The following is a 108,895-nucleotide window of genomic DNA, read 5'->3' as shown; positions in this document are numbered from 1 at the left end:
GAGGCGAGGAGAGAGGACGCAAGGAGTATGCAATTGAGATTCTCCCATAGTCTACTGTAAGAGCCTGGGGTATGTTATGTTTAGGCAACAGCAGATGTTCCACTGTGTTCTATTTATTCAGTAACCTTTCTGCTGCTATCTCTGTCCTCAACACAATGCTGCTGCCCGTTCCTCCATCTGTCTCCCACCCAGCCACTGCCACACCATTGATCATTCACAGGTGACAGACTCACCACAGCCCTGCGCTATACCCAGCCTCAGTGCTCTCATTGCCCTGTACCCCAACCGAACCCAGCCTTCTCTCATAGCCCTGTATCCCAGCCCAAAATAACCCAGTCACAGCCCAGCCCCAGCCCCCTCCCCAGCCCCAATCTAGCCCTGCCCAATCTCCAGTGCTTAGACTAACAGCTTGTCTTGCATGCGTCTGTGCCTTGAAACCGTCATTAATGACTACTCTGACACTATCATAATGTGGCCACAAAGGGTCTGCAACATGAGGGCCAGTTGAAGCAGATGGGCATGAACCCCTACACCATTAGGTGGTACCACTCATTCCTGACTGGCCAGACTCAGCGGGTTAGAGTTAATGCAACCCTCTCTGAGTCTAGAGACATTAGCACTGGGGCCCCACAGGGTTGTGTGAGGTCTCCCATCTTATTCACACTGTACACAAATGAATGCACCAGCAGTCATGTTGATAATTACATTGTATTGTTTTCAGATGATACCGCCATTCTTGGTCTATTGTAAAAAGATGATGATACTACTGTGTACAGGTCAGAGATTGAAAGGTTTGTCAAGTGGTGTGATGATCACCATCTCATCCTTAATGTAAAGAAAACAAAGGAGATGGTGTTTGACCCCAAATCTGTCGGTGACCACACGCGCCTACGGTTGTCCACAATGCCAACATAGCACAGGTTAGTTCATACGGGTCCCTACATGTAAGCTTCATTCCCATGTCTATTAAATACCTAAACAACAATATGTCAAGCTGAGCTGTGTTAGTACGCCATCACCCTCAGCGGGGTCGGAAACATTCAGATGCCTCCGGTTTTCAGGGGCAATGGTAAGAGAGCCTGTGATGCGACTTTCTCTTTTTGGACATTAACAAGGCAACTCTCCATCTTAACTCCTCCTCCACATTTATTGGATTGGTTGAACAGGGCAGAAGATAACCTCCCCTGATAGTTTTTATTTTCTCGTCAGTACCAGAACAAAAGAAACGCCGCTCAGGCCTGCTATGTTACATTAGTACGCCACTAACAGAATGTAAGGAAAATTTGCAAAATGTATTATGTGGCTATATGAGATGTGTACAATGTGTATGACAAGGGTAATGTGCAATGTATATATTATGTTAAGTGTGTAATGACCAGTGTCTATTTTTGTATACAGCAGTACTGTGTGTCTAAGACAATTCCCCCAATTTCATCCTATCCAATCCCAACCGGAGGGTGACCGGTTTCGAAACCCAAGTGTTACAGGGGGAAATCTAGTGGGATTCTCTGTATCCTAAACGCCATCCAGTCCTAGGAGTGGGGGTTAGGAGGGGAAGGAGAGACTGAAATGGAAATGAGCTTGGCCACTCAGCCTGCCATGTAACCTTGATAGCGGCCATCGGGTCTTTGGCATGGAGGGGGAAATAGGTTCCAAGGATGCTATGGATATCTGTGTGCTCAGAGATTAAAATACCAGCCTATCCCCCCACACACCCCCAGGGACAAACTAACCAGGTGTCAAGAACAAGGCTTTATGGTTTAATTCAGACAAATCTACCTATTAAACAGGACGGGCACACACACACGGTCTTGTATAACTAACCTTGTGGGGACACACAATTCAGTCCCATTCAAAATCCTATTTTCCCTAACCCTAAACCTAATACTAACCCTTACCCAAAACCTAACCTTAACCTTAACCCTAAAATCTAACCTTAACCCTAAACCTAACCCTAGCTCCTAACCCTAAAACTAACCCTAGCTCCTAACCCTAACCCTAACCCTAAAACTGATTCTAAACCCCCTAGAAATAGCATTTGACCTTGTGGGGACTAACAAAATGTCCCCAGTTGGTTAAATTGTTGTTTGTTTACTATTTTTGTGGGGACTTCTGGTCCCCACAAGTATAATTAAACACGTCCACACCTGCACACTTACAGCCACACACACATGCACACATTCACAACACTATCTCTCCCTAATTGTGGATAATTTTTAAGGGCATAAGAGATATGGCAAAATCTAATGCATATGTTTCTATTTGAGTGCATATTACATCTACTGTCATATTACTACTGTACAAACTTCACCTCATGTTGACATTATGGGACAGCCCAACCGGCCGCAAGATGGCGCTATTATTCCCTTTTACGTCGTCTGACCAATGTGGCCAGCAGGTAATACACTCCTGTCCCCCATGGACCGGCTGGTACTTAAATCATCCTCCATTCAGGGTGCAAAGGCGTCGATTTCCTCAACTCGTCGATGAAAAAAACATGTTTACACCCTTATTAACAAAACACAATTTCCAACCACCATTTTCAGACAACTTCTGGATGTTGCACCCCTCTTGGGTCTGTTGTTTACCGCTGGTTGAACATGGTTGGCAACATCAGCAAGTAGCATTAGCCACCCTAGCATGGTGGTTGAAAATGTTGTTTTATTAAGACAGTATGCTTCTTTCCCCCGTTTTTTCTCACCAACAAGCCATTAAATCGAGTTAAGGAGAAAACGGACACCTGTGCAGCCTGAATGGAGGATGTTTTATGTACGAGCCGGTCCATTGGGGACACGAGTGTATTGCTGGCTGGCCACAGTGAAGTGTGAGGTAAGATTACAAACGACGTAAAAGGAATAATAGCGCCATCTTGTGGTCAGTTGGGCTAAGTATGAGAAAATACCACAGTGATTGCTGAAGCCGGTGTTACAGTTTTACATCTCGCGATCAAGATTTGCTGACCACCTTTCCACCGGAAGAGAACACAGCGCTACCTAGCATTTTCCATTCGTTGAGTTGGCCCGGGATGCTAACCGCAATGTGTGTGTATAGTGAATTTGAAATATGAATTAGCTTAGCTTTTTTAAAGCAGTAAATGTACATATAGCGTCGTTAGAGTAAATATTAGCCACATTTACCGGGCCTTTGAGAGAAGATCTCTCGTCATGTTTGGGAGAGAAGCGGAGGTCTGGCGCGCGGGCTGTCAACAAAGTCCGGCTGAAAAAACGCTGCTGTTTCCCCTGCTATCTCGTATGACATAGTCCTGGTAAGGACACTCAATGACGTCTAATAACATAGCCAGTTTGTTATACATGTTGTGTTATGCTGTATGTAACATAGCTAGATGTCATCATGTCAATGTTGTGTGGCGACCCAGTCGCACAGAAATACAGGGGGTAACGTTATCTAGCTATGCATGCATGTCAGTCAACTGCAATGCAGTAACGCCAGCTTACATCTAGCTAAACTAACTGTCTGACTTTTGTAATAAGCCCTCAATTACTTAACTAGCTAATTAGCAGAATCAGTAGTTGGCTAGCTAAGTCTGTCATCTAAGTAACCTAGTTCTATAAACCAGTTAGCTAACTTGTCTTGCATATTACAGTAATGTTAATGAAACAAGTAAAGTTACATTTAATAAGATAAAGATTAATGTAGAGTGACCACTGTTGGGAAGTGCATTAGCTAGGTACATGGCCAGAATGTGTTGTTTTGCTGGTGCCTGCTGTATGTCAATGTCTATGGCTTAACTGTCACCAACATATGTCACCTGACCACGTGCCCATGTCAGGGCCAAGCCGGACTAGTATCAGCCTTCTACTCAGTAGCCACAACTGCAGTGTGACCTTAGATTTGTTAGCTCATTAATCAATTCATATTTTATCATGATCTGGTGAATACAGGTAAAATACACAATGTTGGTATTGTAGTAATGAAATGATTTACCTTTAATTCTTGCATCTGCAGGTGAAGACAAAGCTGAATCATGCCGGGGAAGCTGAAAGCTAAGATTGTGGCGGGACGTCACTTACCCGTCATGGACAGAGCCAGCGACCTCACTGATGCCTTCGTAGAGGTGTGCATGGTCCATTCTCAGTTTACTTTGAAAAAAACATCAGGTCAACGTAATCTTACAACTCTTTCAACACATATACTGTGTTACAGTGCTGCAGTACTAGCCTTGTGGTGTTCTTCATTGATGTTGTGTCTTACAGGTCAAGTTTGGCAACACAACTTTCAAAACAGATGTCTACCCCAAGTCCCTTAACCCACAGTGGAACTCAGAGTGGTTCAAATTTGAGGTAAAATGTCTGGATATGACTTCTTGACTTATTTCTCTGTGAAGGGAGGTGTTTGTGAATGGCATAGGATTACAGGGTAAAGAAGCTAGAGCAGGGTTCTCCCCAAAGATTGTAAGAGGGGCGCTGCGCCACCTTGTGGACTGGCTGCGCCACAATATAAAAACAACAACTTTATTTGCCATTTTTGCTCTAGATTGCAGGAAATGTCAGTTACATGTGTTAAAAAAATTCTAAAATCTCTACCTCCCTCCGGGTATCCCGCCAGCCGTACTCCGCAGCACCACCTTGTTAAAAAATCCTGGGGCGAACCCTGTAGTGTCAACATGATAGTCCTGTATTCTTTTTTCCCCAACTTTATTGTCCCCCCTCCTCTAGGTGGATGATGAGGATTTGCAGGATGAGCCTTTACAGATCACAGTGTTGGACCATGACACTTACAGTGCCAACGACGCAATAGGAAAGGTCTACATTGACATCGACCCACTGCTGTCCAGCGAGGCTGCTACCGTCATCTCTGGATGGTTCCCCATCTACGACACTATACACGGTGCGTTTCTTATAGATACTGAACAAAAATATAAACGCAACATGCAGTAATTTCTAAGATTTTACTGAGTTAAACTTCATATAAGGAAATCAGTCAATTTAAATAAAGAAATTAGGCCCTAATCTATGGATTTCACATGACTGGGAATACAGATATACATCTGTTTGTCACAGATACCTTAAAGAAAATGGGCCCCACAATGGGCCTCAGGATCTCGTCACGGTATCTCTCTGCATTCAACTAGACATCGATAAAATGCAATTGTGTTCGCTGTTCGTAGCTTATGCCTGCCTATACCATAACCCCACCGCCACCATGGGGCACTCTGTTCACAACGTTGACATCAGCAAACCGCTCGCCCACAGGACGCCATACACGTAGTCTGCGGTTGTGAAGCTGGTTGGACGTGCTGCCAAATTCTAAAAAATTATGGTCGATCAATGAACATTCAATTCTCTGGCAACAGCCCTGGTGGACATTCCTGCAGTCAACATTCCAATTGCGCACTCCCTCAAAACTTGAGACATCTGTGGAATTGTGTTGTGTGGCAAAACTGCACATTTTAGAGGGGCCTTTTATTGTCCCCAGCACAATGTGCACCTGTGTAATGATCATGCTGTTTAATCAGGTTCTTTATATGTCACACCTGTCAGGTGGATGGATTATGTTGGCAAAGGAGAAATGCTCACTAACAGGGATGTAACAAATTTGTGCACCAAACTTGAGAGAAATATGCTTTTTGTGCATCTGGAACATTTCTGGGATCTTTTATTTCAGCTCATGAAACATGGGACCAACACTTTACATGTTGCGTTTCTACGCCACTATACGCTGAGTCTGTTATATACTTCCCCCCCATCTATGGCACAAGTTATATACTTCCCCATCAACGGTGCATGGCCACAGTGGTACTTTTCAGATACATAGCCAGGCCTCTAAAGGAATACACAGTGTTCTCTGTGTAACAGCCTGTAAATGCATGTTGTTCCTCTCTGCTGTAAAAACACTGCCTTACTAAAAGCTGTTATTTAACTGTGGTAGTGATGATGTAGCTCCTGTCTTCCTGGTTTGAGAGGGGAGAGGAACGTGTTAGTGAAGAGTTGGGGTTTCTAGGGTTAGGTGGTGTTTATGTCTGGTAGTAGTGTTTCTGTTCATTCTGTCCTCTCCTACAGGTATCAGAGGGGAGATTAATGTTCTGGTGAAGGTGGACCTCTTCAACGACCTAAACCGCTTCAGACAGTCCTCCTGTGGGGTCAAGTTCTTCTGCAGTGAGTCTGGTTCCCTATGGGGATGTACTATAGTAGAGAGGTCTAGTCACAAGAAATGAATGATGATGATAAGGTGTTTATGCGTGTCTCTGTGTGTTAGCAACATCCATCCCGAGGTGTTACCGCGCAGCACTGGTCCATGGCTTTGTTGAGGAGCTGGTGGTTAACGAGGACCCGGAGTACCAGTGGATCGACCGCATCAGAACACCCAGGGCTTCTAACGAGGCCCGCCAGCGACTCATCTCCCTCATGTCTGGTACACAATCCAGCTATCTAACTCTCTCTACAGTATATATATATTACACTATATAACTATTCTATAGTATTACAGTATTACAGTATATTACATCAGAACGCCAAGGGCTTCTAACGAGGCGTGTGTGTGTGTGTGTAGGTGAGCTGCAGAGGAAGATAGGTCTGAAGGTGTTGGAGATGGGTGGTAATGCGGTGGTGGGCTACCTGCAATGCTTTGATCTGGAGGGAGAGTCAGGTCTGGTGGTCCGAGCCATCGGCACCGCCTGCACTCTGGACAAACTCATCCCTGGGACCGCTTCCAACACCACCACACAACCCAACACCGCCCCGGCATCCAATGCCTGCAACTCCCCCTCCAAGGAAAGCAAAGAGTGAGTATTGAACGACCGCATGAGCATGGAGCCTGTGTGTTTGTGTGTGTGTGTGAGAGAGAGAGAGAGAGCAAGAAAGGGAGAGAGTGTGTGTGTATGTGTTCGTGTCCTGCCTTTGGACTGACTCCTGTGTGTGTCTCAGTATTTCTGTCTCTACATTTGTGACCAGATTTCCCAATGGGGGCTTATGTCAAATTGACATAATCTTATTGTATTTATTATTGTATTTGTCACATGCTTCGTAGACAACAGGTGTAGACTAACAGTGAAATGCTTACTTACGGGTCAATTTCCAAAAATGCAGAGTTAAAGATAAAATAAAAAAATATAAATAGTGACACAAGGAATAAATACACAGTGAATAACGAATAAAAATAAGGTGTGTGTGTGATTGTGTGGCATCAGTATGCATTTGTGTGCATGTTATGTGTGTGTTGGGGTGTCAGTGTAAGTCTGTGTGAGTCCAGTGTGTGTGCATAGTCGGTGCAAGAGAGAGAGTGCAAAAAAGGGTCAATGCAGGTAGTCTGGGTAGCCATTTGATTAGCCATTTAGCAGTCTTGTTTAGAAGTCTTATGGCTTGGGGGTAGAAGCTGTTCAGGGTCTCGTTGGTCCCAGACTGCATTGGTACCGTTTGCCGTGTGGTTTCAGAGAGAACAGTCTGTGGTTTGGGTGGCTGAAGTCTTTGGTATAAAAGTCCTGGATGGCAGGGAGCTCGGCCCCAGTGATGCACCCCTGAGGGCCCCCGTGTTGAGGGTCAGTGTGCCGGATGTGTTGTTGCCTACCCTCAGGAAATCCAGGATCGCGTTGCAGAGGGAGGTGTTCAGTCCCAGGGACCTTAGCTTAGTGATGAGCTTCGAGGGCACTATGGTGTTGAACGCTGAGCTGTAGTCAATGAACAGCATTCTCACGTAGGTGTTCCTTTTGGCCAAGTGGGAAAGGGCAGTGTGGCGTGCAATAGAGATTGCGTCATCTGTAGTGGTGGTATGCGATGTGGAGTGGGTCCAGGGTGTCTGAGATGATGGTGTTGATGTGAGCCATAACCAGCCTTTAAAAGCATTTCATGGCTACAGATGTGAGTGCTACAGGGCGATAGTCATTTAGACAGGTTACCTTGGCGTTCTTGGGCACAGGGACTGTGGTGGTCTGCTTGAAACAGGTATTACAGACTGGGTCCGGGAGAGGTTGAACATTTCAGTGAAGACGCTTGCCAGCTGGTCAGCGCATGCTCTTAGTACACGTCCTGGTAATCTGCCTTTTGAATGTTAACTTGTTTAAAGGTCTTACTCACATTGGCTACGGAGAGCATGATTACACAGTTGTCCGGAACAGCTGGTGCTGTCACGCATGGTTCAGTGTTGCTTGCCTCGAAGAGAGCATAGAAGGCATTTAGCTTGTCTGGTAGGCTTGTGTCACATGGCAGCTCGTGGCTGGGTTTCCCTTTGTAATCTGTGATAGTTTGCAAGCCCTGCCACATCCAACGAGCGTCAGAGCCGGTGTAGTAGGATTGGATCCTTGTCCTGTATTGACGCTTTGCCTGTTTGGTGGTTCGTCTGAGGGTGTACCAGGTTTATAAAAAGCGTCCGGGTTAGTGTCACACTCCCTGAACGTGGCAGCTCTAGCCTTTTAGCTCATTGTGGATGTTGCCTGTAATCCATGGCTTCTGGTTGGGACACGTACATACGGTCACTGTGGGGAGGACGTCGTTGATGCACTTATTAATGAAGCCGGTGACTGATGTGGTAAACTCCTCAATGCCAACCGATGAATCCCAGAACAATCATGGCTAGCCAGGAAAGATCTTGTCTTTCTCCCTATATAGCTCAGTGGTTTCTCCTTGGCTAAACTAGTTTCATAAGTTTACATTTTATTCATATTTACAGATTCCATACAAGTTTGTAATTAAGGCACATGAAAGTTGACATGTTCAAGAAGGCATTACTGCACAAAAAAAAATGTATATATAGCGCTCACTAACTGTAAGTCGCTCTGGATAAGAGCGTCTGCTAAATGACTAAAATGTAAAAAAGTAGGAACTAGCGTCAAACGGCCCCTTTGAGACGGCATGTCACATTTGGTGTGTGTGTGTATTATATCATGTGACATAGCTATAGTATATGCTGTATCTGTCTGTTTTCAAATGGCTCTACTCTCTGTGCATTTGCATGTTAGTGCTGCTCTCTCCTGCTCTTTCACATTCTCTCTCTTGTTTGACTGTGTGTGTGTCTGAGGGCTGTGCATGAGCTTGTTCCTGCTAGTATGGTCGGAGGAAGGGAGAAGGGGGGGATGGATGAATGGAGGGATAAAAGAAGGTAGGGTGGGTGCCGGTGCAAGCATTTTCTTTAGCTGCAGCATGTAGGTGGGTGTTAAAATGCAAAAGGAGGGGGTAGACAACCTCTCCTCTTTATTTTTTATTGTCTTTTCTTGTGCTCTATTTTTCTTTGCTGCAATGTTGTGGTGTGTTGTTGTTGTGTTTCTCTTCTTCTCTGCCTCTGCTGCACATGGATTGGCTCTTCTCTTGATGTATGCGTTTGGATTGGTCCACTGTCCGTCTCTACATGGTGATTGGTTCAGGTCTCCTCTGGCCCACGGATGTCGCTCCAGCCACAACAGCCCTGTCCACTCAGCCTGCAGCTCTCAGAGACTGTCCCACTCCCAGAACTTCTCTGTCTCTGTCCCTACTCTGGTCTTTACTGGTACGGACAGAGAAAAATAGCGAGAGAGGGAAGGAGGGAGGGAGAGCGGGAAGGCTCTTCACTGGGAGGGAGGGTTAGAAAGAGAGAACCTCTGTGTTCCTACATGGGTCTTCACTCATACATAGAAAGGGAGAGATTATAAAAGAGAAATAAGGAGACTGACATAAAAGAGATAGGTAAACTGTGGGGTAATGGAGAGCCAGAGCAATAGAGCATGGGACAGAGAAACTAATGGATAGATATCGATGAGATAGTTACCACCCTCTCCCCCCCAAAAAAAGTAACCCTCAGAGCCCATTCTTCCTTGCCATTGGATGAGAAGATTGTGACATAATAATAATAATAATAATAATAATAATAATAATAATAATAATAACATCTTTTTGGGACATCACCATTTGGGACATCACCAGTCCCAAATGCTTCCTCTTCCTATGTCCCCCTCAGCCAATAATAGAGCCCCTACAGGCAGAGCCAACCCATTGTAAGACTTAAGATATCCACCCAAGCAGATCCATCCCTTCCACCTGTCCTCAGTACCTAGGACCTAATTTTGCCTGATTCCGTGTAGTTTTTTCTCAAATTCCGCTCACAAAATCTAACTTTTTTTAAAAATAGGAAAACAACAACATTGGATGTTGTAAGTCCACAACAATGTTTAAACCACATCAGGAGAACACTTTTGAGGTCTGGGAAAAATTTTACATTTCGATTTTTGTGTGTACTTACCCTTTAATGCAAGTGCGAACCAGGAAGAGACCATTGTTTGGTTAACGGTGTTTCTGTAGCGCTCATGTGATTGCAGAGTTTGCAAAACAAATGGCTACTGGATTGATTTAAATAATCATGATATTATTCTTCCAGGTAGGCAACTTTGTAGTTTAATTAAGAAGGTTTTTGGGAAAGCCTTTCCATCTCTACCAGAAGATTGTTCTGATTAGCTTCATCGCTAATGGCTACACAAAGTGTAGACATATGCGCGCACTGCACACATACACACAGACGTGCATTCCTGTGCCGTTTCAGAAAGTTGCAGAAAAATACGAATCACTGATGCATTTCGTTCATGTCTTATGATTAACTTGAGCAAATTAATGCAATTTAGTTGATTTCCTATTAAGTTCAATAAATGTTTGAATATTCATAAAATTCTGTTTTAATGTTAAGCACCCCTCTTAGTCCAGTTCAGTTCAATCAACTTCATTTGTCTCCAAGGGGCAGTCATCCAGGAGTCTGTTGGGCTCAATTCCTTTTCAATTCTGTTTATGTTGGAAGTTAATTGAAATTCCAATTCAAGAAACTACTCATCCCTTTGGTGTTGTTGGCTTGGCCCATGTTGTGTTGTGTGTTTCTGCCATGCTTTCCTCCTCAGTTGGATATATCTGTGTGTGTTTCTGTTTACGCTTCATGTGCTTGGCTTTTTAGTTCCGCAGCCCAGTCATTTGCAGTCCACACACCTCACACACACCTATCAGCAAAGCATCTCTCTTTGACACACACACACACACACAGATATAGGTGACTGATGTGTGTGTTCTCCTGGCAGGCCCGTGTTCAGTGAGGACCCACCCCACCCCCTCTCCGTCCCTCCCACCCCTCTCAGAACCCTCCCTTCCTCCTCCTCCTCTCCTCCTCCCTTCTCTTCATCCAAGCCATGCAGTCGCCAGTCCTCCTCCTCAGACACAGACCTCAGTCTGACGCCCAAGATGGGTAAGACCTCACCACCCTCCTCACCCTTCCTCACACTCTCTGTCTGCACCTTTCCTCACCCCCCACCTCTGAACCTCACTGTGTTTAAGTTTTCCATCCCATTTCATTGTTTTATTGATTTTTTTGATTTTTTTCAAGTCATTGTGTTAGAAACGCACACACAGCAGCTGTGGACCATAGAGTTCTGGTGTTGACCACGTAAAAACACACACACCCCCTAGGACAGGACAGGGTTCCCCCTACCGGCGGAAATACACCCTGCAAACCCCCCTTTCTTCCTCTCTTCCCCTACTCCCTTCTTCCTAAAGGATTTTTATTTTATGTTTTCCTGTCAGATTTAAGGTCTTGTGACTTTCCTCCACTGTCACTTTCTTCTCTGCTTTTCTTGCTGTCTTCTTCTTTTCCCCTTGTTTTCTGGCTCACCTCTCTCCTCTCCCCACCTCCTGCCTCGCTCTCTCTCCCCCTCTTCTCCTCCTCCCCTTTCTCGCTCTCTCTCTCGTTCGCTCTCTCGCTCTCCTCACCTTTTACTCTGCCCAACAGTGACGACCTCCCAAGAGAGGTTTGTCTCCCGTCCTGGGATCTTCCTCTGTCCCAGTTCCCCTGCCCTCTCCTCCGACTCCCAGCTCCTTCCTCCTTGGGTCTGCCCCCAAGCCAACACCCTGCCCCCTCTCCCCTCTGTCCAATCAGAGGGGTACGTGTTGAGAAAGAGTGTATCATTCAGTGAAGAGCTGATGCTGGCGGCCTCTGGTAGGAGAGTCCTGACAACACTCTTTTTTTATAACACTATAACAACCTGCAGGAGTCACGATGCCCAACAACATCCCTTATAATACCTGTTACACTTAAATAGTTAAATAGCCTTTATTATAGTCTCTGGTAGGGCACAGAGTGCAAAAGTCGTGATGGTCTAAAACACCTTTTACAAAAAGCATCTACAACCACCCCTTAGAAACCCCTATAACAATTTTTGTAAGTGTATTATTATTATTATTTATTTTTAAATACCTTATTTACATAAGTATTCAGACCCTTTGCTATGAGACTCGAAATTGAGTTCAGGTGCATCCTGTTTCCATTGATCATCCTTGATGTTTCTACAACTTGATTGGAGTCCACCTGTGGTAAATTCAATTGATTGGACATCATTTTGGAAAGGCACACACCTGTCTATATAAGGTCCAACAATTGACAGTGTATGTCAGAGCATAAACAAAGCCATGAGGTTGAAGGAATTGTCTGTAGAGCTCCGAGACAGAATTATATCGAGGAACAGATCTGGGGAAGGGTACCAAAACATTTCTGCAGCATTAAAGGTCCCCAGGAACACAGTGGCCTCCATCATTCTTAAATGGAAGAAGTTTGGAACCACCAAGACTATTCCTAGAGCTGGCCGCCCTGCCAAACTGAGCAATCGGGGGAGAAGGGCCTTGGTCAGGGAGGTGATCATGAACCAGATGGTCACTGACAGAGCTCCAGAGTTCATCTGTGAAGATGGGAGAACCTTCCAGAAGGACAACGATCTCTGCAGCACTCCACCAATCAGGCCTTTATAGTAGAGTGGCCAGACGGAAGCCACTCCCTTGTAAAAGGCACATGACAACCCGCTTGGAGTTTGCCAAAAGGAACCATAAGGACTCTCAGACCATGAGAAACAAGATTCTGTGGTCTGATGAAACCAAGATTGAACTCTTTGGCCTGAATGCTAAGCGTCACGTCTGGAGGAAACCTGGCACCATCCCTACGGCGAAGCGTGGTGGTGGCAGCATCATGCTGTGGGGATGTTTTTCAGCGGCAGGGACTGGGAAACTAGTCAGGATCGAGGGAAATATTAAACGGAGCAAAGTACAGAGAGATCCTTGATGAAAACCTGCTCCAGAGCATTCAGGACCTCAGACTGGGGCAAAGTTTCACCTTCCAACAGGACAACGACCCTGAGCACACAGCCAAGACAACGCAAGAGTGGCTTCGGGACAAGTCTCTGAATGTCCTTGAGTGCCCCAGCCAGAGCCCGGACTTGAACCCGATCAAACATCTTTGGAAAGAGCTGAAAAAAGCTGTGCAGCGAAGCTCCCCATCCAACCTGACAGAGCTTGAGAGGATCTGCAGAGAAGAATGGGAGAAACTCCCTAAATACAGGTGTGCCTAGCTTGTAGCGTCATACCCAAGAAGACTCGAGGCTGTAATCGCTGCCAAAGGTGCTTCAACAAAGTACTGAGTAAAGGGTCTGAATACTTACGTAAGTGTGATATTTCAGTTGTTTATTTTTAGTACATTTGCAAACATTTCTAAAAAGCTGTTTTTGCTTTGGCAATATGGGGTATTGTGTGTAGATTTGATGAGGGGGAAAAAACAATTTAATCAGACCTTACCCCGCTTGACCTTACCCCACTTAACCTTGGGTAAATTGTTCATCTCTGCTGGTCTCTGGCCCTCATACTGACTGCCTTGGAGGGACCACCTTCTCCTGGCCATTTCTCCACCTCAATGTGTGGTTTAAGGCATGTCCAGACCCCCACCCCCGTTTATGAGTCTCTATAAGGTGGCGTAGTCTGCAGCCTCCCAGGCCAGGCCAGTGGCAGGTAGAGTAGTGTACAGAGGGGATAATAAAGTAGCTCTTTGGACTCTATCCTCACAGGTATATGTATGGGAATGTTGTCATTAACAAAGATGTGTGGTAATTACTATGTACACTGAACAAAAATATAAATGCAACAATTTCAAAGATTTTACTGAGTTTCAGTTTATATTAGGAAATCAGTCAATTGAAATAAATTAATTAGGCCCTAATCTATGGATTTCACATGACTGGGAATACAGATATGCATCTGTTGGTCACAGATACCTTAAAAATGTAGGGGAGTGGATCAGAAAACCAGTCCTTATTTGGTGTGAGCGTCCCAAACATGCTCAATGGGTGACATGTCTGGTGAGTATGCAGGCCATGGAAGAACTAGGGCATGTTCAGCTTCCAGGATTTGTGTACAGAGCCTTGCGACACGGGGCTGTGCATTATCATGCTGAAACATGAGGTGATGGCGGTGGATGAATGGCACGACAATGGGCCTCAGGATCTCATCACGGTATCTCTGTGCATTCAAATTGCCATCGATAAAATTACATTTTGTTTGTTGTCGCAGCTTATGCCTGCCCATACCATAACCCCACCACCACCATGGGGCACTCTGTTCACAACATTGACATCAGCGAACCGCTCGCTCACACAACGCCTACACGCTTTCTGCCATCTGCCTGGTACAGTTGAAACCGGGATTCATCCGTGAAGAGCACACTTCTCCAGCATGCCAGTGGCCATAGAAGATCAGCATTTGCCCACTGAAGTCAGTTATGACGCCAATACCCTGGTGAGGACGACGTGCACGCACATGAGCTTCCCTGAGACAGTTTCTTACAGTTTTTGCAGAAATTCTGTCCGCTGTCCGGGTGGCTGGTCCGGGTGGCTGGTCTCAGATGATCCTGCGGGTGAAAAAGCCAGGTGTGGAGGTCCTGGGCTGGCGTGGTTACATGTGGTGTGCAGTTGTGAGGCCGGTTGGACGTACTGCCAAATTCTCTAAAATGATGTTGGTGGCTTGGTAGAGAAATTAACATTAAATTATTTTACATTTACATTTACGTCATTTAGCAGACGCTCTTATCCAGAGCGACTTACAAATTGGTGCATTCACCTTATGATAGCCAGTGGGACAACCACTTTACAAATCTTATTTTTTTAATTTTTCTTGTTTTTTTAGTTTTAGTTCTTATATTTGTTCTTTTTTTTTTTTTATTGTTAATTTTTTATTTTTAAGTATATTTTTACTTTTCATTTGTTTTATATATACACTGCTCAAAAAAGTAAAGGGAACACTTAAACAACACAATGTAACTCCAAGTCAATCACACTTCTGTGAAATCAAACTGTCCACTTAGGAAGCGACACTGATTGACAATAAATGTCACATGCTGTTGTGCAAATGGAATAGACAACAGGTGGAAATTATAGGCAATTAGCAAGACACCCCCAATAAAGAAGTGGTTCTTCAGGTGGTGACCACAGACCACTTCTCAGTTTCTATGCTTCCTGGTTGATGTTTTGGTCACATTTGAATGCTGGCGGTGCTTTCACTCTAGTGGTAGCATGAGACGGAGTCTACAACCCATACAAGTGGCTCAGGTAGTGCAGCTCATCCAGGATGGCACATCAATGCGAGCTGTGGCAAGAAGGTACAGTGGGGAAAAAAAGTATTTAGTCAGCCACCAATTGTGCAAGTTCTCCCACTTAAAAAGATGAGAGAGGCCTGTAATTTTCATCATAGGTACACGTCAACTATGACAGACAAATTGAGAAAAAAAAATCCAGAAAATCACATTGTAGGATTTTTTATGAATTTATTTGCAAATTATGGTGGAAAATAAGTATTTGGTCACCTACAAACAAGCAAGATTTCTGGCTCTCACAGACCTGTAACTTCTTCTTTAAGAGGCTCCTCTGTCCTCCACTTGTTACCTGTATTAATGGCACCTGTTTGAACTTGTTATCAGTATAAAAGACACCTGTTCACAACCTCAAACAGTCACACTCCAAACTCCACTATGGCCAAGACCAAAGAGCTGTCAAAGGACACCAGAAACAAAATTGTAGACCTGCACCAGGCTGGGAAGACTGAATCTGCAATAGGTAAGCAGCTTGGTTTGAAGAAATCAACTGTGGGAGCAATTATTAGGAAATGGAAGACATACAAGACCACTGATAATCTCCCTCGATCTGGGGCTCCACGCAAGATCTCACCCCGTGGGGTCAAAATGATCACAAGAACGGTGAGCAAAAATCCCAGAACCACACGGGGGGACCTAGTGAATGACCTGCAGAGAGCTGGGACCAAAGTAACAAAGCCTACCATCAGTAACACACTACGCCGCCAGGGACTCAAATCCTGCAGTGCAAGACGTGTCCCCCTGCTTAAGCCAGTACATGTCCAGGCCCGTCTGAAGTTTGCTAGAGTGCATTTGGATGATCCAGAAGAGGATTGGGAGAATGTCATATGAAACCAAAATATAACTTTTTGGTAAAAACTCAACTCGTCGTGTTTGGAGGACAAAGAATGCTGAGTTGCATCCAAAGAACACCATACCTACTGTGAAGCATGGGGTGGAAACATCATGCTTTGGGGCTGTTTTTCTGCAAAGGGACCAGGACGACTGATCCGTGTAAAGGAAAGAATGAATGGGGCCATGTATCGTGAGATTTTGAGTGAAAACCTCCTTCCGTCAGCAAGGGCATTGAAGATGAAACGTGGCTGGGTCTTTCAGCATGACAATGATCCCAAACACACCACCCGGGCAACGAAGGAGTGGCTTCGTACGAAGCATTTCAAGGTCCTGGAGTGGCCTAGCCAGTCTCCAGATCTCAACCCCATAGAAAATCTTTGGAGGGAGTTGAAAGTCTGTGTTGCCCAGCGACAGCCCCAAAACATCACTGCTCTAGAGGAGATCTGCATGGAGGAATGGGCCAAAATACCAGCAACAGTGTGTGACAACCTTGTGAAGACTTACAGAAAACGTTTGACCTGTGTCATTGCCAACAAAGGGTATATAACAAAGTATTGAGAAACTTTTGTTATTGACCAAATACTTATTTTCCACCATAATTTGCAAATAAATTCATTAAAAAATCCTACAATGTGATTTTCTGGATTTTGTTTCCTCATTTTGTCTGTCCTAGTTGACTTGTACCTATGATGAAAATTACAGGCCTCTCTCATCTTTTTAAGTGGGAGAACTTGCACAATTGTTGGCTGACTAAATACTTTTTTCCCCCACTGTATGCTGTGTCTGTCAGCATGGTGTCCAGAGCATGGAGGCGCTACCAGGAGACAGGCCAGTACATCAGGAGACGTGGAGGAGGCCATAGGAGGGCAACAACCCAGCAGCAGGACTGATACTTCCGCCTTTGTGCAAGGAGGAGCAGGAGGAGCACTGCCAGAGCCCTGCAAAATGACCTCCAGCAGGCCACAAATGTGCATGCGTCTGCTCAAACGGTCAGAAACAGACTCCATGAGGGTGGTATGAGGGCCCGACGTCCACAGGTGGGGGTTGTGCTTACAGCCCAACACCGTGCAGGACGTTTGGCATTTGCCAGAGAACACCAATATTGGCAAATTCGCCACTGGCGCCCTGTGCTCTTCACAGATGAAAGCAGGTTCACACTGAGCACGTGACAGACGTGACAGAGTCTGGAGACGCCGTGGAGAACGTTCTGCTGCCTGCAACATCCTCCAGCATGACCGGTTTGGCGGTGGGTCAGTCATGGTGTGGGGTGGCATTTCTTTGGGGGGCCGCACAGCCCTCCATGTGCTCGCCAGAGGTAGCCTGACTGCCATTAGGTACCGAGATGAGATCCTCAGACCCCTTGTGAGACCATATGCTGGTGCGGTTGGCCCTGGGTTCCTCCTAATGCAAGACAATTCTAGACCTCATGTGGCTGGAGTGTGTCAGCAGTTCCTGCAAGAAGAAGGCATTGATGCTATGGACTGGCTCGCCCATTCCACAGACCTGAATCCAATTGAGCACATCTGGGACATCATGTCTCGCTCCATCCACCAACGCCACGTTGCACCACAGACTGTCCAGGAGTTGGCGGATGCTTTAGTCCAGGTCTGGGAGGAGATCCCTAAGGAGACCATCCGCCACCTCATCAGGAGCATGCCCAGGCGTTGTAGGGAGGTCATACAGGCACGTGGAGGCCACACACACTACTGAGCATAATTTTGACTTGTTTTAAGGACATTACATCAAAGTTGGATCAGCCTGTAGTGTGGTTTTCCACTTTAATTTTGAGGGTGACTCCAAATCCAGACCTCCATGGGTTGATACATTTGATTTCCATTGATAATTTTTCTGTGATTGTGTTGTCAGCACATTCAACTATGTAAAGAATAAAGTATTTAATAAGATTATTTCATTCATTCAGATTTAGGATGTGTTGTTTAAGTGTTCCCTTTATTTTTTTGAGCAGTGTATATATATATATATATAGTTTTTTTTCCCTCGTTTTATTTTATTGTATTTTTTTTGTTATTTTATAGTTATTTTTATTTATTTATTTCTCAATTTGTAATCCTTTTTTCCCCAAGCACCATGGTCTTGTAGCAGATGCGAGCTTCAACTGGAAGCCAGTGGAGTGTGTGGATGGAGCGGGGTGACGTGAGAGAACTTGGGAAGGTTGAACACCAGACGGGCTGCAGCTCTGTTGGACATTCCTGCAGTCAGCATGCCAATTGCACGCTCCCTCAACTTGAGACATCTGTGGCATTGTTTGACCAAAACTGCACATTTTAGAGTGGCCTTTTGTTGTCCCCAGCACAAGGTGCACCTGTTTAAGGATCATGCTGTTTAATCAGTTTATTGATATGCCATACCTGTCAGGTGGATGGATTATCTTGGCAAAGGAGAAATGCTCACTAACAGGGATGTAAACACATTTGTGCACAAAATTTGAGCAAAATAAGATTTTTGTGCGTATGGAACATTTCTGGGATCTTTTATTTCAGGTCTTGAAACATGGGACCAACACTTTGCATGTTGCGTTTATATTTTTGTTCAGTATAGATATTAGCCTGGTAGTCTAAGGGATAGGATTAATATGGGATTTGCATGGTTGTCGAGGCGTTCCGGCTCACACAAGCCAAGGCCTGTCAAGGGTACTTACTTACTTCCTATGGTTTTTGAGGAATGCCAGCTATCTGTGATGAAGCGATGTGATTGGTGAAGTGTTGTTCTCTCATCCTATCAGGGATGGGGAGTGGGGGCAGCGTTGGAAAAGAGGCAGGGCCTCTGAAGACCCTCCTCAGACAGCAGGCCCAATCAGCATTGGAGCAGAGGGTACGCACACACACCGCACACACCATACCGCATTTAGCTGTGTGAATGGGTAATTGTGAAGAGTGTGTGAGGGTGAAGTATGATTATGTAAGATTGAATAATGTTCCCTTTCTCCATCCTCTTGACCACTTCTTTCTCTCAGGGAGCCTCATCCTCTGGTATATTTGTAAACACCAGGGTATGTCTCTCACCCACACACACACACACCCACACACACACTCACACACACACACACACACACACACACACACTCACTCACTGTTCTGGATGCCTCTATTAAACCTCTTTCCTGTCTGGGTTCTGCTCAGAGATTCTACTCTTGAGTTGGACTGTTTCTCAAAAGTCTACAGCAACTTCCTCTTCTCCATCTGCACTGATCTGTTAACACAGGACAGGTAGAAGCAACATGGAGGATACCTACTAGCGATATGCTTTTACCTGTTCAGTTCTGTCATTTGTCACCAGTGCAGATAGAGGAGAGAAGAAAGGTAGATTGTTGAGATGCAGCCTTAGTCCCCCCCCCCCCCGATCGATAGTAACAAGCACGCTCCACTCCGTTACCATGGCAATATCACTATTACTCAGGTTAGGAAATTGCTGGTCTAGACCAGTATGCTGTAGCAGTTCCTCATATCCATAACATTGGCATGTCTGAAACACACAGCCTCACTCTGCATGGGGGATTGCCGTCCCACTCACTACCCCATCATCTGGATGACACCTGTCCTGGATCACACCTTTTACACACTGGGTTGACTACAGACTGTCACAGCAGGAGGCTGACTCTCTGTTACACAATGAGATGTTCAATTAAACTCTGCATTGTATTACTGGTATGCTGTTATTGTATAAACTGTATATCAGGGTTATTCAAATCCAGACCTCGAGATCAGTAGTCCTGTTGGTTTGCATCCTTCCCCCTCTAATCAGGGACTGATTCAGACCTTGGTGATAATCAATCAATTGAACTAACTAGCAGGGAGAAAAGCCAGCCAGCAGTACTGCAGACCTCCAGGCCTTGACTTGAGGCCTGTTGTATACTCTCTGCCTGCCTGTCCTCTGTCTAGTTGTGTATCTGAGGTAGAAGAGAAGAACCAACACTAACTCATTTAGCAGATTACTCCGCTGCTGCTACTAAATTAATTAAATATGTTAGTACTTCTTTCAGTCAGTGTGGGTTTTTCTCTTCTATCTTATGCCCTTACAACCCTGCACCATATTGTATGATGAAGATGGGGTTGAGCCAATCCTTCATTCTACTGTCACGGAGACAGGTTTGACCCCTAACCAGACTTTTTCTGACCCTGTGTATTTTCAGGAGTTCCCCTTCTTCACGTTGACCTGTTTTCCCCCCGGCTTCCTGGTTCACATCGGGGGAGTGGTCAGCGCCCGCTCGGTCAAGCTGCTTGACCGCATACACAACCCTGGTGAGTTCCCCAGAACCGCACGGTCCCAGCTATAGGAGAACACGGCAACGTGTGTTACAGGTTGTATTCCATGTTGCAGTGTAGCTTGTGTTTCCAGGCAAGTTAGATTATGATTATGACATGACAGGTCTCTCTTGTAAAAGTGATGTTTAAACTCAATGGGATCATCTGTATTAGGGATCAGTAAAGGGCTAGAGGGGTGTCACACATAGTGGGATCAGTGTGTTAGTCTGCTAGAGTTTATAACTATTAGCGAGGTAGCTATATCATTGATCCCATTCTGTGTGTGCTAGCACCAATGATTTATATACATCATTGGCCCATTATCCCCCTGGTGGCAGTATGTGCCTGTGCCCCGATTCTACACCCTTCTCCCCAAGTGTGTACTACTTCTGCCGAAGGGTGGAGAATGGGAATAGCCGACAGCCCATGGTTACAGCAGGTGAATCTTTCTAAAGTTGCTTCCTAAGGCCTGTCCCACCATGTTCCAGAGAGAGAGAGGGAGGTTCACACTAGGCCTTCAGCCCTATCCTGCCCTGTAGGGAACTGCTAACCCCTAACAACTGGGAAATGAAAGGGGATACCTAGTCAGTTACACAACTGAATGCATTCAACCAAAATGTGTCTAATGCATTTAACCCAACCCCTCTGAATCAGAGAGGTGCGGGGGCTGCCTTACTCGACGTCCATGTCGTCGGTGCCCAGGGAGCAGTTGTTGTTCGGGGTTAACTGCCTTGTTCAAAGGCAGAACTGCATATTTTGTTCACCTTGCCGGCTCGGGGATTCGAACCAGCGACCTTTCGGTTACTGGCCCGACGCCCGGGGTCACTGATATTGGGTCAGATTATGTTTTCATCCTCCTAATGGTTAAGGTTAGGATTAGGGGTGGGTTAATCTGATCCTAGATCTGTGGTTATGGGGGACTCCTACCTGGATCTGCTAGATGTGTGTGTGATAGTTGTGTGTGTGTGTGTGGTATGTGTGTAGTAGCTTCCTCTCTGTGCTGTGTGTGTTGTTTGCTGCCCCCTGGTATTGAGGTTTGTTAGTGCATGGCTGTGGTGTGCTGTGGTGTGCTGTGGCTTGGCTGTGTCATGTGTTGGTCTTTTGGGCTGTAGGAGGCTCTGGCCTGATGTGGTCTGTACTCCAAAGCCTTAAGGTGGCTACAAGCTTCACTCCGTCGATGGACGTGCATGCATGTGCAAGGGGGCGGCGGCAGGTTTTTGGGGGGTAGCAATCACTTTTGTCCACATAGACGTTGTGTTCCACCCAGAGAGGAAGTCCGCCTTGTATATCCACTATGGGGCTTGGATAGCCAGAGTAGCTTACCAAACAAGAGGGTCCGTGGCTATGGAAGGCCGTTTGGGTCTTTGCGTGTCAATAACACTGTTTGACGTGTCAAATAACACTATCTGAAGCGTCACATAAGCTTGTTGACCAATCAGGACCTGAATATGACTGCACGTCACATAATAATTTAACACGTTCATTAATTTTTTACGTAGTTATTACATATTGATTACACTATCACTCGTGTTTCGTATGTCACAACGATTTATCGAGACGTATACATGCCCTTCCCCAAACAAAAAAGCTAGCTAGCTGATGAATGCAAACCAATGTTCTTCTCCAAAAACATAGCAGAACGACATCTGTTTAAGTAGCTATAGTTAGCTAGCTAACTCTCTAGCTAGGTGTCATCTAAAATACCCCTAATTTATCAAACTGTTTTTATTTGATTAATAGTGGTCGGACCCACCTATGTGAAGCTAGCCACAATAAGGATTAGCCACAATAGTGGAATTTGCGGTTAGCCTTCAAAATAAAAGTATGTCATTGACTGTGATGCAAATTAATACAAATAGTGGAATTATGCCATAATTGAATAGATCATGCTAAACGAGGTTGGAATGTTATATAAATTCAACAAAAGACAATTTGTTAATTTGACAAAAATCTGTTGAAATCACACTGTATGTATTAGACTTTAGAATTGCATTGGGGGCATACTTATTTCACTGTACAGCCTTACCTATGGATAATAGATCAATGACATGGGGTATCAGTCTACTCAGTGACACCCAGAGAACATTAGCGTCGTAGCTCTTATTGCGGGACTCTGAAACCACTGTGAATTGAGCCACATGTATTGTACCAGTCAACCTACTATGTGTATTGAACACTATTCCAGAGGAAAAACAATACAACGTGGATGTTTTGGTGTCTGATAACTCTGAGGATGATGCTGGGGAAAAAAGTACTTGGGTGAAGTAGACTGATACCCCATTTCATTGATCCCCAATCCTTAGGTAGGGCTGTACAGTGCAATATGAATGTCAGTACGCACAATAGGCTGACTTGGGAGGTGATTTCACACAGTCACAGTCCTGCGATAAGAGCTACAATGCTAATATTTGCGTAATAGATGAAGCTTACTGGCTGCTTATAACGTTAGCTTTGGTCAACAGGGTTAAGTAGCTGGCTAGCTAGATATTTTCATGAACTGAAGTTCAATTTCAATAAGTGAACAACAAGTGGCTACCTAGCTAATACTTACTCACATGGATTCCTAAATCATTGCTAAGAATATTGAAAATGACTGCAGTTTCTACTGGTCATTGTTTTCAGGCTAGTTGCATTGGTGCTAGCGAGGTACCAAGCTAAAGCTAGCTAGCTAGCTAGCTAGCTACCCCAGAAGTTGCTAATAACATCTGTATCAAAGGTATTTGCAAACATTTTTGATCCTGCTCGTTTGATCAAATGCTCACATAGATGTTTTCCCATTCGGTCAAACAATTAATTCCTTATTACCAACGCGGTATTGTAAACACATCGCTCGTGGTCGGAGTGTGCTTGTTTGCAGACTTTTTTTAGTACAGCTTTGACAGTGCTACTAATTGTAGTGGTGGCGTTTGGCTTGCACATGCAAATTCAGCACACACAACATTCTATAATAGGATTGTATTATTTGACATGTCAAATTAAAAGCTTATTTGACGCTTCAAATAGTGTTATTTAACATGTATCTTTTTTGACATGGAAAGACCCAAACAGCGTTCCATACATGGCACTCTCTGACTTTAGCTAGTAGGGTTGGGCGGTATCCAGATTTTCATAACTGTCATACCGTTTCTGTAAATTTTTTGGGGGACGCACAAAACTATTTAGGCAACAGGGATCTTGATCCAGGAGGGGATTGAATGTCTCTGCTGTAACCAAGAAGCTTCTTCTTGACATCTAGTCGTTTAGCTAGCAAGTTAGCAAACCAAATGCATAGCTGCAGCACTGAGCAGGATATCATTTAATAATAATATTATTTAAAAAATAAATAAACGGTATTGAAAGTCATACTGTCTGTATTTTGAAATACCCCGGTATACGGTACAAACTGTATATTGCCCAAGCCTAGTAGCTAGTGACGACATTTGAACTTTCTGATCCGGTGTTATATGCCTTTTGTTTACACAAATATTAGCTAGCTAAATGTCTGGCTAGTCTGGTGTTCTATGCTTTTTCAACGCTACTTTTTAGCCACAGATGCAGAAGCAAACATGTCTCTCATGAATTGCAATTGCTAGAGCTTGAACAGCAAGAGTTTAAACTGCTCTTACTACTCAGGAGGAGAGAAAAAAACGACGGAGAAAATGGCAAGAAGTTCATCCACTGAACACAGCAAGAGTGGACAATGGAGAATACATGTATCTTGTCTAACCTATGCGAAGCATTGACGAGGAAAGACATGTTCAACACTTTCGGATGTCGGTTGCCAGATTTGACGACTTGCTTCAGCAGCGCTGGAATTATCAATTTTGTGCAGGAGCTGTCGACGGAAAACATATTCGGATCCAAGCTCCGTAAAACTCGGCAAGCGAGTACTACTACTACAACAACTACAAGGGCTTTTTTCTTATTGGTCCTGATAGCAGTCTGCGACGCAAAGTACCGCTTCACCATGATTGACGTGGGCTCATATGGTCGGGAGGGAGATGCGGGAATCTTCTCACAAAGCAAGTTCGGCTCCCAATTCCGGCTCCCTACTCATTGCAGGCCAGCTGCCGCTACCAAGGCCAGAGTGCTTGCCGGGGGCCAAACACTGAGCCCATATGTCTTTGTGGGAGACGAGGCATTCCCCTCTGATGGTAAACCTGATGCGACCATATCTAGGTAAGACGCGCTAAATACATGTGACTATACATAAGGGCTGACCCCATTTAGTCGACTGGTCGATTGTTTGGTCGATAGGCTGTTGGTTGACCGATATTTCTTTAGTCGAGCAGTAGCAAAACATTTATAAAAATAATAATCATGGTGTAGAAGACACCTGTCTGATTCGCGCCTGTCTGAGTGGACTGATCCATTGTGGAGGCTGTTGGGATGGCACAGTCCATCAGTCTTAAGACATGTGCTACTGAAATTGTATATGGTTATATTATGTAAGAATGGTGCAACACAAATAAAAATGATATTATTTTATAACAATTGCTCTTTCTCCCGCATTGGATAGTGGTTGGTGTCCGCGGTTCTGCAACACGTCGGTGGTGGCTATTGAATTGGCGCATTTTCCAAGACCATGTTGCTTTGTCCATAAAATCAAAGTTAACCAGCATATTGGTGTTGAGAACAATGCGGCGGAGGCAGCAGCAGAGTTAGGAGACGAGAAAATGTCGTAGAAATATTTGACTCAAAAGTAGTCAACTCTGCAGCTGAGGCCGTGCCCCGGATCGAACCACACAAACTTTATACTATATAAGTAAGAACTTGTCTTACCTTTTTTTTTTTAAGTGTCCGCTTTTGTTTGTATGGTCCGTCCAAGCCGTTTCACAACTGCAGATGTACACCGTCTCTGGCCCCTGTTGTCGACTCCTGGCAAAGCTCGCCAAATATGTCGTAGAAATATTTGACTCAAAAGTAGTCAACTCAAAAATATTTCTCAAGAGACTGGAACTTGTGAATCCAAAAATTAGACTTTTATTATTTGCATAACAAAGCCGAGCTTGCTCCATGGAACAACTGCTTGCCCTGAACCGGAGCGCTCCTTTTATACAGACACAAATGCAAGTCACACTGATACAACATACATAGTCACTCCTCTCTATGTGAATGAATAACATATTTCAGTATCACATGTTGGCTACTCACGGGGGCTACTTGCGCTTCTCTAAATGGGGCCTCTGTATCTTATTAGTGGCGTGACTCAAAAAATTATGTACATACGTACGTTAAAGAACAATCACACTCTGTATTGACTATTTTCACTATCCAGACATATATCTGAAGTACAAAGTATCAATCATGTCCATTCTGTTTTACCTTTATCATTTCATAACACATTATAAAACATATCAATTAATACTTAAACATGGTTTAAACATGTCATCCATAACCCATTCTCAACCACATACATTTAAGCGTTTATCATTTACCATCCTCCCTGGTCCTTGAGATTATGTGCATGTGGCTATGTGTCAGGTCATAAGCACAAACAAATGATAACACTAGTTCCATTGTTACTCCAATCTCCACACAGCCATCACGAGGAGTTGTATCTCCATCACATGTCATTGACATACCCAGACCAGCTGCAGGGAGTTATGAAAAACACATAAATGTCTCTGCTCTGTATTAACCCTTCAACTGGTTCTCAATCCATAAACATTTAAGGCATATAGGTGTTTAATTCTACCATAAAAACAGCCCTTGCCTTAAGTGTCTATGAAAAGTGAGGAGAGAGGAAACCCCAACTTAATTAGGTCTATAATCAATAGCCTAACTGTTAAATGTGCCTGGCTTTATAAATCATCCATATATACAGTCATGGCCAAAATTGTTGGCACCCCTGAAATTTTTCCAGAAAATTAAGTATTTCTCACAGAAAAGTATTGAAATTACACATGTTTTGCTATGCACATGTTTATTTCCTTTGTGTGTATTGGAATAACACAAAAAAAAACAGGAAAAAAGCAAATTTGACATAATTTCACACAAAACTAAAAAAATGGGCCGGACAAAGTTATTGGCACCCTTTCAAAATTGTGGATAAATAAGTTTGTTCCAAGCATGTGATGCTCCTTTAAACTCACCTGGGGCAAGTAACAGGTGTGGGCAATCTAAAAATCACACCTGAAAGCAGATAAAAAGGAGAGAAGTTGACTCAGTCTTTGCATTGTGTTTCTGTGTGTGCCACACTAAGCATGGAGAACAGAAAGAGGAAAAGAGAACTGTCTGAGGACTTGAGAACCAAAATTGTGGAAAAATATCAACAATCTCAAGGTTACAAGTCCATCTCCAGAGATCTAGATGTTCCTTTGTCCACAGTGCGCAACATGATCAAGAAGTTTGCAACCCATGGCACTGTAGCTAATCTCCCTGGACGTGGACGGAAGAGAAAAATTGATGAAAGGTTGCAACGCAGGATAGTCCGGATGGTGGATAAGCAGCCCCAAACAAGTTCCAAAGAAATTCAAGCTGTCCTGCAGGCTCAGGGTGCATCAGTGTCAGCGCGAACTATACGTCGAAATTTGAATGAAATGAAACGCTATGGCAGGAGACCCAGGAGGACCCCACTGCTGACACAGAGATGTAAAAAAGCAAGACTACAGTTTGCCAAAATGTACATGAGTAAGCCAAATTCCTTCTGGGAGAACGTCTTATGGACAGATGAGACCAAGATAGAGCTTTTTGGTAAAGCACATCGTTCTACTGTTTACCGAAAATGTAATGAAGCCTTCAAAGAAAAGAACACAGTACCTACAGTCAAATATGGTGGAGGTTCAAAGATGTTTTGGGGTTGTTTTGCTGCCTCTGGCACTGGGTGCCTTGACTGTGTGCAAGGCATCATGAAATCTGAGGATTACCAAAGGATTTTGGGTCGCAATGTAGGGCCCAGTGTCAGAAAGCTGGGTTTGCGTCCGAGATCATGGGTCTTCCAGCAGGACAATGACCCCAAACATACTTCAAAAAGCACCCAGAAATGGATGGCAACAAAGCGCTGGAGAGTTCTGAAGTGGCCAGCAATGAGTCCAGATCTTAATCCCATTGAACACCTGTGGAGAGATCTTAAAATTGCTGTTGGGAAAAGGCACCCATCCAATATGAGAGACCTGGAGCAGTTTGCAAAAGAAGAGTGGTCCAAAATTCCGGGTGAGAGGTGTAAGAAGCTTATTGATGGTTATAGGAAGCGACTGATTTCAGTTATTTTTTCCAAAGGGTGTGCAACTAAATATTAAGTTAAGGGTGCCAATCATTTTGTCCGGCCCATTTTTTGAGTTTTGTGTGAAATTATGTCAAATTTGCTTTTTTCCTGTTTTTTTTGTGTTATTCCAATACACACAAAGGAAATAAACATGTGCATAGCAAAACATGTGTAATTTCAATACTTTTCTGTGAGAAATACTTCATTTTCTGGAAAAATTTCAGGGGTGCCAACAATTTTGGCCATGACTGTATCTACAGAAATAAGACTACCTGCCTGTTTGAGTGTTTGATTGATAGCCTACTGAGTCCGTGAGCACCAAGCCTCACGCAACAATTTCACAAATTCGGCTGTTTTTAATCTTTGTTATGCTGTAATAAAGGCTTTACACTTTTTTTTCGTTAGACCCTCTGGTATTATTTATAATTTATTTAGTAATTACACTGTTCCAAACTGTCAGAGAAATTGTATTTATAATAATAACCCTCCTTTTTCCTTGATTTACATTTACATTTTAGTCATTTAGCAGACGCTCTTATCCAGAGCGACTTACAGGAGCAATTAGGGTTAAGTGCCTTACTCAAGGGCACATCGACAGATTTTTCACCTAGTCAGCTCGGGGATTAGAACCAGCGACCTTTCGGTTACTGGCACAACGCTCTTAACCACTAAGCTACCTGCCGCTCCTTCTTATTGTTATTATTACTATTGTTATTATTATTATGATGATCATCATTATAATAATAAGTAATGCCATTATCATTAGTAGGCTTAGTATAGCATCCTTGTATAACCACCATCGAGCTGTAGGCCTAAGAGCACATCCTGTTTAGTCTTAATACCGTAACTTACTTAGGCCTATATTTCAATACTTATATAGGCTACTGTATCAATCAGTAATTTATTAGTTAATGTCATCACGCAGCATATGAGTCATTCATGATGTGAAATGCAATAAAGCATTTTAGTTTTAAAATAAAATAACAAAGCGACCATTGAATAATTAGCTTAAACAATAAATAGGCCTAAACCGTTCCTTTTCTGAAATATTCTGACCTAGTGAAATATATAGTGCATTCGGAAAGTAGTCAGACCCCTTCACTTTTTCCACATTTTGTTACGTTACAGCCTTATTCTAAAATTGGCTGTAATTAAACTCTGGAGAGATTATTGCAAATGTATAAAAAATATCACATTTACATAAATATTGAGACCCCTTTACTCAGTACTTTGTTGAAACACCTTTGGCAGCGATTACAGCCTCGAATGTTCTTGGGTATGACGCTACAAGCTTGGCACACCTGTATTTGGAGAGTTTGTCCCATTCTTCTCTGCAGATCCCCTCAAGCTCTGTCAGGTTGAATGGGGAGCGTCGCTGCACAGCCATTTTCAGGTCTCTCCAGAGATGTTCGATTGGGTTCAAGTCTGGGCTCTGGCTGGGCCACTCAAGGACATTCAGACTTGTCCCAAAGCCACTCCTGCATTGTCTTAGCTGTGTGCTTAGGGTCATTGTCCTGTTGGAAGGTGAACCTTCGCCCCAGTCTGAGGTCCTGAGCGCTCTGGAGCAGGTTTTCATCAAGGATCTCTCTCTGTACTTTGCTCTGTTCATCTTTCCCTCGATCCTGACTAGTCTCCCAGTCCCTGCTGCTGAAAAACATCCCAACGGCATGATGCTGCCACCACCATACTTTACTGTAGGGATGGTGCCAGGTTTCCTCCAGACGTGACGCTTGGCATTCAGGCCAAAGAGCTCAATCTTAGTTTAATCAGACCAGAGCTCCAAGCGGGCTGTCATGTACCTTTTACTGAGGAGTGGCTTGTGTCTGGCCATCTACCGTAAAGGCCTGATTTGTGGAGTGCTGCAGAGATGGTTGTCCTTCTAGAAGGTTCTCCCATCTCCACAGAGGAACTCTGGAGCTCTCTGAGTGACCATCGGGTTCTTGGTCACCTCCCTGACCAAGGCCCTTCTCCCCCGATTGCTCAGTTTGGCCGGGCGGCCAGCTTTAGGAAGAGTCTTGGTGGTTCCAAACTTCTTCCATTTAAGAATCATGGAGGCCACTGTGTTCATGGGGACGTTCAATGCTGCAGAATGTTTTTGGTACCCTTCCCCAGGTCTATGCCTCGACGCAATCCTGTCTCGGAACTCAACAGACAATTCCTTCAACCTCATGGCTTGGTTTTTGCTCTGACATGCACTGTCAACTGTGGGACCTTATATAGACAGGTGTGTGCCTTTCCAAATAATGTCTAATCAATAATGTCCAATACATTTTAGTCATTTACACTTACAGTTAGTGAGTGCATACATTTTTTTTTTTTTTTTTTTTTTCATACTAGAATAATAGAAGGAACTATGAATTCTGCTCTGTATCAGATAATTCTACAAGAGAATGTCAGGCCATCTGTCTGTGAGTTGAAGCTGAGCGGGGCTGGGTCATGCAGCAAGACAATAATCCAAAACACACAATCAAGTCTACATGAAAATGGCTAAAAAGCAACACATTTGAAGTTTTGGAATGTCCTAGTCAAAGACATGCGCTGAATACAACAGGTGTAGACCTTACGGGGGGAGACAATACAAATAGTCCCGGTAGCCATTTGATTAGCTGTTCAGGAGTCTTATGGCTTGGGGGTAGAAGCTGTTAAGAAGCCTTTTTGACCTACACTTGGCGCTCCGGTACCGCTTGCCGTGCGGTAACAGAGAGAACAGTCTATGACTAGGGTGGCTGGAGTCTTTGACAATTTTGAGGGCCTTCCTCTGACACCGCCTGGTATAGAGGTCCTGGATGGCAGGAAGCTTGGCCCCAGTGATGTACTGGGCCGTACGCACTACCCTCTGTAGTGCTTTGCAGTCGGAGGCTGAGCAGTTGCCATACCAGGCAGTGATGCAACCAGTCAGGATGCTCTCGATGGTCCAGCTGTATAACTTTTTGAGGATCTGAGAACCATGCCAAATCTTTTCAGTCTCCTGAGGGGGAATAGGCTTTGTCGTGCCCTGCACGACTGTCTTGGTGTGTTTGGACCATGATAGTTTGTTGGTGATATGGACACCAAGGAACTTTAAGCTCTCAACCTGCTCCACCACAGCCCTGTCGATGAGAATGGGGGCGTGCTCTGTCCTCCTTTTCCTGTAGTCCACAATCATCTCCTTTTTCTTGATCACGTTGAGGGAGAGGTTGTTATCCTGGCACCACACGGCCAGGTCTCTGACCTCCTCCCTATAGGCTGTCTCATCATTGTTGGTGATCAGGCCTACCACTGTTGTGTCGTCGGTAAACTTAGTGATGGTGTTGGAGTCGTGCTTGGCCATACAGTCATGGGTGAACAGGGAGTCCAGAATTAATCCCAATTGAGATGTTGTGGCAGGACTTGAAATGAGCAATTCATGCTTGAAAACCCACAAATGTTGCTGAATTAAAGCAATTCTGCATGGAAGAGTGGGCCAAAATTCCTCCACAGAGACGTGAGAGACTGATCAACAACTACCGGAAGTTTTTGGTTGGAGTCATTGCAGCTAAAGGTGGCACAACCAGTTATTGAGTATAAGGGGGCAATTACTTTTTCACACAGGGGCATTGGGTGTTGCATAGCTTTGTTTATGAAATAAATGAAACAAGTATGTACTTGTGTTATTTGTTCTGAGTTCCCTTTATCTAATATTAGGATTTGGTTGAAGATCTGATAACATTCATTATCAAAAATATGCAAAAGTAGAGAAAATTAGAAAAGGGGGTAAATACCTTTTCACAGCACTATATACAGTGGGGAGAACAAGTATTTGATACACTGCCGATTTTGCAGGTTTTCCTAATTACAAAGCATGTAGAGGTCTGTAATTTTTATCATAGGTACACTTCAACTGTGAGAGACTGAATCTAAAACAAAAATCCAGAAAATCACATTGTATGATTTTTAAGTAATTAATTAGCATTTTATTGCATGACATAAGTATTTGATACATCAGAAAAGCAGAACTTAATATTTGGTACAGAAACCTTTGTTTGCAATTACAGAGATCATACGTTTCCTGTAGGTCTTGACCAGGTTTGCACACACTGCAGCAGGGATTTTGGCCCACTCCTCCATACAGACCTTCTCCAGATCCTTCAGGTTTCGGGGCTGTCACTGGGCAATACGGACTTTCAGCTCCCTCCAAAGATTTTCTATTGGGTTCAGGTCTGGAGACTGGCTAGGCCACTCCAGGACCTTGAGATGCTTCTTACGGAGCCACTCCTTAGTTGCCCTGGCTGTGTGTTTCGGGTCATTGTCATGCTGGAAGACCCAGCCACGACCCATCTTCAATGCTCTTACTGAGGGAAGGAGGTTGTTGGCCAAGATCTCGCGATACATGGCCCCATCCATCCTCCCCTCAATACGGTGCAGTCATCTTGTCCCCTTTGCAGAAAAGCATCCCCAAAGAATGATGTTTCCACCTCCATGCTTCACGGTTGGGATGGTGTTCTTGGGGTTGTACTCATCCTTCTTCTTCCTCCAAACACGGCGAGTGGAGTTTAGACCAAAAAGCTCTATTTTTGTCTCATCAGACCACATGACCTTCTCCCATTCCTCCTCTGGATCATCCAGATGGTCATTGGCAAACTTCAGACAGACCTTGCGTGTGCTGCAGGATTTTAATCCATGACGGCGTAGTGTGTTACTAATGGTTTTCTTTGAGACTGTGTTCCCAGCTCTCTTCAGGTCATTGACCAGGTCCTGCCGTGTAGTTCTGGGCTGATCCCCCACCTTCCTCATGATCATTGATGCCCCACGAGGTGATATCTTGCATGGAGCCCCAGACCGAGGGTGATTGACCGTCATCTTGAACTTCTTCCATTTTCTAATAATTGCGCCAACAGTTGTTGCCTTCTCACCAAGCTGCTTGCATATTGTCCTGTAGCCCATCCCAACCTTGTTCAGGTCTACAATTTTATCCCTGATGTCCATACACAGCTCTCTGGTCTTGGCCATTGTGGAGAGGTTGGAGTCTGTTTGATTGAGTGTGTGGACAGGTGTCTTTTATACAGGTAACGAGTTCAAACAGGTGCAGTTAATACAGGTAATGAGTGGAGAACAGGAGGGCTTCTTAAAGAAAAACGAACAGATTTGTGAGAGCCGGAATTCTTACTGGTTGGTAGGTGATCAAATACTTATGTCATGCAATAAAATGCAAATTCATTACTTAAAAATCATACAATGTGATTTTCTGGATTTTTGTTTTAGATGTATCAAATACTTGTTCTCCCCACTGTATATTCTGGACTCTGACATTGCTCCCTCTGATATTTCTTAATTTTTTTTTACTTTTTGGATTATGTGCATATTGTTTAGTAATATATTTTTTGCTAGGTATTATTACTGCACTGTTGGAGCTATAAAAATAAGCATTTTGCTGCACCTGCAAATCTGTGTACGCGACGAATAAACTTTGATTTTGACTGTACAAAAGGAGACCGCTGCATGACAACAGTATGTACCGTATCTGGCATATTGGTGTCTGCCTGACATTGTTTCACTCAATCACAAAGCTAATCCAGTTGTCAGACAATTGGTGGGACACACACACAGGCAGCAGCCCTACTCCTTGTTTCGTTCACCTTTTTCAGATTGCGAATATACCGGTCCCGAATCTTTCAACATGTTTCTTTTATATCAGTATCAGTGTTCAAATTTCGGGATATCTCCCACCAGCTGTTGTCTTTTGCGTGTTTGTCCTATACAACTGCATCGATGGGTTGTTGTAGAGGTTATCATACTCTTGTAAAGGAAGCTTGCAAGTAGAATAGCAAGTAGTAGCAAGGAAGTAACAATACGTCCATCTCTTCCGTGTTTATACCAGATGGGATACCGGAAAATATGTGATGTAGACACGGGCATGATTTCCAATGCAAAACTCTCTCAATACTCCCCCTGAAGTCTTCACTAGTAATGATATGGCGTGTCCCACTTTCCAGGTAGCAAAAAACTGCGTTGAATGCCGTACCGTATTACAAGAACATGCCGTTTTTGTGATAGAAAATGACATTGCAACACTGCACTACTCTCCGTAGGGTCCACCTCTGTAGGGTATAAATAGCCCTTTACTAGAGATGGTTTAGATGGACCCACTGTAATCAATGATACTACATCGGCTGCAGAAGCATCTCATCAGCGAGCACACACTTCTGAAGCGTATTTTCTACACTTCAAGTATATTTGAAGCGACTCTGCGTTTCTGAAAAGTTCACATGTTTCTGTTGTAACAGGAAAATGTGACTCTTGCCTGGTACTTTCGGAGTTAGGATATGAGCCTTTTAGGGCCTTGTTTGTCTGAGTACTAGTGTTGCACGGTATACCGAAACTTCTGTACTTTTTTGATACTAGATCAAGAAAAACGGTTTGATACTAGAATTTCTGTTCCTTTTGGTACTTTGTCAAATGTGTCTCATGGATCAAGCCTGTCTATTATTGCCGATTTTTTGTTAACTTCTCTGGCTCATGCAAGGGTGGACAACATAACAAACCAATTATATGAGTCATGCATGCTGTAGAATGAAACGCCTATACGTCTATGGATTAAGAAGCATTAAAGGGTTAAAACATGAAATGGCTGTTATTTTTACTAAATAGGGTTTGGTCACGCCACTATTGTTTCCAAAAACTGAGTAATAACAGGAGGAGAAGTCAGATTACGCCACCATTAAAAACAAAGTGACTCAAGAGGAGGAATCAGACAGAAATTGGGCGGAACGGTCAAGGTTGGGAAACAATGGTGGAGTGAACTGACCAGGGAGGGATTAAGATAGAAGGCGTGAATTATGAGTAAAAATGAAACCGTGTAAAGGATGAGAACCGAGAGCTGAAAAGGAGTTGCTCTGCAGACCAGCTCGGCTCTATTGCTTGTGTAATAAAGTATATCTTGATTCTACAAAACTCTGAAAGTGCTTTTATTTTTAATGAGGATAAGGACGATTTTCCACAACATAATTGGAGACCACGAAGGGACTGGCAAAAGGGGGTAGACAGGTACTGAGCCACCGGAGGAGGCTGAACGAACCACACAAACACAGTGGCCACTGAAAAAAGGTAAGCAGAGTACTTAATATTAGTATAGAAGTTTGTGTGGTTCGGATCATCTGATTCGGAGGTCAGGTATCGGAGGTCTCTCCAAATTACGGGCTAAATTCAAAAAGTATGCATGAATGTTAACATAAGAAAAATCCTGTGGATACCACTCTAGGTGTGTTAAGGGAATATAGCACTGGAGGACTCAACGGGCAGGTGCCTGCGGATACCGCTTTGGAAAAATAAGAAAGTAGAACTCCAGAGGACTGAACGGGCAGGGTAGATTCTGTGGATACCGCCTTAGTGTATATTACTAGGGGTCTGAACGGGCAGAATAGAATCTGTGGAGACCGCCTTAGTGTATATTACTAGGGGTCTGAACGGGCAGAATAAAATCTGTGGATAGCGCCCTAGGATATTAAATATATTACTAGGGGTCTGAACGGGCAGAATAAATAGAACCGTGGATACCGCTCTAGTGTAAAAACTAGAGGTCTGAATGGACGGGAAAAATAGAAAATAAATGCCAAAACGTCGACAACGGCGAGTACCAAGCAAATTTAGATATCAGATAAGGGGATGTGAAACAGTGGAATATACAGTGACAGAAAACGTAAAAGTAATAACGTTCGAGGTACACATATACACAGAAAGAGAAAACCGATATAATAATTTGGATACGGGAAACATGGATCACTGTAATAGAACTGGAGGAACATTTCGTAGGGAAGTAACGTGGATACTGATAGGGGAAAACAGGGTGTGGTCAAATAAGCCAAGGCTAAACGGACCACTGGGAAAATTCCTAAAAACAAGCGAGCAAGAGTGGTTTCTTAATGGGAGATGAGACAAGGGAACAAAGAATAAAAAATCATATTAAGAGAGACACATGGGATAAGAACGCATTTTGTGGAAAGAAACCGAGTATGAAGACATATTAGGGTGACTGAGGAATATAAAAACTTTCAGCTGAGATCGCTAACGGGAACAAAGAATTTAGCAGAAACAAGTGAAGAGTGGCCATATGTGGCTTGGGCTGGGATAGTAGGAAGGAATTGGACAGTACAGAAAATTGGAAAAACTCTTGAGCTAGCAGATCAAAAAAGGTTATCTTTTCTAGTAAAACCAATAGATAAACAAGTTGAACCTTGGCTGACACTAGGGGAAGAGCAAGGTTTTGAAAGAGGGAAAGGACAGACAGGAAAGACAATAAGAGAACCTCAACTAGAGGTGTCTGTAATTTTAAGAGAAATTCAGTGGTTTATTCCAAAACGAGTAACAATACTAAGGGAACAAATAGGCACGAGGAAAGCAGTAAGGAAAATATTTCCAACCCTACATCCTAACAGAGACACTGAACCAAACGTGAGGCTAGCAACAGGAAGACCAAGAATACAAGGAGTAGAAATGGCAGGAACACCAGTAGAAGTAATAAAAAGGTTCTCATTGAATAAAGAAGAGATTGGAAAAATCTCTGAAAAATGGGGGAAAAAGAACCAGAAAAATGGCAGTGTGTGAGGAAATGGATACAGTAATAAAAAACTATAAAGCAGGAGAGAAAAGAAAGAAGAGATTTTGAAAATGTTCTGGGAGGAAGGCATGGCTAAAGCTAGAATGATATTAAAAGAAAAAGAAGGAAAAAGGGCTTGCGTAACCGCACCCCCACCATACATTCAAGGGGGACAGTACCCTCAGGTTACAGGACTGGTGGAAATAAAAGGAGATGTAAAGCTAGAGGAGAAAATTGGAAGCAGCATGACTCTACCCCAATATAAAAAAAATAGAACAAAAACTAGATATGGACTGCTATGGAGGACTGAGGGGCATGTTAGCAGAACTGGAAAACAATGGGGAAAATGGACGAGATTATGACGGGCAAAGTGAGTGGGATGATGTAAGTAATGATGAAGATGAAGAATTAAAAAATGGTGCTGCCTCTGAACAAGAGCAGAGGGGGCTAGAGAAACAATTAAAAAAGCAGGAAGAAATAGCAGGGAACAAATCCATAGTGACAGAACAAAGCGAGGTAATACAAGCTCACATACAAAAATCTGAAGATTAAGGGATAGAGAGACAATAAAAATAAAAGATATAAGGCTCAATACCCTATTTTGATAAAAGGGACACAAGGCCATTATGTGCCCTGGGGATCTCAGGACCTGGAAGGCTTGGTGACTAGACTGCCCAACATGCATGAAGGAGCAGGAAAATGGATTAGAACGTTTGAAGATTGAACAATGGGGAAACTGCTGGCGGTGGGAGACCTGAAGGCATCGTTGGCCAGGATGGTGGGGGTGGCCAAAATGGAGGACATGATGCAGTGTGGCCTGGGACAGGCGGTGCAAACGGTGATAATGGATAGACAGACATTTGACACTTATAGGCCATTGTTATGGAGGACTCTGAGTACAGAGTTTCCGGCCAAAATAGACACTAAAGCACTGAGAGGGGAACTACTGGGGGATAAAGAAATCCCGGCAAACTACCTACACCACCAGCTGAAAAAATGGCAACAAGAAACAGAGAAAGACCAAGAGGGGGATCCACTGATGACAACACTGTTCAGGACATCATTGATGGAAGCAATGCTGACACCTGTCAGAAGCAGACTGGAAGATGTGGTGGGACGAACGTCAAAATCACACAAGGATACAGGAAGGCCGAACAGAAACTGGCAGAGCAGGGGAGAGACATTCAGAGAAAAGTGACACCAATGCAGCTGAAAGAGCTGACAAGAAAGGACAAAAAGAAAACATAAGCCCCATTGACCACTCCATCAATACCAGAAGGGGGCACCATGGCACCTGTCACCCAGGGAGGCCCACAACCACCACCTCAACAGCAAGGCCAGAGAGCTCCTGCCGCACCAGTAGTAAATGTGTACACGCAACAATCCCCTGGACAGTGGCAAAACAAAAACAATGGAAACAGACCCAGAAATTAAGGGCAAGAGGGCTTCCAGGTGTTTGCTTACTCATGTGTAAGTCCAAATGATGTCTCTCACCTCCCCATGTCAGGCAAATATGCAAAGACGGTAGGATTTTCGGGACAAACGCAGCTAATACCTATGACAGCTCCAGTGAAACTAGAAGCAGGAGGAAAAGTTACCTGCATACCAATGTTAGTATCAGAACACACTCCAGTTAACTTATTAGGAAGAGATGCGCTGTGTAAAATCAGAGGGCGTAATAATAGATCAGGAAGATATACAGTGGTGTGAAAAAGTGTTTGCCCCCTTCCTGATTTGTTTGCATTTTTGTCACACTTAAATGTTTCAGATCATCAAACAAATTTAAATATTAGTCAAAGATAACACAAGTAAACACAAAATGCAGTTTTGAAATGAAGGTTGTTATTATTAAGGGAAAACAAAATCCAAACCTACATGGCCCTGTGTGAAAAAGTGTTTGCCCCCCCCCCCTGTTATAACACAACTCAACTGTGGTTTATCACACCTGAGTTCAATTCCTCTAGCCACACCCAGGCCTGATTACTGCCCCACCTGTTCTCAATCAAGGAATCACTTAAATAGGACCTGCCTGACAAAGTGAAGTAGACCAAAAGACATCATGCCGAGATCCAAAGAAATTCAGGAACAAATGAGAAAGAAAGTAATTCTGGAAGTCTGGAAAAGGTTATAAAGCCATTTCTAAAGCTTTGGGACTCCAGCGAACCACAGTGAGAGCCATTATCCACAAATGGCGAAAACATGGAACAGTGGTGAACCTTCCCAGGAGTGGCCGGCCGACCAAAATTACCCCAAGAGCGCAGCGACGACTCATCCAAGAGGTCACAAAAGACCCCACAACAACATCCAAAGAGCTGCAGGCCTCACTTGCCTCAGTTAAGGTCAGTGTTCATGACTCCACCATAAGAAAGAGACTGGGCAAAAATGGCCTGCATGGCAGAGTTCGAAGACGAAAACCACTGCTGAGCAAAAATAACATTAAGGCTTGTCTAATTTTTGCCAGAAAAAATATTGATGATCCCCAAGACCTTTGGGAAAATACTCTGTGGACTGACGAGACAAAAGTTGAACTTTTTGAAAGGTGTGTGTCCCATTACATCTGGTGTAAAAGTAACACTGCATTTCAGAAAAAGAACTTCATACCAACAGTAAAATATGGTGGTGGTAGTGTGATGATCTGGGCCTGTTTTGCTGCTTCAGGTCCTGGATGACTTGCTGTGATAAATGGAACCATGAATTCTGCTGTCTACCAAAAAATCCTGAAGGAGAATGTCCGGCCATCTGTTCGTGACCTCAAGCTGAAGCGAACTTGGGTTCTGCAGCAGGACAATGATCCAAAACACACCAGCAAGTCCACCTCTGAATGGCTGAAGAAAAACAAAATGAAGACTTTGGAGTGGCCTAGTCAAAGTCCTGACCTGAATCCTATTGAGATGCTGTGGCATGACCTTAAAAATGCAGTTCATGCTCGAAAACCCTCCAATGTGGCTGAATTACAACAATTTTGCAAAGATGAGTGGGCCAAAATTCCTCCACAGCGCTGTAAAACACTCATTGCAAGTTATCGCAAATGCTTGATTGCAGTTGTTGCTGCTAAGGGTGGCCCAACCAGTTATTAGGTTGTAGTGGGCAATCACTTTTTCACACAGGGCCATGTAGGTTTGGATTTTGTTTTCCCTTAATAATAACAACCTTCATTTCAAAACTGCATTTTGTGTTTACTTGTGTTATCTTTGACTAATATTAAAATGCGTTTGATGATCTGAAACATTTAAGTGTGGCAAATAAATAAGAAATCAGGAAGGGGGCAAACACTTTTTCACACCACTGTACACTACTGTTCAAAAGTTTGGGGTCACTTAGAAATGTCCTTGTTTTCAAAAGAAAACCTATTCTGGTTAGAGCCAGTTTGCGCTGTTCTGTGAAGGGAGTAGTACACAGCGTTGTATGAGATCTTCAGTTTCTTGGCAATTCCTCGCAAGGAATAGCCTTAATTTCTCATGACAAGAATAGACTGACGAGTTTCAGAAAGTTCTTTGTTTCTGGCAATTTTGATCCTGTAATCGAACCCACAATTGCTGATGCTCCAGATACTCAACTAGTCTCAAGAAGGCCAGTTTTATTGCTTCATTAATCAGCACAACAGTTTTCAGCTGTGCTAATATAATTGCGAAAGGGTTTTCTAATGATCAATTAGCCTTTTAAAATGAAAAACTTGGATTAGCAAACACAATGTGCCATTGGAACACAGGACTGATGGTTGCTGATAATGTGCCTCTGTACGCCTATGTAGATATTCCATAAAAAATCTGCCGTTTCCAGCTACAATAGCCATTTACAACATTAACAATGTCTACACTGTATTTCTGATCAATTTGATGTTATTTTAATGGACAAAAAAAAAGTTTTTCTTTCGAAAACAGGCACATTTCTAAGTGACCCCAAACTTTTGAACACAAATTCCACAAGGATTTAAGCACTCGCCTCATGTATTTAATCAGGTATTGCGAGCTGATCTAGAATATCTAACACTGGAAGGAACACTGATACAGTATGTGGGTGACCTACTGGTATGTGCAACCACGATAGAACAGTGTCATCGAGATACTGTATAGATACTGAAAAAACTAGCAGAAGGTGGACATAAAATATTGTTGAAAAAACTTCAGTATTGCCAATCACAGGTGGAATACCTGGGAAGAACTATAGCCCAACAGACCTAAAGCAATAGCGCCCTCACAACTGGAAGGGTTAAGTAAAGCCCCAATACCGCAGATAGTGGGAGTAATGATGACATTTCTAGGAATGACAGGATTTAGTTCGGATTGGGTAGAAGACTACGCAGTAAAACAGCCCCCTTAAGAGAAATAATGAAAAATGCAGGAATAACAGAATTGAGGGCAAGGATAAAATAGAATGGTGATGCATTAGCTGCATTTGAAACAATTAAACAAGAAATGCAAATGGCCCCAGCATTAGGGATTCAAGACTATAGGAAACCTTTTCTGTTATATGCAGCCAACCGTTGTCAGGGATTTGCAACCGCAGTACTAATGCAAGAGACGTGTAGGGCGGAGAAAGCAGCCAATAGCTTTTTATAGTACTAAAATAGATTCAGTAGCACAGGGTTACCCACCATGCTACCAAGGGTAGGCAGCTGTACAATATGCATACAGTGAGGAAAAAAAGTATTTAGTCAGCCACCAATTGTGCAAGTTCTCCCACTTAAAATGATGAGAGAGGCCTGTAATGTTCATCATAGGTACACGTCAACTATGACAGACAAATTGAGAAAAAAAAATCCAGAAAATCACATTGTAGGATTTGTAATGAATTTATTTGCAAATTATGGTGGAAAATAAGTATTTGGTCACCTACAAACAAGCAAGATTTCTGGCTCTCACAGACCTGTAACTTCTTCTTTAAGATGCTCCTCTGTCCTCCACTCGTTACCTGTATTAATGGCACCTGTTTGAACTTGTTATCAGTATAAAAGACACCTGTCCACAACCTCAAACAGTCACACTCCAAACTCCACTATGGCCAAGACCAAAGAGCTGTCAAAGGACAACAGAAACAAAATTGTAGACCTGCACCAGGCTGGGAAGACTGAATCTGCAATATGTAAGCAGCTTGGTTTGAAGAAATCAACTGTGGGAGCAATTATTAGGAAATGGAAGACATACAAGACCACAGATCTCACCCCGTGGGGTCAAAATGATCACAAGAACGGTGAGCAAAAATCCCAGAACCACACGGGGGGCCCTAGTGAATGACCTGCAGAGAGCTGGGACCAAAGTAACAAAGCCTACCATCAGTAACACACTACGCCGCCAGGGACTCAAATCCTGCAGTGCCAGATGTGTCCCCCTGCTTAAGCCAGTACATGTCCAGGCCCATCTGAAGTTTGCTAGAGTGCATTTGGATGATCCAGAAGAGGATTGGGAGAATGTCATATGAAACCAAAATATAACTTTTCGGTAAAAACTCAACTCGTCGTGTTTGGAGGACAAAGAATGCTGAGTTGCATCCAAAGAACACCATACCTACTGTGAAGCATGGGGGTGGAAACATCATGCTTTGGGGCTGTTTTTCTGCAAAGGGACCAGGACGACTGATCTGTGTAAAGGAAAGAATGAATGGGGCCATGTATCGTGAGATTTTGAGTGAAAACCTCCTTCCATCAGCAAGGGCATTGAAGATGAAACGTGGCTGGGTCTTTCAGCATGACAATGATCCCAAACACACCGCCCGGGCAACGAAGGAGTGGCTTCGTAAGAAGCATTTCAAGGTTCTGGAGTGGCCTAGCCAGTCTCCAGATCTCAACCCCATAGAAAATCTTTGGAGGGAGTTGAAAGTCTGTGTTGCCCAGCGACAGCGCCAAAACATCACTGCTCTAGAGGAGATCTGCATGGAGGAATGGGCCAAAATACCAGCAACAGTGTGTGAAAACCTTGTGAAGACTTACAGAAAACGTTTGACCTGTGTCATTGCCAACAAAGGGTATATAACAAAGTATTGAGAAACTTTTGTTATTGACCAAAAACTTATTTTCCACCATAATTTGCAAATAAATTCATTAAAAATCCTACAATGTGATTTTCTGGATTTTTTTTTCTAATTTTGTCTGTCATAGTTGACGTGTACCTATGATAAAAATTACAGGCCTCTCTCATCTTTTTAAGTGGGAGAACTTGCACAATTGTTGGCTGACTAAATACTTTTTTCCCCCACTGTATGATGAAGCATCTACGATTACAATGGGATACCCGGTGTTGATCTATACTCATCATAAAATAACTGACTTAATCGAACAAGGCAAGTTTGTGCTGACCAATGCCAGGCCATTGGAACATCTGACGCTGTTAACCTATCCAGACGTAACCATAAAACGGTGTACTATAGTTAACCCGGCAGAAAGAATCCCAATAGAAACAGGAGGAGACAGACACGATTGTGTAGCAGTTTTAGGGATTATGAAGGCAATCATGCTGGTTATGCAATAGTAAGGAAAGGAGTAGATTAACCAATTTTACACCATAGACAGAGAAAGTTGTGACCAACCATGCTCTGCTCAACTAGCAGAACTAAAAGCACTGCCAGCAGCATGCAACAAAGGGAAAGATAAAGAAGTAAACATTTATACAGATTCAGCATATGCACACGGGGTATGCCACCTATGTGGAGAAGTATGGAAGCAAAGGTGATTTAGAACTTTGAACAAATACAATAACTAATGATCGCGCAGATTTATTCTGGGTTTGTCAGGGACGACGACTTAGAGCAACATTACCAAAATAATGGGAAGGACTTTGTGCTAGGGTACAGCTGATGCAACAAGCAGTAATAGTAGATTGGGACCCCTTAAAAACTGACAGTCAAGACATCACCCCAAAAATAATTAGAAGAGCGCATGAGTCTGACCCAAAAGTTTATCTGGATGCGATTGGACAACCAAGAGGGATCCCAAAAGAATATAAAGCGAGAGATGAGATCACATCAGGATTCGAATCAATATTTCTCTGGATATCACCTAACAAAAATCTAGAGTGGATAAATTACATTTACAATAATCAACAGAGGTTTATCAACTACACAGACTCTGCACTGACAGCTCTGGGAGAGCAGGTACACACAACCAGTAGAATGAATTGGATTGGTTGTTAGCGGGAAAAAGGAGGAGTCTGTGTAATGTTTGGGGAACAGTGTTCTACCTTTATCCCCAATAACACCGCCCCAGAAGGATCCTTTGCTGAAGCTATGATTAAACTTAAAGGACTTAGACAGGAAGTTAAGGACAATGCTGGGCATGATGCTCACACCTGGGACTGGCTGGACTTAACTCTGGGGAAGTAGGGAGCAATGTTTGCAAAAATGGCAATCATGATAGGCGTAACACTGGTGGTAATGGGAGTGGTCTTTTGCTGCATAATGCCTTTGGTGAAATCACTCCTGATCCAAACCACGGTAAAACAAATGACTGATCCCAGTCCCAGGGAAACCAGGACATTATACAAATGCTAGTGGGAAGCCCTACAACGTCAAAGGAGGACCACTTGACTTCCCTTATGAAAACCCAGAATGTCTATATGGGGTAGTGGCAGGAGGAGGATGGGCTTGTCATGACTACAAGGACCAGCAACAGCTGAAGGGAACAGGAGTAGGGGATATCAATCTCCCAGACTTATATCCTGTTCCATATTACATTAGTGATGATGAAGACCCTAGAAATGAGCATTGGGAGCTGCTAGAAAGACCGGTTTTAAATAGGTTATGAATAACCAGATAACAATGGATAAATTAAGTTAGGCCTCCCTGTTGTATTACCTAAGTAGCATATGTATGTAGCAGAGGGATTCCAGTTATAGGTGTCTACGGACCAGGCTCCTAATCCCCTATACAGGTTCTGCTTTAATTCAGAAAAATGTGTCAGGGAGGTGTCCGCAAGGGAGAGCACACATAGCTAGACCTAGTAAAACAGTAGGGATGGGGTATTAGGAATATAAATGGGAACAGCTACTTTTTGATAAAATATCATCTGACTGAATAGGGGCTATGGAAAGAAGGTTTAAAACCCCTAGGTGGCTGGTAGCCAATTTAGTACAGGGATGGAAGCAATGGCCATTGGAGGGAAAACGTATATAATACCTAAATGAATGCAAGGATTGTCTTAAATCGTTAACATGTTTAGATTACATTTATTGAATCATATGTTAGTCACTATATACATCTGTGCACCTGTATCGTTTGTGTGTGTAATGATGTGGGAAATGGCTCTGTTATTTTTACTAAATAGGGTTTGGTCACGCCACTATTGTTTCTAAAAACTGAGTAATAACAGGAGGAGAAATCAGATTACGCCACCATTAAAAACAAAGTGAATCAAGGAGGAATCAGACAGAAATTGGGCGGAACGGTCAAGGTTGGGAAACAATGGTGGAGTGAACTGACCAGGGAGAGATTAAGCTAGAAGGCGTGAATTATGAGTAAAAATTAAACTGTATAAAGGATGAGAACCGAGAGCTGAAAAGGAGTTGCTCTGTAGACCAGCTCGGCTCTATGGCTTGTGTAATGAAGTCTATCTTGATTCTACAAAACTCTGAAAGTGCTTTATTTTTAATGAGGATAAGGACGATTTTCCACAACACTATCAGCGCAGCTGACCCTTTATTATAGTGTGCACCATTCCTGCTCCACTTACTCATTGCTAGCCTGCACTGGGAGGCTGGGATACATCATGTTAGCTCCCCACTCATGCTGCAAAGAAGTTAACACACTTTAATAATGCGACACGGCATGTAGAAATGTTGAAACTGTTAATTGCTGTTCGCAAAACAATGTCCATACAGGCTAGAACACATTACAATGGAAGAAGATACCGGTAGCTTCCAGCTTTGTAGGTAGCCTAAAGTCCGGCAGATGGCGATATTGAGTCGTTTCATCTTACCGTCCAAACGCATTGTATGCAGCCGGCAATACATTTGTATCCCTGGTGGACCGGTTCGTTTCCCGCCCCCACCTCAACTGACATTTCTTACCCTGCCCCAACCCCAATGGACATTTATCATGCTGAATAGCCACCACTAGTCAGCTTCCTGCTCCCCCTGTCCCCCCACCTACCCCCCCCGGTCTTCCTTCCCCCCCGATGCTCCCCCTATGGACATTTACCCTGCCCCCACCCAAATTGACATTTATCGTTGCCACAGTTGTTAATATGTACAGTGCATTCGGAAAGTATTCATACCCCTTCCCTTTACAGCTTTATTCTAAAATGGATTAAGGTACTTTTTTTTCTCATCAATCTACATACAATACCCGATTAATAACGAAGCAAAAACAGGTTTTAATAAATTTTTGCAAATGTATTATTAAAAAAATACCTTATTTAAATAAGTATTCAGACCCTTTGCTATGAGACTCAAAATTGAGATCATCTTTCAGATGTTTCTACAACTTGATTGGAGTCCACCTGTGGTAAATTCAATTGATTGGACATTATTTGGAAAGGCACACACCTGTCTATGTAAGGTCCCACTGTTGACAGTGCAAAAAACCAAGCCATGAGGTCGAAGAAATTGTCCGTAGAGCTCCGAGACAGAATTGTGTCGAGGCACAGATCTGGGGAAGAGTACCAAAACATTTCTGCAGCATTGAACGTCCCCAAGAACACAGTGGCCTCCATCATTCTTAAATTGAAGAGGTTTGGAACCACCAAGACTCTTCCTAGAGCTGGCCGCCTGGCTAAACTGAGCAATCGGGGGAAAAGGGCCTTGGTCAGGGAGGTGACCAAGAACCCGATGGTCACTCTGACAGAGCTCCAGAGTTCCTCTGTGGAGATGGGAGAACCTTCCAGAAGTACAACCAACCTTGCAGAACTCCACCAATCAGGCCTTTATGGTAGAGTGGCCAGACGGAAGCCACTCCTCAGTAAAAGGCACATGACAGCCTGTTTGTAGTTTGCCAAAAAGCACCTAAAGACTCTCAGACCAGGATTGAACTCTTTGGCCTGAATGCTAAGCTTCACGTTTGGAGGAAAACTGGCACCATCCCTATGGTGAAGTATGGTGGTGGCAGAATTATGCTGTGGGGATGTTTTTCAGCGGCAGGCATTGGGAGACTAGTCAGGATTGAGGGGAAGATGAACGGAGCAAAGTACAGAGAGATACTTGATGAAAACCTGCTCCAGAGCGCTCAGGACCTCAGACTGGGGTGTAGGTTCATCTTACAACAGGACAACGACCCTAAGCACATAGCCAAAACAACGCAGGAGTGGCTTCGGGACAAGTTTCTGAATGTCCTTGAGTGGCCCAGCCAGAGCCCGGACTTGAACCCAATCGAACATCTCTGGGGAGACCTGAAAATAGCTGTGTAGAGACGCTCCCCATCCAACCTGACAGAGCTTGAGAGGATCTGCAGAGAAGAATGGGAGAAACTCCCCAAATAGAGGTGTGCCAAGTTTGTAGCTTCATACCCAAGAAGGTTGAAAAAAAAACAGGGAAAATATGCTTACTTATGAAACACCATTTTCCACCACATTGCTGGAGTGACTAAATGCTAATCCTGGATGTTGTGTATCGCGTTCAGCTCAATAACAAAATGCATGCACACACTCCTATTGAATATGCATTCACCTGTATTGTGGATAGGCCTAGGCTACATCTTGATTTACCATTCAAATAAATTATTATGTTGTTAGGTTAGTAAAAACGAAGTCAAATTGATTGTATGATTGTATAATTGATTCATTAATGCATACATGGCTGTCTCTGAAAAATGTAGATGTAAAAAAATTAGAATGTAATGATATTGAACTCAAAAGTTGCCCAGCGATTGAACAGAGCAGTAGCTGAGTTTTTCCTTCTGTGACTGGCTAATATGCCTTCTTGTTTTGCCATGGTATTGTTTTGGTATTGAGTATCATGATGGTATCGAGCATTGTGATACTAAACCTGGTATCGAAGTCTAAATTCTGGTATCGTGAAAACACTACTGAGTATTGTGGGAGTGGTAGATGTGGCATCGCAACAAGAGGTGAAGTGCGGTGGTAGAGAAGTTGTCTGTCAGACTCCTCTGATTTGACAGCAGACTTTACACCCAGTAAAATAGCGTCAGTGTGTCGTCTCAGAATCACCCATTCCACGGAGAGCAGGAGCTGTCTGTCTGTTGTGGTGTAGTGTTAGATGTTACATGGTTAGGAGAAAGGTTAATCAGACAGTTACTGCAGGCTGATAGGCTGAACCTCCCTCTCTTCTGGGATGTAGAGCTGTAGAGGTCCAGAGAGGGTCCAGGACCATTCAGCAGGCTATCTGAAATTAACAGTTGTTCTGAGGTTAACACAATTAAACTTTCTTATTTTAATCAATTTCAGACGTGAAAACATAATCTATGAATGTAATCGTGTAATGTTATGTATTTGAGATGTTTTCAGTATATTTTGAACACTTTCAGATTAATCACGATAAAGAAAATGAGTGCACTAAAATTACAAGAAGTTAACTTTTCACTTTAACTCTCAATACTGTTGAAAAACATTAGGCCAAGCCTAAGTCTTAGACTGTAGAGATACAGTGCCTTCAGAAATGATTCATGCCCCTTGACTTATTCCACATTTTGCTGTGTTACGTCCTGAATTCAAAATGGATAAAACATTTTTTGTCTCAGCCGTCTACACACAATACCTCATGATGACAAAGTGAAAACATGTTTTTAGACATTCTTGCAAAGTTTTTGAAAATGAAATACAGAACTATCACATTTACATAAGTATTCACACCCCTGAGTCAATACTTTGTAGCAGCACCTTTGGCAGCGATTACAACAGTCTTTCTGGGTAAATCTCACACATGGATTGTGCAACAGTTGTCCATTATTCCTTTCAAAATTCTTCAAGCTCTGTCAAATTGGTTGTTGATCATTGCTAGACAACCATTTTCAGGTCTTGCCATAGATTTTCAAGTAGATTTAAGTCAGAACTGTAACTCGGCCACTCAGGAACATTCACTGTCTTCTTGGTAAGCAACAAACTGAATTTGTCTCCCAGTGTCTGTTGGAAAGCAGATTAAACCAGGTTTCCGTCTAGGATTTTGATTGTGTGTTGGCCAGTGACCAAAGAAATCTCAATTGAATCAATTTTAAATTCAGGCTGTAACACAACAACATGTTGATAAAGTCTAGGGGTGTGAATACTTTATGAAGGCACTGTATCTGCTAGTGCATGCCTCTTCTCGGTCTAGCCTCTTTAGCCTATACCTCTTTCTCCTTCCTAATTTCACAGCATCTCTCTTGGATCATTCTTCTTATCACTCTAGCTTTTCTCTCTACCTTGTCCTCTCCCTCTCTATGCTAGACTCTGGTATTGACTCCGTGGTCTGTCTTTGCAATGACTGTGGTGCTGTTGTGTTGTAGTTTGTATCTTCTCTTTTTCTCTCTCTTTCTGTACTAATGGTGTGTGTTGTTCTGGCCCAGTGTTGGGTAACACACGCTCTTACAAACTGCTAGACTGGAATAGTGTTGCTGCAGGTACCTCCCTCCTTCTACTGGTTTCACACAATGGAGACATGGCAGCTCACTGACACGCACACACACACAAATATAGTTAAACCTCCAGACTAAATCTCTGTCAGTGTTTTGGTGCAGTAGTCACTAGCCAGTCTTTCACTGACCTGCCATCTCTCTAGTCTGTGTGTGTGTGCTGAGCATGCGCTACCCCCCCCACCCTCCCACCCCCACCCTGACTCCTGCCTGGCTAGCCAACCCTACCAGGCTGCTCCTGCTACGGCAGTGTGTGACGCAATGCATCCCTAATGTTCTCCCAGCGCTTCAGTAATGCTCCTCTAACCCAGCAAAGCATTCACATTGTGGACAAACCTGTCCAGGTTCACACTAAGATAGACTGGGCATGTGCATATCATCCCTGGCTTCCACTGGGCCGTATTCATACAGGGGCGGGGGGGAAGAGACAAGAGAATGGAGGGGGTACAGGAATGGAGGGAGGGAGGGAGCGCAACGGAGAGTAGTGTAGTGAGATAGAGACAGGGCTGAGGTGGTTTAGACTCTGTGATGAATGAATATGGCCCTCCGCTGCCCATGAGCGTGCACGTGTTCATGAGCTCGCCCATGCGCGTGAACGTGATGTGAGCGTCCCTGTGAGACATGCTGCTTCTTTAAGAGAGGACCCTGCTCTGCTCTGGGTCTGTTACACTTGATCCATCCGTCTTCCTCCCGTTCTCTGTTTTTCGCTTTCTCCCTCCCTCCCTCCCTCCCTCCCTTTCTCTCTCCCTTCCTCTCGCTCTCTCTCTCTGTGTGGGCATGTGGCCTGTCCAAGGAGGTATGGCATGGACCAATGGTTGTTATTAAGGACCATGGTTCAGCCTCCACCAGGTGTCCCTCATTTAAATATGATGAAGGCTCTGACATGGTCTCCTCTCCTCCTCCTCTCCTGGCCTTATGTGAAGCCAGGGTTGTGTTCAGGAGGCACAGAAACTGGAGATAACATTTTGAAACAGGAAGACACTTCCTGAACTTGTCCAATAAGAATACTCCTATTCGTTTTCCATTTCAAAATGTTTAGCTTTGGTGTGCCCTACTGAACACCACCCGTTATGGGCATGAAGGTAAGGAGATGCAGGGGACTTGGGACGTCACCCCATTACTCCACCCACTGGATCCCTGTCTTCCTGTGATTGGCTGGCCTGGAGATAATGCTATAGGAGATGAGAACAGCCCAGACACTAACTAAACACATTATCTTCATGTTTGTCATCAACATCATGTTCACTGTGTCACATACTGACAGTTGGTTAAGTGGTATCTGCTTGCTATGATGCACCATTTATCCCAATCAGCAAAAAAAAGTGTCAGTTGATTCTCTGTTGGTCAGACAGACAGATAGTTCTTCTGATAGTTTGTATTTGCTGATAGTCGCTAGTTTCTAATAGTCAGTCGTTTCCGATAGTTGCTAGTTTCCGATAGTAGCTAGTTTCCATCACTAGTTTCCGACCGTCGCTAGTTTCTGATAGTTTCTTCTAAAAGTTAGTTTGCGATAGCCAGTACATTTCTGAAAGTTGCCAGTTTCTAATAGGTGCTAGTTTCTAATAGCTGCTAGTTTCTGATGGTCAGCTAATTTCTGACAGTCGCTAGGTTCTGGTAGACAGTGAGTCAGGTAGCCAGCTTGTGTGTGTGTGTCGCTATGTATGTGTAACTGTGTGCATCTGTGTATGACGGTGTGTGTGTGTGTTGCAGACGAGCCGGAGACGAGGGACGCATGGTGGGAGGAGATTCGTCAGGAGATCAAGTCTCATGCCAAAGCCCTGGGTTGCCACGCTGTGGTGGGATACAGCGAGAGTACCACCATCTGGTACATTACACACACCATACTTATACTCACACAATACATAGACCAAAGCTCTATTTCAAAGTATGTTTGATGGGCAAAGAAAGTGATCTAATTGTACACTAATTTTAACATCCCCATATCACCCTCTTTTCCCCCCTCTACCCTCCCTCCTCCGCCCTCTCCCCTCCCTCCAAAGTGAGGAGGTGTGTATCCTGTCTGCGTCGGGCACGGCGGCCATGTTGAATCCCAGGTTCATGCGCGAGGGCTGTCTGGACGCCGGCGGCAGCGACCACAGGTTGTCACGGCAACCGCCCCTCGGCGTGGTTGGGTCGGAGAGGGGAGAGGGGGAAGTTAGCTCAGCCTGGCTGGGGTAGGAACACACACACATACATACATACATACATACATACATACATACATACATACATACATACATACATACACACACACACACACACACACACACACACACACACACACACACTGTTGGATGGGTGTTAGTGTAGGTGTGAGAGTACTTGAGTGGCCGGGAGGGTTTTGGACTAGCTAACCTAGTCAGGGATCGGTTCTAAATGGACAGTGGCGTAACGAGGCGGCAGGTAGCCTAGCGGTTAGGCCTAGCGGTTGGGCCAGTAACCGAAAGGTCGCCGGTTCGTATCCCCAAGCTGACTAGGTGAAAATACTGTCGATGTGCCCTTGAGCAAGGAACTTAACCCTAATGGCTCCTGTAAGTCGCTCTGGATAAGAGTGTCTGCTAAATGACTAAAATGCAAATGAGTGAATGAACTTCATAGCTTTTTAGCAGACTTTCTGAGTAGTGTGTGTATTCCAGGTTTGATGATGCGTCGCCCCCTAGCTGCGGATTTTGTCACATCCCGTATGACGAGTTCAACATGCCGTTCCCAGCTCAGCTCACATACTGCTACCACTGTAGGAGACAGAAGGTCCCTGACGTGCTCTTTACTACCATAGACCTACCTGTTGAGGCTGCTGTTACTGGGAAGGGCTGCCTCATACAGGCCAGGTAACACACACTACCACTACAACCATATATGCTGTCTTTGTGTCTGTGTAATATTATGTTGTTCCTCTAAACTGTTTCGTATGAAGAAGGTGGCCCAGGGAGGTGTGTGTAATGTTGTGTTGTATTGCAGGTTGTGTCGTACCAAGAAGAAGTCCCAAGGGGAGGTGAATGCCACAGCCATCTCTAACCTCCTCCCCTTCATGGAGTATGAGCTCCACACCCAGCTGATGAACAAACTGAAGCTGCGCTCCATGAACGCTCTGTTTGGACTCCGCATTCAGATCAGTGTGGGAGAAAACATGCTCTTAGGACTAGCTGTAAGTCCTGTGTTGGAGTGTGTATGTCTATGTGCATCTGTGTGACCCTTCCTCTCCTCCAGTCTGCTACAAGGTGTGTATCTGACAAGTGTGTGTATGTCTGTCTCTCTCTCTGATGTGTGTGTGTGTGTGTCCAGTCTGCAACAGGTGTGTACCTGTCAGCCCTGCCAGCTCCAGGTGGTATCCAGATAGCTGGTAAGACTCCCAGTGACCTGAGTTACGACCAACACATTTCCACCATGCAGAAACGCATCAACGACACCATCGCCATGAACAAGGAGCTCTACAACATACACCCCCTGGTGAGAGAGAGAGAGACACACACACACACACACACACAGACAATCATATGTGTGCAGGTGTAAGTCTGTGTGGAACATCATAGTTAACTCCTCTCTGTGTCTTTCTCTGGTTATTAAGAAGTTATTTACGTTGGACCCTGAGGCGTTCACCGGCCTGAATACGGTACTAGCTTGCCCAATTAGTGACGCATGCCACACTACCCTCTCTATTAATCACAGCTTTATATGAGTACCTCACCCTCTAAAACCACAGCTCTATCTCAGTACAACAGCTCTAGAATCCCAGTTCTATATAAGTACTACACCCACTCTAGAATCACAATATATGAGTAGTCCTACAATTACAGCTGTATGAGTATCACAGCTCTACAGTAAATGTATACACTCTAGAATCACAGCTCTAAGTACAGTCTAGAATCACAGCTCTGTGATAGTCTAGATTCACAGCTCTATGATAGTCTAGAATCACAGCTCTATGATACAGTCTAGAATCACAGCTCTATGTGAGTACACTCAAGAACACAGCTAGTACAGGGCTTTATGAAAGAGTCCTCTCACTTTCCCTCCCTTCACTAAAATGTGTGTGTGTGAGATTATCACTAATATAAAAACCTACTCTGATGATAGCACTATATTGGGTGTGGGTGAAATTGGGTGTGATAAGGAAGTAGCTACTTAGTGTGAGGTTTGGACTGATGGTGTTTCTATGGGACTGTGACTAACTCAGTGGCTCACAACCCGGACAGGGTTGGTCGGACACACACACACACACACACATGTTGTTGTTGTTATTATTGTTATTTTTGTTGTTGTTGTAGGAGTGTATAGAGGAGGTGGTGGGCTCTCCTATCCCTGACAGACAGCGATCCAGACTGTTCAGGTCTACCTCTGAGAGTTCAGACGAGCTGTCAGAGCTAGACCTTTCCCACGGCAAGAAGGACGCCTTCGTACTGGATGTACGGTTGGCTGTGTTTACTGTACTGTAGGGTGTGTGTGTGTGTGTGTATACTGTAGGGGGGGTGTGTTATGTTGGATGTGTAAATTGTAGTGTGTGGGCGTAGTATAGGATCTGTATAGGATCTTAAAAAACAAATAAAGCAACACCTCACGGCACAACACCTCTCCCTCATGTGACCTACTTGTTGTGTGTATGTACTGACATGTATGTGTAACTGATAGATGCACACTACATGTTAATGTTTTTAAATATATGGAAATTGTAAAGTATTTTGTCATAATGTATTTTTCGTTATGTGTCGGACTCCAGTAAGACTAGCTGTTGCCAATGGCGTCGGCTAATGGGGATCCTAATAAATCAAATCAAGTCAAATCTGTGTGTTAATGTATTTCTTCTCATGTCTTCAGATTGATGACACTGATGCAGTAGAGGACATCCAATCCCTACTCACTGATGCCCCCATGCCTGCAGGTACACACACACACACTGTTCTACTAGAAATGAAATGATATTCAGCTCTGGTCTTTTACGATATCCGTCCATCTATCTGTCTCTCTCTCCAGGGTTCTACAGCTGTAACACAGAGGTCATGCCTGGGATTTACAACTGGACTTCAGGGCTACAGGTCAGATTCACACACTGAAACACTACTACTACTACTGTACTTCTACTACTACTGTACTACTACTACTACTGTACTACTTCTACTACTGTACTACTACTACTACTACTACTGTACTTCTACTACTACTGTACTACTACTACTACTGTACTACTACTGCTACTGTACTACTACTACTACTACTACTGTACTACTACTGCTACTGTACTACTACTACTGTACTACTACTTCTACTACCACTACTGTACTACTACTACTGCTACTTCAACTACTACTGTACTACTACTTCTACTACTACTTCTGTACTACTTCTACTACTACTACTACTATTGCTACTTCTATTACTACTGTACTACTACTTCAACTACTACTGTACTACTACTACTACTACTACTACTACTACTACTGCTACTTCTATTACTACTTTACTACTACTACTGTACTACTTCTACTACTACTGTACTACTACTACTACTACTGTACTTCTACTGTACTACTACTTCTACTGTTACTACTGTACTACTACTCTTACTACTAATGCTGTACTACTACTACTAGGCTATTACTACTACTGTACTACAGGTTATTGAGAGATTATAATATATTTGTCTTTCGTTCTTCGCCAATCCCCCCCCTCCCTAGATGTTTACATCTGTCAGGGTCTACAGACTCAGTAATGCCAATCTGACCAACCAGGGCCTCAACAAGATCTTCACTGATCTCTGTGAGAATTTGCTCAAGGTAAGACCACACACACACGCACAATGGGGAAATACTGGTCAAGCCCAAGCGTTGGTGTTCCTCTTACTTAATCTACATATTAAATTGAACTGTCTGCTTTTTATTTGTGTGTGTGTGTGTGTGTGTGTAGAGTCTATACTTTAAGTTGCGTTCCATGATCCCCTGCTGTCTATGCCATCTCAACTTCACTGTAGCCGTACCAGAAGAAGAACTCATACAGGTAAGAGGACACACACATAAGCACACCTCTCCTATTTTGTCCATCTTTCCTAAAAACATTTTGGTCAGTATTAGGGCTGGGAATTGCCAGGGACCTCACAATACGATATTATCAAGATACTTAGGTGCTGATACAATATTATCAATCACAGTATTGTGATTCTCACGATTCTATATGTATTGCGTTTCGATAATGGTATTTTATTGCGATTTGATGTTCCAAACATATTGCTCACTATGTGTCTGCTGCAGAGAGACGAGAGCATGATACATTTAGTTTCGATCAGTCAGGGAAATAAGTGCTGAAAATATGTTGAAGATGGAGAACAAGCTATATTCCTCAAACTCAACGCTGGGCCTCGAAGCCAGATCCACTGCGTTTTTTCATTGTTCCCCTCTAATCAGGGACTGATTTAGACCTGGGACACCAGGTGGGTGCAATTAATGATCAGGCATAACAGAAAACCAGCAGGTTCCGGACCTCGTAGAGTTAGAGTTGAATAGCCCTGGGTTTAGGGCTGGGCGATATATCGAATTAATTCAAAGTAATGTTTTTGTGCGATATTCCAAATGCCTGTATCGCAAGAATCAAGGTTTTGTTATTTTTCGTTTTCATGAGCGTTTATGTCGTATTTTTCGTTTTCATGAGCGTTTATGTCGTATCATGTTGTATTTTTGGACTCGTCTCATTCGCTCCTCTGTGCTGTGTGCACCTTCCCATTTACACTAGAGATCTGTATATGACGAGATGCACGTCTCCGCCCTAACAATGGGAGTCGTTGTCCCAAAGGCGGACAAGCTTAGGTCCAAAATAAGCCCATAGAAATGCATTGGTCTTATTTTGGACAAGATTTTAGCGAGAGTGAAACCTTTCACTTCGCCTCTTCCTCTATGTTTTACACACACACCAAGCCCCTCCCCCTGCCTCCATACGCCAACAAAGTTGAGATCACATCTTCCTCTCTGACAAGCGGTTTCAACTCGCTATTTGAGATTTGGGCCAACAGAATCGGTCATATTGACACCAAAACAAATTGAGACATTATTTTACTGTAATAGAGGAGAAGTTAACTTTTCTAACGATACCCCTGTTATGTCTCAATTATTCAAATTGCGTGCAGAGCAGACACTACTAAAACGAGAGTATCAATGAAAATTGAATCTGGAAAACGTACCGCTAGCTGCATTTTAGCCAAAGACTGTTATACTAGTCTGTGTTTTATAAATGTGCAATAAGCATAAAACACAATTATATAAGGAACTCCATATAAGGAACTCCATTTCTGAGAAATAAGGTAGGCCACTTGATTTCAACATCTGAATAAAGTGGACAGGCTAACATGCTTTTCAAACAGTTGGAGACAGACAGAATGGTGTGTTCATAACAATTCAACTGTTCAACCTTGTTAGCTAGCAAATAGATCCCAAGTTGACTAAACTTGAAATATAAAGATTCGCTGACTAATCACTAGCACGTGGGCTTGAGAGATTGTTGATGAGACCTGTGTTCAAAAAATTGTATATCCTAATGTCTGCTACAAGAAGTTAGTCATTACTAGTGAATGTGCATTATGCATGGTTCTAGTTAAATTTGTAACAAAAAAGGGCATTTTCGTAGACAGACTTGAAAGCCAGATCAGTGATTACTTCCTGTAGGGTTGTGATAGGTCCATTTGCTGTCATCTAGTGGACATTGTGCTCAATTGCCCTCAGCTATGTTTAGACTGTTGTTGTTCATGTTTTGCTGGTTTCTAGTGTACGATGGAATATATTGCTTTCTTATTTTTGACACTTTTCCCAGTCATATTTAAGGTTAGAACTACCTTTCTAAGTGTTCTGATACTTTTAACTTCGAGTTGTATTTGTATGATAACATAGTTACAGTATTTCACTTTTTAATTTGTATAGTATTGCTTACTAGGTGTGTCCAATCAACTTTGTAACCACTCCCTCTTCAAATTAGGGCTAATTGGAAAAGCTGTTAAAAAGAGGACATTGTATTATTTCTTTATACTCCCTGACGAAGGCCATGCAGCCGAAACGCGTTGGATAAAAAAAAAAAAACTTGTTTCTATTGAACATTCCATACAAAAAATATATATATATTATATGAAGAGTGCCTTGGTCCTCCTTTCCTTTCTTTTTGATGACCAGATCAGTGATTATTGCAAAAACAGCAAGTTAAACTATTTTGATAAAATAATTAAATTGTTTGTGGGTCTTATGGTTGTGGAAGGCTTATATTTAGCCTAGGTATAACTTCATAAGCCCTGAATTCATTAGATTATTGCTGACTGTTTGAAATGCAGTGTATTTGACCTTTTAATTGTACAACAACGCTTATTTAGAGAAAACATTTGTAAAAAATCTAGATATATATTGTGAATCGCCTATACGTTTTAAAAAATCGAGATAGGATTTTTAGGCCATATAGCCCAGCCTTACTTGGGCTATAGGATGAAAAATACCAGAGTTTTGGTGCCGACTAGCGCTAGCTAAAGCTACCTTTTTTAAGAAGTCGATACTTTGAGTCAAATATCGATATAATATCATCCAAAAATAATACCGCGATATGTAACTGTATACATTTTTTCCCCCCATCACTTTACCTGACATTGTGTCAATAAATGATAGCAACAAGGTAATGATAGTTTAATTCTCTCTCATTATCTCACATACCCTCTCCCGTTTCTCCCCCCTCTCCCCTCCAGGTGGCGGTGACGGCCGTAGCCATGAGTTTTGAAAAGGAGACTCAGCTGGCAGCAGACAAGGCTCTTACCAGGGGTTAGTATGCTCAAAGGCTATAGGTCAGGGGTTAGAGATAAAGGGATAAGGAGTTACGAAGAGCTGAAGGAGATAAGACCCTCTACTTGAGTTATTGCACTTGGTTGTGTTGAGGGGTGAAAGAGATTGAACTCTGTGTGTGTTTGTTTGTTTTCCAGGGAGTGGTGAGAATGAGGAGCAGCTACAGTTTTCTATGGAGCTGTGTGGAGAGTCAACGTCCTCCAACAACCAGCCAACAGCCAAACCTTCAGGTACACACCACCACAGCTTACCCCTTATAAGTCCTGACCACTAACAACTGCCTAACCTCCAATAGCCATCCCTCATTAAAATCAAATCAAATCAAATCAAATTTTATTGGTCACATGCGCCGAATACAACAGGTGCAGACATTACAGTGAAATGCTTACTTACAGCCCTTAACCAACAGTGCATTTATTTTTAAAAATAAAACAACAACAACAAAAAAAGTGTTGCGAAAAAAAAGAGCAGAAGTAAAATAAAGTAACAGTAGGGAGGCTATATATACAGGGGGGTACCGTTGCAGAGTCAATGTGCGGGGGCACCGGCTAGTTGAGGTAGTTGAGGTAATATGTACATGTGGGTAGAGTTAAAGTGACTATGCATAAATAATTAACAGAGTAGCAGCAGCGTAAAAAGGATGGGGTGGGGGGGCAGTGCAAATAGTCCGGGTAGCCATGATTAGCTGTTCAGGAGTCTTATGGCTTGGGGGTAGAAGCTGTTGAGAAGTCTTTTGGACCTAGACTTGGCACTCCGGTACCGCTTGCCGTGCGGTAGCAGAGAGAACAGTCTATGACTAGGGTGGCTGGAGTCTTTGACAATTTTGAGGGCCTTCCTCTGACACCGCCTGGTATAGAGGTCCTGGATGGCAGGAAGCTTGGCCCCAGTGATGTACTGGGCCGTACGCACTACCCTCTGTAGTGCCTTGCAGTCGGAGGCCAAGCAGTTGCCATACCAGGCGGTGATGCAACCAGTCAGGATGCTCTCGATGGTGCAGCTGTAGAATTTTTTGAGGATCTGAGGACCCATGCCAAATCTTTTCAGTCTCCTGAGGGGGAATAGGCTTTGTCGTGCCCTCTTCACGACTGTCTTGGTGTGTTTGGACCATGATAGTTCGTTGGTGATGTGGACACCAAGGAACTTGAAGCTCTCAACCTGTTCCACTACAGCCCCGTCGATGAGAATGGGGGCGTGCTCAGTCCTCTTTTTTTTCCTGTAGTCCACAATCATCTCCTTTGTCTTGGTCACGTTGAGGGAGAGGTTGTTGTCCTGGCACCACACGGCCAGGTCTCTGACCTCCTCCCTATAGGCTGTCTCATCGTTGTCGGTGATCAGGCCTACCACTGTTGTGTCGTCGGCAAACTTAATGATGGTGTTGGAGTCGTGCCTGGCCATGCAGTCCCAGGATCCTTAGCTTAGTGATGAGCTTAGAGGGCACTATGGTGTTGAATGCTGAGCTGTAGTCAATGAATAGCATTCTGACGTAGGTGTTCCTCTTGTCCAGGTGGGAAAGGGCAGTGTGGAGTGCAATAGAGATTGCATCATCTGTGGATCTGTTGGGGCGGTATGCAAATTGGAGTGGGTCTAGGGTTTCTGGGATAATGCTGTTGATGTGAGCCATGACCAGCCTTTCAAAGCACTTCATGGCTACAGACGTCAGTGCTACGGGTCGGTAGTCATTTAGGCAGGTTATCTTAAGAGTCCTTTGGCACGGGGACTATGGTGGTCTGCTTGAAACATGTTGGTATTACAGACTCAGTCAGGGACATGTTGAAAATGTCAGTGAAGACACTTGCCAGTTGGTCAGCACATGCTCGGAGTACACGTCCTGGTAATCCGTCTGGCCCTGCGGCCTTGTGAATGTTGACCTGCTTAAAAGTCTTACTCACATCGGCTACGGAGAGCGTGATCACATAGTCATCCAGAACAGCTGGTGCTCTCATGCATGCTTCAGTGTTGCTTGCCTCGAAGCGAGCATAGAAGTGGTTTAGCTCGTCTGGTAGGCTTGTGTCACTGGGCAGCTCGCGGCTGTGCTTCCCTTTGTAGTCTGTAATAGTTTTCAAGCCCTGCCACATCCGACGAGCGTCAGAGCCAGTGTAGTACGATTCAATCTTAGTCCTGTATTGACTCTTTGCCTGTTTGATGGTTCATCGGAGGTCATAGCGGGATTTCTTATAAACGTCCGGGTTAGAGTCCCGTTCCTTGAAAGCGGCAGCTCTACCCTTTAGCTCAGTGCGGATGTTTCCTGTAATCCATGGCTTCTGGTTGGGGTATGTACGTACGGTCACTGTGGGGACGACATCATCAATGCACTTATTGATGAAGCCAGTGACTGATGTGGTGTACTCCTCAATGCTGTCTGAAGAATCCCAGAACATGTTCCAGTCTGTGCTAGCAAAACAGTCCTGTAGCTTAGCATCTGCGTCATCTGACCACTTTTTTATTAACCGAGTCACTGGTGCTTCCTGCTTTAGTTTTTGCTTATAAGCAGGAATCAGGAGTATAGAGTTATGGTCAGATTTGCCAAATGGAGGGCGAGGGAGAGCTTTGTATGCGTCTCTGTGTGTGGAGTAAAGGTGGTCTAGAGTTTTTTTTCCTCTGGTTGCACATTTAACATGCTGGTAGAAATTAGGTAGAACGGATTTAAGTTTCCCTGCATTAAAGTCCCCGGCCACTAGGAGCGCTGCATCTGGATGAGCGTTTTCCTGTTGATTTATGGCCTTGTACAACTCATTCAGTGCAATCTTAATGCCAGCATTGGTTTGTGGTGGTAAATAGACAGCTATGAAAAATATAGATGAAAACTATCTTGGTAAATAGTGTGGTCTACAGCTTATCAAAAGAAACTCTACCTCAGGCGAGTATTTGATTTTGTGCACCAGCTGTTGTTTACAAATATACACAGACCGCCACCCCTTGTCTTACCGGAGTCAGCCGTTCTATCCTGCCGATGTAGCGTATAGCCCGCTAGCTGTATGATATCCATGTCGTCGTTCAGCCACGACTCGGTGAAACATAAGATATTACAGTTTTTAATGTCCCGTTGGTAGGATAACCGTAATCTTAGGTCATCCAATTTATTTTCAAATGATTGAACGTTGGCTAATAGGATTGATGGAAGAGGCAGTTTACTCGCTCGCCGTCGGATCCTTACAAGGCACCCCGATCTACGTCCACGATATCTCCGTCTCTTCCTCACGCGAATGACGGGGATTTGGGCCTTGTCGGGTGTCTGTATGATATCCTTCGCGGCCGCCTCGTTGAAGAAAAAATCTTCGTCCATACGAGGGAGTAATCGCTGTCCTGATATCCAGAAGCTCTTTTTGGTTATAAGAGACGATGGCAGAAACATTATGAACAAAATAAATTACAAATAACGCGGAAAAACACACATAATAGTACAATTGGTTAGAGGGCTGTAAAACGGCAGCCTCTCACCCCTTGAAGCTCCCTTAACCATAGTGTTCTATTCTCTGTCCTCTATTTCAATATGTTCTGTAGTAGTTGTCTTAAACATGACTTTACCGCCTGTGACTGTATGACCAGGTAAATACTGTAACTGTATAACCAGGTACATCTTCTCTCAGGTATTTTAGACCTGCAGCCCTATCTGTGTCTGTGTGTGTAGAGCTATGTGGAGTAATAGCACTGTGATGTCTAGAAGAGAAACAAACCTGCTCTTCGCTGGTCTGGAGAGAGAGCAGGGGTTAAACCAAAATGGCCGCCCTTCACCTCCTCCACTTCAGCCAGGACTAGGAGCTAGACGTAGGAGTTAGGATTTAGGACTAGGGAACAAGATGTGGATCCTAGGACCAGGTATAAGGACTAGGGAATAGGGTGTAGGAAAGGAAGCGTCTGTAAGGTATTGAGATACAGTGTGTTGTATCTTGCTGAGGACTGAAGAGTCAACATCTGTGGTTGTGTGTGTGGCAGTGCATCATGGTGTGTGTGTGTCGACAGGTGTTCCAGAGAGTGCCATGATCCACTCCTCGTCTCGAGGTAAGCCCCCCCCCCCCCCACCCCCCACCCTGCTGCCATGGCTACCACGGACCTGTTTTAAGTTCTCATCCTTTTGTTCTCCTGCTCCGCCCCAACCTCCTCCTTTATTTTCTCTATGTTCTTTTATTTTTATTTTGTCCTGTGTTCTTTTTCTTTATGTGTCTGTATTATGTTCTATGTCATGGGTGTATGCGGTTTTCGGTATGTATGTGCGTGTGTGGTGTGTGTGCGCGCGCATATATGCGGTGTGGATGTTGTGTGTGTGCGCGCTTGTGTGTGTATGTTTCTCCAGCTTCCTCGGTTGATTACGGTTCCTTTGCAGACAGATGCAGCACCTGGCTAGAGCTGCTTAGGCTGAAAGCTCACACCATAAGACGAGGATCAGTTAAGACAAGTAGGAGGACACAGTCGCTAGCAAACTCTGGTACACTCGCACACACACAAACACACACACAAAAATATACATCCCTCCCCAATTGCCACCGGGGGGCGGAGCGTCGCAGATCATGCACCAGCTGATTAGCTAGAGTGTGAAAGTTGAAGCCCCGCCCCTCAGAGGAATAACCAACCAACAGCCAGTGTATAATCTCTGACCCTGTCGCCATAGTGACAGACATGGAGGAAGTAAACATAAAAGAGGATCTTAAAACACGCTAAAAACATATCTCACTAAAGCTGGCGACTGGGGGAATTGCAGTTTGATGCTACGTAAATTAACTTTGTCATAAACTGTGATGATAACTGAGCATAATTAACTGTGTTTAAATGACACAACACATCTCAAATCACACCTTATTCCCTTTAATGCACTACTTTGAACCAGAGCCATATGTGTAATGCTCTAATTAGGGAGTGGGGAGTAATTTGAGATGCAGACTTAATGTTATTCAAATTGGCTCTGAAGGTTTCTGGTCGGATTGAAGCTTCATTCACTATGTTACGAGATGGAACATCTTTCACACTCTGGCTTGATTCAATCATTCTGCTTAGCAGACTGCCTTCTCTGTTTCTGTTTTGTATTGATCGTACACACACACACACACACACACACACACACTAATTTAAACAAGCCCACATAGGGACTCTTAACACACACACACACATAAACAGGTAAATGCATGCACACATACACATGCACACAAGGCCTGGCCAGTCTGTCTGTCTGTATCTGTATGTCTGTCTGTCTGCAGAGGCTGTATGGCAGTTTGTCTGTCTGTCACTGAATGGTGCATGGCAGCTCACGCTTTCATCACTGTGATTATACTGTCACAATGCTACCCTGCTGCGCACTCTCTCATACACACACACACACACACACACACGAACACACACACACACACAGCTTATAGTGAGTGGTTAAATTGGGATTTGGGAGGTGTGGGGTCCCTAGTTCGTGGGCACGCCTAAACAATATATACTGACAAAGACACCTATCACAGCATACTACAGGTTGCGGCGGGACCTACACATTTTTTTGTACAATGACTGTAAGAAGGTAAGTTATGGTGACTTTTTAAAAGGACACTTTACTCAAATGAATCAAAAATATTATTTCTCCCTCCCAATAACATATTTCTCCATATCGTCAGGCAGGTTATCACCTGCCTGATGACATCACCTTCTGTAGCCCAACTAATGCAGTATAGTGTCAATAAATAAATAGGCTGAAGCATAGGCTTTCCCATCTGCATTTACCCCATTGGGCTGATCATTAGCTAGACCAAACTCTAAACATTATTTTGTTGCTAGTTAGCAACATATTGATGGCTGGAAAGTCCCAAAAAACATGCTACTGCCACTCATCCAAGGACCATGTACAGTGAATATAATGTAGGCCTACCAGTTCCACCTGACTCGTGCTACATTTAGCCCTGGTCTCCCTATGCATTCAACATCATTGGCTAGTACTAAATGTGCATAAACCTAGCCGCTTAAAATGGTGCAGTTCACACATTTTTGGGAGTTGAGAAATTAGCATAGTAAAAGATCCTCCTCTTTTCAAAATTGCTTTCAAAGGTGTGTTTTCCCGTGACTGCATTAAGAATGCTGTACAATGACTGGGCATGCATGTTTCTCTCCCTGTGCGGCACTCACAATTTGAATGCTCCTTGCTCTTGAGATAAATATTATTTTCTTGTCCCTGACATCCTTGGAGAGCTCATTGGTCTTGGCCATGGTGGAGAGTTTGGAATCTGGTGCTTGAACTCGTCTTTCCAAACTAGTATCAGACTACAAAGACATCTCAGTGAAAGTACTCAGGGGGGATGAAGTGGACAGGACAGAGTAAACACACACAAGGAAGTGCAAGTCAAGCTGACCAATTTGATAGATAAACTATTCTACTATGGGGTTGTCTAATTTTGCTGTTGCTTACTCGTGTTGTTGGCTGAGGAAAATTACATGTGGACAAAAAATAATAATTGATAGCCCTAATTCAAAATGTGCATTTCCAAAGTTACCAGGTCTCAGCTCTGCCTGGCTCTCATTTGGACCCGGCCTAATTTTAACCCCTGCATATAGTTTGCATTCAATCTCCACACACACTCTCACACACACTCTCACACACCCACTCTATATCCATTTCCACCAGCTCATAGCTCATCATATCTGCTATTCTTTTTAGCACCATCTAAAGGCTGAGTCTGGAATCTCCATCCCTCCCTCTCCCTCTTTTTCTCGCTCGCTCCCTTTCTCTCCCCCATTCTCTCTCCCCTTCCTCCAGTCTCGTCTTCAGAGCGCTGCAGTCCTCTCCCAGATGTGCGGTCCCGGTCGCTACGCTCCACCAGGTCGTTGCCATGTGGTGCCCCTGTTATCGTGGTGAAGATGACTCCTCTGTCCTTTCTTCCCAGGACGCGCATCATCAAATACTTGGGAATCATCAACATGTTCTTCATTAGAGAGACCACGTCACTACGAGAGGTACACGCACACACACGTTTATGTAATAGATTCCTGCAGGTGTCATCAGAGATGAGTAGGAAATGATTACATGTCTTTTTGTGGTGTGCGTAGTCTGTTCTTCTGCTAGCTTATTGCAGTGATTTCGCAAAGGTTAACATATTTACCTGTGTGTGTGTGTGTTAGGAGGGGGGTGTAAGTGGGTTCCTCCATTCCTTCATAGCGGAGGTGTTTGCCATGGTCCGTGCGCATGTAGCAGCTCTGGGGGGCAACGCCGTAGTGTCATACAGCATGAAGGAGTGTGTCTTCATGGAAAACCCCAACAAGAACCAGGTACACACACACACTGTTCATTTGCTCTGTTAGTTAAAGAACTGGAGGCCTGTAGTATTGTTCTGTTTGAACTACAATATTTTCTTGAATAACCACCACGTTAACCCCTTACACTCGTGGAACTTGGCCTATGTGGATAGGGCCAAATTGAAATAAACTATAAAAAGCATATGGCGCTGGAGGGGATGGCTGCCGTTTTATGGACTCTTAACCAACCGTGCTATTTTGTTTGTTTTTTTGCATTGTTTGTAACTTATTTTGTACATAATGTTGCTGCTACCGTCTCTAATGACCGAAAAGAGCTTCTGGACATCAGAACAGCGATTACTCACCTTGAACTGGACGAATAATTTTTATTTTAATGAGTCGGACGAGAGGGATTTGCTCCAGACACCCGACAGGTCCCTCATCCCCGTCATTCGCAGGAGAAAGAGACTGCGATATCGCGGAAGGAGATTGGGGTGCCTGGTAAGGAGCCGGCGACGAGTGGCTAATCTGCCTTTGCCATCGGTACTATTGGCCAACAAACAATCGCTGGATAAAAAGTGGACGAACTAAAAGCACGTATATCCTACCAACAGGACATTAAAAACTGTAATATCTTATGTTTCACCGAGTCGTGGCTGAACAACGACATTAATAACATACAGCTGACGGGTTATACACTGTATCGGCAGGATAGAACAGCAGATTCTGGTAAGACAAGGGGTGGCGGTCTATGTATATTTGTAAACAACAGCTGGTGCACGATATCTAAGGAAGTCTCGAGGTTTTGCTCGCCTGAGGTAGAGTAGCTCATGATAACCTGTAGACCACACTATCTACCAAGAGAGTTTTCATCTATATTCTTTGTAGCTGTCTATTTACCACCACAAACTGATGCTGGCACTAAGACCGCACTCAACAGCACAGACTGGAATATGTTCCGGGATTCTTCCGATGCCGTTGAGGAGTACACTACATCAGTCACTGGCTTCATCAATAAGTGCATCGATGACGTCGTCCCCACAGTGACCAGTACGTACATACTCCAACCAGAAGCCATGGATTACAGGCAACATCCGCTAAAGGGTAGAGCTGCCGCTTTCAAGGAGCGGGACTCTAACCCGGAAGCTTATAAGAAATCCCGCTATGCCCTCCGACGCACCATCAAACAGGCAAAGCGTCAATACAGGACTAAGATTGAATCGTACTACACCGGCTCCGACGCTCGTCGGATGTGGCAGGGCTTGCAAACTATTACAGACTACAAAGGGAAGCACAGCCGCGAGCTGCCCAGTGACGCGAGCAGACGAGCTAAATTACTTCTATGCTCGCTTCGAGGCAAGTAACACTGATACATGCATGAGAGCATCGGCTGTTCCGGACAACTGTGTGATCACGCTCTCTGTAGCCGATGTGAGTAAGACCTTTAAACAGGTCAACATTCACAAGGCCGCAGGGTCAGACGGATTACCAGAACGTGTACTCCGAGCATGCGCTGACCAACTGGCAAGTGTCTTCACTGACATTTTCAACCTCTTCCTGTCTGAGTCTGTAATACCAACATGTTTCAAGCAGACCACCATAGTCCCTGTGCCCAAGAACACTAAGGTAACCTGCCTAAATGACTACCGACCCGTAGCACTCACGTCTGTAGCCTTGAAAGGCTGGTCATGGCTCACATCAACACCATTATCCCAGAAACCCTAGACCCACTGCAATTTGCATACAGATACACAGATGATGCAATCTCTATTGCACTCCACACTGCCCTTTCATACCTGGACAAAAGGAACACCTATGTGAGAATGCTATTCATTGACTACAGCTCAGCGTTCAACACCATAGTGCCCTCAAAGCTCATCACCAAGCTAAGGACCCTGGGACTAAACACCTCCCTCTGTAACTGGATCCTGGACTTCCTGACGTGCCGCCCCCAGGTGGTAAGGGTAGGTAACAATACATCCGCCACACTGATCCTCAACATGGGAGCCCCTCAGGGGTGCGTGCTCAGTCCCCTCCTGTACTCCCTGTTCACTCATGACTGCATAGCCAGGCACGACTCCAACACCATCATTAAGTTTGCTGATGACACAACAGTGGTAGGCCTGATCACCAACAATGATGAGACAGCCTATAGGGAGGAGGTCAGACACCTGGCTGTGTGGTGCCAGGACAACAACCTCTCCCTCAACATGAGCAAGACAAAGGTGTCAGAGGAAGGCCCTAAAAATGTCAAAGACTCCAGCCACCCTAGTCATAGACTGTTCTCTCTGCTACCGCTGCTGCTACTCTCTGTTTATTATCTATGCATAGTCACTTTATTAACTCTACCTATATGTACATATTACCTCAATTACCTCGACTAACCGGTGCCCCCGCACATTGACTCTGTGCCGGTACCCCCTGTATATAGCCTCGCTATTGTTATTTTGCTATTGTTATTTTTTATAGTGATTCCTATGTTGTTGATGTAAAGAATATATGTTGGTCCGTGGTGTGTAATGAGGAACAAACAGACACTGCACTTGACACATTTATGAAATTGCTTATTCCAGTTTCTAATAAGCATGCACCCATTAAGAAAATGACTTTAAAAACTGCTAAATCCCGGTGGATTGATGAGGAAGTGAAAAATGGTATGGTTGGGAGGGATGAGGGATGTAGCTCAGTTGGTAGGGCATGGCGTTTGCAACGCCAGGGTTGTGGGTTCAATTCCCACGGGGGGCCAGTATGAAAAATACAAAAATAATGTATGCACTCACTAACTGTAAGTCGCTCTGGATAAGAGCGTCTGCTAAATGACTAAAATGTAAAATGTAATGAGGCAAAAGGAATGGCAAATAAATCTGGGTGCACAACCTATTGGCAAACGTATTGCAAATTGAGAAATCATGTGACTAAACTGAATAAAAAGAAGAAGAAACTACACTATGAAACAAAGATAAATGACATAAAGAATGATAGTAAAAAGCTTTGGAGCACCTTAAATGACATTTTGGGAAAAAAGGCAAACTCAGCCACATCATTCATTGAATCAGAACCAACTGATATTGCCAACTACTTTAATGATTTGTTTCGTTGGCAAGATTAGCAAACTTAGGCATGACATGCCAGCAACAATTGCTGACACTACACATCCAAGTATATCTGACGAAATTATGAAAGACAAACGTTGTAAAGTGAGTGTGGAAGAGGTGAAAAAATTATTGTTGTCTATCAACAATGACAAGCCACCGGGGTTTGACAACTTGAATGGAAAATTACTGAGGATAATAGTGGACGATATTGCCACTCCTATTTGCCATATTTTGAATTTAAGCCTACTAGAATGTGTGTGCCCCCAAGCTTGGAGGGAAGCAAAAGTCATTCCACTACCTAAGAATAGTAAAGCCCCCTTTACTGGCTCAAATAGCCGACCAATTAGCCTGTTACCAACCCTTAGTAAACTATTGGAAAAAATTGTGTTTGACCAGATACAATGCTATTTTACAGTAAACAAATTGACAGCAAACTTTCAGCATGCTTATAGAGAAGGACATTCAACATGCACAGCACTTACACAAATGACTGATGATTGGCTGAGAGAAATTGTTGACAAAAAGATTGTGGGGGCTGTTTTGTTAGACTTCAGTGCGGCTTTTGACATTATCGATCATAGTCTGCTGCTGGAAAAACTTAACTGCTATATTGTGGATACAGAGTTACAGTGGGGAAAAAAAGTATTTAGTCAGCCACCAATTGTGCAAGTTCTCCCACTTAAAAAGATGAGAGAGGCCTGTAATTTTCAACATAGGTACACGTCAACTATGACAGACAAATTTAGGAAAAAAATCCAGAAAATCACATTGTAGGATTTTAATGAATTTATTTGCAAATTATGGTGGAAAATAAGTATTTGGTCACCTACAAACAAGCAAGATTTCTGGCTCTCACAGACCTGTAACTTCTTCTTTAAGAGGCTCCTCTGTCCTCCACTCGTTACCTGTATTAATGGCACCTATATGAACTAGTTATCAGTATAAAAGACACCTGTCCACAACCTCAAACAGTCACACTCCAAACTCCACTATGGCCAAGACCAAAGAGCTGTCAAAGGACACCAGAAACAAAATTGTAGACCTGCAACAGGCTGGGAAGACTGAATCTGCAATAGGTAAGCAGCTTGGTTTGAAGAAATCAACTGTGGGAGCAATTATTAGGAAATGGAAGACATACAAGACCACTGATAATCTCCCTCGATCTGGGGCTCCACGCAAGATCTCACCCTGTGGGGTCAAAATGATCACAAGAACGGTGAGCAAAAATCCCAGAACCACACGGGGGGACCTAGTGAATGACCTGCAGAGAGCTGGGACCAAAGTAGAAGGATTACTTTATCCTATCCCAGGTATTCCTTAAAGAGGTGGGGTTTCAAATGTCTCCGGAAGGTGGTGAGTGACTCCGCTGTCCTGGCGTCGTGAGGGAGCTTGTTCCACCATTGGGGTGCCAGAGCAGCGAACAGTTTTGACTGGGCTGAGCGGGAACTATGCTTCCGCAGAGGAAGGGGAGCCAGCAGGCCAGAGGTGGATGAACGCAATGCCCTCGTTTGGGTGTAGGGACTGATCAGAGCCTGAAGGTACAGAGGTGCCGTTCCCCTCACAGCTCCATAGGCAAGCACCATGGTCTTGTAACAGATGCGAGCTTCAACTGGAAGCCAGTGGAGTGTGCGGAGGAGCGGGGTGACGTGAGAGAACTTGGGAAGGTTGAACACCAGACGGGCTGCGGCATTCTGGATGAGTTGTAGGGGTTTAATGGCACAGGCAGGGAGCCCAGCCAACAGCGAGTTGCAGTAATCCAGACGGGAGATGACAAGTGCCTGGATTAGGACCTGTTCCGCTTCCTGTGTAAGGCAGGGTCGTACTCTCCGAATGTTGTAGAGCATGAACCTGCAGGATCGGGTCACCGCCTTGATGTTAGCGGAGAACGACAGGGTGTTGTCCAGGGTCACGCCAAGGCTCTTCGCACTCTGGGAGGAGGACACAACGGAGTTGTCAACCGTGATGGCGAGATCATGGAACGGGCAGTCCTTCCCCGGGAGGAAGAGCAGCTCCGTCTTGCCAAGGTTCAGCTTGAGGTGGTGATCCGTCATCCATACTGATATGTCTGCCAGACATGCAGAGATGCGATTCGCCACCTGGTTATCAGAAGGGGGAAAGGAGAAGATTAGTTGTGTATCGTCAGCGTAGCAATGATAGGAGAGGCCATGTGAGGATATGACAGAGCCAAGTGACTTGGTGTATAGGGAGAATAGGAGAGGGTCTAGAACTGAGCCCTGGGGGACACCAGTGGTGAGAGCACGTGGTGCGGAGACAGCTTCTCGCCACGCCACTTGGTAGGAGCGACCGGTCAGGTAGGACGCAATCCAGGAGTGAGCCGTGCCGGAGATGCCCAGCTCGGAGAGGGTGGAGAGGAGGATCTAAAGGTTCACAGTATCAAAGGCAGCAGACAGGTCTAGAAGGACAAGAGCAGAGGAGAGAGAGTTAGCTTTAGCAGTGCGGAGAGTCTCCGTGACACAGAGAAGAGCAGTCTCAGTTGAATGACCAGTCCTGAAACCTGACTGGTTTGGATCAAGAAGGTCATTCTGAGAGAGATAGCAAGAGAGTTGGCTAAAGACGGCACGCTCAATAGTTTTGGAAAGAAAAGAAAGAAGGGATACTGGTCTGTAGTTGTTGACATCAGTGGGATCGAGTGTTGGTTTTTTGAGAAGGGGTGCAACTCTCGCTCTCTTGAAGACGGAAGGGACATAGCCAGCGGTCAAGGATGAGTTGATTAGCGAGGTGAGGTAGGGGAGAAGGTCACCGGAGATGGTCTGGAGAAGAGAGGAGGGGATGGGGTCAAGCGGGCAGGTTGTTGGGCGGCCTGCAGTCACAAGTCGCAAGATTTTATCTGGAGAGAGAGGGGAGAAAGAAGTCAAAGCATAGGGTAGGGCAGTGTGAGCAGGACCAGCAGTGTCATTAGACTTAACAAACGAAGATCGGATATCGTCAACCTTCTTTTCAAAGTGGTTGACGAAGTCATCCACAGAGAGAGAGGAGGGGGGGGGGGGATTCAGCAGGGAGGAGAATGTGGCAAAGAGCTTCCTAGGGTTAGAGGCAGATGCTTGGAATTTAGAGTGGTAGAAAGTAGCCTTAGCAGCATAAACAGATGAAGAAAATGTAGAGAGGAGGGAGTGAAAAGATGCCAGGTCGGCAGGGAGTTTAGTTTTCTTCCATTTCCGCTCCGCTGCCCGGAGCTCTGTTCTGTGAGCTCGCAATGAGTCATCAAGCCACGGAGCTGGAGGGGAGGACCGAGCCGGCCGGGAGGATAGGGGACACAGAGAGTCAAAGGATGCAGAAAGGGAGGAGAGGAGGGTTGAGGAGGCAGAATCAGGAGATTGGAGGGAGAAGGATTGAGCAGAGGGAAGAGATGATAGGATGGAAGAGGAGAGAGTAGTGGGAGAGAGAGAGCGAAGGTTGCGGCGGCGCATTACCATCTGTGTAGGGGCAGAGTGAGTAGTGTTGGAGGAGAGCGAGAGAGAAATGGATACAAAGTAGTGGTCGGAGACATGGAGGGGAGTTGCAGTGAGATTAGTAGAAGAGCAGCATCTAGTAAAGATGAGGTCAAGCGTATTGCCTGCCTTGTGAGTAGGGGGGGACGGTGAGAGGGTGAGGTCAAAAGAGGAGAGGAGTGGAAAGAAGGAGGCAGAGAGAAATGAGTCAAATGTAGACGTAGGGAGGTTGAAATCCCCCAAAACTGTGAGGGGTGAGCCATCCTCAGGAAAGGAACTTATCAAGGCGTCAAGCTCATTGATGAACTCTCCAAGGGAACCTGGAGGGCGATAGATGACAAGGATATTAAGCTTAAATGGGCTAGTGACTGTGACAGCATGGAATTCAAATGAGGAGATAGACAGATGGGTTAGGGGAAAAATTGAGAATGTCCACTTGGGAGAGATGAGGATTCCTGTGCCACCACCCCTCTGACCAGATGCTCTCGGGGTATGCGAGAACACATGGTCAGACGAGGAGAGAGCAGTAGGAGTAGCAGTGTTTTCAGTGGTAATCCATGTTTCCGTCAGCGCCAGGAAGTCGAGGGACTGGAGGGTAGCATAGGCTGGGATGAAGTCAGCCTTGTTGGCAGCAGAACGGCAGTTCCAGAGGCTGCCTGAGACCTGGAACTCCAGGTGTGTGGTGCGTGTAGGGACCATCAGATTAGAGAGGCAGCAGCCACGCGGTGTGAGGCGTTTGTGTAGCCTGTGCGGAGAGGAGAGAACAGGGATAGGCAGAGGCATGACTTCATTGCAGCAGATGGCTACAATAATGCAGAGGAGATCGGAATAAAATGAACTAGACATCTGGGAAAGGAGAGAGCCACAACTCCCAAATATAACTCTCCCAACTTCCACCTCCGAAACTATAATTGTTGTAAACTACAGCGGTTCAATGTTTTCTAGGAATAGACTAACCTAGTTTATTCAGCTAGCTAACTAGGTGCAGTATTATTCCGTGAAAAACGTCCGGGCACCTCGTCATAACACACGGCACGAACACACAGAGAGAGCCAAACTAACGTTAGCTAGTCACCCATGTCCCGAATTCCTTGAGCGACTCGGGCTATCAATATGAAAAAAAAAAAACACAAGTGTAGGTTATGACTTACCCCTAGCAGCTACTATTAGCTAGCCAAGTGCAAAGCTAGCCACTGAATTGGCTCAGCCAGTTCGCGTCTGTTCACTCGGTCGTTCCAGCTATTGTTTACAAGTAGCTATCCAGGTTGCAACAAGCTTGCTAATTTTCAAGCACAGTAGCCACTTGCTACCTAATGTTAACGGTTCAGACAATGAGGTTAGAAAACAGCTGAATGGTAGGCAATTATTGTATGTGATTATATTGTAGGCAGCCAGCTGGCGTAATTACAGGCACTCTCAGGCGTGAAACAACTATACCGTTGCTGATAGCTAGTTAGTTAGCTAGCTAGAATAGTTAGCAAACTAGCTAGCCATTGCTTTCAGACAAAGAAGAACCTCTCCTTTCATTGCCAACAAAGGGTATATAACAAAGTATTGAGAAACTTTTGTTATTGACCAAATACTTATTTTCCACCATAATTTGCAAATAAATTCAATAAAAATCCTACAATGTGATTTTCTGGAAAGAAAATGCTCATTTTGTCTGTCATAGTTGATGTGCACCTATGATGAAAATTACAGGCCTCTCTCATCATTTTAAGTGGGAGAACTTGCACAATTGGTGGCTGACTACCGTATTTTCCGCACTATAAGGCGCACTTAAAAGCCTTTAATTTTCTCAAAAAACGACAGTGCGCCTTATAATCCGGAGCGCCTTATATATGGATCAATTGGTTAATTGGTTGATCCATACTGGTTGTACACGGCGCTCAAGGTGCTCTGTCAAAATGTTTCAGTATGAAAAACCAATAAAAACAATTTAATAATAATGAAATGTTTCAGTACGACTGGTAAACTACAAAGCCGCACCACTTGCAGCATTACGGTAGCCAGTACACACCGGTATTGTGCTTACTCACAGTCCCACACCACTTGTGTGTGTATAAAGACCCCAAAATGGCACCTTTCAAGAGACACGCTTACGACGCAGAGTTCAAGCTCAAGGCTGTCGGTCATGCAGTAGAATATGTGAATAGAGCAGCAGCGAGAGAATTCAACATTAATGAATCAATGGTACGGAAGTGGAGGAAGCAAGAAGATGACCTGCGCCAAGTAAAGAAGACTAAACAGAGTTTCCGCGGGAACAAAGCGAGATGGCCACAGTTAGAGGACAAACTCGAACAGTGGGTTGTTGAACAGAGAGCAGCAAGTAGAAGCGTCTCTACAGTCACTATTCGAATGAAGGCAACAGCGCTAGCACGGGACATGACAATCGATGAATTTCGAGGCGGTCCTTCTTGGTGCTTTCGTTTTATGAAAAGACGTAATCTCTCCATCCGCACACGAACTACCGTCTCGCAGCAACTGCCAAAAGATTACCAAGAAAAGCTGGTCACTTTCCGCGCATACTGCAAAAAGAAGATCACTGAAAAGAAGATCCGGCCAGAGCACATCACCAACATGGACGAGGTTCCACTCACCTTTGATATTCCCGTGAACCGCACTGTGGAGAAAACGGGGACCAGTACGGTGTCTGTACGTACCACAGGGAATGAGAAGTCATCCTTCACTGTAGTTCTCGCCTGCCAGGCTAATGGCCAGAAACTTCCACCCATTATTATTTTCAAGAGGAAGACCTTGCCAAAAGAGAACTTTCCAGCCGGCGTCGTCATCAAAACTAGCCCGAAGGGATGGATGGATGAGGAAAAGATGAGTGAGTGGCTGAGAGAAATGTACGTCAAGAGACCGGGTGGCTTTTTCCACTCAGCTCCGTCCCTATTGATCTACGACTCAATGCGCGCCCATATCACCGATGCTGTCAAAAAACAAGTGAAGCAAACTAATTCGGAGCTTGCCGTCATTCCGGGTGGATTAACTAAAGAACTCCAGCCGCTAGATATTGGTGTCAACAGGGCGTTCAAAGCTAGACTGCGAGCTGCGTGGGAGCAGTGGATGACAGAAGGCGAACACACGTTCACCAAGACGGGGAGACAGCGCCGGGCGACTTACGCCACTATCTGCCAATGGATCGTGGATGCCTGGGCTGATATATCGGTCTCAACTGTGGTCAAAGCTTTCACGAAGGCAGGAATAATCTCTGAACTGCCAGGCAACAGCAGCGACACTGACTCGGATAATGACGAGAGGGAGCCGGGCAGGTTGGATGCCGTAGTCGCCCAACTGTTCAATTCGGACACTGAAGAAGAAGAATTCGAGGGGTTCGTGGATGGGGAATGAACTGAAAAAGTGAGCTTTACGTGTTATATGTAACTGAACAATGTTGAGTTATGCACTAACGTTTGATTTAGTGGTATCAGACTGTTTCTTTTACTACGTGTTTACTGAATCAGGGAAAGGTTCCCCTCCACGTTTGGGAGAAGAGTGAGCAAGGCTGGGAGATATTGTTAATATGCACATTAACGTTTGAACAACATTACCATGGGAGTGAACGGAGTTGTCAGAACGCTTAATAAAGTTTGACTTTATCTGACTGTTTTGTTGACATTCCTTTTAGCACAGCTCCATCTAGTGGATGCATAACGCAACCCCAGTCAATTCGTTTGACTACAGTATCTTCTATTCTATGCGCCTTATAATCCGGTGCGCCCTATATATGAAAACAGTTCTAAAATAGGCCATTCATTGAAGGTGCGCCTTATAATCCGGTGCGCCTTATAGTGCGGAAAATACGGTAAATACTTTTTTCCCCCACTGTACCTGCCTAACAGAACACAGAGGGTGTTCTTTAATGGAAGCCTCTCCAACATAATCCAGGTAGAATCAGGAATTCCCCAGGGAAGCTGTCTAGGCCCATTTAAATGTTTTCTGTCTTTACAAATGACATGCCACTTGCTTTGAGTAAAGCCAGAGTGTCTATGTATGCGGATCACTCAACACTATACATGTCAGCTACTACAGCGACTGAAATGACTGCAACACTTAACAAAGAGTTTCAGTTAGTTTCAGAGTTGGTGGCAAGGAATAAGTTAGTCCTAAATATTTCTAAAACTAAAAGCATTGTATTTGGAACAAATCATTCACTAAACTCCAAACCTCAATTAAATCTTGTAATAAATAATGTGGCGATTGAACAAGTTGAGGTGACTAAACTGCTTGGAGTAACCCTGGATTGTAAACTGTCATGGTCAAAACATATTGATACAACAGTAGCTAAGATGGGGAGAAGTCTGTCCATATAAAGCGTTGCTCTACCTTCTTAACAGCACTATCAACAAGGCAGGTCCTATAGGCTCTAGTTTTATCGCACCTGAATTACTGTTCAGTCGTGTGGTCAGGTGCCACAAAGAGGGACTTAGGAAAATTGCAATTGGCTCAAAACAGGGCAGCACGGCTGGCCCTTGGATGTACACAGAGAGCAAACATTAATAATATGCATGTCAATCTCTCCTGGCTCAAAGTGGAGGAGAGATTGACTTCATCACTGCTTGTGTTTGTGAGAGGTGTTGACATGTTGAAAGCACCTAGCTGTCTGTTTGAACGACTGGCACACAGCTCAGACACCCATGCATACCCCACAAGACATGCCACCAGAGGTCTCTTCACAGTCCCCAAGTCCAGAACAGACTATGGGAGGCGCACAGTACTACATAGAGCCATGACTACATGGAACTCTATTCCACATCAGGTAACTTATGCAAGCAGTAGAATCAGATTTAGAAAACAGATAAAAATACACCTTATGGAACAGCGGGGACTGTGAAGCAACACAAACATAGGCACAGACACATGCATACACACACGATAACATACGCTCTATACACACACATACACATGGATTTTGTGTTGTAGATATGTGGTAGTGGAGTAGGGGCCTGAGGGCACACACTTAGTGTGCTGTGAAATCTGTTATGAATGTATTGTTTTTTTAAATGTATAACTGCCTTAATTTTGCTGGACCCCAGGAAGAGCAGCAGCAGCAGCTAATGGGGATCCATAATAAATATAAATACAAATACTGCTGCTCTTTAATTATTTGTTACTTGTATTTCTTTAGGGTATTCTTTCTTAAAACTGAATTGTTGGTTAAGGGCTTGTAAGTAAGCATTTCACTGTAAGGTCTACACCTGTTGTAATCGGCACATGTAACAAATAAAATGTGATTTGATTTGATTTGATAGGCATGACCATGGTAGCAATTGAAAGAGAACACTTCGGAGATTATGTGGAAATTATCAGACCAAAGGTGAAGACACATCATTTCACCTGACACAAGACTGAATCCAAACACTACACTGTTGATTTTATGTGCATTTTTCATTTACTGTACTTTTCACAGCATTTGTCAATAACGAAATCTGAAAATACTCTGGATTCATTCAGTAACAATAAGAATATTCATTGAAATGTTGGAGTAGGTGCAAGATAAGAAAAAAAGATTAGAAGGGTTTGAGTGAGAGGTGTAACTGGGGTTTGTCTCAAAGTGGCCACACACCTCTCCAAAGTGTGCACAGTTTCTAAGTAATTTCAATGCACTTTTATGACACAAGGAAAGAGCCTTCAACTATAAGGTACTTTTTTTTTTTTTTTTTTTTTGCTCTCCTAGCTTTGACATTGAGGAACTGAAGCAAGCACACTTGTAGTTTTTTGTTTGGAACACAGCACTGCGTCCTCACCATCACACAATTACGATGTTTACGCAATCCAAAAATATTCTGTTATAAATTGCAATCTGGGTCAGGTGGGCATCATTTGAAAGCTTATTCTATTGCCAACATGGCTAGCTAAGTTCTAAAATAGAATCTCACAGTGTTAGGCTTTCAAAAGGCACTTCAGACAAACAGATTGTAATTTTGTTGCGCATAGAATGGCGTCATGAATGCATTCAAGTGCGTGTTCCGCTGCAAATTTTCTTCACAATATAACAAACATAGGGTCATTCTGTTCAGGACAACACAGGGTATAACGCATGTTTTCCTTGTAACTGGATCAAACATAGCGATCATAAACGTTGATTCTGTAAATGACATGAGTTTTCAAATATGGAAATGTGAAGTGCACTGGTGTGTGGTTTGCTTGCATGACATCAAAGCGGTATTTATTATATTCCTCAACATGTCATAATTTAGAATACATCGACTCCTCTCGATTTACAGCATTTCCCTCACTCAGACAACAAATGTGCAAAAGTAGCTCAATTAGCAGGAGGGATGGGGGCATCTTTTTGTCGCGCGTGGTGCTCAAGTTTATAAAGGCTGTCAGTCAAAGTCCATACAGCGCTGTGAAGTGGAGAACTGGAGCTCTGATGTCATGTATAGCATGTTACTGTAGCCACTGTGTTCCAATTTAGGCGCTTATCAATGTCAAAATCTGCCATTTTCAACCCGTGTACAGGATGACGGGCTGTGAGTGGAAAGGGCTACAGACCCTCATGTCTGTCCTCTCTTTCTATCTCACCCTTCTCGCTCTCTCTCGTTTCTCTCTGTCTCTCTCCAGGCTCAGTGTCTGATTAACGTTAGTGGTGATGCTGTCGTCTTCGTCAGAGAATCAGACCAGGAGGCCATACCCCCTCTGATGACTAGCGGACAGGCCAGCACGACTGGGGCCGACGGGACCACATGACACGCTCACCCACACACACTTCAGTCTAGCCATCCAAATAATTGTGATTTATGTCTGCTATAAACAGACTAGGTGATGGAGAAATAGTCTCTTAATTGTCCATTAAGGCGCTCTACATAAGCCATTTAGAGGCATCCTGTCATGTCTCTGTCTGTCTGTTGGTGATATAATAGACATTCCAATACAAGGTGAAGCTTTAGGCAGCTAAAAGACTGATTCCTCGCCAATTTAGGAAATCTGTTCCCAAGTATTCCCACACATAGCTATAGGCTTATGTGATCGTATCCTAATTTAATCAAGGTGTGAAATTATTCTGTTTTTGTTAAATACTATATCTGTTTGGGATTCTTGCGGCCAATTTACAGTGTACAAATTATTTATAACTACAGTACCAGTCAAAAGTTTGGACACACCTACTCATTCAAAGGTTTTTCTTTATTTTTACTATTTTCTACATTTTAATAGTATGATTTTAAAAAAAATGTATGCACTCACTAACTGTAAGTCGCTCTGGATAAGAGTGTCTGCTAAATGACAAAAATAAAAAAAATAAAAACTGAAATAACACATGGAATCATGTAGTAACCAAAAAAGTGTTAAACAAATTCAAAGTAGCCACTCTTTGCCTTGATGACAGCTTTGCACACTCTTGGCATTCTCTCAACCAGCTTCATGAGGAATGCTTTTCCAACAGTCTTGAAGGAGTTCCCACATATGCTGAGCACTTGTTGGCTGCTTTTCCTTCACTCTGCGGTCCAACTCATCCCAAACCATCTCAATTGGGTTGAGGTTGGGTGATTGTGGAGGCCAGGTCATCTGATGCAGCACTCCATCACTCTCCTTCTTGGTCAAATAGCCCTTACACAGCCTGGAGGTGTGTTTTGGGTCATTGTCCTGTTGAAAAACAAATGATAGTCCCACTAAGCGCAAACCAGATGGGATGGCGTATCGCTGAAGAATGCTGTGGTAGCCATGCTGGTTAAGTGTGCCTTGAATTCTAAATAAATCACAGATAGTGTCACCAGCAAAGCACCCCCACACCATCACACCTCCTCCTCCATGCTTCACGGTGGGAACCACACATGCGTTCACAGATTCTGCGTCTCACAAAGACACAGCGGTTGGAACCAAAAACCTCAAATTTGGACTCATCAGACCAAAGGACAGATTTCCACCGGTCTAATGTCCATTGCTCGTGTTTCTTGGCCCAAGCAAGTCTCTTATTCTTATTGGTGTCCTTTAGTAGTGGTTTCTTTGCAGCAATTCGACCCGAGTGGCGCAGTGGTCTAAGGCACTGCATCTCAGTGCTTGAGGCGTCACTACAGACCCCCTGGTTCGATTCCAGGCTGTATCACAACCGGCCGTGATTGGGAGTCCCATAGGGCGGCGCACAATTGGCCCAGCGTCGTCCGGGTTTGGCCGGTGTAGGCTGTCATTGTACATAAGAATTTGTTCTTAACTGACTTGCCTAGTTAAATAAAGGTAAAATATTTTTTTTTAAATGGAGGCCTGATTCACGCAGTCTCCTCTGAACAGTTGATGTTGAGATGTGTCTGTTACTTGAACTCTGTGAAGCATTTATTTGAGCTGCAATTTCTGAGGCTGGTAACTCTAATGAACTTATCCTCTGCAGCAGAGGTAACTCTGGGTCTTCCTTTCCTGTGGCAGTCATCATGAGAGCCAGTTTCATCATAGCGCTTGATGGTTTTTGCCACTGCAATTGAAGAAACTTTCAAAGTTCTTGAAAATGTCCGGCTTGACTGACCTTCATGTCTTAAAGTAATGATGGATTGTTGTTTATTTTTGCTTATTTGTGCTGTTCTTGCCATAATATGGACTTGGTCATTTACCAAATAGGGCTATCTTCTGTACACCACCCCTACCTTGTCACAAGAGAACTGATTGGCTCAAACGCGTTAAGAAGGAAAGAAATTCCACAAATTAACTTTAAACAAGGCACACCTGTTAATTGAAATGCATTCCAGGTGACTACCTCATGTAGCTGGTTGAGAGAATGCCAAGAGTGTGCAAAGCTGTTATCAAGGCAAAGGGTGGCTACTTTGAAGAATCTAAAATATAGAATATGTTTTGATTTGTTTAACACTTTCTTGTGTTGTTTCATAGTTTTGATGTCTTCACTATTATTCTACAATGTAGAAAATAGTAAAAATAAAGAAAAACCCTGGAATGAGTTGGTGTGTCCAAACTTTTGACTGGTACTGTATGTTCCGGCCCACCGACCATCCGCTCAAGGAAAAATAGGCCCACGACTTCATGTAATTGGGGACCCCTGCAGTACAGGGTAGCCACTACTGTAGATGGCCATGGTAGAGAGAACTAAATTGCGTTTAATTGTCTGTCACTGTCGGACGATGCTTTTGGCCAACATGCACACAAACATACACCCACCCTGTGGACAGCCTCCTGCCACACTCTTGGCTGTCCTGACTGCGGCCTCACCGGTCTCCATACTACTGAACTCTCCTGTCTTTAACAATCATGTAAATGCTGGAAAACAAACGTATTGCGATGACCTCTTTTTGTTCATAGTCTAGGTGCCACAACTTTTATTTGTGTAAATGTCCTCAAATCTGATTTTAGTATTTTTATAACATAAGTATATTAGTGGAGTCTAATTTTGCATGTCTAATGAAGTCCTGGAAGTTTGATTCATTGTGTAAGAAGTAAGGATACGGTGGTACGTTCTACTGTTAATGAATACAACCGGTCTCTCTTTCTCTGTAAGACTTGAATGTAAATACATACATAGTGTTGCTTAGTGTCTAGCAGCATGTATCTATTATTGCCATGACTCTGTCTGCTTGTTGCCTGAGATAAACAGTCCTGCACAATAAACGGAACTACAGTGAAAAACAGCCTGCCAGTGCCTGGTTTTGTCTCTCAATTACCTCCTGTAATAAATGGGTTTTACTGAAAGCATTTTGATGTCAAAGCAGATCAGATTGCTTTGAAATTGTGATTAATTTGTACACAACAGGGAAAGACAAGTTACGCAGAGGTGCATTCAGTTCGCTTAAACGTTTTCTACGTTGCGGAACGGTTTGTACTGAACGACACGTTACCCCAAAACGTTATTGAACAGACTTTGAGGGTACGTTTGCTCTCATTTGGTGGGTGTGGCTTGAAGTGGCCATGCTGGCAGGGTTCCCCAAACCATCTGGTCCTCACTATCTGGACAAGTGGCAAAGTCATAAACCCTGCCTATTTATACAATTTATCTTCTTAAATGTAATCCTGACGCTAACCTTTAACACACTGTGAACCTAATACTTAACCCTAAATTAAGACCAAAACGTTTTTTGTTATCATAAATGTTGACGATATAGCTAATTTTGACTACGCTGTATCCCATCTAGTGGGAACCAATGATGTATATAAACCCTGGATCGCTGATGCTATGTATTGGCCAATGAGCGCTGATGCTATGTATTGGCCAATGAGAGACTTTGAAGCCAACGGATCAGCCATATTGGCACTCCCCAGAAGAAGCAGTCCTTCATAGAAATGAATGGAATTCAATTAAATTTCAATTAAATATTTCAAGGACAGAATTACATGTATTGTTTCTGGTGTAGTGGGGACAGTAACATTAGTACTTTCAAAAAATTATACTTTGAGAAAAACCATTATATATATATATATATATATATATATATATATATATATATATATATTATGTTTAGCTCACATAACATATTTTAAAAGTATATTAAGGTGTCTGTAATAGTAAAAAATGTGGCACATATTTAGACATTAAATGCATTTCTATAGCTTCCAAAATATGTTTTACAATGGTGAGAGTGCCAAGATAAGATGGAGGTGCAGTGGCTTCAAAACAGCGCTACCGGGAAGTCTAGTATATATATAAATCATTGATAGGAATCCATGACCCCGCCTTTACCCCAACTTCAACATTCTCATCCACGGATAGGGACGTGTCTCCAGGTCATGTGAAAATCTCACTCCGACTTCCGTCCCGCTACAGTAGACTACTGTCGGGCCCTGCAGAAGGAGATAGAGGAAAGATCCCAGGAAGGGCCTCCACACAGAGCAGGCATGGGCTACATCACTCTGCCACGCCGCCTGTTCCTTTGGTGCATGGCTCTCATCTACATGGTCGCCTTCGTCTCCCTCTACCTGCAGATACCAGGTGAGATATCTAGCTAGCTGTCCCATTTAGCTAGCTATGATAGCTTTCTTGCCAGTTATGGTTGTTATGGTATGCTAGCAGCTGTTAGCCAACTAGCTAGCTAGCTACCTATAGCATTGTACTCAACTTTCAGCGCAGTGCACAGTAATTGAAGTCATCAAGCGTATTTAAAGTTTCATAACTTTTTAAGCATTGCTTTTTTGCATTGCTTTGCATCCCCTGTAGCTAGCTATCGAGATAGCTAAGCAACTTGTTACTCTGTTTCAGTTGCTAGCTAGTTTGGCAAAGTATTTTTAGCCAGATAATGGTAGACACAAATTACATTTTATTCATACTTAACCTGACTTCTTTCTGTCTCAAGACACGGGTCACATCTATTTATAAGTCATTTCCTTTGAGAGCGTTTTAACCTGCCTGACCAAGATAAATTAGTTTCATATTGGATTTTTGGTAGATATTCTAATTTTTTATTTTTTTAATAATACGATTTAGGATTTCATTCTAAAATTGCTCTTACACACAGTGTTCCATGACTAAAATGATATATTCTGAATTGGGGGAGGATGGACAAAAATCCACATTTTTTGTTCTTGATATTTTGGAGGGAGGAGGGGTTTCAATCTTCAATAGCTCTCACACAAAGTGTGCCATGACTATGAAAGTTATATATTTTGAATCTGGGGCGGATGGACAAAAAAGCGCCCAAAAATGTGTGTATATATATAAATCATTGAGTGGGACACATTCTATTTCAGTGCCAGCAATATTGGAGGGAAGGGGAGAAATTGTTATTTTGATTTAATAATAATAATAATAATTGGTTATTTAGCAGACGCTCTTATCCAGAGCGACTTACAGGAGCAATTAGGGTTAAGTGCCTTGCTCAAGGGCACATCGACAGATTTTTCACCTAGTCGGCTTGGGGATTAGAACCAGCGACCTTTCGGTTACTGGCACAACGCTCTTAACCACTAAGCTACCTGCCGCCCTGGTTTAAGGAGTAATAGTGTTGAAGAGCTTAAATTAACTGCTGATATAATCTTCAGGGGATGTAGTATTTAATTATGTATTTATCTTTCGAGAATAATGAGTAGGATTTACACCTTCCCTGTCTCTGGTCCACACTCCAGTCGAGTTGGTGGTGGTAATGCACCTTAAGGTTTGTTTCCAACCTTAATAAAACATCCATAGAAGAGGAAGAATCAATTTTGCCTGTTCCCCCGACAGATACACACAGACCGCATGAGAGGAATGTACACCACGACGAGAGGCAAATACATTTCGTGAGGTATCTTTACCCTCTTGATAGTTGTAGTAGTAATTATCATTCTTGAAAGTATGCAGATTGAAAGCAAAAAAAAATTATGAGCTGTGGATTTTTCTCCATCCTCCCCAGATTCTGAATATATCATTTTCATACATTTACATTTATATTTTAGTCATTTAGCAGACGCTCTTATCCAGAGCGACTTACAGGAGCAATTAGGGTTAAGTGCCTTGCTCAAGGGCACATTGACAGATTTTTCACCTAGTTGGCTCTGGGATTTGAACCAGCGACCTTTCGTTTACTGGCACAACGCTCTTAACCACTAACCATGGCACGCTTTGTGTAAGAGCTATTGAAGATTGAAATCCCAGATCTTATTCTAAAAACAAAAATTGTGTGGATACTTCTCCATCCACCCCTGATTCAGAATATACACTACATGGCCAAAAGTATGTGGACACCACTTCAAATTAGTGGATTCGGCTATTTCAGCCACACGCGTTGCTGACAGGTGTATAAAATCGAGCACACAACCATGCAATCTCCATAGACAAACATTGGCAGTAGAATGGCCCATACTGAAGAGCTCAGTGACTTTCAACGTGGCACAGTCATAGGAGCTGCCCAGGTCAACTGTAAGTGCTATTATTGTGACGTGGAAACGTCTAGGAGCAACAACTGCTCAGCTGCGAAGTGGTAGGCCACACAAGCTCACAGAATGGGACCGCTGAGTGCTGAAGCACGTAGCGCGTAAAAATCGTCTGTCCTCGGTTGTAACACTCACTACAGAGATCCAAACTGCCTCTTGAAGCAACGTCAGCACAATAACTGTTTGTCGAGAGCTTAATGAAATGGGTTTCCATGGCCAAGCAGCCACACACACGCCTAAGATCACCATGCACAATGGCAAGCGTTGGCTGGAGGGGCGTAAAGCTCCCTGCCATTGCCCAACATCAATGTCCGACCTCACTAATGCTCTTGTGGCTGAATGGAAGCAAGTCCTCGCTGCAATGTTCCAACATCTAGTGGAAAGCCTTCCCAGAGGAGTGGGGGCTGTTATAGCTGCAAAGGGGGGATCAACTCCATATTAATGCCCCTGATTTTGGAATGATATTTTCGAAGAGCAGGTGTCCACATACTTTGTAGTGTACCATCTTCATAGTCATGGCATGCTTGGTTCAATAGCTATTGAGGAGAGAGAACCGAATATCCAATATAAAACACATTTTACCTAGGTGTTCAACTGACAGTCTCACAACCTTAGGCCTAGTAGGGGTTCTCCTATGGAACTCCATCCTAAAGTAAACCTTCAGGACAAGTTACTTATTCTCCCTGTTGACAAGGTGTGTGTGTTTTCCAGGCCTGTATGGAAATGATGGCCTGTTACCAGCGCGATGGCAGCTGCGGTACAGTGGTAAGGCTCTCTGGGAGCAGCTCCTCTCCTCTCCCACCTTACTGTGGCTCGCACCACGTCTGGGTGAGTTCCTAAACAACATTTTATCAATGTGTTGTGACCAACTGATAATTTGATTCATAAATCAAATACAATCTAACAGTGTGAACTGTATTCTAGGTCTTGACACCCAGACTGCCATGGAGCTGCTCTGCCTGCTGGGGGCAGCCCTGAGCCTGGCTGCTTCACTACTGGAATCACTCAGAGACAGCCTGGTGTTTCTATTTCTCTGGATCATATACCTGTCAATGTACCAGGTCAGTTATACTACACACACACACACACACATATACACACTGCTGTAGCGGGAGCCAGTATACAGTACGCCTGATCTCTGACTCTGCCTGTTGTTCCAGGTGGGACAGGTCTTCCTCTACTTCCAGTGGTGAGTTGTGTGTGTGCCACGCCCAGAGTGAATGCCACCCTGAAGTTGCATGTTAATTAACACCCCAGTACTGCTGTTAGTGTGTGTATGAGACTGAGTAGTTTTGGCAGTCAGCTGATGTGTATGTGTGATTGGTGCTCCTGCTGCTGTGCAACTGCACCCGCCAGGTGGCAGTTTATAAACACAATAACACATTGATAACAACATTACCATAGTAACATCATGATGAAAACACTACAACAACAGCAGCCCTGTCTGGGCATGCTCAGTCTCTGGGTCCTAACACTCTCTCCACCTTGCTCATTCTCCCTCCCCTTCTCCTCCCTTCCCTTTCTCTGCGATGGTATCCAGGGACTCTCTTCTCCTGGAGACTGGGTTCCTGTGTGTGCTCATCGCCCCGGTGACGTCTTTGGGTGGGTGGCGGGCGGGCAGGGAGCACGACCCTGTGACCTTCTGGTTGGCCCGCTGGCTGCTGTTCAGACTAATGTTCGCCTCCGGAGTCGTCAAACTCACCTCCCGCTGCCCTACCTGGTGGGGCCTCACAGGTAGCTGTGTGTGTGTGTTGCATAATTGCTCAGGCAGGTCACCTAACTCATCAGACATCTTACTGCCACTGAGACTGCTGTTTCTGAGCGTCTTTCTCTCTCCCTGATGTACCACAGAGACCCAGTGTATCGCTACGTCTCTGGCCTGTGCGTGTGTAACATGTGTATATCTCTCTCGAGCCCTGACATACAGTGCCTTCGGAAAGTATTCAGACCCCTTGACATTTTCCACATTTTGTTACGCTACAGCCTTATTCTAAAATTGATTACATTGTTTTTTCCCCCTCATCAGTCTACACACAATACCCCATAATGACAAAGCTAAAACAGGTTTTTAGAAATGTTTGCTAACTTTATTACAAATAATAAACTGAAATATCAAATGTACATAAGTATTCAGACCCTTTACTCAGTACTTTATTGAAGCACCGTTGGCAGCGATTACAGCATCGAGTCTTCTTGGGTATGACGCTACAAGCTTGGCACACCTGTATTTGGGGAGTTTCTCCTATTCTTCTCTGCAGATCCTCTCAAGCCCCTTCAGGTTGGATGGGGAGCATTGCTGCACAGCTATTTTCAGGTCTCTCCAGAGATGTTCGATCAGGTTCAAGTCCGGGCTCTGGCTGGGCCACTCAAGGACATTTGGAGACTTGTCCCGAAGCCACTCCTGCATTTTCTTGGCTCTGTGCTAAAGGTCGTTGTCCTGTTGGAAGGTGAACCTTCACCCCAGTCTGAGGTCCTGAGCGCTCTGGAGCAGGTTTTCATCAAGGATCTCTCTGTACTTGCTCCGTTCATCTTTGCCTCTATCCTGACTAGTCTCCCAGTCCCTGCTGCTGAAAAACAGCATGATGCTGCATGATCCCTGCCACATCCCCACAGCATGATGCTGCCACCACAATGCTTCACCGTAGGGATGGTGCCAGGTTTCCTCCAGACGTGATGCTTGGCATTCATGCCAAAGAGTTGAGTCTTGGTTTAATCAGACCAGAGAATCTTGTTTCTCATGGTATGAGAGTATTTAGGTGCCTTTTGGCAAACTCCAAGCGGGCTGTCATGTGCCTTTTATTGAAGGTTGGCTTCTGTTTGGCCACTCTACCATAAAGGCCTGATTGGTGGAATGCTGCAGAGATGGTTGTCCTTCTGGATGGTTCTCCCATCTCCACAGAGGAACTCTAGAGCTCTGTCAGAGTGACCATTGGGTTCTTGTTCACCTCCCTGACCAAGGCCCTTCTCCCCCGATTGCTCAGTTTGGCTGGGCAGCCAGCTCTAGGAAGGGTGTCTGTGGTTCCAAACTTCTTCCATTTAATGATGGTTGCCACTGTGTTCTTGGGCACCTTTTAATGCTGCAGACATTTTTTGGTACCCTTCCCCAGATCTGTGCCTCGACACAATCCTGTCTCTGAGCTCTACGGACAACTCCTTCGACCTCATGGCTTGGTTTTTGTTCTGACATGCACTGTCAACTGTGGGACCTTATATAGACAGGTGTGTGCCTTTCCAAATCATGTCCAATCAATTGAATTTACCACAGGTGGACTCCAATCAAGTTGTAGAAACATCTCAAGGATGATCAATGGAAACAGGATGCACGTGAGCTCAATTTCGAGTCTCATAGCAAAGAGTCTGAATACTTATGTAAATGGGGTATTTCTGTTTTTTTATTTTAATAAATTTGCAAACATTTCTAAAACCTGTTTTCGCTTTGTCATAATGGGGTATTGTGTATTGTGCTGAGGAAATTGTTTTATTTAATCCATTTTAGAATAAGTCTGTAAAGTAAGACAATTTGGAAAAAGTAACAGTGTCTGAATACTTTCCAAAGGCACTGTATCACTGAGGCCCTGTGTAGCGCTACACCCCTAGCCTGTGTATGTGTGCCTCTAACATGTGGTGGTGTGTGTGTCTCTAGCGCTGACATATCACTATGAGACCCAGTGTATCCCTACACCCTTGGCTTGGTTTGCCCACCAGCTGCCCGTCTGGTGGCATAAGCTGTCTGTGGTAGCCACCTTCGTCATTGAGATCGCTGCTCCCTTCCTCTTCCTCAGTCCTCTACGACGACTTCGTCTCGGGGCCTTCTACATGCAGGTCAGATTAACTGTGTGTGTATGTTGTAGCATTTTGTCATCAACAGTTTGGGGACACTAGCGTAGAGATGGTTTGTTGGACTTGATCTTGGTTCCCCCCCCCCCCCTCTGGCAGTTAGGTGTTAGTGCAGGTTTTTCTCTGTCTCCCCCTGTGGTATTTAGGTGTTACTGCAGGTGCTGATCATCCTGTCTGGGAACTATAACTTCTTCAACCTCCTGACTCTGACAATGTGTCTGTCTCTGCTCGACGACCAGCATATATATTTCTGGCTACGCAAGAAATACACTCCTACCCCTAACCGAGGTACACACACTCCGACACATACACACTGTGTAGGTAATTTGCATTGAGGACAGTCAGTCAGTTACTGTAGGCAGGAAGTGACATGTACACCCTGGTTCTGTCTCTGCTCCAATCAGGTTCCTCGTTGTGGTGGTGGGCAGGGTTTGTGGTGGAGATCGCAGTCTGGGCTCTAATTGGCTTTGGAACGGTCACATTGTTTGACCTGCAGATCAACTGGGACAAGGGGACTGTCTCCTCCAGGACAGGTGTGCGTGCGTGTGTCAGTTATCAGCTGTAGTAGATAGTCAGTGTTTTGACCGTTATTGCTGGTTGTCTCCTCAGCGTTTACCTTCCACCAGTTTAACCAGTTCCTGAAGACTGTCACCTTCCCCTCGGTCTGGCTGGGAGTACTGTCTCTCACCTGGGAACTAGTCTCTGCCATGTTCAGGTAACACACACCTCTCTGGGAAAGTGGTCTGTTAGGTTCAGGTTCTGTGTGTTGTCTAGGTGTGTGTGTGTGTGTAGTGTTTCTTCAGGAGGCTTTGGGATACTGCTTTGTGTGTGTATTTACAGGTGTGTGTTCTGTAGGTGTGCGTGTGTGGAGGGGTTCTTCAAGAGGTTTTTGGGTACAGTCCAGTGGACGGTGTTTGGTGCTGCTGCTGTCTCTATGTTTGCCATCAGTCTGGTGAGTAGAACACTCTAGAACAGTGGTTCCCAACCCTTTTCGGTTACTGTACCACCAACTGAATTTTGCTCTGCCTGGAGTACCCCTGAAGTACCACTTCATGTGCGTTTTACCATTAGGTCTCATGAGCCATCTGAAATACTCCCTGTGAATAGGCCAAGTACCCCCAGGGGTCTTAGTACCCCTGGTCGGGAACCACTGCTCTAGAATAATGGTATCTGCACTCAGGTTTGGTATGTCATACCTTGTGTGTTCCAAATCTCGTTCACCTGTATAGAATATGATTCTAACAGCAGTGTGTGTGTTTATCCAGGTCCCATTCACCTATATAGAGTATGACAGTAACGGCAGTGTGTGGCCGGGAGTGCGTCAGGGTTATGATGCGGTCAGTCGTTACCAGCTGGTCAACTCCTACGGCCTGTTCAGACGCATGACTGGGGTGGGGGGGCGGCCCGAGGTGGTCATCGAGGGATCCATGGATAAAGTCACCTGGACGGTAGGGGTGTGAGAGAGAGAGGTGGTAGAGGTGTATATGGAGAGAGATGGCTTTTTTACCTGTTTGTAATGCTTCTGTTATCAGTACTAATCTGTTTCAAAGCTGAAGTTCACCAAGGCATTTATTTGTTATCCAACTTAATTGTATCCATTGTCCTACCTCTATCTCTCTCTCCCTACCCCCCTCTCTCTCCTCCTCCCTCCTCTAGGAGATAGAGTTTATGTATAAGCCAGGGAACCTCAGTGCCCCTCCCTCGGTCATCACCCCTCACCAACCACGGCTGGACTGGCAGATGTGGTTTGCAGCACTGGGAACACACACACACTCTCCCTGGTTCACCAGCTTAATGTACAGACTGCTGCAGGGCAAGACGGACGGTAGGGTACACACACTTCTTCTTTTTTAGGTTAATGGCAGTGCATTACTGCCAATACAGCCAAATTAACACAAACACACACCTTTTTAATGTCAGTTTACTGTATTGTAAAATATCTTAATACCGTTTGCCTCTCTCTCCAGTGATTGAGCTGATCCAGTCAGATGTGTCTCAGTACCCGTTCCACCAGCAGCCTCCCATGTACCTCAGAGCTCACCGCTACAAATACTGGTTCACTAAAACACTGGCTGATGGGTTAGTACATACACTCTCTCACACACACACACACAGAGAGAACCGCTGGGTGATGAGGTAGCTGTTGATTCATGTTGCACATTAATAATCTGAATGACGACATCTTTATTGAGGCAATGCAGAAAGCATCAGTAAACGGGTGACTCAGTGTCATAGCTGACATATTTTATGTGTGTTGTAGGTCGTATCCTCAGCGCTGGTGGAGGAGGGTGTACATCGAGGAGTTCTATCCCACAGTGCATCTGGGCGACACTTTCCTGGAGAGCATGCTCAGCCAACACGGACTCAAGGTAACTAACTACCCATAGTTCTCAGCAAGCTCCAAGTGTGTGGGTTGTGTGAGTCCTGTATGTCCTGTGAGTGTGTGTCTGACCCGTGTGTGTACGTGTCTGACACGTGTGTGCGTGTACACGTCTGACCTGTTACTGTCTGACCCGTATGTGTCTGACCCGTATATATATATATGTGTGTGTGTGTCTGACCCGTGTGTAGGATAAGTCCATCCCTCGGCGTGTGTCTGAGGCAGCTGTGCCCCAGGCGGTGAGGTGGGTGCGCTCTCAGGTGAGGGGTGTGTCTGCGCCCCTGCTGCTCTGGAGCCTCCTCTTCTGCAGCATCACCCTCTGTCTGCTCCGTGGACAGCAGCTGGAGATCACACTCAAGACCAAACCTACTGCAGCCAAGGCTGAACCAAAACCCACAGCTACACCCCACCACACTGAAGCTAAGGAGGCCAATTCCAACGACAAAGACGGCCTAGGACAAAGACCGGAGGAGAGGAAGGAGGTTGATGCAGAAGAGGATGAGAGAAGTGGGGAAGACAATGAGAGTGAAAGAGAAGATAATGATGTAAGAGACTAAGTGGAAGAAGAAGAGGAGGAGGAGGGGAGGGTTGACTGACGGTCTCAAGAAGTAATTAGTTTCCTACTGACCATGGAATTTGGTAGCCCTCCCTTCCCCTCTCTCTGTCTAAGTGTCCCAGTGCTCAGGAGAAAGCTACCGGTCTTCCTTTTCCTAACAACAACCTTCTAACCAAAGAATTTCGTTGGTGCTTTATTCTATATTCGACAATCACTTTTTTTATTTGAAATGAATAGAAATAGAAAGATTTGCAAATATTATTCCAATGGAGAATATAACTTGTTTTGTCAATGTCCTTGTAATTGTACACGTTTACGTGTGTGTTAAAGGGTGTTTGGGTTGCCACTGTGGTCCTTTGCTTTGCTGCCAGATATGTACTGAATCACCAATTATGCACTTTCCCGCCAAGCGTCTTTCCACGTTTGAAAAAACATCACATTCATAAATGGAAAACGTTTGAAGGTTTTTTTTATCATTCATAATAAAGATAGGAAATGTATCCATTTGGTTCTTCATTATTAGACAAATTCAAAGTGATCTGACAGAATTGTAGACCAAATGAATTGTAATCAGCATTCTAAGCAACAAACAACACTTTATTAGAATGTTCTGTCATTTGAATATAATACAGTTGACTTACAGATGACAACAACATGGTAAAGGCTATCCAGGTCTGTTGAAGATAAAGCTAATAGTGTGATCCATCTCTGAGGATATGCGCTGGTGTTGCCGCTGTGCATGATCTCTATGAGGGTGTGAGAGAGGGCGGGAGAGAAATTGATTGTAATAGAAATTAATTGGTTTATGAAACATTTGAGGTGAGAGTAGGTGTGTGTCACCACTTCAGAACCCCAGGACAGTACTTGTCGATGAGAGACTGGTAGTATGGCTTCAGCTTCTCTACGTCAGGCATCTCAGTGGTCTTGGTGTAGAGGTCAAACTTACTGTAGGGGTCAAAGGTTAGAGGTCAAACTGACTGCAGATAGGGCAGAGAAAATATATGTCTGTGTGTGAGACGTACTTGAACTCTCGAACCCAGGGCATCATGCGCAGGTCCTTGTCATCACAGAGGTGCATGTAGTCTCCATGGGAGTGCCAGGGGTAGAAGGAATGGAACCGGATCATATACATACCCTAGAGAGGGAGAGCGGAGGAGTGAAGACTTTTAGGTGAGTTAACACTAAGCAGCAGTGTTAAACTAGAAACACAGAGTTTTTATAAACCTGTATTCTCTTTGCTAATGTAGAACCATAGACCACCATACTCACCTCTTCTGGCATGGTGCAGTTGTTGAACTTCATGACCCTGTAGAGATATTCTGGAACAAACAACACAGACAGCAGATCTGTAGTGTTCCTGTGTAGGCTCATGTGCCTTACAGTGGTGACTGTGTGTGTATGTTACTCACCATCATGGCCCCAGGACATGAGCACGTTGTCCAGCCCACAGTTTGGCTTATAGATCCCACACTCAGAACTAGAGCGGGGGAGGAGAAGGAAGAGAGATGATGAAACGAAGAAGAGGTTATAATGTAAATTAATTATCTAAGATGGCACATTCACTTTTTGGATATAAGCGGATATAAATGGTATTATGTAAACACTTCTCCAGGCTGGCTTGTAGCCGGTATGTTGTGCAGTGAATGATGGGGTTTGATAAGACCTTTTTGATTAGAGTGGTATAAAGAGAAGTGTAGCAGTACTTGTAGGCAGGGTTTTTGTCATCGGGGTTGTCCACGAAGGTGCTGCCTCGAAACACAATGCCATTCTGGAACCTGCACCCCACTGGGAATGTGTCCCCCACTACAGCCCACTGCAGGACAGGGACACAGTGCAGTTAGCCTAGCATTGTCTAGCTTAACAAGCCATTTTACCACTGCTGTTAGCATAGCCTAGCATCACAAGCTGTATCAGTTAGGGTAACATTGAGAGGCAGTCACCTGGGGTTCCCCTGACAGAGCCATGATCTTCCCAATGTCATGGATCAGCCCCACCAACTGGAACCAGTCTGGAGAGGGAGGAGAGATAAGGATGGGAGTTGTGAGCCATGTGTGCATGTATACTTGCGTGTGTGTATGTGTGTGAGTTTGCCTTTGTGGGGGTGTTCCCTGCGGATGCCCTCAGCGGTCTGGAAGGCGTGATATGAGTTGGGGAAGTCGACGTCAGGGTCGGACTCATCAACCAGCTGGTCCAGAGACATGACAGCTTCCATCACCTCCATCTGGGCATGCCCACAACCTGACCACTCCGAGTGCTGCAGAGGAGAGGAGGAGTGGGGAAGGTTAATGAGTGGTGTGTTCATGTTATCTGCAACATTAGACAATATCTTACATGTTAACAATCACAGTTACACTACTCCCTGTTAAAGATTACTGGGTGTTTTTAGCCTGCTCTCCTGACACACACACACTGAGTTTTTTGCGTTTGCGCTGAACCTCTCTTGACAGACTCACCTTCTGCTTGACAAAGTCCAGGGTCTGGTTGGTGTGCATCAGCTTGTATGTGTTATACACACGATCAATCAGACTCCCGCTCTGTTACGCACACACACACACACACATTACATATGTATTGCGATAACCAGCCTTAAACAGTAACATTATCTTGCAAGCATGATAAAAATGATGCTGCTTTGCTGACCTCAAAATTCCTGTATTCTGTCTTGTCCTTGTCTTCTTGCTCCAGGTCTAAGGTGGGACGATATGCCAGAGACGGGTCTGGACCCTGGAACAGATCGACAGAGGGACAGACAAAGAAAGGAAAGTACACATCTTAACATGGTCAATGTGATAGAAAACACCATACGTTTCAAATAGAAATATTAGACATCTACAAAGTTTTAACCTGTAGCAGTAGATCACACAAAATATTATTTGATTGTTATCAGATGCTTGATAACACCAAGTTAAACTTATGATAGACAGACACATACAGATGTAGGATCTTAATTTGCTACATCAATCCTGCAGAAACAGGCAATGTGAATGATTAATTATGAATAATTATTGGATTATTTTGTGGGTTATATTAATTATATTATATAAATATTGTAGGCGTTGATGCATTTTTCGTAAGTGAAAATCCAGTCTGAAATGTCTAAGTGTAAATTACAAACTTCAGAAGCCCTTTTAAACCTCAAATTCACTACAAGTGTTACATTTTAATAGCTAAATATATATTTTCTCCTTTTCTGCAGTCATACGTACGATATTGACGACCCTCATGGTGAGAGGTCAGTCCGTCAGTCCGTCCGGGTATGAGTAAGTATGGGTCTGCTGGCTCCTCTAAAGTGCAGCCCCAGACCCTGTCCTGTATATACCCCTCTGGTTGAACACTTATGTCATACACCCTTACAGCATGCAGGTAGTGATAGTTTAACTCAGCCCGCACTGAGATAACGACTAACGGGGTTCATCTGGCTGGACGACTCTGTGTGTACGTGTGTGTGTGAGCATGTTTGTTTTCGTGGAGAGAACAGTGAGTCTTTAACTATGATCAGCAGGTATCTGGTTTAGGCTGGTCTTGAGAGTTGTGTGTGCGTGTCTGGGTGTGTGTGTGTTTGTGTGTGTGCGTGTTTGTGTGCGTGTTTGTGTGCGTGTTTGTCTCTGTGTTATCTATTGAGTGGTGGGATGTCTGGCTTTTTGCCAACAGAACAAACAACAAAACAAACAGAATAAAAACATCCATTGTTGATGCTTGAAAAAAAGGAACAGAGAGAGATCACCAGAGGTGAAGGTCATGCGAGACTGAACTGAATTACCCCAGGTAATGTGAGGTTACCAAAACAAGCCTTTTCTACATTCAGTGTTGGGAAGCTACTCTGAAAATATAGTTTACCAATTACTTCACACTTGGAAGAAGTTAAGCTACACTAAATCTTCCCTTAAGATAGTTTACTTAACTAAAGTTACTTTGGAAAGTAGTTCACTACATCGTGAAAAATGATCATGTCTAAATCTGAAATGTCATGGACTACACATTGCAAGAACAGTTCACTCTGGAGTCAGATGTTAAATGAATAATCCACTCAAAAATGATGTTTTTTTTTTGTTTATTAGTCCACTGTTAATACAGTCCCAAAATGTTTTGTATGTCAGCAATCAAGTTTTCAAGATATAGTACTTTCAAATAGCACATTTCCACTTACCACATCAGCATTTTGCATCATCATGATGATGTGACAATTTGCTTTTTGAAAGTCATATATCTTGAAAACTTGATTGCTGACATGCAAAACGTTTTGGGACCTATTAATAGGTTTTGGGACCTATTAGCCTATTAAACACTAAAAAGTGAAAATTAGGCAGGTCTGATGCCAAAAAGTTATTAGATTTTTGCAAAGAAAGTTGTGTGTGGTTCCAGTAGTTAGCTACATGGCAAAAACGTAATTAACTACTAAAATTAGTACCAAGTTTTGAATTTAGTTTAACTACCACCAAGCTACCACAATATATTACTAGTTAAACTACATGTAGTTCACTACCCCCCAACCCTGTCTACATTTACTGTACATGTGTATACAGGGCCGGCTCCAGGCATAAGCAACATAAGGTCGCTTAGGGATCCCAGCCGCTAGAGGGCCCCCGACCCCCCAAAAAGGAACTCAGTCAGGGTCTCAACTTACTGTTGAGAGTAAGAATAGTAGAATACACCAGGTGCACTTTCGAATTTGGTTGTGCATCAGAATTGTTTCTCTTGTTATGCCAGTCAATCAATTAGCTGACAATTAGCGATGATTATGGCACATTTTTAGATTCTTATTTATTTTAATTTTTAGGGGGTAGATTAGCTTTAATGTTGCAGATAGATTGTAACTTCCATCAATGTAATTGTCTGCATCACTTCCAGTCCCCCATATGTTTTATTTCTCTCGCAAATATATATATATACAGTGGGGAGAACAAGTATTTGATACACTGACGATTTTGCAGGTTTTCCTACTTACAAAGCATGTAGAGGTCTGTAATTTTTATCATATGTACACTTCAACTGTGAGAGACAGAATGTAAAACAAAAATCCAGAAAATCACAATGTATGATTTTTAAGTAATTAATTTGCGTTTTATTGCATGACATAAGTATTTGATCACCTACCAACCAGTAAGAATTCCGGCTCTCACAGACCTGTTAGTTTTTCTTTGAGAAGCCCTCCTGTTCTCCACTCATTACCTGTATTAACTGCACCTGTTTGAACTTGTTACCTGTATAAAAACACCTGTCCACACACTCAATCAAACAGACTCTAACCTCTCCACAATGGCCAAGACCAGAGAGCTGTGTAAGGACATCAGGGATAAAATTGTAGACCTGCACAAGGCTGGGATGGACTACAGGACAATAGGCAAGCAGCTTGGTGAGAAGGCAACAACTGTTGGCGCAATTATTAGAAAATGGAAGAAGTTCAAGATGACGGTCAATCACCCTCGGTCTGGGGTTCTATGCAAGATCTCACCTCGTGGGGCATCAATGATCATGAGGAAGGTGAGGGATCAGCCCAGAACTACACGGCAGGACCTGGTCAATGACCTGAAGAGAGCTGGGACCACAGTCTCAAAGAAAACCATTAGTAACACACTACGCCGTCATGGATTAAATTTCCTGCAGCACACGCAAGGTCCCCCTGCTCAAACCAGCGCATGTCCAGGCCCGTCTGAAGTTTGCCAATGACCATCTGGATGATCCAGAGGAGGAATGGGAGAAGGTCATGTGGTCTGATGAGACAAAAATAGAGCTTTTTGGTCTAAATTCCACTCGCCGTGTTTGGCGGAAGAAGAAGGATGAGTACAACCCCAAGAACACCATCCCAACCGTGAAGCATGGAGGTGGAAACATCATTCTTTGGGGATGCTTTTCTGCAAAGGGGACAGGACGACTGCACCGTATTGAGGGGAGGATGGATGGGACCATGTATCGTGAGATCTTGGCCAACAACCTCCTTCCCTCAGTAAGAGCATTGAAGATGGGTCGTGGCTGGGTCTTCCAGCATGACAACAACCCGAAACACACAGCCAGGGCAACTAAGGACTGGCTGTGTAAGAAGAAGCATCTCAAGGTCCTGGAGTGGCCTAGGAGCCATCAGTCTCCAGACCTGAACCCAATAGAAAATCTTTGGAGGGAGCTGAAAGTCCGTATTGCCCAGCGACAGCCCCGAAACCTGATGGATCTGGAGAAGGTCTGTATGGAGGAGTGGGCCAAAATCCCTGCTGCAGTGTGTGCAAACCTGGTCAAGACCTACAGGAAACGTATGATCTCTGTAATTGCAAACAAAGGCTTCTGTACCAAATATTAAGTTCTGCTTTTCTGATGTATCAAATACTTATGTCATGCAATAAAATGCAAATTAATTACTTAAAAATCATACAATGTGATTTTCTGGATTTTTGTTTTAGATTCCGTCTCTCACAGTTGAAGTGTACCTATGATAAAAATGACAGACCTCTACGTGCTTTGTAAGTAGGAAAACCTGCAAAATCGGCAGTGTATCAAATACTTGTTCTCCCCACTGTATATATATATATATATATATATATATACACACACAGTGGGGAAAAAAGTATTTAGTCAGCCACCAATTGTGCAAGTTCTCCCACTTAAAAAGATGAGAGAGGCCTGTAATTTTCATCATAGGTACACATCAACTATGACAGACAAATTGAGAAAAAAAATCCAGAAAATCACATTGTAGGATTTTTAATGAATTTATTTGCAAATTATGGTGGAAAATAATTATTTGGTCAATAACAAAAGTTTCTCAATACTTTGTTATATACCCTTTGTTGGCAATGACACGGGTCAATTGTTTTCTGTAAGTCTTCACAAGGTTTTCACACACTGTTGCTGGTATTTTGGCCCATTCCTCCATGCAGATCTCCTCTAGAGCAGTGATGTTTTGGGGCTGTCGCTGGGCAACACGGACTTTCAACTCCCTCCAAAGATTTTCTATGGGGTTGAGATCTGGAGACTGGCTAGGCCACTCCAGGACCTTGAAATGCTTCTTACGAAGCCACTCCTTTGTTGCCCGGGCGGTGTGTTTGGGATCATTGTCATGCTGAAAGACCCAGCCATGTTTCATCTTCAATGCCCTTGCTGATGGAAGGAGGTTTTCACTCAAAATCTCACGATACATGGCCCCATTCATTCTTTCCTTAACACGGATCAGTCGTCCTGGTCCCTTTGCAGAAAAACAGCCCCAAAGCATGATGTTTCCACCCCCATGCTTAACAGTAGGTATGGTGTTCTTTGAATGCAACTCAGCATTCTTTGTCCTCCAAACACGACGAGTTGAGTTTTTACCAAAAAGTTATATTTTGGTTTCATCTGACCATATGACATTCTCCCAATCCTCTTCTGGATCATCCAAATGCACTCTAGCAAACTTCAGACGGGTCTGGACATGTACTGGCTTAAGCAGGGGGACACGTCTTGCACTGCAGGATTTGAGTCCCTGGCGGCGTAGTGTGTTACTGATGGTAGGCTTTGTTACTTTGGTCCCAGCTCTCTGCAGGTCATTCGCTAGGTCCCCCCGTGTGGTTCTGGGATTTTTGCTCACCGTTCTTGTGATCATTTTGACCCACGGGGTGAGATCTTGCATGGAGCCCCAGATCGAGGGAGATTATCAGTGGTCTTGTATGTCTTCCATTTCCTAATAATTGCTCCCACAGTTGATTTCTTCAAATCAAGCTGCTTACCTATTGCAGAATCAGTCTTCCCAGCCTGTTGCAGGTCTACAATTTTGTAACTGGTGTCCTTTGACAGCTCTTTGGTCTTGGCCATAGTGGAGTTTGAAGTGTGACTGTTTGAGGTTGTGGACAGGTGTCTTTTATACTGATAACAAGTTCAAACAGGTGCCATTAATACAGGTAACGATTGGAGGACAGAGGAGCCTCTTAAAGAAGAAGTTGCAGGTCTGTGAGAGCCAGAAATCTTGCTTGTTTGTAGGTGACCAAATACTTATTTTCCACCATAATTTGCAAATTAATTAATTAAAAATCCTACAATGTGATTTTCTGGAATTTTTTTTCAATTTGTCTTTCATAGTTGACGTGTACCTATGATGAAAATTACAGGCCTCATCTTTTTAAGTGGGAGAACTTGCACAATTGGTGGTTGACTAAATACTTTTTTCCCCCACTGTATATATATATACATATATACACATTCATATATATATATATATATATATATATATATATATATATATATATATATATATATATACCTACATACATATATATATACATATCCTTTAAAAAAATATATTTCCCTTTATTACTTTCCAACCCCACTACCCCTTCCCTAATTGGAGTAAACTAGTGAACAACAATGCTTAGGCCTCTACTTCCAGCTTATACATACTATATACATTTTATGGACACAGTCAATTTTACAATAATTCTATTTTGTTTGTTTTTACTCCTGAACTTCTTCTACCCTCAACCTCTCCGATCATTTTCATAATGCCATCCGGTTTGCTTCTATATGCCATATCGTTCTAACTGTGCTCTTTCACAAAAGCTCTCAACCTATAACCTACAGTGGGGAGAACAAGTATTTGATACACTGCCGATTTAGCAGGTTTTCCCACTTACAAAGCATGTAGAGGTATGTAATTTCTATCATAAGTACACTTCAACTGTGAGAGACGGAATCTAAAACAAAAATCCAGAAAATCACATTGTATGATTTTTAAGTAATTAATTTGCATTTTATTGCATGACATAAGTATTTGATACATCAGAAAAGCAGAACTTAATATTTGGTACAGAAGCCTTTGTTTGCAATTTCAGAGATCATACGTTTCCTATAGGTCTTGACCAGGTTTGCACACACTGCAGCAGAGATTTTGGCCCACTCCTCCATACAGACCTTCTCCAGATCCTTCAGGTTTCAGGGCTGTCGCTGGGCAATACGGACTTTCAGCTCCCTCCAAAGATTTTATATTGGGTTCAGGTCTGGAGACTGGCTAGGCCACTCCAGGACCTTGAGATGCTTCTTACGGAGCCACTCCTTAGTTGCCCTGGCTGTGTGTTTCGGGTCGTTGTCATGCTGGAAGACCCAGCCACGACCCATCTTCAATGCTCTTACTGAGGAAAGGAGGTTGTTGGTCAAGATCTCGCGATACATGGCCCCATCCATCCTCCCCTCAATACGGTGCAGTCGTCCTGTCCCCTTTGCAGAAAAGCATGCCCAAAGAATGATGTTTCCACCTCCATGCTTCACGGTTGGGATGGTGTTCTTGGGGTTGTACTCATCCTTCTTCTTCCTCCAAACACGGCGAGTGGAGTTTAGACCAAAAAGCTCTATTTTTGTCTCATCAGACCACATGACCTTCTCCCATTCCTACTCTGGATCATCCAGATGGTCATTGGCAAACTTCAGACGGGCCTGGACATGCGCTGGCTTGAGCATTGCGTGCACTGCAGGATTTTAATCCATGACGCCGTAGTGTGTTACTAATGGTTTTCTTTGAGACTGTGGTCCCAGCTCTCTTCAGGTCATTGACCAGGTCCTGCCGTGTAGTTCTGGGCTGATCCCTCACCTTCCTCATGATCATTGATGCCCCATGAGGTGAGATCTTGCATGGAGCCCCAGACCGAGGGTGATTGACCGTCATCTTGAACTTCTTCCATTTTCTAATAATTGCGGCAACAGTTGTTGCCTTCTCACCAAGCTGCTTGCCTATTGTCCTGTAGCCCATCCCAGCCTTGTGCAGGTCTACAATTTTATCCCTGATGTCCTTACACAGCTCTCTGGTCTTGGCCATTGTGGAGAGGTTGGAGTCTGTTTGATTGAGTGTGTGGACAGGGGTCTTTTATACAGGTAACGAGTTCAAACAGGTGCAGTAAATACAGGTACTGAGTGGAGAACAGGAGGGCTTCTTAAAGAAAAACTAACAGGTCTGTGAGAGCCGGAATTCTTACTGGTTGGGAGGTGATCAAATACTTATGTCATGCAATGAAATGCAAATTAATTACTTAAAAATCATACAATGTGATTTTCTGGATTTTTGTTTTAGATTCCGTCTCTCACAGTTGAAGTGTACCTATGATAAAAATTACAGACCTCTACATGCTTTGTAAGTAGGAAAACCTGCAAAATCGGCAGTGTATCAAATACTTGTTCTCCTCACTGTATATACTTATTATGGACACAATATGCTTTACATTACATTTTTCAACTGTGCTGTGTTGTTTCACAAAAGTTCTGAACCTTTCTATTCTCATTGTTTCTACAGATGATAAATTAAAAATATTTTTATTTGCTAAATGTATTAATATATTATTGATCGATTGACTATGACTTTTCAGATCACCCAGTAGTGGTATCTGTAGGGTTAGCTCCAGGTAAATATTGCAATCCTTTAGCCATTCCTGGACCTAATTTTGGGTAGAGCAGACATTTCCATATGTTTTTGTTAGCTGCATGCTGCATAACTCCACCAGTCCTACCGATGATATCATTTACGAAGATTATACCTTTTTTAAACATTTTGTCAAAAATATTTTTAGATTGTTAGTTAGTCTAGCCAGCTACCTAAATTTGTAGTAATCATGGCCGAATACTGAACGGGCACACAGGGCACGTGCCCAGGGGCCATGACCTCCAGGGGGCCCTCATTGATTTTGTTAGTCATTCTCACTGAGATACAGTATCATATTAGCATGACATAAGTCATGGCAAAATGTGTAGAATTTGTGGAAATTAGCTTTAAAACTGCAAAAAATTCTCTCCGCCGAATGGAAAATGGGTAGAATTGCAGGAAATTAGCTGCAAAACTACAAAAATAATTATCTCTGCCCTATGGCAAAATGAGTCGAATTGCATTCCTTTTGTTATCAAATTGCAACATTTTCTCTCCGCACCATGGCAAAATGTGTAGAATTGCAGAAAATGAACTTTAAAACAAAAAGTTATCTTCGCCGTGAAGCGGGGGGCCACTAAAATGTTTTACCACGAGGTGGGGGGCCCCCAACCAAATAACACTTAGGGCCCCCAAAAGGCTAGAGCCGGCCCTGTGTGTATATTCTGTATCAGTTTGTCTGCCGTTGTCCACACCAACCCCCTGACCCCTCTTTACACACAAGTCTTGGAGATTGTTTCTAAATGTGTGTTTGTGTGGAGGGGCTTGTGACGTACCATATCTGTATCACTGTGTCAGACAGAGACTGAGCAAACAATCTGTACTTCAAAGCTCACATTCACAGATTTTTCAGTCTGAGATGTTTAGCATGACAGCTGTCGAAAGGAGTGGAATCATAACTTAACTAGTCTGATCCAAGACCATCCTGACCACTACGCTCTCGCGTAGCAAAACAGAATGTATGCTCAAGAGATTTCAGGAGGGTTGTATGAGGCTAGAGAGTCACTACAGTTCAATTACTTTGACATTATTGTACAGCAGTCAAAAGCAACTGGGTGGCTCAGTAACATAAGTCTATCATCACTGTACCCACCTATACGGTTGCCCACCATAGGGGGGTCCCTATAATTAGCTAAATACATATCCCTATCATCATGTATGGCATTGAGATTGAGTCTGGCAGTGCAAGTTGTTGCTCTGTTGTAGCTATATGTGTGTGGATATGGTGATGGATGGGTTACCTCTGTATAAAGCTTTTATAGCTGGAGAAAATGTCATTTTAAAATGCAATCCAATCATTATAAAACAATAGGCCAGGCCATTACCATTATAAACCAACAGGCTGCTGCGGTTCAGACTAGTGACCACTAGAGGGCCCCCTCGCTCTTCTGGTCTCCCAGTGTGAGGCCAGGGGACAGAGGTTTAGTCTGTGTATGGGCATGGGTACATGAGGTCACTTTTGTAGAGGTAATGTGGAGATGGCCCACTACATGCACATACACACCCAACATCTCAGATGGTGACCCTGTGGCCCCATAATAAATCTGTTGACCTCTGACCCTGACAGTAACGCAGTGGCGCAGTGGTCTAAGGCAATGCATCGCAGTGCTAGCTGTGCCACTAGAGATCCTGGTTCGAATCCAGGCTCTGCTATAGCCGGCCACAACCGGGAGACCAATGGGGCGGCGCACAATTGGCCCAGCGTCGTCCAGGGTAGGGGAGGGAATGGCCGGCAGGGAGGTAGCTCAGTTGGTAGAGCATGGCGTTTGCAACGCCAGGGTTGTGGGTTCGATTCCCACGGGGGGCCAGTATGAAAATAAAAAATAATAATGTATGCACTAACTGTAAGTCGCTCTGGATAAGAGCGTCTGCTAAATGACGTAAATGTAAATGTAAATGTAACCTGACCCCCAGTGGTCAAACCCAGAGCTCATCAACATGTCTGTTTAACAGGGACATAACCACAGGAGGTTGGTGGCACCATAATTGGGGAGGACGGGCTCGTGGTAATGGCTGGAGCGGAATTGATGGAATGGCATCAAATACATCAAACATGTGTCCCCAGATCCTCAAAAAGTTATACAGCTGCACCATCGAGAGCAGCCTGACCGGTTGCATCACCACCTGGTATGGCAACTGCTCGGCATCCGACCGTAAGGCGCTACAGAGGGTAGTGCGTACAGCCCAGTACATCACTGGGGCCATCCAGGACCTATATACTAGGCAGTGTCAGAGGAAGGCCCAAAAAATTGTAAATTTGATTTGATTATTATTATTATTTGATGCCATTCCATTGGCTTGGTTCCAGCCATCTCCCCTCAGCAGCCTCCACTGGATATAACACTTCCTCCTTTTTGAGACCCTGGTGAGGTGTGTGTGTCAGTGGAGGCTGCTGAGGGGAGGACGGCTCATAATAATGGCTGGAACGGAGCGAATGGAATGGAATCAAACACATGGAAACCATGGAAACCATGTGTTTGAAGTACTGTATTTGATACCATTCCATTGATTCCGCTCCAGCCATTACCACGAGCCCGTCCTCCCCAATTAATGTGCCACCAACGTGCTGTGTGTGTGTGACTGCATGCCTGGTCTGTCTGTCTGGGATATAACTCTTCCTACTCTCTGAGAGGCTGGCGAAGTGAAAACCAGGTGTACAGACCAGGAGGCCTTGAAATCTTTAAATACTGGTGGCCTTTTTAGATGTTTAAGGGATGGTGTGTGCGAGAGTGCGTTATCTTGCGTGAGAACGGCCAACAAACGAACTGCTATATTTTACTGTGGTACAACAGGCTGCAGTAATTTATCTCTTGTGATTTGTAAAGGCTGCTGTGTGTGTGCTAAGGAACCAGGAGGTAGTGTTTTTGGGTGTGTGTATGTGGAGGGGGGGTAGCCCGTTACCCATTACCCATTACAATGATGTGTGATTTACTGTGGAGGTGTAATGTAGACCACACAAGCCACTAACAGAGGATGGAGCAGGTTTTCATCAAGGATCTCTCCGTTCATCTTTGCCTCGATCCTGATTAGTCTCCCAGTCCCTGCCGCTGAAAAACATCCCCGCAGTATGATTCTGCCACCATGCTTTACCGTAGGGATGGTGCCAGGTTTCCTCCAGACGTGACGCTTGGCATTCAGGACAAAGAGTTCAATCTTGGTTTCATCAGGCCAGAGAATCTTGTTTCTCATGGTATGAGAGTCTTTAGGTGCCTTTTGGCAAACTCCAAGCAGGCTGTCATGTGCCTTTTACTGAGGAGTGGCTTCCAACTGGCCACTTTACCATAAAGGCCTGATTGGTGGAGTGCTGCAGAGATGGTTGTCCTTCTGGAAGGTTCTTCCATCTCCACAGAGGAACTGTAGAGCTCTGTCAGTGACCTCCCTGACCAAGGCCCTTCTCCCCCGATTGCTCAGTTTGGCCGGGCGGCCAGCTCTAGGAATAGTCTTGGTGGTTCCAAACTTCTTCCATTTAAGAATGATGGAGGCCACTGTGTTCTCGGGACCTTTAATGCTGCAGAAATGTTTTGGTACCCTTCCCCAGAGCTGTGCTTCGACACAATCCTGTCTCGGAGCTCTACGGACAATTCCTTCAACCTCATGGCTTGGTTTTTTTCCACTCATCAATCTACACACAATACCCCATAATGACAAAGGGAAAACACATTTTAGGAAATCTTTGCAAATGTATTCAAAATTAAAATTAAAAATGGATTAAATTGAGATTTTGTGTCTTTGGCCTACACACAATACCCCATAATGTCTAAGTGGAATTATGTTTTTAGACATTTTTACAAATTAATTTAAAATGAAAAGCTGAAATGTCTTGAGTCAATAAGTATTCAACCCCTTTGTTATGGCAAGCCTAAATAAGTTCAGGAGTAACAATGTGCTTAACAAGTCACATAATAAGTTGCATGGACTCACTCTGTGTGCAGTAATAGTGTTTAACATGATTTTTGAATGACTACCTCATCTCTGTACCCCACACATAAAATGATCTGTAAGATCCCTCAGTCGAGCAGTGAATTTCAAACACAGATTCAACCAGAAAGACCAGGGAGGTTTTCCAATGCCTCGCAAAAAAGGGCACCTATTGGTAGATGGGTAAAAAAAAAAGTAGACATTGAATATCCCTTTGAGCATGGTGAAGTTATTAATTACACTTTGGATGGTGTATCAATACACCCAGTCACTACAAAGATACAGGCGTCCTTCCTAACTCAGTTGCCGGAGGAAGGAAACCATTCAGGGATTTCACCATGAGGCCAATGCCATATACTTTTTGAAATCACACCATGAATTTTATCCCAAAAGCCAGAAGGGGGAGACATGGAAAGCATTGAACTACAGAAATTCAACAGTGGGAATGGGCTCGTTCGAGTGGATCACTTTAGTCAAGTCCTTGATCATCGTTGGTCACCGCCTTTCAAAGTATGTTGCATTCTGGTTATAAAAATTGTCCTTGCGACTACATGTCGACTGCATTAACTTTACAAATCATGTGATCAAAGGTAATGCAGTTTTGAAGATGACGCCTTCAAGTCTCTGCAGTTGCTTTCACTAACTGCACCATGCAGCCATCACCTTTATTGTGGGAGGCACTATTTGTCAAACAATAATTCGGGTGTTTTTGTTTGACCCAGGGGTGTGTGGCCAAATATGTGACTGGAAGTATGAAAAATGTATGCACTCACTAACTGTAAGTCGCTCTGGATAAGAGTGTCTGCTAAATGACTAAAATGTAAAAAAAATAACAAACTTTTCAAGATTTTAAACCCAGCTAGCACATAACATTCTGAGAACCATATGTTTCTTAGAGCTTGGTGAGAGCGTGGTTGTCCTATGGTTATTTTGCATACAACCTTCCCACAACGTTCTGGGAATGGTGCAAGATAGTTGCTTGGTTTTGGAACATTCTCAGCACATTTAAGGAATGTGACAAAATAAAGTTATTTTGTTGGTATTGCATTACTTTAAAGTGGAACTGACAGCATTTTAACTACTTCACAGAAATGAAACAAATAGACAATCATAACATCAGTCAAAAATATCAAATTTCCAGTTTATGCTACAAAACCAACTTTATAAGAGGTTTTAAAAATAGGATCTATTTGACTCAACATTCCATGACGTACATTGTTGGCAGAATAGATGGATGCAGTTCAATGCATGAGTAATATAATTCACCAATACATTTCTTGGTAGTCCCAAAAATAGTGCTATCAGGTTGTAAATCACAGCTGGACTTGTACATTGTTTGCTGCCTCCATTCGGGATGCACTGTTTCAGTTTCAGTGACTCAATATTTTTGACAAAAACAGACAAATGTAACTAAGGCTGGGAATGTCAACACAATCAAACTAGCAAGGGCAATGATCACAAGTCAGTCATAACGTGGCTAATATGCTATCGTATCTATTTATGTACAGTTGAAGTCGGTAGTTTACATACACCTCAGCCAAATACATTTAAATTCAGTTTTTCACAATTCCTGACATTTAATCCTAGTAAACATTCCATGTCTTAGGGCAGTTAGGATCACCACTTTATTTTAAGAATGTGAAATGTCAGAATAATAGTAGAGAGAAGGATTTATTTCACCTTTTATTTATTTCATCACATTCCCAGTGGGTCAAAAGTTTACATACACTCAATTAGTATTTGGTAGCATTGCCTTTAAATTGTTTAACTTGGGTCAAACGTTTCGGGTAGCCTTCCACAAGCTTCCCACAATAAGTTGGTTGAATTTTGGCCCATTCCTCCTGACAGAGCTGGTGTAACTGAGTCAGGTTTGTAGGCCTCCTTGCTCGCACACGCTTTTTCAGTTCTGCCCACAAATGTTCTATAGGATTGAGGTCAGGGCTTTGTGATGGCCACTCCAATACCTTGACTTTGTTGTCCTTAAGCCATTTTGCCACAACTTTGGAAGTATACTTGGGGTCATTGTCCATTTGGAAGACCCATTTGCGACCAAGCTTTAACTTCCTGACTGATGTCTTGAGATGTTGCTTCAATATATCCACATAATTTTCCTTCCTCATGATGCCATCTATTGCAGCAAAGCACCCCCACAGCATGATGCTGCCACCCCCGTCCTTCACGGTTGGAATGGTGTTCTTCGGCTTGCAAGCGTCCCCCCTTTTCCCTCCAAACATAACGATGGTCATTATGGGCAAACAGTTCTATTTTTGTTTCATCAGACCAAAGGACATTTCTCCAAAAAGTACGATCTTTGGGGGATTGGAAGTGATGCAGACAATTACATTGATGGAAGTTACAATCTATCTGCAATATTAAAGCTGATCTACCCCCCATGTGCAGTTGCAAACCGTAGTCTGGCTTTTTTATAGCGGTTTGGGAGCAGTGGCTTCTTCCTTGCTGAGCGGCCTTTCAGGTTATGTCGATATAGGACTCGTTTTACTGTGGATATAGATACTTTTGTACCTGTTTCCTCCAGCATCTTCACAAGGTCCTTTGCTGTTGTTCTGGGATTGATTTGCACTTTTCGCACCAAAGTACGTTCATCTCTAGGAGACAGAACGCGTCTCCTTCCTGAGTGGTATTGTCACGATCGTTGAACGGAGTAGACCAAGGCGCAGCGTTGAAGGCAAACATACTTTATTATCCAAAGTGATAACACGAACAAAACAATAAACGATAACGTGACGTCCTAGGTTAAACACAACCAACACGGAACAAACCAAAAGGAACAAGATCCCACAACTATTGTGGGAAAACAGCCTGTTTAAATGTGGTTCCCAATCAGAGACAACCAGCAACAGCTGACACTCGTTGCCTCTGATTGAGAACCACACTGGCCAACATAGAAATGAAACAACTAGAACTCAAACACAGAACACAAACACATAGAATCTACACACCCTGGCTCAACATATAGAGTCCCCAGAGCCAGGATGTGACAGTACCCCCCCCCCCAAAGGCGCGGACTGCGACCGCACCTCAACATAAACCAAACAGGGGAGGGCTGGGTGGGTATTCCTCCTCGGAGGCGGTTCCGGCTCCGGGCTTGCCCACCACCCTCCAATAATCCCCCCGTAGCGCCCCTGGTCCGGTCTGGCCCCGCTGGCTGGAGCTGGACTGGACATCGTAGGAGCGGATTGCTTAAGCTCCGGTGTGGAGCAGCTGACCGGTACCTGACCAGGCACCGGTGACCCAGGCACGGGTTGTGCCGGACTGACGACGCGCACCCCTGGCTTGGTGCGTGGAGCAGGAACGGGCCGGACCGGGCTGACGATGCGCACCCCTGGCTTGGTGCGTGGAGCAGCAACGGGCCGGACCGGGCTGACGATGCGCACCCCTGGCTTGGTGCGTGGAGCAGGAACGGGTCAGACCGGGCTGACGATGCGCACCCCTGGCTTGGTGCGTGGAGCAGCAACGGGCCGGACCGGGCTGACGATGCGCACCCCTGGCTTGGTGCGTGGAGCCGGAACGGGCCGTACCGGGCTGACGATGCGCACCCCTAGCTTGGTGCGTGGAGCAGGAACGGGCCGGACCGGGCTGACGATGCGCACCCCTGGCTTGGTGCGTGGAGCAGCAACGGGCCGGACCGGGCTGACGATGCGCACCCCTGGCTTGGTGCGTGGAACAGGAACGGGCCTTACCGGGCTGACGACTCGCACCCCTGGCTTGGGGCGTGGAGCAGGAACGGGCCTTACCGGGCTGACGACTCGCACCCCTGGCTTGGTGCGAGTGGCAGGAACAGGCCGGGCCGGGCTGGCGACACGCACCGTAGGCTTGGTGCGAGGA

General features: G+C 44.1%; 3 protein-coding genes across 5 annotated transcripts; 2 read left to right on the top strand and 1 right to left on the bottom strand.

The window, feature by feature from the left end:
* Positions 1-2,979: 2,979 nt before the first annotated feature.
* Positions 2,980-78,447, top strand: c2cd5 (C2 calcium dependent domain containing 5). Of its 2 annotated transcripts, XM_084169489.1 has the most exons (28): positions 3,181-3,265; positions 3,967-4,075; positions 4,215-4,301; positions 4,677-4,848; positions 6,021-6,116; positions 6,217-6,372; positions 6,511-6,742; positions 10,982-11,145; positions 18,935-19,023; positions 20,342-20,450; positions 50,390-50,504; positions 50,680-50,853; positions 51,316-51,507; positions 51,638-51,824; positions 51,962-52,126; positions 52,245-52,289; positions 52,945-53,082; positions 53,492-53,555; positions 53,648-53,709; positions 54,349-54,447; positions 54,578-54,667; positions 57,378-57,450; positions 57,609-57,701; positions 61,432-61,470; positions 61,763-61,864; positions 64,193-64,389; positions 64,555-64,701; positions 77,786-78,447. In XM_084169489.1, the coding sequence occupies exons 2-28, from the start codon at positions 3,986-3,988 to the stop codon at positions 77,909-77,911; spliced, it is 3,303 nt and encodes a 1,100-aa protein (XP_084025615.1). In that variant the 5' UTR covers positions 3,181-3,265; positions 3,967-3,985; the 3' UTR covers positions 77,912-78,447. The 2 variants fall into 2 exon arrangements, with proteins under 2 accessions (XP_084025616.1, XP_084025615.1); XM_084169490.1 differs by lacking the exon at positions 61,763-61,864 and having other exon boundaries at positions 2,980-3,265.
* A 3,422-nt stretch (positions 78,448-81,869) lies between these two features.
* Positions 81,870-91,271, top strand: lmf2a (lipase maturation factor 2a). Of its 2 annotated transcripts, XM_084169486.1 has the most exons (15): positions 81,870-82,082; positions 84,710-84,826; positions 84,923-85,059; positions 85,159-85,187; positions 85,539-85,732; positions 87,642-87,820; positions 87,982-88,123; positions 88,240-88,368; positions 88,445-88,550; positions 88,691-88,787; positions 89,101-89,283; positions 89,492-89,660; positions 89,803-89,914; positions 90,096-90,204; positions 90,407-91,271. In XM_084169486.1, the coding sequence occupies exons 1-15, from the start codon at positions 81,989-81,991 to the stop codon at positions 90,770-90,772; spliced, it is 2,163 nt and encodes a 720-aa protein (XP_084025612.1). In that variant the 5' UTR covers positions 81,870-81,988; the 3' UTR covers positions 90,773-91,271. The 2 variants fall into 2 exon arrangements, with proteins under 2 accessions (XP_084025612.1, XP_084025613.1); XM_084169487.1 differs by lacking the exon at positions 88,240-88,368.
* A 76-nt stretch (positions 91,272-91,347) lies between these two features.
* Positions 91,348-94,160, bottom strand: miox (myo-inositol oxygenase). Its single transcript, XM_084169488.1, has 10 exons — positions 93,978-94,160; positions 93,412-93,495; positions 93,225-93,305; positions 92,863-93,025; positions 92,712-92,779; positions 92,475-92,584; positions 92,181-92,248; positions 92,041-92,090; positions 91,794-91,906; positions 91,348-91,716 (listed from the first exon to the last, which is right to left on the bottom strand). Exons 1-10 carry the CDS (start codon positions 93,993-93,995, stop codon positions 91,608-91,610), a joined length of 864 nt encoding a protein of 287 aa, XP_084025614.1. The 5' UTR covers positions 93,996-94,160; the 3' UTR covers positions 91,348-91,607.
* Between the last annotated feature and the right edge of the window lie 14,735 nt (positions 94,161-108,895).

This window comes from Coregonus lavaretus (genome assembly GCF_964263955.1).
Source record: "Coregonus lavaretus genome assembly, chromosome: 9".
Taxonomy (NCBI): domain Eukaryota; kingdom Metazoa; phylum Chordata; class Actinopteri; order Salmoniformes; family Salmonidae; genus Coregonus; species Coregonus lavaretus.
This window is presented reverse-complemented; position numbering and strand designations above follow the sequence as displayed.

What these genes read in the sequence shown, in the direction of transcription:
- lmf2a (XM_084169486.1), top strand. Translation starts at nt 81,989, where the DNA reads ATGGGCTACATCACTCTGCCACGCCGCCTGTTCCTTTGGTGCATGGCT. An exon ending in GTGGCTCGCACCACGTCTGG is followed by an intron (nt 84,827 to 84,922) that starts GTGAGTTCCTAA and finishes ACTGTATTCTAG; the next exon opens with GTCTTGACACCCAGACTGCC. An exon ending in GTCTTCCTCTACTTCCAGTG is followed by an intron (nt 85,188 to 85,538) that starts GTGAGTTGTGTG and finishes GATGGTATCCAG; the next exon opens with GGACTCTCTTCTCCTGGAGA.
- c2cd5 (XM_084169489.1), top strand. Translation starts at nt 3,986, where the DNA reads ATGCCGGGGAAGCTGAAAGCTAAGATTGTGGCGGGACGTCACTTACCC. An exon ending in GGCTGCCTCATACAGGCCAG is followed by an intron (nt 51,508 to 51,637) that starts GTAACACACACT and finishes GTTGTATTGCAG; the next exon opens with GTTGTGTCGTACCAAGAAGA. An exon ending in AGGACGCCTTCGTACTGGAT is followed by an intron (nt 53,083 to 53,491) that starts GTACGGTTGGCT and finishes TCATGTCTTCAG; the next exon opens with ATTGATGACACTGATGCAGT.
- miox (XM_084169488.1), bottom strand. An exon ending in CAGAATACAGGAATTTTGAG is followed by an intron (nt 93,306 to 93,411) that starts GTCAGCAAAGCA and finishes TGTGCGTAACAG; the next exon opens with AGCGGGAGTCTGATTGATCG. An exon ending in ACTGCACCATGCCAGAAGAG is followed by an intron (nt 91,907 to 92,040) that starts GTGAGTATGGTG and finishes CTCCCTCTCTAG; the next exon opens with GGTATGTATATGATCCGGTT.